This window comes from Mesoplodon bidens, assembly GCF_964165515.1.
Source record: "Mesoplodon bidens genome assembly, chromosome: 16".
Classification (NCBI taxonomy): Eukaryota; Metazoa; Chordata; class Mammalia; order Artiodactyla; family Ziphiidae; genus Mesoplodon; species Mesoplodon bidens.
In genome coordinates, this window is record NC_138173.1 from 23,782,132 (window position 1) to 23,926,310 (window position 144,179).

Consider the following 144,179-nt stretch of genomic DNA (forward strand, 5'->3'; position numbering starts at 1 on the left):
TTTAGAAGTTCATGCCTCTCAAACATGCATGAAAACCTGGAATAAAGATAGGGCTAGTGAAACACCGGAAAGATATGAGTATTACTGTAAAGACAGTCATTTCAACCATAGAGATGAATACAATCATTAAGGAGATTGTGTAGATGACTGGAGATAGGCAATAGCATTTAAGGAGTTGGAAGAAGAGAATACCAGAGAAGAGTCAAACTGGAAAATGAGAAAAGAATTAATTCTAGACACCAAGGGGAAGACTCGAAAGCACATTGAGATGAAGCGTGTTAAAGTGAAAGTCACCAAGTAGCGTTTTATTTAAGTAAAATCCTGGCAGGTGATAGGCACATGCAGGCCCTGCCCTCTCAGGGCTCACAAACTAAAAGTGAGTTCTTTTGGCTCATTTTGATTTTGGTTCATTTCTATTTCACAATCAGAACGTGGAAATTGAAATCTATGGATTGTAGGTTTACTTAAAAGTGAAAATGCTTTATTATTAACTGTAAACCAATATGGCCTCTGTAATTAATCCAAGTACAATGGGACAGCCACTAATTAATGGCCAAATGTCTCCCCATTATGGGCAAAAATCTGATTTTTCATCTGGGTCTTAAGAGCTATAAAGAAACACATGCGATCCTGATATAGGGCCTTATGCAGCCTCTCTGGCACAAATACAGCAAATAGTCACTTACAAATGTCTTTTTGTAGTCAGCATGTAGCGTTTTTGTTTGATACACTGAGTCCATACAGCTGCTCCTGGTTCTTTCTATACCCAGGATATGAAGGGTCTGGAGAGAAGTTGTATAATTAATGGATTTACCCCCTTTCCTCAGCAGATAGGTAATACAAAAGAACCCATGCCCAAATTATAGAATTTTTATTGTTTTCAAATACTATACAAAAAAAAATAGTAGTATCTCTTCCTTAACAGATCCAGAAGTAGTGAGTCTAAATTCAACATGTTTTTTCTCTATTTCAATATTTTGAGTTACTACTAGGATAATCCAATGGTTTCTCCTCTCTTCCACTGATTACTTTGGCCTCACAGGTGTGAGAATTCTTGCTTTATTTCCCACAAACTCCATAAATTAAGGAGTTCCTTTGTAAGAAGGGGATAATTTCAGGAATTATTTTCTTCTGTCACACTTCTTGAATCCGTAAATATCTGAGATTTCACTCTTGTTGCTATGTTTTTCCAGTGTCAAACACAAAACACAGTAGAATGACCGGGACCCCTTTCTGCTGTTCTTAGTAATTACTGTGTTCTAAATTGCTTAAATGTCTGTGAATTCATAATATTAATCTTCCACAAAGACTACTTGGAATAATATTTCTAAGTCGATGTTTATTTTTCTAAATTTATCCTCCCTCTACTGTTTTGTTGCTTTTAAGAGGCAGAGTACTCTGCAATAGATTAAATCATTTCTAAATTAAGTGTAGGTAGATGTCTAGAAAAGTGATTCTCCAGTTTATTCTTTTACAACCATCACCAATACCCACATACACCCATCCCACCTTCCAACCCTATTTCTATCATTTCTCTCATAAAGTAAGGAGACTTGAGGATATTTCATTCAACTAAAGAAACTGCCATCTTCTCCATTTTGCTTTGTTAAAAAGACAACAATAGGGCTGGATATCCAAGAAACAATGTGATGAAAAGAAGATGTGATAAAAACAACTGAAAGACTAATTGGTTGAAAAAATAATTTAACAGCTATGTTGAGTAACCACAATATTTCTATAAAAAGACAAATTTCTACATGTCAACTCCGCTAGGACAATGCTTCAACAACCTTTGCCTTAAAGCCTTTTCAAGTAAGTAATTTATGGTAGTCTGATACCATGAAGCAGTGATTTAAAGCAGATGGTAAAAAACGGCCTTTTTTTTTTTAAAGCGTAGATACCAGTTGATTATGTAACACAACAAGCTGTTTCCAGACCACTGGTCTCATAATAAATATTGAGACCTATACTACTGATATACACAATTTATTAAGCTTTTCACATGTAATAGAGCATAGTTTCAGTTGCATCTGAAGTGCTAACAAAAGCTCCAGCAATCAAGAATGGCAGCATGTTATCAATATTTTATAACAATCAACACTTGTAGCTTTTCAGATTTGGATAAGATAATTTATCCCAAAGTAAATCTAGTCATGCTTTTAAAAAATGCTTTAGGTCACTCCAAGCTTGGCAATTAACATTTGGCATAAACAATAATAAAACAATCACAACTTGATAAATAACAAATACAACATTGTAGGCCATAACCATACACAGCATAAGGAAAAGATGGTGATGAGTAAATAGCCATTAGAATTAATAGAGTACCTTGGCCTCCATGCAGATAACTTCCAGAGGCTTTGGTTCATTCAACCCTGACACTCAGTTTTCAAAGCAGGGGGCAACATCTAGAGTATCATTTTGTAATTTCTAACACACTGAAAACAAGTAAGTAGAAAATGATGAGTTGATTTTTATTAATGCATTAAATCCTCAGGAGTTATCACCAACCCCTTAGTATAAAATTTTTTCAAGTTATATTAGTCATATGTGTGCTTCTTACTGTAAATGCTGCTAAATGAATTAAATGAAGACAACAATCTTTCCCCTAATGTGATTGATTTTAGCACTTTTCAGCTACCTAGATCTAAAAATCTTTCAGGCTTTTGAACTGAACGTTTGAGGACAGTGTTCATATTTCAACCTACTGATAATACAATATGCTTGATTCAGAACATTAACTTACAATCTATTCCAAAACTAAAATTTTAATCTGGTGCAAAATAAGTAGCTATAAGTGGCACAATAACCATGACGCATAATGACCATGACACTGAAATGGTTACTGTCACAGATGGTGATAAACAAGGATGTGAGGGCTCCACTCCCAAGTCGCCCAGGATTTTGAATTACTGTCTGTACATACTGTCACTTACAAAATCATAATAAATTGAATATTTAGTCTGGTGTCTTCAAACACCCAAGATATAAGATAACTTACACCAAAACAATATTTATTTGAAAATATTTTTTGTACCTGGTAGTTCTTCCCTTGGAGGTGAAGAACAATTTGCCCAAACTTTTAATAACCAGGATACAGAAAATTTTAAAGAACGATCTTACCTAGGAATCAAATACACAGAGATTCAAAGAGGAAAAAAGAAAATTGTATAGAAGACAAAAATCAAACTGGTATCCCAGATCCAGAGCAATTTTGTAAAGTAGGAAAGCAATTATGATAACCCACAGCTTCTTAGATCATTCTAGTGAGGACCTCCAGGTACTATATATGTTTTTATAATGATATTTTCTAAATAAAGGGCCTTAAATGCACATAAAAGGGTGTTTCCCAGGAATAGAGGTTAAGATATTTTTACATTGTTCAACCCACAAACTATTTGGTCAAAGGAATATGTAAAGCTCAACAAAAGCACATCTGGTGGAAATTCATGGCAATGAATGTTGACAAGATGTGCTTGGATCTCGCTTGCAGCATCTGGCAGTGAGTAGCAGAACAAAGGTAGGAATCTCACAGGCTCTCCTGTGTCTGTTCTGGAAGAGGCTCCGTGGTGGTGGAACTAGCGTTTGCAGTCGAATTCAAGACTTCTCCAAAATCACCACCAGCAGGCTTGGTTCCTCCTACTTTAGACTTTTAACATAAAAGTTCAAAAAGGAAGAGACATTAGGAAACATAAACTTCGCTGAGTCTGCATAAAGTAACTCAAATTTTACTTTGAAGAACAAATAAATCAGGAGCCTAAGAGCTCAGTGATTATTTGTACAGAATTTAGTACCGTTGTAATGTTCCATGCGGTTTCCCAGAAAAACTTACACAGTTTCCGTGCTGAAATATTCAAATTGGTAAATTCTACCCCTCCACTTGTTTCCCCTATCTGCTTATTGTTCTTCATGGGGAAGGTTGTCTGACGAATTTTGTAAGGCCTATTATGCTAAAGTATCTACTGAACTCTTTATATTTGGATAACACTTTGTGAAATATTATTGAGTAAAACAAAGGAAAGAAATATATGTATGTCTCCCAGTTACAGCATAAACTTTCTAACCTTTTGCTGCTTAAAGAGTGGTACATGGACCTAGAGACTCAACATCACCCGGGAGCTTGTTACACATTTGGAACCTCAGACTGGCCTCCCCATCTCCGTCTGCAGAATTGAAATCCAGGCTTTAACAAGATCTCCAGGTGCTTCCTATACACATTATAGTTTGTGAAGCACTACTCCAAGTTATCTGGCCTGAAAGTTTGTCAATAGACATTTGTTTGAATGAATATACCTGCCCCGCATTTGTATACTATTGTATGCTTTTCAAAACCCTTACACATCCTTAATGACACTGATGAATCTATGCTTCCTGCCCACCGTCACCCCCTCTCCTGCCCCCATTACATCTCATGACTGACCAACAGGACAGCTGACTAACATTAAGAAACCAGTCAATGATCAAGGATGTAACTCACAGTGGGCTTGCATCTGACCTTGCTCTTAGCTCAGTCTTGACTGGGCACAGATTCATTAACAATCGGAATCTAGTTGAAATTTTCTCTCTCATTTCTTCTTGGCCTCCCATCCAAAATCTTTGAATTGCATGAAAAATGTGCATGACTTGTATCCACTGTATATTTATTAAATTTATTAAAACATTCCTTAATTACAAGAAAATGTTAAGACCTCTTGCAATTCACAAGCCTAAAGCAACTCCTCCCCACAACTGGTCCCTTCTCTATTCTAAGACCATGAATGTCAGTAGTAACTCCCAGTCAGACTCCTGGAGTTATCCTTGGTCCTTCCCTGTCTTGTTCCACATCCAATCGATCACTAACTTTTTCTCTGTCACTTGTAAAGTCTAAACATCTCTCAACTCTGGCACTAGCTCAACTCACCACACCAACATCTTTGGCCTGGATTACAATGCCTCCCTCCCACCTTGTCTCCTTCTCCAGTCTCTCCCCCCTTAGCTCTGCAGGGCAGACAGTGATATTTCTAAAATGCACAGAAGAATGTGCAACTCGGGTTGTTTAAAATCTTTTAGTGGCTTGCCACACTTTCTTTAACGTGGCCCACTCATCTCTCTAGCTACCTCTCCTGCTCAATACCCCACAGCACAGCAAAGTTCCTGGTGTTCCTCAAAGGGGCCCCAAAGCTTCAAACATTCCCCTCAACCTAAAGGTTTGGTTTCCATTTACATTACTGCATCCTCTGAGAAGCCCGCTCTGACCTTCCCTCCTGCCAAGCATGACAGAAATTCCCACTACTGAGCCTCACTGCAGCCTTGACTTCCACTGTCATAGCACCTTACCCTGTGTTTATTTTCATTGGCCATTTAATTGTCTAAACATCTTCAGAAAGGGTCTGTGTCCCTATTGCTCACCATGGTATTTCCAGTGCCCAATACTCATCTCCCGGCACATGGCAAATGCTCAATAATCACAGTTAATGACTTGATCCAAAATCTAAATGTAAATACATGTAGACCCGATGTTTAACTGAATATCAATGTAAGTTAGAAAAGCTGCGTCCCAAGCACACAATTATATTTTACAGCTTCCTTGGTGATATTTGTCTAATACACTATGCTATTAAAAAATACATTTTTATTTGAATGGTGCCTAGTCATATTTAAAAAACTGATTTCACTACAATTTAGAGAGTCTGAATATACTCAGGAGGAAAGTACACAGTAAATGACCTGGAAGTTTCTCCTCTTCTTCAGTGTCAAAAGAACTGAGGCTTTCCTGGTTTTCCAGCTAGTCATTTAAAAAACTAATGCTCAGGGTAGATTTCAAGGAGAGGCTATGGTATTCCTAAAACATTGAGAACTGAATTAGAGTAAAACCTTGACTTCTTGCAACGTACAGTTTGTTTTCAAACACCTGACTAGGCATTAATAAGGATAAAGCAGGCCTCTGGTACTGACCTAAGAGAATGACTATGATGTATTTTTTTGCTCATCAAACATGTATTAAGTAGCTGTGATATGCCAAGGACTACTCTAGGCCCTGGAGAAGCATCAGTGAGCAAAAAGAACAGGGGCCTGCGTTTGTGGGTTCATTAGAGCATGCGTGCTAGGGGGGTTGAACGAACAAGCTGTAGGACTGTTTGTACAGTGTGATTCCTTTTTGAAAAACATTTATACATTTATGTAGAAACAGAAAAGGTGGGTAGTAGCGTTTGTATGCGCAAGAAAAAAGGATTCAGATCATGATACAGTGTTTGGTTTTCTTTCTGTAAGCATACCCTGATTCTGTAATTTTAAAAAGATATATTTAAAAGCAAGTGACTCAATTACAATTCTAAAAGACAAAATATGAATATTTTAAAGCTGATTTATATAAAACATTTTAAGATATTAGTTTTAACCCTTAGAAAATATCCACAGTAACTACCAGAATTTGTTTAGGAAGAAATGACCATATGGGCTTTGCACTTCTCTGTAGAGAAGTCTGGGCAGTGGATGGGAACAAAACAACATTTTTGGTCACTTGTGACCCTTGATGATTTTATAGTTTTGAATATAATCTTGAAGATAATACAATTTACAAATTAATAAAGCTGATTATTATGGGAAAATGTCCACGTTCACCAATATCAAAGCAATCAAAAAAATAAAACAATGAATTATCAATGATGATCACCATTGCATCATCATAATAATAAAAATGTCCAATAATTAAGGATTGAACAAACAATATCCATTATAAGGCTATGTAAGCAGCCACTGAACATAATATTGAAGAAGAATAATGATACAGAAACATGTTTATGATTTACGGTTAATTCTTTTTAATTTTTAAATTTAATTTTATTTATTTTTTTATACAGCAGGTACTTGGTTAATTCTTTTTTAAAGTGTAACAGCACAGTCCTACAACATCACTGTCTCTGGGTCGTAGGACCACTTTTTTGTGTTTTATTTTTTGTACTTTTCTATATTTTTAATCTTCCACAATAAGATTTATATTAAATTTTGTCCGATTACAAAAGTATTTGAATAATGCAAAAAGCAGCACAAACTTCTAAAGTACTACTGTTCTTTAAAATTATACATTTCTTTTCAGCACTTATGCTGGCCATGCTACAATACACACTCAAAAAAATTGATTAAAAGAGTATATATCATCTTAAATATCCATAAATAATGTAAAGAAAGTTATTGAAGTTCTTTAACTATTTTTAGAAGGAAATACTAATTTGAATAATTTACCCACACCAAAGAAAGTTAAGGCACCAAACAAGATAACACAAAAGACCCTGTTCATTTCTCTACTTGCCTTTAAGTTTTCAACCTTTTCCTCAAACGATTTGAATGTTGGGGAGTTTCTATGGAGAGAAAAGAAAAATAGTAAATTACAAACACTGAACAAAAAAGCCAACAATTTTGAAAACATTATTAAGCTGACTGTATTCCTCTTCGCCATTATTCTCAATCAGCAAAAGAACACATATACCATATGTGACACCTGTTCCATAGATGTGCAGGCATACGTACAAACGTTTTATTATGTGAGATTATCGATTTTGTTCTAAGATTTCTACAACGATGTTTTCAATTCCTTGAACAGAGCCAGTCTTAGACATATAGATAGAGTCAAGTACATGTGTGAAGAGACAGAACAAAGTCAGGGACAACGCTGAGTCTGTCACTTTCCCAACCAACTTGTCACGGTATAAGAAAATGCCACTGTTGGATCAGTCTGATTCTGGTTAAGGTGCTACACTCTAGAACTCATGTTTAAATTCACGTTGCCTGGCAAGATTTCTACATGAACCCACATCACCTAAGCAGGACAAGCAAACCATAGGAGGTTCCTCACCAGGGATGCTGGTTCCCAGGAGCAGCATAACAGGGAAAGGAGAGACCAAAAGGAAGGGAGGAGCACAGAAATGTGGCTTTGGCCACTTCACAAAGCTGCCCCAACTGACAGAAGCTCTCTGAGCCCACGGGAAGCCTCTCCTGTGACTTCACATTCATCCATTTGAATTAAGGAGGATCACAGCACCTGTGTCGCTCCCACCTGGGTTTCCAAAGCTTTTATACTATCCACCTGACCTCCAGTATCCTTCCTACTACCATGATGAAAAAGGAGAAGGGAACAAGGGGTTTCCTCCTTCCCATCGTGGGGATGGGCAATCGGTCCCAAAGTGTGGTCCCCAGACCAGCTGTATCAGTAGCTCTTTGGAAGTTGTTAGCAAAGCAAATTCTCAGCCACCCCAGGCCTACAGAATCAGAAACTCAATGTGGGCCTGCTAGGCAGAGGCTTTTAATAAGCCCTCCAGGTAGCTCTGAGGTACACTAAAGTTTAAGCCAAGCATGTATTGTTAAAAATCCTCTGCCTCGGGCTTCCCCGGTGGCGCAGTGGTTGGGAGTCCGCCTGCTGATGCAGGGGACCCGGGTTCGTGCCCCGGTCCGGGAAGATCCCACATGCTGCGGAGCGGCTGGGCCCGTGAGCCATGGCCGCTGAGCCTGCGCGTCCGGAGCCTGTGCTCCACAACGGGAGAGGCCACAACAGTGAGAGGCCCACGTACTGCAGGAAAAAAAAAAAATCCTCTGCCTCTATAGAGAGGTTAGGTGAGGTCATAGAATGTGCCACTTGCAAGTGCTTACTGATGAAAGAGGACACTGGAATCAGATCACAGTTGGCTCCAAATGTCACAGTGGGATGAGGGAAGTAGAAATGGGGAGGATGAAAGAAAAGGGGGGCTTCCCTGGTGGCTCAGTGATTAAGAATCCACCTGCCAATGCAGGGGACACAGGTTCAAGCCCTGGTCTGGGAAGATCCCACATGCCGCAGAGCAACTAAGCCCGTGCACCGCAACTACTGAGCCTGCGCTCTAGAGCCCGTGAGCCACAACTACTGAGCCCGCGTGCCTAGAGCCCATGCTCTGCAACAAGGGATGCCACCGTAATGAGAAGCCCGTGCACCACAATGAAGAGTGGCCCCCGCTCGCCGCAACTAGAGAAAGCCTACGCACACCAACGAAGACCCAACGTGGTCAAAAATAAAATTTTAAAAATTGATTAATTAAAAAAAGAAAGAAAAGGGGATTGTAACTAAAGCTAATGCAGACGGAGGAGGTGGGACACCTACATCCATGAAAACAGAAGGTTGATTAGATGAGCACTGTTCACTTTTTTTTAATTAAACAGATTCCACATATGAAACAATTTAACAGGTTTACAAAACAAAGAGGAAATAATAATTCCTTTTTCTAATCGCAAACATTTAATGGATTTCTTACACCAGCCTAACATTGTTAGGAAGAGCAACTGAAAACTGGTGACAGTTTTCACAGCTTGTTTAGAGTAGAATTCTAGCTCCTACTTCAGAACAGTTCAAGTTAAACATCTAGATTAAAAAAAAATAAGAAAATATGAGACCAACTATATTTTGTAAAAATATACTTTACCTCATAGCAGGCATGCTAATTGAGTGTTGAATGGACCGTATACTAAGAGGCAGCATTAAAAAGAGATAGAAATGGAGTTAGTAAAGTGGTGATTAGACATTATAAAAAGCAGACAAAACTTAGTTTTCTAGGAGCTTGTTCTTCTGGCACCATGAAGAATTACCTGCTTTTTGAGGTGGAGGGGATCAAAATTATTTCAACATAATTTACTTTTATTCATGAGCCAATTTAATTCTAGCAGTTAATAGAGCTAATGATCAACTTTGCATTCTTATAGCACTTTGAAAATTGTCGAGTGCTTTCACCAGTATCTGTAATGAATCTAGCATCAAGGCTCAAAAGTTAATAATTTACAGGTCACAGCACAATCGTGAATGGAACTTGGGTCTTTAAGACTCCTAATCCAATGTTCACCACCTCCCCTCAAAAAATGAAGCACACACACGCACACACACACACACACACACACACACACAAGCGAGACCACTGAAGGGCTCCTGCAGTTGTTTTTCTCCCACATACTTGTTATCAGAACAGGAAGGTTTCAAAGTCACTATTTGACAACTTCAAGTGACTTTAAAATTACGTATCACTTCTTAGTGGTAGTCGTATCCAGTTTTCTAGTAAGAGACACCTGTACTTCATCTCAAACTGAATGTCCTTATAGGCCATTCAAATAACATTTGACCCCGTTTTACCAGGACCAGCTTTTTATTCAAGGGCAAAGCAGTTCACTGACCATTTGGGTTCAAGGTTATCTACCTCCAGCCATCTCCCATAGAGAACACCTCACAAGATGAAAGTACCTCAATTCTTGGGCTCACTAAGTCACTGTATGTACCCTGCTGATACTGTTAACATGCTTATTAGCATTTTGATCACTGACACAGCATTTTGGGGTAAGCTGGACAGTCCAAGGTTTCAATTCTCAATTATATTTAAATACTGTGTGTGTTTATGATTTAGTTTTCTCCAAGATTCCGTTGTTACAAATGACAATGTGTTTCAATGTAGCTCCTCAAATCTAGTTCTGCATTAGTATGGAGTATGATCTTGATATGAATCAAAAGAAGCTGACAGCTCGTACAGTCAAATAATCAGTAAAATATTTGGACATCTTCGTACTTAATGTTGTACACAATACAGGAAAAGATCCACTGTAGCTCAGCATTCTCTCTTCCTATCACAATGGTAGATACCTTGGATATAAGACTATATTCTGGGAGGATTTGCTAATTCTTTTCCTGCTTGATTTACTGCAGTGTGCTGGATCCATATTTTAAAGACAGAGATTAATAAAAATCACCTTTCTTAGTTTACAATACCAGAACTCCAAAAGCTACCTGCCCTTCCTTGGACCCTTCTGAAAAAGCTGCCTCTGTAAGTCACATTCCCAAAGCCACCTTCCACCATCACCAATATAATAACTGGATCAGTAGAGTTCCACCCACCAGAGCTAACCTCCTGGTAATTTACAAATTGTTTAGACCAAATTAAAAAAAAATTAATTTGAGATAATTAAGATTCCTACCCTGGGATTTTGTAATTATAAGCTGCTGGTCAGTTAGTGGTAGGTACTTGAACCAGAAAGTCATGTAGTGTTCGACGTTGAGGAAGACATTGGGGGGGACCAGGTACAAGCTTCAAGAATGCAGAGGAGGGGCTTCCCTGGTGGCACAGTGGTTGAGAGTCCGCCTGCCAGTGCAGGGGACACGGGTTCGTGCCCTGGTCCGGGAAGATCCCACATACCGCGGAGCGGCTGGGCCCGTGAGCCATGGCCGCTAAGCCTGCGCGTCCGGAGCCTGTGCTCCACAACGGGAGAGGCCACAACAGTGAGGGGCCCGCATACGCAAAAAAAAAAAAAAAAAAAAAAAAAAAGAATGCAGAGGAAACCAATTCCCAAAGAAAGAATTGCATATAAGCACAGAGAGAGGCAGAGGAAATGAAGGAGAGATGACCATTCAGGGAAGAGGGCTCAGGTGGTAGAGGAATGGCTTTCTTGGTTTTTCGGGGTTCTAGAAGCTACCTTGATTTCTAACAGCTTTTCAATGAGCAGGACTAGTCTGGGTGGGGCCTGAGCTTGCTTCCTTTCCTCTCCTTGGATTCCAAAAGAACTTTCATTCTATGCAACACATTCCCTTTTTAGGTGAGCGAAGTCACATAGTTTTCTATTCTTCCTAACCAAAAGACTTTGCTAGAACATTTTGGCAGAAATTACCAAATTCTGGCAAAAGAAGGTGCTTAATGGCTGAACATATGATAAATTATTTGTCCAAAGGACTCACACATTGAATTCAACAGTATCAACAAAATGAGAAAATGGGTGGATAAAGCAAGTATAAATCTCAGAAATGCACAGTTAATTCTAGTCACTGACTCTCCCTAAGATCTCCCTAAGATCTGTAAAAGATCATTTCCTCCAATGGCCAATTTGTGGATACTGTGCCCCTTTAAACAGCCTACAAACTAGTTAAAAGGGACTAGGGCAAACGCAGAGTGAAAAGAATGATCATAGAAGTGAATTGTAGATGCATCAAGTTGACTATCAATCCCACATCCAGCGCACAAAATTAATTCCGGATTATCCTACATAAGAAACAAGCCTGAGGTCATAAAAGTTGAAAAACTGGATTGTAAAAGTCACGAAGTCACATGAAATTATCAGAGGATGGCGAATTAACACAAGAAGGCAGTGGAGAGCTTATGCATGACTCATCAAGGGATCTTCCCTGGATTAGGTAGGAGAAGGATGGTTGGTGGAGCATCAGTGCAAGGGGATATCAGGAGAATGAGGGAAACTGACAAACAGGGTAAACAGTCAGGAGAAGACACTCAATAATGTTGGAAATACAGACAATTTTTAAAAATATTTTGTTTTTACAGTATTATCATAGGAAAGGACTACCAATACACTTCCAAGAAAACCAAGATAGAAATGATAGTTTGGGGCCTTTAAGTTAATAAGTACCTAGAAGGTGCCAATGATGTTTATAATATGACTTAAAGAATGTTAAAAATGAACACTTTGAGAATTCTAAGAAACAGTGCAGCATCTCTTGTAAAGGACTTTAGGGTCTTTACAGGATCATGACAAAATCATCCTTGCTGGTGTTGTGTTTCAATTAGCAGTTAAGGCAGAGAAAGAATTTAAATATTTTAGTACCATGAAGGATACATCCACTAAATACGTTTAAGTGGGAATGTATAGGAAAAAGCAAGGAAATGATTACAATAAGGTGTTTATTTTGTGATAAATTGCTGAGTTGAATTTCTGTATGTTTTACATTTCAAAATAAGAAAAGATTAAAAATACACTCACTGAACAGAGAATGAAATCAGTTAAATTAATACAAAGTTGAGGTGTTCCCACTTTTGAGGTAGCCATTACAGCAGGAAGAACAAGGAGTACATATCAATTTCAAGTCCACCCAGTTATCTGAACTTCTCTACAATCCCTATTTAAATGAAATTCCACTTTGTTGGTGGCTAGTCTGTAATCTAACAATTGAGCAGCTGTCCTTGCATTTCTAGCTTCTCTACGGAATGTTACACAAGCTTCAACTTGCCTCAATTTACACATCATCTCCAACATCACTGAAGTTTAAATACAATACAGAAAACTTCAAAAGCACAAAGCCACGTTGCTGCTGGACCAGAACTGTCTCTAACAGATATATTGTGAGGATTTGTTATCATCTATGAAGTTTAAACATAATATGGAAAACTTCAAAAGCACAAAGCCATGTTGCTACTGGACCAGAATTGGCTCTAATAGATATATCGTGAGGATTAGTTAGCATTTATAAAGCAAACTTTATGAAAACTTTTTCCAGCTTGATTTTGGCTCTCAAAGAAGGTAACCTATAATCAAAGTAGGAATGTAAATCTGGGTTCCTCAAAACACTGAGAAAAAAAAATCAAAAAGGGCAACCTGGGCTTCCCTGGTGGCGCAGTGGTTGAGAGTCCGCCTGCTGATGCAGGGGACACGGGTTCGTGCCCCGGTCCAGGAAGATCCCACATGCCGCGGAGCGGCTAGGCCCGTGAGCCATGGCCGCTGAGCCTGCGCGTCCAGAGCCTGTGCTCCACAACGGGAAAGGCCACAACAGTGAGAGGCCCGCGTATGCAAAAAAAAAAAAAAAAGGGCAACCTGATTCTCACTCAGGAAACACAAAGTACTTTGCAATCTAATATTTACTCTTACTTTGGAAAAGTTATTCTTTTATAAAGCTGAATTGATTTTTTAAAGTTTCCTTGTTTCTTACATAGGTGTTTGATCTTTTCATACCTAATAATAAAGGGGGAGGGGTAGGGGGAAAAGAAGAAGGAAGGAAGTAGTAAACAGAAGATAGAGAAAGAAGAGTTAATGGTCAACATGTCTGAAAGCTTATCTATGTATTACTATTCCCTTTTGCCCTCAAAATAATCTCTTGATCATAGGTGATGAACCAAAGGAACTGCTGGACAGTGCCTGTAGGGCCTAAGTCTTAAACTATCATTGCTCTGGGGAGGCAGAACAGTGCAGAAGGTAGTGCAGGCTCCTGAACCTGGGTGTGCCTGGGTTCAAGTCCTGGCCTTCAGCCACGTCGCTATATGACTTTGAGAAAGTCACTTAACCTCTCTGTGTCTCAGTTTTCCTTATCTGTAAAATCAGAAAAATAATAGCACCTACTATACATAGTCATGCCTGAAACACAGTTCACCATTATTATTGTTACGGATGGCTTTAACTGACACACACATTAATATTTATTTCATTTTATATTATTTTCTTTAAAGCTTTCAAATTTCACCCAGCTATTATTTTGGTTGGTAACTTGAACCCTGGAGTCTAGAACAGTGCCTGGCACAAAGCTGCCATTCAATAAATACTTTTGAATGAAAGAATGAATAAATAATTGCAGTAACTAAAATTAGGAAATATGGGCATAAAAGGTAGAAAAGTTCATTAAAGCTTTTCAAATTCTAATCAAAAGGTACTCTATTACAACAAGAGAAAAGAGGTCATTTCTTTTCCTATTAAGTGGTAGAAATTTTTTTTTTTAAAAAAAGAAATTTTCAGCAAAATGGAATTATCTGGAATGACTTTAATGAGTCCAAAACCAACAACAACAAAAAAATATCTAGAGGTTTACGTGAAGCAACACATGTCAAAAGGAGAAATTTCCTTTGACGATAAAGGCAAAGTTAATTACATTTCCTCCTAAATATATCAGAAATATTTGACTAATGAGGCTACTGAATTATTAGAGCATGCTATTAATAACATGAAAATTGATGTTTACACTGACAGCAAGTGAAATGAGAAGGCTCTTTTAAAGTTTCTCCCAAAAAAAGTAAAGGCATGGGTCAACATTTGCCATGTATGTGTAGAAAACAAGCCAACAGACGAGGAGTGACTATGACCACACCACTTGGGGAAAAGCTGTCTGTCCCCAAAGGGCCACCTTTGGCCTCCCTGCCGCTGACACCTAACTGTCAGGGCGTCAAAAATAGACATCTCTATCTCTGTCTCTGTCTCTCCCTCTCCCTCCTTTTCTCTCCCCCTCTCTCTCCCCTTCTTCCTCTTCCTTATTCACCCACCCAAGGCATACAGCAAACATCTATATCCCAAGTGCTAACTTATTAATTGATAATGTAGTACAATTAAAACTGTTGCTGACTCTATTCAAGTCAGCAAAATATCCGCAATGCCATCAGAGAGCGAAATCATTGCCACAAGTCTGCTGGGTTAGCATGGACTCGGAACAAAGGGTAGTTAACAAGATTACCCAACTAATTCAAGCACTTGCCAAAAGGGGCCCCCTGCATCCATCTCCATGGGAGGCAAGGCCTTGCTGCTGGGATGGAAATGCTCAAATCTGCTGCCCAAGCTCCTCTCCTTGCACAGCTCTTGGGGGCACGTGGCCAGTGTTTGCCTCTGTGACTCACTCATCTAAAAGATGTGGGTTTTCCTTATGTTTTCTTTTGTATATGTTTTTATATACTTCTATTATATGTTTCCATATATTTTCTATTACATATGAACCCATTAAATCAGATTACAATCAGGACATCTTGATCTAGAAATGATTTTTTTTTTTTTTTTTTTTTGCGGTACGCGGGCCTCTCACTGTTGTGGTCTCTCCCGTTGCGGAGCACAGGCTCCGGACGCGCAGGCTCAGCGGCCATGGCTCATGGGCCCAGCCGCTCCGCGGCATGTGGGATCTTCCCGGACCGGGGCACGAACCTGTGTCCCCTGCATCGGCAGGTGGACTCCCAACCACTGCACCACCAGGGAAGCCCAGGCCATTTTCAATTGAACACCAAAGATACAGAATCAATTCCTATCACTGATTTCTTAGGTTGTTTAGCACAATTTTAAACTTTAAATAGTTCAACACTTAGGGACTTCCCTGGTGGTGCAGTGGATAAGACTCCATGCTCCCAATACAAAGGACCCAGGTTCAATCCCTGGTCAGGGAACTAGATCCCACATGCATGCCGCAACTAAGAGTTCACATGCCACAACTGAGGAGCCCGTGTGCCGCAACTAAGGATCTGGAGAGCCACAACTAAGGAGCCTGTGAGCTACAACTAAGGAGCCCACCTGCCGCAACTAAGACCCAATACAACCAAATAAATAAATAAATATTTAAAAAAAATAGTTCAACACTTAGAGTTTGTTTATCCCCATGATTTACTCTGACTTTCAGGGCTAAATGTCATTAAGAGAGAGCCTCAGCTATAAGTACCTATGTGATTACTTAAGAAGGCACAATGCTAGGCCACAGCAAGTGACTGCTTGAGAAGACAATTCACATTAATAGGAACAGAGATGGAGACTAGTATATTATCCTTCCTGCTTACACTCAAAAGACCTTCCTCCACCTTAGTTTTCTCTGACTACTAATTGGATAATCAGAGAGTCTGTATGGGAGAGAGAGGAGAGGTTTGCTCAATATCACAAAGATTCCTTCTATAAGGCATGGTTTGGGCTGACATCTTTTTAATGTACGTTCTTTTTTGGCCTAATATACTTTATTTTTCCTTTTGCAACCATGAAATGTTCTTGTGTGCATAATTATAGAATACAACCAGTGTAAAGAGATAATAAAATAGTATAAACACTATAAGCTAATAAAACAAGTACTAAAAAGTGCTGAGTCATGGTATATTTTACCTTAGGCATATTTTACTGCAATAGAAAAATTTCAGAGTAACCTGTACAGGACAGAAGACTAACATTGTGAGACAGTACATATGCTGTCTATTACAACTGCATAATGGGACCCAGGTGAAGGAAGATTCCAACATCCTGACAAAGGCACCAAAGAAATTAAAGCATCAAAAAACAAACAAACAAAGTCAGACATTAAAAGGGAGGAATTCTGCATGCCATGGTAAAGCTGCTTCTTTTTACCAAAAAAAAAAAAAAAAAAAAAAGGAAAATGTCAAAATCATTTCCATATCCCTTTGAAGCACAGTGTCAAATTATTCTTCTTTTAATGTATCCATTACCCATGGTATACAAGAAACCCTCCCTTGAAAACAGGAATGCACCAGAGAAAAGATATTCCAAAAGGCAAGAAAATTACGTAGTGGACAAACACAACCATCCAATGTGGCATCATCATCTAAGCACACTTGTCTTAAACGAGAGCTAGGCTGCAGCGATGGTTCAAACTCTCCTTACCTAAAGGAATGTGAAAAGGCTTGCAATCTGCAAGAAGCCAGAGTAAGCATTAAAAAAGAAAGGAAGTTCTGGTAAATCTAAAACAATTAAATAACCTACTTTTTAAAAGTTGTGTAAGGTTTTAACTGAATTCTAAAGGGCTACACAATCGAGTCAGCGCAGAAAGAAAAGAGAGCACCTAAGAGAAGTATATATAACTGTCAAAAGGGTTTAAGAGAGCTGTGTTTACTACATTGTGTTGAAAATGATAACAGTCCAAATACAATGAGCAAGTCATTTGTTTTTTTTGGTACAAAGTGTAATACCAATTAGCCAAACTTATTCAACCAACAAAATTCTGGTTGTAAAATCTACTTTCCCCACAAATGGAAAACACAAAGTCATGCAATCTGAAGGAATTTTTTTTAAAACACAAATCTTTCATGCCAACAGAAGCACAGACGATTTAATCCACATTTGTCATTTTCAGCACTATTTTAATCCACATGGTGGGTGGCGCAAGGCATGGGTGGACGCAAAAGCACTGTGAAGTGGTTTTACCAAAATGGCCAGGAAAATTCTGCAGACGCAGTGAAAATATAAATACAAAATAAAAAGCAACAGCTCAAAACAAGACTTGGGTCTCGGCAGGAACATAAATGGTACACAGCAATGCACAAACGAGCATGTTGTAAGCACGCTATGGGATAAAGATGTACCTCCTGGAAGTGAAGGCAGGACTCGGTGCTCCCGGACTCATCCCCATCAGACACCAGGCTCCGCCCACAACCACAGGTTTGCAAACACATACTTACCCGGTGTGATCAAGAACGACTAAAAGGACAAAATTCACAACCAGAATTTTTCAACAACCTTAAATGTATTCATAAGATGATCAGTTTGAAGGCTATGGCTAAAAGAATTTAGGGAAGCATTTCAGGTCCTGGTTTGAAGGAATGCCCTCCCTCACTCAAACAGAGAGGAATTCAGCATCAGCCAGAACCAGGCAGGAAACAAATGCAACCATGATAACAGATTTTAATTTGCCTCAGCTTAATTAAGCCAGGAAAAATGAGGACGTACTTTACATCTTCCAGCTTTTTGGTGATGACTGATCCAACAGATGAAAAAGCAGCTGAAGCCTTCTGTCCAGCCTGAGATAAGGTTTCAGAGGTCTTCTTGTACCTATATTAATTTATAAAAGAACAAAGCAAAGAAAGTAAGCTAACCTTTCCAGTATCCGTTATTTAGAATTCAGTGACGACTACCTCTTGAGAACTCTCAAAAAAAAAAATTTAGAACATCTAAAATTCTTCACGGCCACCAGGTCAGCATCATCACATCCATCAGGTCAGCATCATCACATCATCTTTTACTTAACCATCATTTCAGTTACAACCTTCTGCAGTGTTCTAGGACAGCCAGAAAGATAGAGGCCTATAAAGGCAGGGCCAAAGAAATCCGGGTAAGGGCTAAAAATAGTCATGGAGCCAAGATCAAAATGAGCCATAGGTTGAATGAAATTATATCTCTTTATTTTTTCCCTTTTCCACTTAAGCTAAATAAAACAAAAATGAAATCAGATTCCTCACATGTCTTTCACAACTTTATCTCCTAAAAAGGGGCCAGAAGCAAGGTAGGACCCATGGGTACTTTTTTATTATCCAAATCAATTTTGGGGGCATAAAGATTTTTTTTCAATTTTGCATATCTGTTGAGCTACCAAATAAGGACCGGTGTATTCTCAACGGGGTATGTAAAAGGTACAATACTTCAAATGACTTGAGTGGGATATCTGCTATAGCACAAAGGTATAATTTACCATCTCCCTCCTCCCATCTACACAGGGATTAGTGAAGGGAAAAACTAAAACAAAACCGAGAGAATATGGTACTTGCACAAAAGAGGTTCAGATCCCCACATTGTAGAGAGGAATGCTCAGGCATTTTTACTTACCCTGTCAAGATCGAATACTAAAAACAGAAAAACAACCCAGTTTATGATGATACAAAGAATGGTGTCCTGCATGTCTCCCACTGCCTACTTATACGGGCAGAAAGTGGAGGTGGTCACCCTCGTGCTGTCATGCCAGGATACAGTCAGCCTCACTGTTGCTGGTCACCAGCGCAGCAGATGGGACTGAACAGAGAACACAGTTCGGAGGCTGTCACTACAAGCCTGCTCCTCGTGTCAGGAAGCAAAACTGCATCATGACAATGTCGGATCAAAACCGTGTGACCAAAAAGACCAAAAGATTGAGGGGTGGTCCTCTGCCACCAGCATACATCAGAGATGGTGACCTGAGAATCTTATGGTAGGTATAGAAGAGGGTAAAAAAAAAAAAAAAAAAAAAAAAAAGACTGGCTCTGTACTGGGCCCGACCTGAGTTCAAATCCTGCCTCCATACTTTGAGAGGTTTGAGACCTCAGAACTTATTTGCTCCTGTTTCCTTATCTAGGGCTGTATCGCTACCCACTCTACTGGGTTATTCTGAGGATGAAGCGACTCGTGTCTGTATCTGGTAAGTCGATATGTAACATTTTTAGAGCTTAGGTTTTATTTCTTCAACTCACGTATGAGGCTGGTTTTCTTTCTGTTCCCTAGAACAGTCGGACAGACCGAAGTTAGAGAAGGGTCAGATACACCTGAGAATGGGGGGACGGGGGGTGGAGCGGGCAGTGCCGTGCGCAGTACAGAGAAAAGCTGCAGAAACGCCCTCAGTGCCTTTCGATCCAGTCCCCAGACAAAAAGGGCAAAGTGTCCTTCACAGTTTCTAGAACAATGTAGAATCAAGGGAACGTACGCAGATGTGGCTGTCACATCTTGCCACCCTTTGGCAATGTTCTGTTTTAGTTCCTGGAGCGAATTGATCCCGAGTTTCCGCTTGATCTCCGTTAGGTGCTTCTCTTTTGCTGCTAACACTTGGGACAGAGTCTGGATTTCTTCTTCTACCTGTGAGGAACACGGTTGGGGTAGGTATACAGTCATTCAAAGAGTTAAGATGGTTAGCACAAAACTATACTCAAAATTCTAGTCATTTTAAAACATTTTTGATTCATTTATCTGGCTCTTTAAAAACAACATATGATATGTTGTTACGTAAACCAGTTACATGTTGATCTCTCCTGTAAAGCTGCTTTCCTCTCTTCTCTATATTTCCATTTTGAATCGTCCCCAGTTACCTCACAGAGGCTGAGGGCTCAAACTTCCACACTGATAATATTCAAAGTATTCTAACAGCCACTCTCCCGACTGCTGGGTCTGCATTTCCAGCTGAACACTGCTGCTTGAATGCCCATAAAAACTCACATTTGTGTATTAAGTCAAACTAATCTCCATCCCCACCAACATACACACAACCATGCCAAATCAAAATCCAACTTTCTTGCATATTTCATATGAGTTTATACTCTAGTATAAACCGGAGCTCACACTGTCAGCCTCCGTACCTGCCAAAGTCACAAGCATAAATAAATCACACTGTCTCCCCCAGAGAGTCCTGTAGGTGTGGACCCGCTGATGCTGACTGACCAGCCTCAGCTTGGTGGTTAGAAATGGGCTCCCAACCCAAGGTCAGCCAACCCTCAAGAGGCCACCAGCCAGTCTCATTCAGGAACATAGTTTAAGGGCTTCCCTGGTGGCACAGTGGTTAAGAATCCGCCTGCCAATGCAGGGGATACAGGTTCGAGCCCTGGTCCGGGAAGATCCCACATGCCACGGAGCAACTAAACCCGTGCGCCACAACTACTGAGCCTGTGCTCTAGAGCCCACGAGCCACAACTACTGAAGCCCACACGCCTAGAGCCTGTGCTCCGCAACGAAGAGTAGCCCCTGCTCAACGGAACCAGAGAAGGCCTGCGTGCAGCATCAAAGACCCATTGCAGCCAAAAATAAATAAATAAATAGATTTATATATATATATATATTAAAAAAAGTATGTAGTTTGAGAAACTATGATCACACTGAGAGTAGAAGCTTGGATAAAGAAGCCCTGAAGTACAGGGTTGCACATGGTTAGCTTTCTAATATTTCTCATTGCACATGGTTAGCTTTCTAATATTTCTCTTTACCTGAACTCCAAATTTCAGATACTTCAAAGACTAGACTTAAAGGTTAAGTTTTCTACCCCTTGACCCATCCCTGAAGTATTCACTTGCCCTAATGAAAGTTAGAAAGAAAGACCACTGTAAATCTTTCGGAACAGTACATGACCCAGTACATTCCCTGCTTTTTTGTTGTCGATTGTGCTGCTAACATACCTACCTAGCTCAAGGTCAGAATACCATAGCAACAATTCCTTAATTATGGAATAATGAGTGGAAAAGTTACTACAAAGCTATGGTAATTAAGATCGTGTTGTAGAACTAAGAGTCCAGATATACACCTGCACATTTATGGTCAACTGATTTTCAACAAAGGTATTAGCATAAGTCAGTGGAAAAGAGTAGTTTTTTTTCCACAAATGGTGCTGGAACAACTGAATTTCCATATGCAAAAGAATGAGGTTGGATCCCTAAGTCAGACCATACATAAATATTAAGATAGATCAGAAATCTAAATGAAAAAGCTAAACAGGGGCTTCCCTGGTGGCACAGTGGTTGAGAGTCCGCTTGCCGATGCAAGGGACACGGGTTCGTGCCCCAGTCCGGGAAGATCCCACATGCCACGGAGAGGCTGGGCCCGTGAGCCATGGCCGCTGAGCCTGCGCGTCCGGAGGCTGTGCTCCGCAACGGAGAGGCCACAACAGTGAGAGGCCCACGTATCGCAAAAAAAAAAAAAAAAAAAAACACCTAAGCAATAAAACTATTAGAAGAAAACACAGAGGTAAATCTTAATAACCTTGGATTAGGCAACATCTCTTAGATATGATACCTCAAGCACAAGCAACCAAAGAAAAAATAGATAAATTGACATCCTCAAAATTTAAAACTGATGTGTTTCAAAGGACAGCATCATGAAAGTAAAAAGACAACTAACAGAATGGGGAAAATACTTGCAAATTATATATCTGATAAGGGTCTAGTATGCAAAATACATAAAGAGCACTTACAACTCAATAATAGAAAGGCAAATAATCCAATTAAAATGGACAACGGATTTAAATAGACATTCTGCCAAAGAAGATATATAAATGACCAATAATCATATGAAAAGATGGCCAATACCATTCATTAGTAATTAGAGAAGTGCAAATGAGATACTACTTCACCCCCACTAGGATGGCTAAAATCAAAAAGACAAACAATAACAAGTGCTGACAAGGATGTAGAGAAATTGGAACTCTCATACACTGCTGGTGGGAATGTAAAATTGTGCAGTTTGGCAGCAAAACAGTTGGACAGTTCCTCAAAAATTTAAACATGGAGTTATCATATGACCCAGAAATTCCATTCTTAGGTATATAACAAGAGAACTGAAAACATATGTTCAAACAAAAACCTGTACATGAATGTTCACAGTAGCATTATTCATAATAGCCAAAAAGTAGAAACAATCTAAATATCCAACAACTGATGAATGAATAAACAAAATGTGGTATATACGTATACAACAGAATATTATTCAGCCATAAAAAGGAATGAAGCACTGATATGACGGCAACATGGATGAACCTTGGAAGCATTATACTAAGTGAAAGAAGCCTGTCACAAAAGACCACATGTTGTTTGATTCCATTTATAGGAAATGCCCAGAATAGACAAATCTATAGAAATAGAAAGTAGATTAGTGGTTACCAGGGACTGGGGAGAGGGAGGATTGGGAGTGAATGCTAATGGGAACAGGGTTCCTTTTTGGGGTGATGAAAATGCTCTGGAATTAAGTAGTAGTGATAGTTGTATAACCTTGTGAATATATATAAATCAAGGAACTGTACACTTTAAAAGGATGAATGTGACGGTATGTAAATTATATCTCAAAAAGGAGTAAAAAAAACTAAAGTTGTTTATCTCCATTTTATTTAATTTCTACAACTATTTCAAGCAGTGACTCTAATGTGAAAAAACTGAACATTACCATTTTCTTTAAATGTAAATAATTTTATTATATCTTATTATCATTATGATATCATGATTATTATAATAATACTGTGATATCGCAATGTCATATATGATATGAGGTAAAGTAATAGTATATCTGCCATATCTCATGGAGTTTTCAGAAAAATAGAATAAACTTCTGATAAAACGTGAACACTATACAAATAAAAGGATAAATACACATGCATCAGAGTTCATGAAGACCTGAACACAAGACTCAGTGCTGCAGTGCATTACCTTATGACCTTAATCTCTATAATCTTGGATTAGGCAATGGTTTCTGACATGTGACAACTAAAGCACAAGTCACCAAAGGAAAAACAGATAAATTCAACTTCATCAAAATTAGAAACTTCTGTGTGTCAAAGGGTGAAAAGAAAGTGAAAAGGAAAACACACAGAATGGGGGAAAACGTTTACATATCATATGTCTGGTAACTTCATTTGTTAAATAACATTACATAACCTACTGGGAGAGTTAGACCTATATTAAGTGCTATTACTGTTAAGTTAATATTACTGATAATGACATAATTATACTGAGAACAGGCAAGGATTTGGAAAAACTACTCTCTCACATACTATGAGAAATCTTCTGGATAGCATTTTGGCCTTGTTGGTGTACATGGGAATGACTCTGTGACCTTAAAACCCAGTAGACCCAGGGATTCTACTTCTAGGAATTTATTCTAAAGAACTAATTAAAGAGGTGCCTAAAGGATTATATGTAAGTACTTCCATCAAAATACTGTTCATAATAGCAAAAAAGGAAACAACTAAATGTTTATAAATAATATGTCCATTAACTAAAAATGAGCTTGAAGCAATTAAAAAATGGGCTATGCAGCAATTTAAAATGATGTTTTAGAAGATTATTTACTGGCACAAAAATTTTTTTGAAATTCAGTTAAGTGAAGAAAAGTTACAGATGTGTATTCTGATGCCTTCATAAAATACTGAAATACGTTATAGCAATATATACATAGCAAAAAGTCTGGAAATCTGGAAACAGATAATCTAAATCTTTTACACTGTAGGTAATTTTAATTTTCTTTGATTTTTTTTGTTTCTGCACTAAACATAAATAACTTGTGGAAAAAGTATTTTTGTTTTCTCTTTTCAAAATAAGAATATTAGGCATGTACCACATAGTCAATATTTTTAATTCTTACTCTCCTCATAGGGCTTATCACCAATCTGCCTTGCCCATCCTATCCCCACCTAGTTTATAAAATCTGATGTAAAAAAGTGGATTGAACAAACAGATAAGTGAAAAGGAAACAAGAAAACTGAACAACACTATAAACCAACTAGAGCTAACAGACATAAATAGAACACCTCACCCCAAAACAGTAGAATACACCTTCTTCTCAAATGTACATGGAACACTCTCCAGGACAGAGCATATGTTAGGCAACAGAACAAGTCTCAATAAATTTAAAATCATACCAAATATCTTTATCAACCATAATGGAATGAAACTAGAAATCAAAAACAAAATGAAAATTGGAAAATTCATAAATTTATCAGAATTAAACAGCACACTCTTAAACCACCAATGAGTCAAAGAAGAAATCACAAAGGAAATTACAAAATACCCTGAGACAAATGAAATCAAACACACAGCATATTAAAACTTATGAGAAGTAGTAGTAGTGCTCAGAGGGAAATTTATAGCTGCAAATGCCTACATTAATAAAGAGGATCTCAAATCAATAACCTAACTCTACACCCTTACAGATCTAGAAAAAGAAGTGTAAACTAAACCCAATCTAACAAAAGGAAGAGAATAATAAAAATTAAATATAAGCAAAATAGAGAATAGAAAAACAATAGCAAAAAATCAATGACGTCAAAGGCTGCTCCTTGAAAAGATCAACAAAATTGACAAATCTTTAGCTAGACTGACAGAGGAAAAAAAAAGGAGAAGATGCAAGTAACTAAAATCAGAAATAAAAGTGGTGACACTACTACCAACCTTATAGAAATAAAAAGGATTATAAGAAAATATTATGAACAATTGTATGCCAACAGACTAGATAACCTAAATGAAATGGATGCAATCCTAGAAATTCACGAATGGTCAAAACTGACCCAAGAAGAAACAGACAATCTAAACAGATCTATAACATGTAAAGCAATTGCACGAATAATCAAAAATCTTCCAACAGGACTTCCCTGGTGGCACAGTGGTTGAGAGTCTGCCTGCCAATGCAGGGGACACGGGTTCGTGCCCCGGTCCAGGAAGATCCCACATGCCGCGGAGCGGCTGGGCCCGTGAGCCATGGCCGCTGAGCCTGCGCGTCCGGAGCCTGTGCTCCGCAACGGGAGAGGCCACAACAGTGAGAGGCCCACATACCACAAAAAAAAAAAAAAAAAAATCTTCCAACAAAGAAAAGTCCAAGACCAGAAGGCTTCACTGGTGAATTCTACCAAACAAAGAAGAAATAAGGCCAATTCTTCTCAAATTCTTCCACAAAATAGAAGAGAATGGAAAACTTCCTAACTCATTCCAAGAGGCCAGCCATTACTATGATACAAAAGCCAGACAAAGATATCACAAGAAAACTTCAAGTCAATCTCTCCCATGAATATAGATGCAAAAATACTCAGCAAAATACTAGCAAACCAAATCCAGAAGCATATTAAAAGGATTATACACCATGACCTAGAATACATACACCTAGGATAAAGTGGGATTTATCCTAGGAATGCAAGGATGATTCAACATATTGAAATCAATCAATGTAATATACCATATTAATTGAATTAAGATGAATACATGTTCATCTTAATAAGGTGCAGAAAAGCATTTGACAAAACCCAACACCCTTTCATGAAAAAAACACTGAACAAACTAGGAAGAGAAGGGAACTTCCTCAACATGAATAAGTGCATTTATAAAAAAACGAGGGCCTCCCTGGTGGCGCAGTGGTTGAGAGTCCGCCTGCGGATGCAGGGGATACGGGTTCGTGCCCCGGTCTGGGAGGATCCCATATGCCGCGGAGCGGCTGGGCCCGTGAGCCATGGCCGCTGGGCCTGCGCATCCGGAGCCTGTGCTCCGCAACGGGAGAGGCCACAACAGTGAGAGGCCCGCATACCGCAAAAAGAAAAAAAAAAAAAAAAAAAAAAAAAAAAAAAAAAAAAAAAAAAACGAAAGCTATCACCATACTGAATGGGGAAATATTGAAAGCATTTCCCCCAAGATTAGGAACAAGACAGGGATGCCCACTGTCACTGCTGCTATTCAACGTAGCACTGAGGTTTCAGCCAGATCAATAGGGAAGAAAAATAAATAAAGGCATCTAAAATGGAAAGGAAGAGTGAAACGACCTTTAACTGCAGATAACATTATCTTCTATATAGAAAATTCTTAAATAATCCACAAAAAATCTATTAGAGCTAATAAGCAAATTCAGCAAATTGCAGTATACAAGATTAACATGGAAACTTCAGCTGTATTTCTATATAGTAGCAATGAAAAATCTGAAAAGTAAATTAAGAAAATTCCATTTATAATCACATCAAAAAGAATAAAATACTTCAGAATAAGGGTAACTAAGGAATTATAAGATTTGTACACTGAAAACTATAAAACATTGCTAAAAGGAATTAAAGAAGACCTAAACAAATGAAAAAAACACTCCACATTCATGGAGTTTAAGAGTTAATATTGTTAAGGTGGCAATACTCCCCCAAATCAATCCTCAGATTCAATAAAAGCCCTATCAAAATCCCAACGGCATTTTTTGTGGGTAGAAAAGTAGATTCTAAATTCATATAGAATTGCAAGAGACCTTAAATAACAATTCTGAAAAAGAAGAAAAAGGTGAAAAAGTCACACTTCTCGATTTCAAAACTTACTACAGAGCTATAGTAATCGAAAGAGTGTGGTACACTCAGAAGGACAGACATATAGATGAATATATCAGAACTGAGAGTCCAGAAAGAAACCTTTACATCTATGTGAAATGATTTTTGACAAGAATGCCAAGAGCATTCACTGAGGATAATCTCTCAACAAATGGTGCTAACAAAACTAAAGTCACATGTGAAAGAATGAAGTTGAACCCTACCACAAACCATACACAAAAATTAACTCAAAATGGATCACAGGCTTATATATAAGAGAGAAGTTTTAGAAGAAAACATAGTGTAAATCTTCATGATTTGAGTTTTGGAAATGGATTCTTATATGTAATGCCAAAAGGACAAGCAACTAGAGGAAAAATAAACTGGACTTCATCAGACTTTAAAACCTTTGTGCATTACAACACTATGAAGAGGGCTTCCCTGGTGGCGCAGTGGTTGAGAGTCCGCCTGCCGATGCAGGGGACACGTGTTCGTGCCCTGGTCCGGGAAGATCCCACATGCCGCGGAGTGACTAGGCCCGTGAGCCATGGCCGCTGAGCCTGCGCGTCCGGAGCCTGTGCTCCACAACGGGAGAGGCCACAACAGTGAGAGGCCCGCGTACCGAAAAAAAAAACCACTATGAAGAGGGACGTCCCTGGTGGTCCAGTGGCTAAGACTCTGTGCCCCCAATGCAGGGGGCCCAGGTTTGATCCCTGGTCAAGGAACTAGATCCCACATGCTGCAACTAAGAGTTTGCATGATGCAACTAAAGACCCCGCATGCCGCAACTAAGACCCAGCGCAGCCAAATAAATAAATATATATATATTTTTAAAAAAGACACTATGAAGAAAGTAAAAGGACAATGTATGGAATGGGAGAAAATGTTTGCAAATTACATTTCTGATCAGGGTCTAGTATCCAGGGTACAGAAAGAGCTCTTACATCTCAACAACAAAAAGACAAATAATGTTTTAAGAACATGGCAGAGGTTTGAATAGACATTTCTCCAAAGAAGGCATATAAACGACTAATAAGCACATGAAAAGATGCTCAATATCATTCGTCATTAGTGAAATACAAATCAAAACCACAATGAGATACCACTTTACACTAAGATGGCTATAGTCAAAAAGACAGAAAATAAAAAACGTTGGCAAGGATGTACAGAAGTTGCTGATGGAGATGTGAAACGGTGTCCTCCCTGCTGTGAAAACAGTCTGGCAGGTCTGAAAAAAAAGTTACACATGGAATTACCATGTGATGAGCAATTCTACTTCTGGGTATATCCCAAAGGAATTAGAAATAGGTATTCGAATAAGTAGTTTTCCACAAATGTTCCTTAGCTCAGTATCTACAATAGTCAAAAGGTGGAAACCACCCAAATGTCCATCAACAGATGAACGGTTAAACAAAATACAGAAGATAAATACAATGGAATATTATTCAGCCACAAAAAAGCAGTGAAGTACCAATACAAGCTCAACAAGGATGAACCTCAGAAACATTATACTAAATGATAAAAGCCAGATACCGAAAGTCACATGATATGTGATTCCATTTAAATGAAATATCCAGAATAGGTAAATCCATAGAGAGAGAAAGCAGATTAATTATCACCAGGGGCTAAGGAAGGGAAAACTGGGGATGCCAGCTTAGTGAATATGAGGTCTCCTTTGGATGTGCTAAAAATGTTTGGAGCTAGATAGAGATGATAATTGCACAGCATTGTGAATATGCTGAATGCCACTGAACTGTACACTTTACAATGGTTGATTTTAAGAAAAAAAAAGAAGAGAGGGAGGGAGAGAGGAAGGTATGGAAAGAAGGTTCGAAGTACCTCTATCCACAACACTGCCAAGGGGAGAAAAACGTCAGTGAAGCAGCTGAAGAGCCAAGCGCATCGGGGTTAGTGAGGTCACCTAGAAGATATTCACTAGTAGCCCTCATCCATTTCCCACTTCACACCTTACTTCTCAGATCCACTTTACCTGTACATACCTTCCCTCATATAAAAACCAACTGATCTCACACTTCCTCGTCTCCTCTCCCCCCACTCAAGATCTCTAGGAGAGTAAACACATGTTGCTTTCTCTGCCCTGAAACTGAGTCTACGATATTACCATGTGCTTTAGAAAAACAAATGACAATATATTAAGTGCAAAACATGAAGTTCCAGAAGGATTGCGCCTTTACCTTTGCAAGTTCTCTTCTTAGCTCTTCTCTCTCCTCCTCTGATAGGGTCTCAGTGGCACTGATAGTGGCAGCAACATCTTCTCCTTCCTCGGGTACTGGGTCTGTTCTCAGTAGACCTTGTTGGAGATTTAAAAAAAAAAAAAAGTCTGTAAGGTATGAAAGTTAAGTAAAATTCTCCTTTGGGCTCCTCCACTGCCCCAGCCAGAATAAAGCCAATTAGGTTAGAGCCACATCTCATTTTTCTGCACCTTCAAATGATGTGGCTCTCCCAGGAACGAACCAAAAAAAAAAAAGTCTGACCTAACCACTAAAAACCACCAAATGACACCCTACCAAAATATGAATTTAAAAAATACAGCACGCTCTCTGCTTCTGTTCATTTCTCCAGTCACAATATACTTACTGCAAAGCAGAAGAGTTAAGAGGCCAAGAATGGGATCTTCCCAAGACCTTAAATGCTTAACTAGTCAATCAGCATGACTAATAATTCATAGAAACCAAAGGAAGGAGACTGTAAATGTCTTTAGCTTCCTCTACTAATCAGATTCAACTCTTAATAGCCTCAGTGAAGAAGTATCTAAAGAAATTTTATTCCATTTCTTTCCCCTAGTTAGTGGAAGTAGGAGACACCTTCTTGTAGCTTTTTAAAAATATGTATCTCATCCAGATACCCTTTTAAAAGTCCTAAATTATATACTCAGAGAATTGACCAACACCCACATAATATTTCTACCAAAACACTATTTATGACCAATCCTGCCACACCCATTGCCCTGGAATAGAGCCAATGTCTATTCATCCATCAGGAAGAACTTGGTATTTTCAGAGAGTAGCCAGGAAGGCACCTGCCTCTCGGCAAGTCTCCCATCTCTTCTGCCCAACCAAGTACAAGGCTAAGAGCGTGGGCAGTGAGGCCCCTGAACCTTGGGTGACAAATTTAAGAGGGCACTAAGAAATTATTTTAATATTTTATTGTAACATTTTTTAAAAATCAAAGTTAATTCAAAGAATCCATGGTGAACAAAGTACCAAATTTTTAAATAGACAGGCTCAGTATGGCTGATTATTTTAATATTTTAATGTAATATTTTTTAAAAATCAAAGTTAATTCAAAGAATCCACGGTGAACAAAGTACCAAAGTTTTAAATAGACAGGCTCAGTATGGCTGATTTTTCCTTTTGCCTCAGGCTCCAAAGGTGGCTTTTCATAGCACTGTTACTGATCTCGTCTTTATTTAAAATGTTAGTATGTTGTTCATCATGGATTCCTTCCACTTTAATCTTCTTAAAACACTGCATTAACATAATACGCATCTTGATTGCAGGGCTTTTCGATGCCCCCTTAATGCTACACCTGAGGCGAGGGCTCGCTCGCCTTACCCTGGTCGCAGTCCTGCCATCCATTCCCATGCCCCAGCTGTGGGCATTCAGTTTCCTCTGGCAACAGCTTTTTTGCACAGGGAACCAGGAAAAGGTCTCCTCTTCCTGCTCTTTGCCTCTTTCTGCCAGTGAGCATTCCAGGGATCACACTGTTCCCCACCAGCCCTCACGTCCACTTCTGGGAAGGGCTGGTTCCACCACAGTGGCAATGTGGCATCCGCCCAAAGCAGGATGCCGGGTGGCAGATGACAGACTTAAGAGGCAGGCAGAGAGGAAGACCAACAGAGAACAAGCACGCTGTTCCGACAAGCAGCCAGAGCCATGGCAAGCCCAGGAGAAATATACGTACGTACATTGTGTGAAAGGTACAAAGACACTTGCACTGATCCATTGTATATTAACTGCATAAGAGTAGTTGATAATTACAATAACAATAATTAGTAGCATAACAGTGCCTACCTGAAAGGTGTTTACAGAATTGTTAAAGGCATAAAAGTAATACAAATAAAACGATTCAGAAACCACAAACTAGAGTGGCAAATAGGATCTGCTTCAAGTCCTCTCATGAAAAGACAATACGTGACAGGTACAATCAGTGGATGGAAAGGCTCAATGAATAGCTGCTTCTGCAGGTTCCCTCCAAAATATCTTCAAGCAGATTGCCCGAGTACTGATAGAAATCTCATCATGTCACTCTCCAGCTTAAAATGGTTCCTTTGGTAGCTCCTTGTTGTTTTCAAAGCAACTTCAACCCCGTAGTTGAGCACACAAGCCTCACTGGCCCCATCCCCTGCTATCTGGCACTGGAACCTCTTACTCCAGCTTGAGTCATATCAAACTGCGGACATGGTGCTGTGCTATGTACGGCCAGAAACCACTGAGGAGGGTCCTTGTGCGCTTGCAAATGTATGCCCTATACCGGATTATTCGACAAAGGAGCGTGAGACTGAGGATGGAATACAAGCATACAGGCAGCAATCGTAGGAGGCAAGAGAATAAGAACCACCACAGAGTTCATTACAAACATTATTTTATTTTTAATGTTTTGCTCAGACCCTCTCAAGTTCTCCAACTAGGACAGGACCCAACAACACGCAAGGAAACTCAGGTGCTGGGACTTCCCTGGTGGTCCATGGTTAAGAATCTGCCTTACAATGCAGGGGATGCGGGTTTGATCCCCGGTCAGGGAACTAAGATCCCACATGCCGCAGGGCAACCAAGCCTGCGCGCTCTAGAACCTGCGCACTGCAACGGAGAGCCTGGGTGCCGCAACCAAGACCTGATGCAGCCAAATACATAAATAAACAAACAAACAAACAAAAAACTCAGGTGCTAAACCATGCCTTAAATAGCAAAGCCTCTTTCACGCTTTTTAATAAACACTGTTTTGCAAATCTACTTATGGGGGAAGATGCAATATCTGATTACTAATAATGCTTTCCGTGTAACTGCCCAATTCCAGAAAGAATCTAAGAGGATTCTGATATTAATCAAGAATTTAGTTGAGCTACCAGGGAAAATAAGAATCTCAGAAAAGGGCATTCTGGGGTTGTCCACAGTTAGCTTCGGGACCTCCAAGATGACCTTGGGATTTTATACTCAAGAGTCTAAGAAAGCTAGTAATTACACGTTCTGCTTTTTTCATATTAGCCTGTAGGTGGCAGCAAATTATCAATATTAAAATTTAAAGGCGAGGTTTGTTTTAGGATCATCAACTAGGGAAAAAAACTGGAAAATTAAGGACATGAGGAAGAACAGAAACATAGATATCGAAATCACCTGCAAAACCTAACAGTCATGACTTAGGAAAATTATTAATAACCATAGCCGCCACCACAAAGTGCATTCTATTTATATCCAAATCTGAGCTAAGTGGTCCCAATACATTACATCATTTACTTGCAACACTTCTGTGAGACAAGGATCACCATCACCATTTACAGATGAGGAAACTGAAGCTTACAGAGGTTAAGCAACTTGCCCATGGTAACATACCTGAATACACGGTGGAGTTAGGACTCTGAACCTGAATATTTTTATTTGAAAATAAAACTTCAAATCATTCATTGTACAAAGCACAAATAAAGACAAGAGTAGGGGGCTGAAGGTCAGACTTGGGAGATACCTAGAGGCAATAATAAATAAGACTCTGTAAAAAATGGTAGAGTAGATCAAAAGCAGTCTCTTAATCATTTCCAACCATATAGTTTCCTCAAACCTTGTTATGTGTTTCTAGGTATTATCCCTTTTTTTTTTTTTTTTTTTTTTTTTTTGCGGTACGCGGGCCTCTCACTGTTGTGGCCTCTCCCGTTGCGGAGCACAGGCTCCGGACGCGCAGGCTCGGCGGCCATGGCTCACAGGCCTAGCCGCTCCGCGGCACGTGGGATCTTCCCGGACCGGGGCATGAACCCGTGTCCCCTGCAACGGCAGGCGGACTCTCAACCACTGCGCCACCAGGGAAGCCCTATCCCATATCTTATATGTTCAGTAAGAGTAGAATATTTATTGCAGAGGTAGAATCTGGCATGCTGGAAAAAAGATATTAATTTCTCATTCATAACATGAAAGTTGGGACATGGAAATGTATATCAGTATAGATTACTGATAACTAATGAGAACCTATTGTGTAGCACAGGGAACTCTATCTACTCAGTGCTCTGTGGTGACCTAAATGGGAAGGAAATCCAAAACAGAGGGGATATATATATATACGTATAGCTGATTCACTTTGCTGTACAGTAGAAATCAACACAACATTGTAAAGCAACTACATTCGAATAAAAATTTTTTAAAATATAGATTACTAAAAACTATAAATAATTAAAAAATTCTTATTTGATCATTAATTTTAATGTTCCTCCTCAGAGTCTGACAGAAATCTATTTTTAAAAGACAGAGAAGAGGGAGAAAATATGACATATTTATTGAGATCTACTATACCAGCCACCGTGAGGGGAGACACATTTATATATTATCTAAAAAAAAGAAAAAAAAGCAAAAATCTTACAACCAGCACCCAATGAGCGAAGCAGTATTTGCAGTATTTATTTCCATTAGGAAACTGAGGTTCTCTGAGTTCAGTAATGTGCCCAGAGTCACAGAAATTAAAACGCAGGTCTTTCTGACTCTAAACTCTTCCTCCTTCATGTACACTTTTCATAGAGAAATTCCAAAGAGCAGGGGGAACAAACAGCAGGTCAGAAGGGAAGCTGGAAGCAGAGGGCTTTTCATTCCCTGCAAGTGTGAGAACACGTGGGGTGCCTGGCTTGAAAGTCACAGATACCATTATCGAGCCCAAGTGTCTGCAAATCAGTGATAATTCGTTCTATCAGGTTACTAACATTTTAGCCACTTGCTTAATTCTTCTTCTAGTTGTGCAAAGAGATTGCCAGCCTGTCTTCAGTTGCATGCATGGGATCACCCTGAAGAGTTTTATCTGGGGAGGAGAGCCTGGAGCCCACGGACAGCAGAACTGTTGGTTGCCCAGGTGGGAGACGTACTGCCAAGGGAGTGATGGGGATGAACCAGGAGAACGGTGCCCCTTCAGTCCTGAGACACAATTTTTTCTTCTACATTTTACATCTTGGAACTGGAGATCATTGTACAGCCAGCCAGCTAGGCAGTCCTTGTGGCATCGCTGTTTGTCACCTGTAACTGTGCCTCAAAATGTGCAAAAATGGGTGTCAGTGGCTTAGAAAAATCACAGACCTCTCTTTTAAGAAAGGCTGTATCACAGGCGTTTTGTGAGAGCAAGATAAATAAAACAGACATGGATTATTTCTAACTGAAAGGGAATTCAGATAAGTCAGGCGATGCACGTGAAGATGTTTCAGGAAAACTTGAACTGAGCTGACTTTAAAAAGTATTCAGGGCTTCCCTGGTGGCGCAGTGGTTGGGGGTCCACCTGCCGATGCAGGGGACACGGGTTCATGCCCCGGTCCGGGAGGATCCCACATGCCGCAGAGCGGCTGGGCCTATGAGCCATGGCCGCTGAGCCTGCGCGTCCGGAGCCTGTGCTCCGCAACGGGAGAGGCCACGGCAGTGAGAGGCCCATGTACAGCAAAAAAAAAAAAGTATGCAGAGGAGTGTTATGATTAATGTGTATGTCTGAATAAATCTGAGAAAATAAGCATAAAATTTTAAGTGACAATTTTACTTAAAATTTGTTTTCACTTAAGCTAATTTTAAGTGAAAACAAAGCATTGTTTTTTAGTTTAACTTGCAGCAATTTTTTCCCTGAATGAAATGTAAAATAATGGTACATCTTAAAATCTGTGGTGTCTTTGATGTGATGAAACATGATACTTTGGACGTCAGAGAATTTGTTAGTACTTTGAGGAAAATGAAGTTCTTAGTGTTTTGCTTCAGTGGAAACATGTCTGAGGAGTGAGAACGGTGGGAAAGAACGAGGAAGAATGGGGAAAAGACTTCAGTCTTGAACAGTCTCCAGTTCCAGAAAACAAGGTCCTGATGTCACACCCTTATCTTTTCACCTCAGGACTCATAGCGCCCAAAATAAAGCAAACGTTCATAAATATTTCATTTGAACTGACTTATTCACTAAAGATTTGTTCCAACTAAGTTTCTCTTTTCTCTGCTCTCCTCCCATCCCACGCATAGCCATCCATTTGCTACATAGTCCCAAAAATTTCAACCCGGGAAGGAAGTAAAGCTTTTTTGATACATATTTAGAACCTACAATTAAAACTAAGCCACAGGGCTTCCCTGGTGGCGCAGTGGTTGAGAGTCTGCCTGCCGATGCAGGGCACATGGGTTCTTGCCCCGGTCTGGGAGGATCCCACATGCCGCAGAGCAGCTGGGCCCGTGAGCCATGGCCGCTGAGCCTGCGCATCCGGAGCCTGTGCTCTGCAACGGGAGAGGCCACAACAGTGAGAGGCCCGCGTACCGCAAAAAAAACAAAAAACTAAGCCACGGTTGAGAGTTTGGTGGGTATCCCTGCTCAGGTGCGGTGGGTGCAGCCCCTATAGCGGAGCCCTAAACAGTTCTCTCTTCCCTTCAGTTCTTCGGCTTTCACCTTTTTTTTTTTTTTTCCCCAATCAAGGCCAACTATTTCCCTTCAAGACTTTCTATGATTATCAACTAAAAAACTTTTAACCATTTTCATACACTTTTAGATCTGAAAAGTATTTTGGATCATTTAAATCCAAACACTTCACTGCGTAAAGACAGGAAACACAAGGCAGAGATTTTTAAAACTAGATGCTGTTGTGGGTTGACTTGCGTCTCCCCCCACCCCCGAAAAAAGACACCTTCTACTTCCAACTCCCAGGACCCATAAATGTGTCTTTATTTGGAAACCGGGTTGTTGCAGATGTAATCAAGATGATATCATACTGGATTTAGGTGGGCTCTGATCCAGGGGCTGATGTCCTTATAAGTAAAAGGAAGTCTGAACACTGGGACCCAGAGAGAACATCATGTAAAGATCCAGAGCACACAGAGACAGAGGGAGCACGCTGTGTGATGCTGGAGGGCAGAGACTGGAGAGATGCAGCTGCCAGCCAAGGCAAGCCAGGGGTTACCAGCGGGAAGCTAGGAAGAGGCAAGGAAGTATGTCCCTGCAGGTGTCAGAGGGAGCATGGCCCCGCTGACACCTTGATTTTGGACTTCCAGCCTCCAAAACCGTAAAGATAATAAATTTCTGTTGTTTTAAGCCGCTCGGTCTGGAGCACTTTGTTATGGTAGCCCCAGGGAACTGAGCCCCAGGAAACTGAGCCCCAAACCCCGTTACCTGTTTAAAAAATAAAAAGGCAGGCAGGGGCTTCCCTGGTGGCGCAGTGGTTGAGAATCTGCCTGCCGATGCAGGGGACACGGCTCCGTGCCCCGGTCCGGGAGGATCCCACATGCCGTGGAGCAGCTGGCCCACGAGCCATGGCCGCTGAGCCTGCGCGTCCGGAGCCTGTGCTCCGCAACGGGAGAGGCCGAAACAGTGAGAGGACCACGTACCGCAAAATAAATAAATAAATAAAAAGGCAATAATCCCACCTAGTTCTCTGGGTTTTTATAAGAATATTTTAAAGGACCATGAAATCAAGGGTGGGCACATACTCAGTGTTCGATAAGGATCTGCTGTTGCACCTTCCCGGGTCCTACAAGTCATCCTGGCGATTTCCTCTCTCCTCCTCCACGACGCTTGATTCACGAGGCTCACTTCCTCACTTCCCATCACTCTCCAGCCCCTCCCTCAGCATCTGCCCCTCCTCCGCCCCTTCAACTAAGGACAGTCCTCCGTCACGATCTCATTTGACATCTCTAGGTAGCGCAGACCGAATCTCACTCTGAAGTCTCCGGTCCTGATACCTCCCACTGCCCTCCCTGCGTTTTTTCCTATCTCTCTGAGATGTGCCTCCGTCTCCCTCTCCCAAGGAGCCCACTTCACCCTCCACCATCAATCCCACTACTCCTACCTTAGTCCAGGCTCTTCCCATGTTTTGCTTAGATTCTTGCCCCCAAAGCTCCTTGATGGTCTCGGTCCCCTCCAGTCCATTCACTGCCCTGCCACCAGAGAGATCTTTCTAAAACATGACTCTGACCACCACGGCACTCCTTGCCATACGTCCCTGTATGGCTGTCCACCTCCTAGTAAAGCTCACTGCTCCTTTTTTTTTTTTTTTGGCTGTGTTGGGTCTTCGTTTTTGTGCCCGGGCTTTCTCTAGTTGCGGCAAGCAGGGGCCACTCTTCATCGCGGTACGCAGGCCTCTCACTGTTGTGGCCTCTCCCGTTGCGGAGCACAGGCTCCAGACGCACAGGCTCAGTAGCTGTGGCTCACGGGCCTAGCCGCTCCGCGGCATGTGGGATCTTCCCAGACCAGGGCTCGAACCCGTGTCCCCTGCATTAGCAGGCAGATTCTCAACCACTGTGCCACCCGGGAAGCCCAGCTCACTGCTCTTGACAGTCTGGAGCCCACCTATTCTATCTCCTGCTACTGTCCTCACGCCCACCCCCACCCCCGTCTGCTCACTGCATCTTCCAAACTGCAGTTCCTCTGCAAACATGTTATTTGACGGGTTTATTTATTTTTTTTAAGGAACGTATTGAAAAGTAAGTTAAGATAAGCTGCCTCCCCTACTTATTTTTCCCATCTGCTTTTTTTTTTAATTTATTTATTTTTATATTTATTTTTGGCTGTGTTGGGTTTTTCGTTTCTGTGCAAGGGCTTTCTCTAGTTGCGGCAAGTGGGGGCCACTCTTCATCGCGGTGCGCAGGCCTCTCACTATCGCGGCCTCTCTTGTTGTGGAGCACAGGCTCCAGACGCGCAGGCTCAGTAGTTGTGGCTCACGGGCCCAGCCGCTCTGCGGCATGTGGGATCTTCCCAGACCAGGGCTCGAACCCGTGTCCCCTGCATTGGCAGGCAGACCCTCAACCACTGTGCCACCAGGGAAGCCCTGATTTTTTTTTATTATGGTAAAATATATAACATACCATTTGCCATCTTAACCATTTTTAAGCATGAAGGTCAGTGGCATTAATTACATTCACGATGTCGTACAAACACCTTCACCCTCTCTTTCCACATCATGCTCTCCTTCTTTCTGTCTTTGCACATGTTATTTTCTCTTCCTGAAACCCTCTCCTTATTTCCAAGTCCGATTCATTTCAATAAACCAGTAGGAAAAGTCTCCTGCTCTTGGAGGAAATTCTCCGGACCTGGTGACCCGGGCTGCTCTGGACCTAATACCCCTCCGTATACTGCCTACTGTACTTAGAACACAGCCGGCTGGGCAGTATTTGACCTTAGCACTGCGCTCCGAACACGTAGCTTCGGCCCCGCACAGCATCTGGCTCAGAGTGTCTGGCACACAGGAGATACTCAGCAATACTCTCTGAATAAATGAATTGTAGGAAGGCACCCCGTGGAGTCAGAGGGAGAGATAGGAACCCCGTCTCCCATCCTGGTCTACCTTGCCCCTCTTTTTATTTTATGTATTTCACTCTCACTTCACTGCTTTCACCTAAAAAGGTTTACCTATTTAAAACAGACCTAAAATGTCACTTTTCTGAAGCAATACAACTCTGTCTCATACATAATCTAATAGAGTGTTACCATTTGGAGCAGGGCACCTACCTTCATGTTACAGAGAAGGTGTGTACACAGCTCCGTGTTTGAATAGGTGGGGTGCTCATGGTATCAGAGCAGGAAGAATATAACATCAGCCACCTCCAAGAACATTCAGTTAGGAGGGAAGAAGGTGCCACAAGAGAAGTGTAAGGTACCGGCTATTGAAGTCTGAATGTTAACACTGTCTACCCAAGAGAGAATTTGTCAGAGGATAATCAAGGCCTAGAAGCTTCTCTGGAAAGTAAAACTGTATACACCTCTCTTATACAGTCTTCAAAGAGGCAACGATGGCTTTAAGACAAGAGGAGGAATAAGAAACTTCAGTCTCTGGGGTTGTTTTCTTTAAGCACATCCAAGAAGAAATATGCAGCCCCTTTTTTTAACCTACAGATACCAAAAAAAAAAATATATATATATATATATATATTTAAAACATATAATTCAAAATATCTTTAGTGGTCATATCCACAAAGATCACAAGATAAAAAATTTTCCCCTTAAAAGTCTGTGCTTGGGCTTTCCTGGTGGCGCAGTGGTTGAGAGTCCACCTGCCGATGCAGGGGACATGGGTTCGTGCCCCGGTCCGAGAAGATCCCACATGCCGCAGAGCGGCTAGGCCCGTGAGCCATGGCCGCTGAGCCTGAGCGTCTGGAGCCTGTGCTCCGCAATGGGAGAGGCCACAGCAGTGAGAGGCCTGTGTACTGCAAAAAAAAAAAAAAGTCTGTGCCTTATTCTTTGTTTCCTGATGTAACAAAATCCAGAAGAGGGGGAGGAATACTTGAAGGTCCTCACACCAAAGTGGTTATCCTTAAGAGACCCGAAAAGCAAAGGATCCACTTAAGACAAGGCTTCCCAACTGTGACATGGTGGACATGTAGAGCAGGGCAGTTCTTGGCAGGGGGTATCCTATGCAGCGTTCCATGGGGCATCCCAGGCATCCACCCACTCAGTGTTTGTAGCATCCCCTCCTGCACCCAGTGGTAGCAACCAAATCGTCTTGAAACCTCTTCCAGATGTGGCCAAATTCCCAGAGGGGGGCAAAAGTGCCCCACTGACTTCGTGCAAGGGAGCCTCTGACACCTGCTATTTGCCTTTGATTATTTTCAGAAGAAAGAGATTCAGGAGCACGGGCCGTGAAACCTTGATACTCCTTAAGGCTGCGATTTTCCCATATTTGCTCATGGTGAGAACAGTAAAACCTTAGGAGAGAAAAATGAGTGGAGTAATTGTCATGGAGACAGCAAGCAACAAGAAAGCTGAGGGGGCTTCCCTGGTGGCGCAGTGGTTGAGAGTCCGCCTGCCGATGCAGGGGACATGGGTTCGTGCCCCGGTCCGGGAAGATCCCACATGCCGCGGAGCGGCTGGGCCCGTGAGCCATGGCCGCTGACCCTGAGCGTCCGGAGCCTGTGCTCCGCAACGGGAGAGGCCACAGCAGTGAGAGGCCCGCGTACCGCAAAAAAAAAAAAAAAAAAAAAAAAAAAAAAGAAAGCTGAGGAAACTCGAGTCACTCCACCGGGGGGGATGACCCAGGAACCCAGGAGATGAACTGGGCAGTGACTAGGTCATCAAAGAGGAAATTCCTGCAAGCCGGGGAGGGGAGGGAGGCAGACAGCACCGACGTAAAAGGGGTAAGAGAGCTCTCTGGCCAGACGGGCCACCGTGCTCCTGGGACTCAACTCTGCAAACAGGGCCCGAAACAGCAGTCAACTTCCTGCCCAAGAAAAAAGGTCACCCTCTCCGAACTTCACTTCCCAGGAAGAGTGGAGGAGGAAGAAAAGACAGCAAAGGGAGAACATATTCGTATTTTCAAATGTTTCATACACCTCTCCAGATTTTGGGGGGGATCTGCAATATATTGTAAAGATGCATAACTAATTATGGTTAATGTAGAAACAGAATTTTAAAGTCCTAATGAACACAGGTGTGTAAGAAACATAATGAAGAACACATTCTTCGTTACTGAGGAAAGAATTTATCTCAAGGCTTTATTTCACAACACACTTGCTGGAGTTCCAAGAGTTAGAACCAATCCCACAGCATGCAGTTTTCACCATACCAAGAATCTTTAAAATTTGTAGCCAGAATCATATTGATAAAACAGGTTAACCTCTCTCCAGATATTCTTAAACGGACCCTTGAATCTCTTTCATCTTAAAAAAAAAAAAAAGAGGAAAAAAAAACTTTAGCCAATTATTTCAGAGCCATCTGTCCACACAGCCCCAGTCAAGTGTAAAACTGGCAAAACTGGGGCACTCCATGAAAGGGGGTGAAAGGTCAGCCATGGAGGAATTTGAGGATCCCCAACAGGGAAGTCACTCCATCCTCAAATTTCCTCTGTAGGAATAAGAAGGTTCTACATCTCTTCAATTCTGCTCAGATTTTTATTTTGTAAACCATATATTTGCTATTTAAGACCTTGACAATCCTGGAAAACTTTCCAGAAGTGATGACACCTTCCCTAAAAAGAAGAGAGAATGGCACAGAGTAGAAATCAAGAGGGGTATAAAAGAGAATGAAAAGGGCTCACAGCTAAAGAATTTCAGCTTGAGTTTTTCCCGTGTTTTTACAGTTTCAAATACGACAGCACGAAACTAAAATGTCAGAGTTTTAAATGGCTCCTGTTTCCTGAAACCACTAGAAATAACCAAAGGTTTTTTTTTTATAAACTAGGGCTGCATCTTTCTGTACGTTAGAAAATCCTTAAGAGAAAGAGTGAGTCTACATAAATAACATTTGGGAAGTTTTCCTTGTAGATGTTCACAGGATGGAAGAGAAAAATGCAGCCAGGGAAACCAGCTGTGAGGCCACTCTGCTGACCGCATGGCAACATGGAAAGTTCAGGTCCCAGCGGCACATGAGGAATCAACAAACTACCCCACTTAAGACCCTTGACCAAAGGAAAGGTTAGGCCTTAAATGATTAACCTGTTGTATGATATCCGTTACCAGACAGGTGGAGATTTCCTGTGATCAAAAAACAAACAGGGCTTCCCTGGTGGCACAGTGGTTGAGAGTCCGCCTGCCGATGCAGGGGACACGGGTTCGTGCCCCGGTCCGGGAAGATCCCACATGCCGTGGAGCGGCTGGGCCCGTGAGCCATGGCCGTTGAGCCTGCGCGTCCGGAGCCTGTGCTCCGCAACGGGAGAGGCCACGACAGTGAGAGGCCTGTGTACTGCAAAAAAAAAAAAAACAAAACCAAAGGAAAAAAAAACCCCACTCGTTTGAGAACTGAGGGTGAGTATGAGTCCCGACTTAGGCTAAACTTTGTGATTCGGGGACTTCTCAACACCTCTCTTGGCCTCCATGTTCACATCTGTAAAATGAACTGCAGTGTGATTTACTCTTTGCCAGTTTCATTTCATTCATTCATTCATTCATTCACTCATTCATTCAACCAACAATATTTGTTGAACCACAGCTGTCAAGCACTGTTCCAGGTGCTGGGGGAAAAGCAGTGAACAAAAGACTGACACCCCTAATGGAGCTTTGTATTCCAGAATCTGAAATCAGTGTTTTTCAAACTATGCACTGTGAAATCCATTTAGCAGTACCAAATGAGCATTTTTAAAAGAAGAAATGGAATAATATAAAATATCAGAATACATCACACATAGTAAGGATAAGTTCTGTCTCACAGGATTCTGCTTCTGCTATTGACATTTGTATCTATGAGAGTTGTGGATCAAGAAGTACAAGGCATTTCTGAACGTGGGCTGGCTGTACCAAGAGAGTTTTAAAGTCCCTGATAAAAGACCTCTTTTTGTTCCAGGCACTGGCCCTCATCCTGTCCTTCACTCAGGTTGCTTCTGAGGAACATTCTGCCCACAGATTAAACCTTGTTACCTTCTTGTTTGCCCCATGATGGCATTTTGGATAAATATCAAAGAATATGTTTTTCAGATCAGTGTTCCCAGCCTTTCTGAGTAGGATTCCTTTTAACATCAGTCCTTTTTGTGCACTACTTGTCTGCTGATTAGGAAAATGCATAGTGGTCAATAGCCACATGAGCTTTTAAATGGATTTATAATGTAGGTATCCATCCTAAGCACTCCTATCTAGAAATACAAAGCCTGCACACACACAGAAGACAGTACTCTTTCCATCTACGCCTCACACTTGATGTTCAAACAGATTTGCAGGCTTCTTGCACCCCGAGTAGTCCTGGGCACAGAGACTGGAGATCCCCACTTTGATTTGCTTATTTTACAATCACCATGTTCTTACTAGGTGACTGCTTATGGCGGTTTCTGTTTGTTTTACTGCTCTCTCCACTGTTCCTTTTTTTTTAAATTATCACAAACTAATAAGTCTCATGAGCACTGGTGGGTACATGAGTTTGTTTTCAGTTTTTGTTGTTCACTTGCTTTTTTTTTTTTTTTAAATCATTCTGTGTCTAATCCCATGAGCCCACTCTTACAGACTGCTAGTAGGAATTGGGGAGGTAATTGTTCAAAATTTGCCTAGAGACACACTCAACACTACCCACTGCTTCTGTTTTAACAGAAAACATCCAAAGGCAGCAGTGACTACAGCTGGGAAAAGTAAAAGGAGGTGGAACAGAGACATAAAAAGACTGAGAGATACCTCAAACAAGCGGCAGAATCCTCCTGGGAATCTTGAAGGCTTGCACACTGATCACCAAGATCTACCTGAGGTCAGATCACTACAGTCCCAGTTCCCACGGCCAATGTCACTTAGGCTTTACTCTGTCACTGAGCTCTAACTTCCTACTGTGTGTTGCTCTTGAAGCATTTCCTACACACAGGACTGAGAGGTGAGGATGGAGGAGGTCATCCTTTGGGGTCAGGTACCCAGCTCCTGCCTGCCAGTCCCCAACTCCTGGAGATCAGCTCTACCCTGTTACTGTCAACATTTTTCCATTCCTGGAAATCCAAATGACACCCCCATAGGTGGCCACGGATTGTGACCAATGGTGAGAGGCATGCTGCTTTAGCATGCGCCCTAAAATACTTACAACTAGATTTCGTGTTGTGGCCTTTACCTTTTTTCTAAATTACCCACTTTTTAAGCTTGAGAAGAGCGAAATGTGACCTACTCTTCATTAGTAAGGGAAACATTAACTTCTAGGAAAATCTGCTTACTTCTCTGGCAAGTCACAGAGGTCGTTTAACCGTCTCCAAGCGTTAGCTGTAAAATGAGGGGATTGGCCTGGACGTGGCTGAGGCTGCTTCCAGCTTTGTGCTGCCGGTACCGATAAACTAAGCCCTTCCTTGATGGTGGCTCTGGGCCTGCAGAGCAATCTCATAGCAGCACATGGGAAGCAATGACTGCTTCCAAAGGTAGAGCAGCTTTGAGTTTTTCTCTTAAAATCTCTCACCTGGATATTTCTGCATGTTGCTCACAGTATTCCAGAACAAAATCCAGGCCCTCCCTTAGCAGAACCTTGAATTTAGTCAATGCTTCAGATGCTGAAGCCTCATTTTCGCAAAGACAAAATTGGGGGGAGGGGGGATCTTCATAAATTACATAGCTGACCAGAAGCATTCGGATTCCCCCATTTTTGTTATTTATCAGCTCAATGAACTCAAGGTAATCAGAAGACCTCTAATGCCCATACAAATAGTTCTACCTTTAAAATCTACTCAGTATTCTGTAATATCCTGTATGGGAAAAGAATCCGAAAAAGAATAGATATATGTATATGTATAACTGAATCACTCTGCTGTACACCTGAAACTAACACAACATTGTAAATCAACTACACCCCAATACAAAATTTAAAAATAAATAAAATAAAATCTAAGTTCCCATTTATTTATATATATTTAAATATATAACATATATTCTAAATATTTAATGAGCCATCTAGCTCTCTGCTTGGAATCTGTAGCAGCTTTACGAACTAGTGGCAACAGAGTAATATCCCGGTACCTTTTTACACTAAGAATTTTAAGGCCCGGCAAATCCCAAGTTGTGTACAGGTTTCATTACAGCAAACTTAACTTTAGAAAACTAGTAGTTACCACACTTCTGAAGAGTAGGTGATCCTGGTGGGGATGTATTTCCACTAGGAGACAAGTAGAGATAGTTTCTGTTCACTCCTGTGTTAAAATCAAACGGGGACTGGTAGTCCTCGTAAAAATCCATCTCTCTACTGTCCATTCCAGATGAATGCAGAACGCATAGTTCGATCACCGTCTGCTAGTCCTCGGTTGAGCGCTGCTCTGCCCGTATTCCCTTGAATCACTGCACTGGGCAACCTCGTGAAAAAAATCAAGCCCAGGTTTCTGAGAGCTTGGCTTCCTGGCCCAGGTGCAGCCGTCACGCCCTTGGGACAAGAGGGCTGTTTAATAAATGACTTCTCCCCAGCAACCTGAGGAAAGGCTCAAGTCACCACCTGCTGTTCATTTCAGCCAACAACCAACAACCTGGACAGGAAACGGAGCTTTCTGGAGCTTTCTTCAGTAAACAAAGGAGGACCTGGTGCCGCAACATGGCCCCGATGTACAAACAGTTCAAGCAAATGTCAGACACTGGCAGAGTGACAAGAAACTACAATTTATTATATTTTTAAATCACTCACTCAGCTGACCACAACTACACCAGGGCAGACTTAATCTTCTAGGACAAGGAAGGATTACCAGCCGGTAATCTCCCGCAAATGCCATCTGGGGGTTACTTTTTTTCCACCCTGGATTAGAGTGGAGTCCTGAGAGCCAAGCTTCCTGGTTAAGCGGCCAGCTTTCTGTGTGTGGCTTGGTAGAGAAATAAAGCTCCATTTCCAAGATGACTTTATCTAAAGCAACGTCTGGCTTTAGTGTAACAAAAACGTCAGTCTGACTTGTCTTCCTCTCCTTTCTTTTCCTTCCCTTCCCTTGCCTCTTCTGCAAAGATGGTGTTTCCATTTCAAGAGAAGAAAAGCCCTGCAGGTGAAGCGCCCAGGTCCTCCTGCTCCTTCCTTGTTAACCAAGGTCAGGCCTGCAGGGGTGGCAATAGCCTGGGTGCAAACACGCCCTGCACAGCAACCGTTCTGGTTGGCTTATCAAACAAAACTTCTAAGTCACCAGATCCACTTCCCAGCCTCTTTACAGACCCTTTCTGAGCTAACCCTGGCCTTTGCCAGAGTGACAGCATTTATGGTTCCTTCTGCTTTCACCCACGTGGCTCAGCTCATATTAAAGAGGTGAAAATAAAAGCAACCCCTCCCGTAGGCGGGAGACGGTCTGTTACTGCATTAACAACAAAAAAGGCCGTGTTCTACCTTTTCAAATCCACATGATAAAATGGGAACTCAATATCCTGTCCCTGGATTGGAAGCAAATATGAAACAAAATATTTTAAGCAATCTGTGGCTAGTGTATAAAATATGTATGCACCAAGACAGTCTATATTCATCTTAAGAGTTATCTTCTATTTTTTTTTCTGTTAGTCTCATGTTGTACTCTATTTTCGGCAAGTCTATCTAAGTTTTTAAAAAGTTTACTTGTAATAACAACAAAAAAAAATCAATCTGTGTTTTTCTCCTGAGAGATACCAAAATGTGGGCAACTATAAATGCTGTTTATTCTATATTTAGAAATAGAATAAATGGTTTTCTTTTTTATTATTGGAAAAAATGAGTTGGCTGGTTTCCTGAAATCCATAGTATCTCTTACCGAGATAGGGCAGGCATCACAGTTACGTTCTTGGACTAGATGTGGTTAATGGGGCCTCTGACCCTTTCAACACTCTACATGTGGTCACCAAATCACTGGTGGAAAAAAACACTTCTCCATTCTCATGCTTCCTCCTTGAGCCACAAGTGTTAGAAAGTGTTACAGGCTGATTGTCTGTGTCTCTTCACAATGCATATGTTGAATCCCTAACCCCCAATATGATGGTATTAGGAGATGATTAGACTTAGGTGAGGCCAAGAGGATTGGGCCCCTGATGGGATTAGTGTCTTCCCAAGAAAAGAAGGAGAGCTAACTCGAGCTCTCTCTCCACCACATGAGGACGCAAGACGACAGCCATCTGCCAACAGGAAAAGGGCTCTCACCAGGATCAAATCAACCAACCTGGAACTTCCCAGCCTCCAGAACTGTGAGAAACAAATGTCTGTTGTTATAAGCCTCCCAATTCTGTGGTAACTTATTACAGCAGCCGGAACTAAGATAAAAGATATTAGCACTGACACAGGTAACAGAGCAAGCCGCAGCCACCTCCAAGCTCCTCAGAACCCTCAAAATTCCCATGCCCTTGATCTTTGGTGTGGACCCCCATGCTACACCCTCTGCCTGAAAGGCCGCCTTTTTTCTGCCTGCTAAGCTCATGCATCTTTCAAGACTCAGGCAGAAACGCCATCTCTTCTCAGAAGCCCTGCCTTCTCCAGCTCTCCCTTCCGCCAGCAGCACGCAGGATGTGACGTGTCCACCTGCCAGTCCCTCTGGGCCTGGACAGCCTCCCCTCCAGGGCAGGGGCTGCATTCTGGACTGCTGTTCTCGCTCTGATCCATGTGGAGTGAAGAGAGGAAATAACAGCTTATGCAGACACTGCATGCCTTATTTATAAACATGAGGATTCAGAATTTAAATGATGTCTCAAATTTTTACTCTACTTGCTTAGGTATAATCTTAGGACCGTCATGTAAAATCTGACTCTTTGAACCAGCTGTAGTTCTCCAGTCAGATCGCAGTCAATACATTCTAGCACGTGAGGAAAATAAGAACAGCAAACCAGAGGTGGGAAAAGCATGGGATATGTTAATGGAATGGCAAAAAAATTCAGTAGGCTCAAGATTCACATACTAAGTAGAAGGGAGCTGTAAGATATAAAAAAAATGGAAGTGTAGCTTACGGACAGACCATTAAAGACCTTGAGTGACAAACTTGTATACTTAATATAATGTGCAAAAAAAGCCACAGAAGGTGTTTGAGCCAGGGGGAAACAGGATAAAATGTTTTATAAAGATGACTCTGGAAACAGTGTATAGGATGCACTGTAGACAGAAAGAGGCTAAAAGAGGGGGGACTCACCGGGAGGATCCCACATGCCGCGGAGCAGCTGGGCCCGTGGGCCACAACTGCTGGAGCTCGTGCGCCTAGAGCCTGTGCTCCGCGGCAGGAGAGGCCACCACGATGAGAATCCCATGTGCAGCAATGGAGACCCAATGCAGCCAAAAATTAATTAATTAATTATTTAAAAAAAAAAAAAGAGTGGGGGACTCAGAGTCTACTGCCACAGTCCAGGCAAGAGGAATCACCTCCACGGATTCCTCCTCTATCCTGAAGCACCACCAAGAGCTCTTCATCCAACGTGTACACATAATATGCCTTTTTCACCCTTTCCCTCTTTTTGTTCGTCACCGACCACACAGACTCGGACCTACCTGAAGCGTTCCAGTACAGACCAGCGCCCCACAGTGTGGCAGACATCTCCTGTTTGTCTCTTTAGCACCCTCTTTTCCTTGAAGAATACCGCTTCACCTTCTCCACAGGGTTCCCAGGGGGGGAGTCTTCCATGGTTCCCGCCTCTGCCCCTGGGCACAGGCGTGGGCAAGCGCTTCAGATCTGGCCCATGCAGACACCCCATCCCTGTGCTCACAGGGACTAGTCTAAGGGTAGACATTTGACCCCAAAAGCACCAACTACGGGCCTTCCCTGACGTTTACTCAATGAGTAATGGGAGAAAGTGACTCTTCCCATAACCTGAACTGTTGGATGTCCAGCTAGGGGGAGTTGAGAGCTCTTTCTGTCCCCATGCCAACAGGCAAGAGAACCAGTGCAGAAACTAGGACGGGACAGAGGGAGAATCGGGGACAGCAAAGGGACGGAGCAAGAGCATCTGAGTCCCTAGATCCAGCTGCCCTGGGGTGCCCAGTTATTAAACAGATAAATTTCGATTCTGCTTCACTTACGGCTGGAGTTGGAGTCTATCAGTTCAATAGAAAGAATCCTACAATACCTACTTTCCAACCATCTCGCACTATTACCTCACCACGTTTCAGCCAAACCTGATTTTCCTATTGCTTGAATACATCCTAAACTTGGCCTACGCAATTTTCTCGAACTTGTCTCTTTTCCCTATATTTTTACCTATCAAATTCCTATCCACTTATCAAGTTCAACTTAATAAGTCACATATGAATGGTATGTATACAAGGAATATCCACTTTAGTGCTATATAAAATGGAAAAAATAAACAATACAAATGCTTCCTAAAAGTGGATTATTTAAATGCTAAATAGAACATTCATGTAATAGAAAACTATGCAGACATGAACATGATGACGTAGAAATGTATATATTTACAGGGAAAGATATTCTTGATATCAGTAAACAAAGCAGGTTCCAAAACTGTTTGCACTGCATGATCCATAATTGTGTGATAATTGGAGAGACCAATCAGCCAAAAGAGAAAGTGGGCAGAGGAGAAATCCCAGAAAAGTGTGCATGCACTGCAGTGCCAGCAGAGGGCACCCATGGGCAGCTCAGAAGTTAATATTCCAGCCAGTAAAGTACACACCACAGAGCAATAACCCACTGGATGACTCCTGTTAGTGCAAATGGAAACGGAGTTAAGTACTAAGGACTACAAAGAATATTAAGTTTCTACCTGCCCATTAACACACCATTCAAATATGTCTAGGCAGGGTCTCCCTAATTTTGAAAGAGTTCAAGAGATAGTCTATGGAAAAGCTATATAACACACAAAAATTGACCTGGAGGGAGCTTGAAGGGCACACAGACAGGTGATGCAATTGCCCAACAGGAGTGCCAGGCCACAGATATCAGATCCTGTGGATGTGTCATAATGACACAGCAGCCAGCTGGCCAAATACAGGACAATTTGATCACCAACATAATTAAGGATAGCAGTGGATTATAAACCATTAAAAATAGGAGTCCAGGGCTTCCCTGGTGGCACAGTGGTTGAGAGTCTGCCTGCCGATGCAGGGGACACAGGTTTGTGCCCCGGTCCGGGAAGATCCCACATGCCGCGGAGCAGCTGGGCCCATGAGCCATGGCCACTGAGCCTGCACGTCCGGAGCCTGTGCTCCGCAACGGGAGAGGCCACAACACTGAGAGGCCCGCGTACCACAAAAAAAAAAAAAAAAGGAGTCCAAGAGTCCATATCCGATGGTTAATTGCATGTGTCAATTTGACTGGATCACGAGGTACCCAGATATTTGATTAAACATTATTGTAGTTGCATCCGTGAAGGTGTTTGTGAACAAGATTAACACTTTAATTGGTAAACTGAGTAAAGCAGATTGCCCTCCCCAAAGTGGATGTGCTTCATCCAATTTGTTGAAGGCTTGAACAGAAGAGTCACTCTCTCTGCCTGACTGTCTTCGAGCTGAGATATCAGTCTTCTGTGTGTGGACTTGGACTTGTAATGAAATTTACACCGTCATCTTTCCCGATTCTCAGGCCTTCAGACTCAAACTAGAAGTAGAGAAGTGCCCGCCTTATTAGTAAAGAATACATTTCAAGACCCCCAATGGGGGCAGAAACCATGGCAAATTTTCCTATACATACATACCTATGATAAAGTTTAATTTATAAATTAGGCACAGGAAGAGATTAACAATAATTAATAATAGAATGATTATAAAAATATACTAATAAAAGTTATGTGAATGTAGTCTCTCTCTCAAAATACCTTATTATACAAATTTAATGCCTCTTCCACCTTAACTAAGGACTTACCATGCACTGTGGCTGTTAACTTTCGCAGTCTGAGATGCAACAGCAAAACTAGCACGAATTTCTTTTTCCTTCTTCACAATTTCACAAATAGAAGATTCATTCTTACCGTAGATCTTGTCATCCTCAGCATACAATATTTTTCTTTCCTTAATGAGTCGAGAACTTTCATCCTTTCACTTAAAGGAAGCACTTAAAGGCTTCTCTTTGGCATATCCAAATTGCCAGCATCACTACTCTTGTGCTTTGGGGCCTTTATTAAGTAAAACAAGGGTTACTTGAACACAAGCTCTGTGATACCATGACAGTCAATCTGATAACTGAGATGGCTACCAAGTGACTAGCGGGCAGGATGCACTGAACAAAAGGCTGATTCACATCAAAGGCGGGGAGGAGTAAGACAGCACGAGTTTTTACCACACTACTCAGACCGGTGAACAATTTAAAACGTATGAATTGTTTATTTCTGGAATTTTTCATTTAATATTTTATAATTGAAGGTAACTGAAACCACAGATAAGGGGGAATTATTGTGTTATCATCAACCTGCCTGGGTTTCCAGCTTGGGACTGCTTGGGACTTCTCTGCCTTCATAATTGTGAGGCAATTCTTTACAATAAATCTCTTATTTATAGATATGGATGCAGATCTATAGATATAGATATAGATATCCTATTGGTCTATTTCTCTGAAGAACCCAGACGAACATGCCATACAAACAGTAAGTAGATCAATAAGGAGGAAGAAGGAAGTCTCTTACAGAAAAACACTGCATCAACCGTCACCATAAAGACTCAGGCAAGAATCAGGAAGAAAGTTTTATAAGTGGGATATATACATGGTCTTTTGGGGCCTCCCCACAGATTAATTAGGTGTTGGAATGGAAAATACAGTAACAACACGGGGGAGAAGCTGAACACTACCTTTCCTGGATGATCAACATTGCTATCACTCGAGAGGCAGGTGAACATGAATCTTCAAATGTGCTACCCTGAATACTTATGAGGTATTCACGCTAAGAATGCAGAGCCTGAATCCGATTATGAGGAAACATCAGACAAATCCAAAATGAGAAAGGTTCTTTTTTTTTTTAAAGAGGAAGAGGCTGCATTGTTCAAAAATGTGGATGTCATAAAAAGCTGTGAAAATGATCCACATTCAAGGAGACTAAAAAGACATAACAGCTAGAAATGATACCTAATCCTAGATTGGGTCCTGAACCAAAGAGAAAAAAGAACTTCTATAAAGGACATTATTGGGTCAGTTTAAAAAACTGGAATACAATGGCAGATGAGATAAAAGTATTGTATCAATATTGAATTTACTGAAGTTACAAATGTACTGTGGTTATGTAAGAGAATATCCCTCTCCTTAGAAAGTACAAATGGAAGGATTTGGGGGCAAAGTGCTATGATGTACGCAACTTTCTCTCTAATGGTTCAGAAAATAAAATACTATGCACGTGAGAATGATAAAGCAGATGGGGATGTGAGAAGTGGGTGAATGATCTGGGTAGAGTATGGAGCTGTTGTCTTAGTATTCTTATTCTTTTTTTTTTTTTTTTTTCTCTGCGGCACACGGGCCTCCCACTGCTGTGGCCTCTCCCGCCGCGGAGCACAGGCTCCGAACGCGCAGGCTCAGCAGCCATGGCTCACAGGCCCAGCCGCTCCACGGCATGTGGGATCTTCCCGGACCGGGGCACGAACCCGCGTCCCCTGCATCAGCAGGCGGACTCACAACCACTGCACCACCAGGGAAGTCCAGTATTCTTATTCTTGCAAACTTCCTGTAAGTTTGAAAAGGTTTCTTTAAAACTGACTGAGAAGAGCTCCTCTTTATGGGGTTAAGTAGGCTTGAAGCAGCTGGAGCAGCAAGGAGCGGGCCCTCTCTCCCAGCCACAATGGGGTGAAGTGTCACAAAGGGATAGATATACAGACCCCTTCTGGTTCCTGGCCACTGCTGAGACCTGAAAGGATTCTCTCCACCTTGCCCTGAAGAAGCAGCTGATTGACCCTCCGCGGGAAAAGGAGTCTCACCATCACATCTTTGCTGGTCACATCCTTCCTGAGGAAAACAAGCAGGACCCTCTTCCATGATCAGGATGCAACAGTACCAGAGGCCGAGAGGTTAAGAAACACCACCGTCATTTCGCGCCCCACCCCAGTGCCACGTAAGGAAACCTTGACTCAAAACCAAAACAAAACAACACAGAAAACAAACTTATGGTTACCAAAGGAGATGGTCAGGGGAGATAAATGAGGAGTTTGGGATTAACATATACACACTACTATATATAAAATAGGTAAACAACAAGGACCTACTGTATAGCACAGGGAACTATACTTAATATCTTATAATAACCTAAAATGAAGAAGAATCTGAAAAAGAATATATGTACATGTATAACTAAATCACTTTGCTGTACACCTAAAACCACACAACATTGTAAATTAACAACACCTAAATTTAAAAAAATGTACCATGAACCAAGCACACAAAAGGGTACTTAGTTTCAAATATGAAATCCAATTTAAAATCACAAGGGTAGAGGCTCCATTATTTACACAATGTCTCCATTAATCCTCGAATAACCCCTGTGAGGTAAGCGCTATGACTGTCCCCATTTTTCAGATGGAAACAAAGCAGAGACAGGGTCTGTAAACATCCACGCCCACGTAAAGCTGGGATTTGAAACCAGGTTGTCTGTCTCCAAGGCCTGTCTCCTTTCTGCACCAGGAGAAAGCTGGACTGCAGTTAAGAAGCAGGTGAGGAACCAGAACCTCACATACCAATCACCTGAGGATCTAATTACAGTGCAGTATCTGCATCACTAACGAGCACCAGACCAGGGGAGGCTGCTGGCAGGGGAGGCTGCTGGCAGGGGACCACACGGAGTAACAAAGTGATGGAGGACCTTGAACAGCAGGCTGAGGAGCATGAACGTGATTTTCATAACAACAAAATAACAATTACTTGTTAGCATTTACGTCACCTTATGGCAACACGGGGTTGCTAAAGTTATCTCCAGTTTCCAGATTAGTAAGGGTAAGGAACTGAAGGACAGACCCCAAAAGTCTCATAGCAGGAATCCTCACACTGCATCTAAGCAAGGGGGAGCTGTGTCAAGCTATTAGAAATGGGAGGGAGGTGGTCAGAGCTGTGTTTTAGAACAGGGGTCCCCAACCACCGGGCCATGGACTAGTACCGGTCTGTGGCCTGTTAGGAACTGGGCCACACAGCAGGAGGTGAGAGGTGGGCGAGCACGCAAAGCTTCATCTGCTGCTCCCCATCGCTCGCATTTCCTCCTGAACCATCTCCCCCATCACTAGCATTACCACCTGAACCCTCCCTGCCCCCAACCCTGTCCGTGGAAAAACTGTGTTCTATGAAACCAGTCCCTGGTGCCAAAAAGGTTGGGGACCACTGTTTTAGAAAGATCGTTCCTGCCTCCATATGAACATGGATCACAGAGGGGAGATAGGAGATCAGGGAAACCATCAGCAGCACCAAGGCTGTTATGGACTGAACTGTGTCCCCCAGAAAATTCATATGTTGAAGCCCTAATCCCCAGTGTGACTGTATTTTGGATACAGGGCTTTAAGGAGGTAATTAAGGTTAAATAAGGTCATAGAGTGGGGCCCTAATCCAATAGGAATGGTGTCCTTATAAGAAAAGACAAGACACCAGGGAAGCACATGCACAGAGGAAAGGCCCTGTGAGGCCTTTGAGAAGGTGGCTGTCCACAAGCCCAGGAGAGAGTCCTCACCAGAAACCAACCCTGTTGGCACCTTGATTTTGGACTTCCAGCCTCTAGAACTGTAAGAAAATAAACTTCTGTTGTTTAAGCCACCCAATGGCAGCCAGAGCAAACTAATACAAAGAGTGTGCTCCAGGGAGCAATAGTGGAGAGAAAAAGGCAAAGACATATTGCAAGACACCACAGAGGGAGCTTAAACAGACCCTGGAGCCCAACTGGATGACTGGGGTGTGGGGGAAATAAAGACCAAGCTCTAACTGTGATTCCCCAGCAGGAGCTGTGGAAGTCTGTGATGGCATCAATGAAGATAAAAGGATGGAAGAGGAGTGGTGGAAGGAGGGAGAGAGGAGACTTTGAAGGACCAGAAAGTGGATTCCATTTGGGCAGGTTGGGTTTAAAATGCTCAGAAATTTTTGAATGTAAATGGCCAGCCAGTGGTTAGAAATTAAACTCTGGGGCTCAGGAAAAGGTTAGGGCCAAAGATATCAATGTGGGAAACCCCAAGACTGTCAAGGAAAAGCCCAAAGAGAAGACAGGTCCTATGAAAGGAAGAAAGAAAAAAGGCAGTGAACACCTGCAAGTAGGAAGCAGGCCAAGAAGCCTGCAAAGAGCAAGAACTGCCCTTTGATGATGATGATGATGGTGCTGGTGCTGATGGTGATTATGGTAGTGGTGATGGTGGTGACGATGGTGATGATGGTGGTGGTGGTGGTGGTTGGGTTGGTGATGATGGTGGTGGCAGTGGTGGTGGTGGTAGTGATGGTGATGATGATGGTGGTGGTGGTGATGATGGTGGTCGTGGTGGCAGTGGTGATGATGGTGGTGATGGTGATGATCATGGTGATGGTGATGATGATGATGATGATGGTGGTGGTGGTGGTGGTGGTGGTGGTGGTGGTGGTGGTGGTGGCGATGATGGTGGTGGTGGTGGTGATGGTGGTAGTGATGGTGATGGTGGTGGTGGTGGTGATGGTGGTGGCGGTGGTGGTTGTGGTGGTAGTGGTGGTGGTGGTGGTGGTGATGATGGTGATAGTGGTGGTGGTAGTGGTGGCAGTGGCGATGATGGTGGTGGTAGTGATGGTGATGGTGGTGGTGGTGGTGGTGGTGATGATGGTGGTGGCGGTGGTGGTTGTGGTGGTAGTGGTGGTGGTGGTGGTGGTGATGATGGTGATAGTGGTGGTGGTAGTGGTGGCAGTGGCGATGATGGTGGTGATGGTGATGGTGATGGTGATGGTGGTGGCGGTGGTGGTGATGAAGACAATGACAATAATGATAACTCACCCCTAAGGAACCCTTACTATGTACTAGACATTCTCCTATGCACGTTACACCAACCCTGTGGGGTAGGTTTTTTCACTACCCCCATTTTATGGATGAGAAAACTGAAGCACCCAAAAGTTAAATAACTTGCCCCAGACACATAACTAGCAAGTGGTGAAGCTAGGATTCAAACTCGGGCAGTCTGGCTCAAGTGCTCTCAAGAGGCAAAAAACATGGATGAAAACTTCAGTGACCAATACCACAGGAATAGTGGGAGGAGAGAAAGTGGACAGGACCAAATGCTACAGAGATTTAAAAACAAGCCACTGGACTCAGTTTCCTGGTGATCTTGCATAGAAATTTTAGTCAGAGCAATGGTAACAGACAGATAAAGGGGAGCGGAGGCCAGGGGAGGGACAAGAGGCTAGAAGTGAGTGAACAGGAGGTGGGGTTGGTTGGTCTGTATGTTCCTTTGTAGTGTATGCGATGGATGAGATAAAGAAGGCAGTTCAGGACAACATCCCTGGCTCAGGAGGAGGCTTCAATTCCTACACTGCATAATCCTGACTTTCTTTTGAAAGTATGTCAGCCCTCAGATTAGAAATTCTACGTTAGAATTGTAGGAAATACTCCCTATGGGAATGCCATTACTTTCTCCCTTTATTTTCTAACCCAAGGGGAAAAAGTCTATTGTGGCACTGTGTTCTAAGAAAAAACTTTCCCCCTTAGAACCCCCTTCTCCAGAAAAATGCACAAACTAGTGAATATATTCAAATTATTCAGACCTAAATGCAAATCTTTAAGTGATAAATGAGTTCCAACCAACTCTGTTACTTGACCTATTGACTTGCAAAGAAATTCCACTTGGCAGGAGCTTTGAACATTTTGGGTGGAGTGCGTTTCTGCCCTCTCAAAATAACTGAAATTGAGCTCCTGTCCAATAAACAGGCCAGAGGCTTTTTTTTCTTTCCTTTAAGAAATGTTTTTGGAGATATTAAAGAGCAAGAGGCTTAAGAAAAATCTCAAACAAGCTAACCTTACACCTAAAGCAATTAGAGACAGAAGAACAAAAAAACCCCCAAAGTTAGCAGAAGTAAAGAAATCATAAAGATCAGAGCAGAGATAAATGAAAATAAATGAAGGAAACAATAGCAAAGATCAATAAAACTAAAAGGTGGTTCTTTGAGAAGATAAACAAAATTGATACCACTAGCCAGACTCATCAAGAAAAAAAGGGAGAAGACTCAAGTCAACAGAACTAGAAATGAAAAAAGGAGAAGTAACAACACTGCAGACATACGAAGAATCATGAGAGATTACTACAAGCAACTATATGCCAATAAAATGGACAACCTGGAAGAAATGGACAAATTCTTAGAAAAGCACAACCTTCCGAGACTGAACCAGGAAGAAACAAAGTATAAACAGACCAAGCACAAGCACTGAAACTGAAACTGTGCTTAAAAATCTTCCAACAAACAAAAGCCCAGGACCAGATGGCTTCACAGGCAAATTCTTTCAAACATTTAGAGAAGAGCTAACACCTATCCTTCTCAAACTTTCCCAAAATATACAGAAGGAGGAACATAACCAAACTCATTCTACAAGGCCACCATCACCCTGACACCAAAACCAGACAAAGATGTCATAAAAAAAGAAAACCACAGACCAGTATCACTGATGAACACAGATGCAAAAATCCTCAACAAAATACTAGCAAACAGAATCCATCAGCACATTAAAAGGATCATACACCATGATCAAGTGGGGTTTATCCCAGGAATGCAAGGATTCTTCAATATATGCAAATCAATCAATGTGATACACTATATTAATAAACTGAAGAAGAAAAACCATATGATCATCTCAGTAGATGCAGAAAAAGCTTTTGACAAAATTCAATACCCATTTATGATAAAAACTCTCCAGAAAGTGGGCATAGAGGGATCCTACCTCAACATAATAAAGGCCATATATGACAAACCCACAGCAAACATACTCAATGGTGAAAAACTGGAAGCATTTCCTCTAAGATAAGGAACAAGACAAGGATGTCCACTCTCACCACTATTATTCAACATGGTTTTGGAAGTCCTAGCCATAGCAATCAGAGAAGAAAAGGAAATAAAAGGAATACAAATTGGAAAAGAAGAAGTAAAACTGTCACTGTTTGCAGATGACATGATACTATACATAGAGAATCCTAAAGATGCCACCAGAAAACTACTAGGGCTAATCAATGAGTTTGGTAAAGTTTTAGAATACAAATTAATGCACAGAAATCTCTTGCGTTCCTATACACTAATGATGAAAACTCTGAAAGAGACATTAAGGAAACACTCCCATTTACCACTGCAATAAAAAGAATAAAATACCTAGGAATAAACCTACCTAGGGAGACAAAAGACCCATATGCAGAAAACTATAAGACACTGATAAAAGAAATGAAAGATGATACAAACAGATGGAGAGATATACCATGTTCTTGGATTGGAAGAATCAATATTGTGAAAATGACTATACTACCCAAAGCAATCTACAGATTCAATGCAATCCGTATCAAATTACCAATGGCATTTTTTACAGAACTAGAACAAAAAAATCTTAAAATTCGTATGGAGACACAAAAGACCCCGAATAGTCAAAGCGGTCTTGAGGGAAGAAAACGGAGCTGGAGGAATCAAAACTCCCTGACTTCAGACTATACTACTAAGCTACGGTAATCAAGACAATATGGTACTGGCACAAGAACAGAAATATAGATCAATGGAACAGGATAGAAAGCCCAGATAATCCCATGCACCTATGGTCAACTAATCTATGACAAAGGAGGCAAGGATATACAATGGAGAAAAGACAATCTCTTCAATAAGTGGTGCTGGGAAAACTGGACAGCTACATGTAAAAGAATGAAATTAGAACACTCCCTAACACCATACACAAAAATAAACTCAAAATGGATTAAAGACCTAAATGTAAGGCCAGACACTATAAAACTCTTAAGAGGAAAACATAGGAAGAACACTCTTTGACATAAATCACAGCAAGATCCTTTTTGACTCACCTCCTAGAGAAATGGAAATAAAAAAACAAATGGAACCTAATGAAACTTCAAAGCTTTTGCAACAGCAAAGGAAACCATAAACAAGATTACCTACCTTACTACCCTCAGAATGGGAGAAAATATTTGCAAATGAAGCAACTGACAAAGGATTAATCTCCAAAATATATAAACAGCTCATGAAGCTCAATATCAAAAAAACAAACAACCCAATCCAAAAATGGGCAGAAGATCTAAATAGACATTTCTCCAAAGAAGATGTACAGACTGCCAACAAACATATGCAAGGATGCTCAACATCACTAATCATTAGAGAAATGCAAATCAAAACTACAATGAGGTATCATCTCACACCAGTCAGAATGGCCATCATTAAAAAATCTACAAACAATAATTGCTGGAGAGGGTGTGGAGAAAAGGGAACCCTCTTGCACTATTGGTGGGAATGTAAATTGATACAGTCTGGAGAACAGTATGGAGGTTCCTTAAAAAACTAAAAATAGAACTACCATACGACCCAGCAATCCCACTAGTGGGCATATACCCTGAGAAAACCATAATTCAAAAAGAGTCTTGTACCACAATATTCACTGCAGCACTATTACAATAGCCAGGACATGGAAGTAACCTAAGTGTCCATCGACAGATGAATAGATAAAGAAGATGTGACTATATATACAATGGAATATTACTCAGCCATAAAAAGAAAATGAAATTGAGTTATTTGTAGTGAGGTGGATGGACCTAGAATGTGTCATACAGAGTGAAGATAGAAAGAGAAAAACAAATACCGTTTGCTAACAAATATATATGGAATCTAAAAAAAAAAATTCATTCTGATGAACCTAGGCGCAGGACAGGAATATAGACACAGATGTAGAGAATGGACTTGAGGACACGGGGAGGGGGAAGGGTAAGCTGGGACGAAGTGAGAGAGTGGCATGGACATATATACACTACCAAATGTAAAACAGATAGCTAGTGGAAAGCAGCTGCATAGCACAGGGAGATCAGCTCAGTGCTTTGCGACCACCTAGAGGGGTGGGATGGGGACGGTGGGAGGGAGACGCAAGAGGGACAGTACATGGGGATATATGTATACATATAGCTGATTCACTTCATTATACAGTGGAAACTAACACAGCATTGTAAAGCAATTATACTCCAATAAAGATGTTAAAAAAATTAATAAAGATACAGAGGATATTAAAAAAAAAAAGAGCAAGAGGCTTCATTCCCTCCCCTCAGCCTACCTCCAAACACTTTTTGGTTGAGCTTTCAACTGGGAGAGCCAGAACCTGTCGAGAAATCTCAAGAATGTCTGAATTCTCTATCTCCAGGGAGCCAGGGACTGGATTCTAAAATTGTGCAAAAAGGTCTCTTTCAGTGAGATCATCTCTTATCCATTCGGGACATGTTCTTGCCACTACTGTCCTCGGACTGAAGAGGTTTCATTAGCACAGCAGAAAGTCATAGAATAGCTCGATATTCGCCATGTGCTCAGATAGTTAACTACAATGCACAAATTTTTCATTTTATAAATAGAGTTTGAGTTCAAGTGTTATGAACCCTCCTCACATTGATGAGTGGTTTCAGTAATTGCAGGCTCAGGCTGAAGTTTTCCAACCAGTGCTTCTCCAACTTTTACATTCATCAAACCACCTGTGACCGAGATAAACTACAGATTCTGACCTAACAGATCTGGGATGGGGCCTGAGATTCTGCCTTCTGGACAAACTCCAAGGTGAGGCCTGATGCTTGCTTTAGATAACAGCTGCTAAGCTGCCTTAGGATGAAAGCTTAAGCAAAATCTAATGCTTGTCATTTTACATGGCCTTAGCACTTATGAAATATCTATCTTGGAAAATAAGAGACAGATTTTGTAGCCAAAGGGTGTTTGTTTCTTCAGTGATTGTTTTTGTCCCGTTTGTTTCTTCCCTAGCAGTTCACAAAGCAAGCAAGTTTAGACAGGGGACAAAATCGGCTATGTCACAACAGGTGTACACTTGCCTGGCCTTTTCAATGTGATAATTACTTAGAGTTTGGAATTACAGTCATATGAAGAGTCTGGAGCAGTTGCTCAGTAATAAGAGAATGGCAGCAAGCCGTCCTGTCTAAGGGTATTAATGGTGTATTTAAGAGCACAGTGGTCTCTATGGAGAGATTACTGGAAGATAAAGAGGTTTCGCCCAAGCTGAATGTTTCCAAGTTGTTGACTGAGCTTAAAGAGGGCTCTGCAGGGGGGCATAAACACACCCGATTGTCAGAGCTCTGAAAGGAATAAATGAACTGGAGGACCAAATTTTAATTTGGAAAAACTTTCACAGTGCTTACACAGCAATGCTCAGCAACTAGAGGCTCAGAGGAAACACATCTCCTGAAGGGAATGAGAGCTGCTGGACAACAGTAGGCACCTATTTAAAATCAATATTTGGCCATGAACTTCAATCAGCAGCAAGCTGAGGCCGACCAAACATGCTCAAAATACGCTACCGCCAAGTCACACATATAGGGCAGCCAAGCCTGCTTTTCAACTATAATTAGTTAATAAAGTATATCTAGTGGATTGATCACTAAAAAAATATGCAACACAGACATCACCCATTTCTTCCTAAATTTTATTAAGAAATAGAGTCTCATGCTAAAATCTATAGCATTTCTATCTAAAAACCCACTACTCTGGATAAGAAATGCCATATCCAGATACAAATTTCATGTACTTTTCTTTTTAAAGGCAACAGGAGAATACCAATGTCACAAGTGAAGAGGAGTTCATTATCCTGAAACTAAATCAAGGGCTACAAGGCTTCAAAATAGCCTCTTTCCTCTGACAAAAGACAGGGGACCTGACAAGTTTTAAATATCTGACTTAATAACAGCCACATTTATTATTATTAAGGCTTCTTACTGACTTTTCTCAGTTTGAGAAGCCATCATTATCAAACAGGTATTTGTTGAAACAACACATATTTTTCTTTATTCCAATAAGCTCTCTCAGAAGTAAAGTGATAGGATAATTCAAGATACAATGGGAACAGGACATGAGGTGAAAAGTGCTTTCCTAAAAAGCACCCAGAACTCTGAAATCATGCAAGTACTGTCCTGTTGTCCCTGAAAGATCAAAATAAAGAGCTACTGTATGATTTAATCATTTACTCAATATGGCTAAGACTGCTAACTAATCACAGAACAAATTTCCTCTTATTGCTATGCACACAGCTAGATTCCATTTCCCAGCCTCCCTTGTACTTACATGTGGCCACGTGACTAAGGTCTGGCCACATGAAAATGTTATCTATGTAACATGAGGGACATATAAAGACTGTTGAGGGGCTTCCCTGGTGGCGCAGTGGTTGAGAGTCTGCCTGCTAATGCAGGGGACACAGGTTCGAGCCCTGGGCTGGGAGGATCCCACATGCCGCGGAGCAACTGGGCCCGTGAGCCACAACTACTGAGCCTGCGCGTCTGGAGCCTGTGCTCCGCAACAAGAGAGGCCGCGATAGTGAGAGGCCCGCGCACTGCGATGAAGAGTGGCCCCCGCTTGCCACAACTGGAGGAAGCCCTCGCACAGAAACGAAGACCCAACACAGCAAAAATAAATAAATTAATTAATAAACTCCTACCCCCAACATAAAAAAAAAAAAAAAGACTGTTGAGAGCCACTGAGATGTTGAGGCCTTTTATGCAGCAAAATTTAGAGGAAGCCAAATGACAAAAATATTTTGCTAAACATAGCTTCAGGTGGATTTATTTATTTATTTATTTATTTGTCTGTGTTGGGTCTTCGTTGCTGCGCGCAGTCTTTCTTTAGTCGCAGTGAGTGGGGGCCACTCTTCGTTGCAGTGCGCGGGCTCACTGTAATGGCTTCTCTTGTTGCGGAGCACGGGCTCTAGGCGGGCGGGCTTCAGTAGTTGCAGCACTTGGGCTCAGTAGTTGTGACTCACAAGTTCTAGAGCGCAGGCTCAGTAGTTGTGGCGCACAGGTTTAGTTGCTCCGTGGCATGTGGGATCTTCCCAGACCAGGGCTCGAACCCATGTCCCCTGCATTGGCAGGCGGATTCTTAACCACTGCACCAGCAGGGAAGCCCCTCAGGTGGATTTTTTAAATTCCTCTTTCATTTTTTTGTCCTCCAGTTTTATTGAGATATAACTGACATACAGCACTATATAGGTTTAAGGTGTACAGCATGATTTGATTTACAGACATCATGAAATGATTATCACAGCTTTGGGGAAAATCCATCATCTCATACAGATATGAAATTAAAGAAATAAAAAAAATATTTTTCCTTTTGATGAGAACTCAGGATTTACTCTCTTAACAAGCTTCATATATGACATACAACAGTGTTACTTATATTTATCATGTTAAACATTACATCCTAGTAATTATCTTATAACTGGAAGTCTGTACCTTTTGACTGCCTTCATCCAATTCCCCCTTCCCCACCCCCTGCCTCTGAAAACCACAAATCTGATCCCTTTTTCTATGAGTTTGTTTGTTTTTGAAGTGTAATTGACCTACAACACTATGTTTGTTTCTGTTACATAACCTGGTGATTCCATATTTTTATACATTTCAAAATGATCATCATGATAAGTCCAGTTATGATCTATCACCATATAGAGATATTACATAGTTATTGACTATATTCCCCACACTGCACATTTTCATACCTGTGACTCATTTATTTTGCAACTGGAAGTTTGTACCTTTTAATCTCCCTCACTCTTTTCTTTTCTTTTCTCCTTCCCTCTGGCAACCACCTGTTTGTTCTCTCTATATATAACTGTTTCTGTTCTGTTCTATTTGTTCATTTGCCTTGTTTTTTAGATTCCACATATAAGTGATATCATACAGTATTTTTCTTTCTCTCTCTGACTTATTTCACTTAGCATAATACCCTCTAGGTCCATCTATGTTTTTGCAAATGGCAAGATTTCATTCTTTTTTCATGGCTGAGTAATAAGACACACGCGCACGCGTTCACACACCACCCCATATCTTCTTTATCCATTCACTATTGATGGGCACTTAGGCTGCTTCCACGTCTTGGCTATTGTAAATAAAGCCGCAATGAACATAGTGGTTCGTGTACCTTTTCTAATTAGTGTTTTTGTTTTCTTCAGATAAACACCCAGGAGTGGAACTGCTGGATCATATGGCCGTTCTACTGTTAATCTTTTGAGGAATCTCCATCGCTCTGCATCTTTTGATTGGAGCATTTAGTCCATTTACATTTAAAGTAATTATTGATAGGTATGTAGTCAGAGCCATTTTGTTCATTGTTTTGCGGTTGTTTTTGTAGTTCTTTTTTGTTCCTTTCTTCTTTTTTGCTCTCTTCCTTTGGATTTGATGACTATCTTTAGTGTTATGTTTGGATTCCTCTCTCTTTTGCATGCACATATCTACTATAGATTTTTAGTTTGTGGTTACCATGAGGTTTATATATAGCAATATATAGAGAGAGCAATATATATGTGACTATTTTAAGTTGCTGATCTCAAGTTGAAACACATTTTAACAACCCTACATTTTTATTCCTCCCTCCAACCTTTACTGTTTTGGCAACGTATTTTACATCGTTTTGTTTTGTGTATCTCTTAACTACTTATCGTGGATATAGACGATTTTACTCCTCTTGTCTTTCAATCTTTCTACTAGCTTCGTGTGTGGATTATTTCCCATCTTCACTGTATGTTTGCCTTTACCAATGAGATTTCTTCTTTCATAATTTTCATGTTTCTGCTTGTGGCCTTTTCTTTTCTGCTTAGAGAAATCCCTTTAACATTTCTTGTAAAACAGGTTTGGTGGTGCTGAACTCTCTTATCTCTTGCTTGTCTGTAAAACTTTTGATCTCTCCACCAAATATGAATTAAAGCCTTGCCATGTAGTATATTCTTGGCTGTAGGTTTTTCACTTTCATCACTTTAAATATACTGTGCCACTCCTTCTGGCCTGCAGCAGCTTGGTTAGGCTGTCACAGTAGGGAGGTCATTGTCAACAAGTGTACAGTCACCGGGGAACAAGAGGGTATCACCAGGCCAATAACCTATTTCAGGTCCTGCAATCATACTCCTAGTTGTTTACCCAAAGGAGCTGAAAACTTACATCTATGCAGAAACCTGCACACAGATGTTTATAGCAGCCTTGTTCATAATTGTAAGCAACCAAGATATCCATCAATAGGTGAATGGATAAAGTGTAGTGCATCTAGACAATGGAATATTATTCAGCAATAAAAAGAAATGAGCTATTGAGCCATGAAAAGATATCGAGCAACCTTAAATGTACATTGCTTAGTGAAAGAATCCAGTCTGACAAGGTTATATACTGTATGATTCCAATTGTATCACATTCTGGAAAAGTCAAAACTAGGGCAAGGGCTTCCCTGGTGGCGCAGTGGTTGAGGATCTGCCTGCTAATGCAGGGGACACGGGTTCGAGCCCTGGTCTGGGAGGATCCCACATGCCGCGGAGCAACTAGGCCCGTGAGCCACAACTACTAAGCCTTCGTGACTGAAGCCTGTGCTCCGCAACGGGAGAGGCCGCGGTGGTGAGAGGCCCGCGCACCGCGATGAAGAGTGGCCCCCGCTCACCACAACTAGAGAAAGCCCTCGCACAGAAACGAAGACCCAACACAGCCAAAAATAAATAAACAAAACTAGTGCGATAGTAAAAATACCAGTGGTTGCCAAGGGTTCGGCAGGTGGGAGGGATAAAGAGACAGAGCACAGGGGCTTCCCTGGTGGCGCAGTGGTTGAGAGTCCGCCTGCCGATGCAGGGGACGCGGGTTCGTGCCCCGGTCCGGGAAGATCCCACATGCCACGGAGCGGCTGGGCCCGTGAGCCATGGCCGCTGAGCCTGCGCGTCTGGAGCCTGTGCTCCGCAACGGGAGAGGCCACAACAGTGAGAAGCCACAACAGTGAGAGGCCCGCGTATCACAATAAATAAATAAATAAAAATAAATAAATAAGCTGATCCAAGCCCTAATGATTTTTCTGTCACATTGTCTTACTTTTAAATAAAAACAGAAACGCTAACCAAAGTGACTTTTCTTTTTAGAGTTGGCTCTGCTGCTTAAGAAGAAGCAGAGAGGGCTTCCCTGGTGGCGCAGTGGTTGAGAGTCTACCTGCTGATGCAGGGGACACAGGTTCATGCCCCGGTCTGGGAAGATCCCACATGCCGCGGAGCGGCTGGGCCCATGAGCCATGGCCGCTGAGCCTGTGCGTCTGGAGCCTGTGCTCCGCAACGGGAGAGGCCACGACAGTGAGAGGCCTGTGTACAGCAAAAAAAAAAAAAAAAAAAAAAAAAGAACAAGCAGAGGGAGAGAAGCAGGAAGACTCCGGGGTGTCCTCAGCACTTCCATCTAAACACCCATACAGTTTTTACAACAGAAACTAGAATCTTTATCACTGAGAAACTACCTGGATCAAGGTCCGTTCTGGCTGCTGGTGGAGGCCGGCTCATCACATGGATGAGTAAAAGATCCCAGACAAGGATGAGTCAGTCCACTGCCCTCAGCCACCTGGCCAGCTGATGTTCACTGAGTGCTCTCCTGGGTGCTACAGTGATAGACTTGCTAGTAAACAGCACCGGGGACCCAGTCAATAACATACTTAGTGAGGACAAAGGGAGCGGAGCAGAGATGATCTAGATAACAAATAAGCCTAACAAAGGAGTAAATTAGGCAACCAGTGAAATACGCAACTGGGAATAGTGCGGATGACACGGAGGGGCACCAGGATGTCGAGATGAAGGGGTAAGAACTCAGAAGTTCATACTAAAATTGCAAATGTACTAGTTATCTGAGGCTGCCTAACAAATTACCCCCAAACTCAGCAGCTCAGAACATCAACCATTCATTAGCTCACGGTTTCTGAAGGCCAGGTATCAGGAAGCAGCTCAGCTGGGTAGTTCTAACTCAGGGATTCTCATGATGTCGCAGGCAAGGTACCAACTGGGGCCGCAACATCCAAAGGCTTGACTGGGGTGGAGGGTTGAGCTCTCTCACACAGCAGTTAGCAGGAGGCTTTAGTTCCTCCCCACGTGGGCCTCTCCAAAGAGCTGCTCACAACAGGGCAGCGAACTCCCCCAGAGCAAGAGAGAGAGAGAGAGAGACAGACAGACAGACAGAAGCCAGTCCTTTAGAACCTCATCTCAGAAGTGACATCACATATCATCACTTCTGCCACATTCTACACCTGGTACCTTGTTGCAGGAGGTGACTATACAAAGGTGTGAATACCAGGATCACAGGAAATATCTGAGGATAAAAAGTATCCATTTGCAAGATTAAAAGGCTGAGCAACTAGAAGCTGATTTCATGGAAGAAGCAAGTGCTCTGGAGTTGGGCAGAGCCGGAGATCCATGACAGTTCCACAGCTCACTGGCTGTCTCACCTTTGGCAAGTTTCTTCACCAGCATAAGCCTCAATTTTCTCTTCTGTAAAACTGGGTTAATATCTACCTACCCCTTTAGGGTTGCTGCCAACAGCCTAGAACATGCTTAGCATATGCACCCAGTAAACAACGGCATGTGTTACTAAAAAAAACCACTCATATGGAAAATTGACATTAACTGACCCATATTCTAACAAAAGTCACCAAGCATTATTACTATAGCTTTGCAATTATTAACAATACAGCACATGGGCAAATGAGTCATTCAGGGTATCTATTAAAAATGAAGATTAATGGCCTCACCTTCAGACATTATGATTCAGTAAAAACAAAAACAACTGTGTCTGAAATTAAAGGCTTACGATATGAAAAGCAGTGTTCTAAATGCTTCACATGAATTGACATCTGACTCTTGAACAAAGTGGGGGTTAAGGGCGCAGGACCCCACACACTCAAAAATCTGCCTCAAAAGCAAAGGAAATGAAAATGACTCACCCAAGGCAGGAAGCTGAAACAGTTTAAATAGAATCAGGACTCAAGCCTAGTTCTTTTGATTCCACCTATTGTAATGTCTAACTGAACACAGAATTCTTCCTCCCACCTAGTTAATTTAAAGATCCGTAAAATGAAAATACAGGTACTATATTTATTGAAAAACCCACATATAAGTGGACCTGCACAGTTCCAACCTGTGTTGCTCAACAGTCAACTGTATTTAATTCTCACAATGCTATGAAATAGATATTATCCTTACCATGAGCAATATTCCCACTGTACAGATGAGAAAACTGAGGTACAGAAACATTAAATATCTTGCCCAAGACCGCCCAGACAAGTAAGAGTCAGATTCAGAATTTGAACCCAAATAGACAATCTCAAGCTTGTGTTCTTAACCATTATCCCCTCTACCTTTCAAGATCAGGTCATAGGCAGGGCCCAGGCATGTTTATTTTTAACTGGTATTCCAAGTGGTTCTGGTATGAGTAGTCAATAAATACACTTAAAGAAACTCTGAACTCCTGGCAATAAAGAATAACACTAGTTTCAAAATTGTATCTCTCCTAAATTTAAAAAAACAAAGGAGATTTTATCAGGCTAGTCAACTGATGGACTTCTTTGCTAAGGCAAAAAGATATACCAAATGGAAAAGAAATTCCAAACTGATGCATCAAATCAGTTCACACAAGTGATCTTCCTGCCTCCAGACTCTTCGGTCCTTCTCCCCATTCAGCGCCATAGGACCTGGCTTCCTGAACTCTTCTCCCTAATGTACTACCAGGTTCTATCATCTGCTGCCTGCTCGCTGAAGTGTACCTTGACCACCTATTTAAAATCACAACTACGCTCTTTCCTAACCCACATACACACATAACAAGTCCCCTTATCCTGCTCTATTTAATTTGTCAATAGTATATATTACCTAACATACTATATAATATACTTATTATGCATACTGATTAATGACTCTCTCCCCCACTAGAACGTAAGTTATACAAGAGCAATATTTTTCTTTTTTGGTTTATTTTGCACATTGTGCAATGCCTGACATGAATAAATATTTGTTGAATGAATGTACAAACAAATGTCACTGCCCAACCCTAAACCTTTCAATAGCTCCCCACTGCTTATCAAATGAAGTCCAAGCATCGTCTCAAAGATTCTGGACACTAACTGACCTCTCCCCATCTTTAACCTCCCTAACTCAGACTCAGAAACCAAGGAAGTCAGCACTTCCTCTGCTTCCTGCTGACTTTGTTCAGATATCCCCTCTCCGGAAAATGCCTTGTCCTCTACCACACCTCCATCTATAACCTCACACCTGTTGTCAAAGAGACTCCATTCTCCAAGGCCTCTGAAATGGTGTCTTTTTTCAAAGACTTGCCTGAATTCAGACACATAACAGGGTCCACTCCAAAGGCTTAGTTTTGCCAAGTGCCCAATTTCCTCTACTCCCCTATAGGATGAATCATGTCTGAGTCACATCTTCTCCACTGATGTGAGTTCATAGAGGGCACTAATAGCATCTGGGGTTAGGGGTGCACCTGCTTCCTACAGAACAAGTGACTGGCTTGCTACACATTTCACAAGCCAAGTCAAGCAAGGTGCCTGTCACTTATCATGCTCCCTCTGGTTTTCCAAAATTCCCATCACATGCACCTTTTCAAGCTTTCAAACTTTTTTAAGCACAGAGCCTGCCCTAGTTTCTCTCACTGGACCCCATATTTGAAGCCATAGCTGATTGGTTAGGGAGCCTGCCCCAAGTGCAAAGAGACGCCCATCTGCAGACGGAAGACAAGCCTGACAGAAAATCTCCACCCACCTGGGGTGGCTTACGATGAACAGTGTGACCAGACCAACCAGTCTGATCTTTTCTCTGAACGGGAGGCTAAAATGGAGACAACAAGAGAGTCAGTCATGAGAACAGAAACCACAATGGCGTAAAGAAAGATGACAATAAGCGGAGCAATGAGAGCACAGAAGCCAGCAAGCAGAGGAGGAAGATCAAGTCATTTAAGCAGCAGAGAAGGGGGAGGGATCATAACGGTGGAACACAGTCTCTAAGGAGACGGTTTCTGGATTTTCTATTCATCTAACCTGCAGAGAACAGACTACAGACTAACTCCTGGACTACTGCTATGTTCCAAAGACACAACCTGATTATGTGGCTGATCCTATTCTTCCTACTCTCTATGAATGTTTACAGTAAAACACATCAACTGAGGTAAACCAAGCATATTGGTTTCTTCAAGCCTAAAAGAGCCTAATTACACGGGAGGCAGCAATGAACAATGGTTATGAAAATGAACTTGATACCAAGCCAGAACCAGAAAGGAAAAGGTGGAAAAGTCTGACCACATAAAAATGTCAAACTTCTATACGGCAAAAATGTCCAACAAAGGTAAAAGAAACTACTAAGGGGGGAAAAACACTTAGAAGACATATGTCAAAGTCTAATTTCCTTAATATAACAAAAGCCTCGTTAATAACCCAACAAAAAAATGCAAAGGATATAAAGTTCATTATAGATAAATAAATGTAAATAGCCAATATATGACAAAAACCTTTAACCTCATTAATAAGTATAAATCAAAATAAGATAAAAATGTTCATAAATCATAGGGGCAAATATGAAAAAGTAAGATTATTCTCAGTGCTGGAAAGACTGAAAAGAAACTCATGCAGACTGGTGAAAATTCTATGAATTTGTTAATATCTACTAATATTAAATATGACATCCCTTTGACCTAGCAAATTCAACTAAGAACACTCAGACACATAGCATCACCAAAAATACACCAAAATATATAATAGGATACTAATTGAGGCATTATTTATAAATATTAATGGTCATAAATAGGTTATTTATAAAATAGTATGTGGTTGTTAAAAAATTAGTTAGGACTTTATGGAAATTTTTCTAAAATATAAAGCTTTAAAAAGCAAGGCAGAAATAAAATGAGGAATGAAAGAAGGTCATTATTACCAACCATGGAAATACGAATAAAAAGGATTATAAAGAAATACTATGGGGGGCTTCCCTGGTGGCGCAGTGGTTGAGCGTCCGCCTGCCAATGACGGACACACGGGTTCGAGCCCTGGTCTGGGAAGATCCCACATGCCACGGAGCAGCTGGCCCCGTGAGCCACAATTACTGAGCCTGCGCGTCTGGAGCCTGTGCTCCGCAACAAGAGAGGCCGCGATAGTGAGAGGCCCACGCACCGCGATGAGGAGTGGCCCCCACTTGCCACAACTAGAGAAAGCCCTCTCACAGAAACGAAGACCCAACACAGCCATAAATTAAAAAAAAAAAAAAAAAAAGAGCTGGTGACACGTACGTGCGCCGAGACAGTGCGAATTGGAGAGAAAAAAAAAAAAAAACCTCCATAGGAAAAAAAAAAAAAAAAGAAATACTATGAACAACTGTATTCCAATAAATTAAATAATTTAGATGAAGTGGACAAATACTGGGCTTCCCTGGTGGTGCAGCAGTTAATCTGCCTGCCAATGCAGGGGACACAGGTTCAAGCCCTGGTCCAGGAAGATCCCACATGCCACGGAGCAACTAAGCCCGTGCGCCACACTACTGAGCCTGAGCTCTAGAGCCCACGAGCCACAACTACTGAAGCCCACACGCCTAGAGCCCATACTCCACAACAAGAGAAGCCACCACAATGAGAAGCCTGTGCACTGCAATGAAGAGTAGCATCCACGGGCCACAACTAGAGAAAACCGACGCATAGCAACAAAGACCCAATGCAGCCAAAAATAAAATAAATTTAAAAAAAAAACAAAGAAAGAAATGGACAAATACCTAGAAAAACATAAAATCCTGAAAATGAAGCAAGAATAAATAGAAAGTGTGAGAAGAACTCTTAAAAATTATAGGGATTGAATTAGTAATCAAAATACTACTACTATAAGGAAAAGCCTAGGCCCAAATGGCTTCATTGATGAATTCTACAAATATCACAAAGTTGATAATAACAAGTGTTGGTGAAGATACAGAATCTTTATACACTGCTAGTCAGAATGTAAGACAGTGTAGTCACTGTAGAAGGCAGACTAGCAGTTCCTCAAAAGGTTAAACACAGAGTTATCAGATGACTCAGCAACTGCCCTCATATATACCCAACAGGAATTAAAACATACATTCACACAACTGTACATGAGTATTCATAATAGCCAAAAAGTGGAAATAGCCCAAATGCTCATTAACTGATGCATGGATAAATAAAATGTGCTATATCCACACAATGGAATGCTTTTGACAATAAAGAAATTAAGTACTGATACATGCTATACCATGGCTGAATCTTGAAAACATCAGGCTAAGAGAAAGAAGCCACAAAAGAAGTCACAAAAGACCATATATGTATGAATCCATGGATATGAAATGTCCAGAATAGGTAAATATATAGAGACAGAAAGCAGATTAGTGCTGCCTAGGGCTGAAGGCAGGGGGTGGGGGAAGGTGAAGAGTAACTGTTAACGGGTAAGGGGTATCTTTCGTGTTGCTGTTCTAAAACCGATTGTGATAAAACCTGCACAAGTATATGAATATACTAAAAACCACTGAATTATACACTACATGGGTGAATTGTATGATATGAGAATTTTATCTCAATAAACCCATTACTTTTTTCTAAATTTTTATTTTCAGTACATTAAATTGACTCATAAAAACATTCTAAAAATGCACAATTTTTCCTTTTTAACAAAGTATAATAAAACATAAAAACCAAAAAAACAGAATACTTGCCATTTACAATTCAAAATCAAATTAGCAGAATATTAAATATTTATGAAACTATATCTTTTAAAAATATTTATAAAGTTACATGCAATTTTGTAGAATTGACATAAAAGAATGGCTCAAAAATGGGAGAATTTTCCTTCATTCCAAAAAGAAAATATGTCCAGTAGAAGCTGTTATGATTCTTGAGTACACGAGGTCTTCAGTTTCAGTACCAAAGCCTGTCTTTGAGCATCTAAGAACTTTACGCATGTGAGGGGCTTCTTAATACTGGGATGACCTGGCAGGTGCGCCCCTCCCTCCAATAACAGTGTAGTAACATTGACCTTTGGCCTCAACCAGCACAGTAAGTAGTTTGCGAGTGTTGATTAAAGATAACTCACTTTGGTTCAGAACCTCGGGACTTTTCAGTAATTGAGCCTCTTCAGAACCCATGGCTTCAATAAAGCCATCACTTTTTAAAAAGCAAGGTAAAGAATGAAATATAGTATGTATAAGATGATCCCATTTGTATACATTTTTACCCACGGGTAAGTGAATGTACTGGAACATGGATAAACGTTTTCTGGGAAAAAAAAAGTGAAAAAATTTAACCGTAATTAACAATGGGAAGGGAGATATGGTGAATGGATTAAAGAAAGGAATTTCAATTTTCACTTTATCCCTCGCTGTTCACGTAAAATTTGTCTTACACCATGTAAAAGAAAATGTAGCCTTTTTTTAAAAATTTCTTTTTGGCTGCACTGGGTCTTAGTTGCAGGGTGCGGGCTCTTCATTGAGGCACGTGGGCTTCTCTCTAGTTGTGGGGCACAGGCTCCAGAGCGCGAGGGCTCTGTAGTTGAGGCACGCAAGCTCTCTGGTTGAGACGCACAGGCTCAATAGTTGTGCCGCATGGGTTTAGTTGCCTCGTGGCATGTGGGACCTTAATTCCCCGATCAGGGATCGAACCCACATCCCCTGCATTGAAAGGCAGATTGTTAACCACTGGACCACCAGGAAAGTCCCGAAAACTTTTTTAAAATTTAAAAAATAGGAGCTTTTATGGTAATTAAAACCACACAGTACTTCATAGATATAGAGAACAAACCAGTGGTTACCAGTGGGGAGAGGGAGGGTGAGAGGGGCACATTGGAGGAATGGGATTAAGAGTTATGAACTATGAACTACTAGGTATAAAACAGATAAGAAACAAGTGTATATACTGTACAGCACAGGGAATTATAGCTGTTATCGTATGATAACTTTTAACGGCATGTAATCTGTAAAAATACTGAATTACTATGCTGTACACCTGAAACTAATATAATATTGTAAATCATGTATAGTTCAAAAAAGAAGTTTATAAACCCACACAGTACTGGCACAAGAATAAACAGATCTTTGTATACAAAGGAATTTAATATATGACAAAGGTCAGTATCAGTGGAGAAAAGATAAACCATTCCTTAACGCAGGCCAGAAATTCCAGATGGAATAAAAAGCTATTTAAACCATGAAAAAATATACTCAGTAAAAACGTTAGAAAAACTACAGGAATAAAGACACAGACCTACTTGAGGATATGCGGAGGGGGAAGGGTAAGCTGTGACAAAGCGAGAGAAAGGCATGGACATATATACACTACCAAACGTAACACAGATAGCTAGTGGGAAGCAGCTGCATAGCACAGGGAGATCAGCTCAGTGCTTTGTGACTGACGGGAGGGGTGGGATAGGGAGGATGGGAGGGAGGGAGATGCAAGAGGGAAGCGATATGGGAACAGATGTATATGTATAACTGACTCACTTTGTTATAAAGCAGAAACTAATACAGCATTGTGAAGCAATTATACTCCAATAAAAAAAAAGAAAATTACAGACCAATATCCTTGATGAATATATATGCAAAAATCCTCAACAAAATACCAGCAAACAGAATCCAACAACACATTAAAAGGATCATACACCGGGCTTCCCTGGTGGCACAGTGGTTGAGAGTCCGCCTGCCAATGCAGGGGACACGGGTTCGTGCCCTGGTCCGGGAGGATCCCACATGCCACGGAGCGGCTAGGCCCTTGAGCCATGGCCGCTGAGCCTGTGCGTCGCGAGCCTGTGCTCCGCAGCGGGAGAGGCCACAACAGTGAGAGGCCCGTGTACCGAAAAAAAAAAAAAGGATCATACACCATGATCAAGTGGGATTTATCCCAGGTATGCAAGGATTCTTCAATATACGCAAATCAATGTGATACACCATATAAACAAACTGAAGAAGAAAAACCATATGATCATCTCAATAGATGCAGAAAAAGCTTTTGACAAAATTCAACACCCATTTCTGATAAAAACTCTCCAGAAAGTGGGCATAGACAGATCCTACCTCAACATAATGAAGGCCATATACGACAAACCCACAGCAAACATCATTCTCAATAGTGAAAAACTGAAAGCATTTCCTCTAAGATAAGGAACAAGACAAGGATGTCCACTCTCACCACTATTATTCAACATAGTTTTGGAAGTCCTAGCCATGGCAATCAGAGAAGAAAAAGAAATAAAAAGAATACAGGGGCTTCCCTGGTGGCGCAGTGGTTGAGAGTCCACCTGCCGATGCATGGGACACGGGTCCGTGCCCCGGTCCGGGAAGATCCCACATGCCGTGGAGCGGCTGGGCCCGTGAGCCATGGCTGCTGAGCCTGCGCATCCGGAGCCTGTGCTCCACAACAGGAGAGGCCACAACAGTGAGAGGCGTGCATACCACAAAAAAAAAAAAAAAAAAGAATACAAATTGGAAAAGAAGAAGTAAAACTGTCACTGTTTGCAGATGACATGATACTATACATAGAGAATCCTAAAGATGCCACCAGAAAACTACTAGGGCTAATCAATGAATTTGGTAAAGTTGCAGGATACAAAATTAATGCACAGAAATCTCTTGCATTCCTATATAATAATGGTGAAAAATCTGAAAGAGACATTAAGGAAACACACCCATTTACCATTGCAACAAAAAGAATAAAATACCTAGGAATACACCTACCTAGGGAGACAAAAGACCTGTATGCAGAAAACTGTAAGACACTGATGAAAGAAATGAAAGATGATACAAACAGATGGAGAGATATACCATGTTCTTGGAGTGGAAGAATCAATATTGTGAAAATGACTATACTACCCAAAGCAATCTACAGATTCAATGCAATCCCTATCAAATTACCAATGGCATTTTTTACAGAACTAGAACCAAAAACCTTAAAATTTGTCTGGAGACACAAAAGACCCCGAATAGCCAAAGCAGTCTTGAGGGAAAAAAAACAGAGCTGGAGGAATCAGACTCCCTGACTTCAGACTATACCACAAAGCTACAGTAGTCAAGACAATATGCTACTGGCACAAAAACAGAAACATAGATCAATGGAACAAGATAGAAAGCCCAGAGATAAACCCACACACCTATGGTCAACTAATCTATGACAAAGGAGGCAGGGATATACAATGGAGAAAGACAGTCTCTTCAATAAGTGGTGCTGGGAAAACTGGACAGCTACATGTAAAAGAATGAAATTAGAACACGCCCTAACACCATACACAAAAATAACTCAAAATGGATTAGAGACATAAATGTAAGACCGGACACTATAAAACCCTTAGAGGAAAACATAGGCAGAACACGCTTTGACATAAATCACAGCAAGATATTTTTTGATCCACCTCCTAGAGTAATGGAAATAAAAACAAAATAAACAAATGGGACCTAATGAAACTTCAAAGCTTTTGCACAGCAAAGGAAACCATAAACAAGACGAAAAGACAACCCTCAGAATGGGAGAAAATATTTGCAAACGAAGCAACAGACAAAGGATTAATCTCCAAAATATATAAACAGCTCATGCAGCTCAATATTAAAAAAACAAACATCCAATCCAAAAATGGGCAGAACACCTAAATAGACATCTCTCCAAAGAAGACATACAGATGGCCAAGAAGCACATGAAAAGCTGCTCAACATCACTAAATACAGAGAAATGCAAATCAAAACTACAATGAGGTATCACCTCACACCAGTTAGAATGGGCATCATCAGAAAATCTACAAACAACAAATGCTGGAGAGGATGTGGAGAAAAGGGAACCCTCTTTCACTGTTGGTGGGAATGTAAATTGGTACAGCCACTATGGAGAACAGTACGGAGGTTCCTTAAAAAACTAAAAATAGAATTACTGTATGACCCAGCAATCTCACTACTGGGCCTATACCCAGAGAAAACCATAATTGAAAAAGACACATGCACCCCAATGTTCATTGCAGCACTCTTTACAATAGCCAGGTCATGGAAGCAACCTGAATGTCCATCGACAGACAAATGGATAAAGAAGATGTGGTACATATATACAATGGAATATTACTCAGCCATAAAAAGGAATGAAATTGGGTCATTTGTTGAGACGTGGATGGATCTAGAGACTGTCATACAGAGTGAAGTATGTCAGAAAGAGAAAAACAAATATTGTATATTAACGCATATATGTGGATCCTAGAAAAATGGTACAGATGAACTGGTTTGCAGGGCAGTCACTGAGATACAGATGTAGAGAACAAACCTATGGACACCAAGGGGGGGAAGCGGTGGAGGGAGTGGGGGTGGCCGTGTGATGAATTGGTCGATTGGAATTGACATGTATACACTGATGTGTATAAAATTGATGACTAATAAGAACCTGCTGTATCAAAAAAATTTGTGAATAAGTAAATAATACAAAAAATCTGCACTAAAATATACATTCAAATTGATTTTTGTTGGTTTTCTCTTCCTCTACCCACACAAATTTGTGAATATACCCAGCCAGGTACAAGATTATTACCAAGATGACTAAAATCAACACTCTACCGTGTTCCACTAAGAAAAGATAATCAATTTAAAACTAAGGGTTATTTCAGGTGAACAAGGCAAAACTGCCACCCTTTCATGGCCCCAGAAATGACAAGATGTGACAGGAGCCCCAAATGCACAAGAAGTGACAGAACCCTTCTCTTCTTTGTGCAGCATAAGAGGCCACATTATTCAATTCAGTTAAAAGATTATGATCACACAGACTGGGGATTTTGACTGGAGGTTTGTATAAGGATCTCTCAGGAGGTCTTAGGTTTACTCTTACTTAATGCAGTCATCAATCCTCATGAACACCACACTGCAAAACTAACAAATACACTGTATAAAAGTAGCCACGCCCGAACAGATCAGCCAAAGGAATCCTCTGAGACCTCAGGAGCCACGGAAAATGTACTACAATTATCTCCCCCCCAGAACTCTGTACATTTGTTACGAAGAGTTCCTACTAGCATTTCATTCTCAGTACAAATGCCTAAAATTAATTCCAAAACAAATCAAGCCAAGACTTCACCAGGTTGTCTTGAAGACACTAAACCTGCATTGGCTGATCACCTTGTCTTCTTGAATTCACACAGGCAGCCAGGATTATAGGCAGGGCTTCAGTCTGACTCTTTCCTTTTCTTTTTTCATTTGGAAGATTTTTATTGATTTCCAACTGAGTGCCTAGAGCTATGGATAATAAGTCTTTTTCAATTATTAGTAATTAGAATTAATAATAAATAATGTTTATCATTATTTCTACTTTACAAATTTCCCTTGCACTTTCAATACACTATCTCACTTAACGCTTCAAAAAAAAATCCCTGGGCAATTATGTTTTATCACCATTACCATTTTATAGATGAGAAAGCTGAAAATCAAATCAATTATTTAATTTGGCCATAATCTCGTGAGAACTAGGAATCAGGTCTCACATCATGACTATGGCTTTCTCTATTACAACCCCTTGCATCTCAAAACAACACAAAAATCAGATTCAACCAAGAATGCACAGAGGGAAAAAGGCAATGAACTGGAAGCGGCATTTGGGCTGAATGAATGGCAACAAAAAAGGACATGACAGTTCTAAGGACAATAAGTAAGTTGGCTGATTAGAAAGTAAGGCTTGGGGAACCTTCAGTGCCAGGCTGAGAATTCTGACTTGTGCCTATAGGCCAGTGAAGAGCAGGCCAGGAACGAGCATGGCAAGCACAGTGGTCAGGGGCACCATTAAGGTCCTTTGGGCAGGAAGGTACCAGCTGAGACTCAAGAAAGACAATGAGAGTGGGAATGGGAATGGAAAGTAGAGAGGTAACAGTTCAGATCTATCTGCATCTTAGATGAGTCCCTCTGGTGATGAGGGAGAAGCCCAGAGGCAGGGAGACCAGTTAGGAGACCTGCAGTATACAAGTGAGGATGAGGTCCTGAGCTAGGGAGGGGTCTGGCGGTTTGTGATAGAGAAAAAGATTAATGCTGAGAAATATTTAGGACATACAATTTACAGCCCTTATAAGATGATGGTATATAAAAGAAAGAAGAATGACTCTCTGACTTCTAACACAGAAGACTGGGTAGATGGTGCTACCACCAGCTAAGAAAAAGAACATGGGAGGTTAAACAGATTTAGAGAAAAATTAATGCCATTTTGGTCAAGTTCATGGGCTATCCAAATAGATATGTTGCCTGGGCAGTTGGAAATAAGGTTATAATACTGACGCAATAACCAAGGAAATAGGTTTACATTAGCATACAATGGTAGCTGAAAATGTGAGAATGTATAAGCTCTCTGAAAGAGAATATGCAAGGGGGCAGGGAAACGTATCTTTAAGAAATGGACAGAGAATCTAGAGTCTTTAAGTCCTGGTCAAGGAGGTAGGAGGAGCTCTGGGAAAGCTCAACACCTAGAAAGAAGAGAAAATAGAGTTTCAAGAAAAGGAATAGGCAGCAAAAAAGAAAAAAACAAAAACAAAAACAAACAAAAAAATGGTTATGAAGAACACAGGGGCACGACAGGGATAAAGACACAGATGTAGAGAATGGACTTGAGGACACGGGGTGGGGGAGGGTGAGCTGGGACAAAGTGAGAGAGTGGCATGGACATATATACACTACCAAATGTAAAACAGATAGCTAGTGGGAAGCAGCCGTATAGCACAGGGAGATCAGCTCGGTGCTTTGTGACCACCTAGAGGGGTGGGATAGGGAGGGTGGGAGGGAGATGCAAGAGGGAGGGGATACGTGGATATGTGTATATGTATAGCTGATTCACTTTGTTATAAAGCAGAAACTAACACACCACTGTAAAGCAATTGTACTCCAATAAAGATGTTAAAAAAAAAAAAAGGAATGGGCAGTGGTGTCTAATGCAACAGAAACATCCAGCAAAGTAAGGAAGGAAAAATCAGTAGCAAGCAGGTGGTGACTGATGATGTCGGCAACAGCACTTCAGGTAAATGATGAAAAGAAGTCTCATTCCATGAGCTGAACAAGACCGAAAGGTGCAGAAGTGAAGACTAAGAGAGGGACTTCCCTGCTGGCGCAGTGGATAAGACTCCGAGCTCCCAATGCAGAGGGACAGGGTTCGATCCCTGGTCAGGGAACTAGATCCCACATGCATGCCGTGACTAAGAGTTCACATGCCACAACTAAGGAGCTGGCAAGCCACAACTAAGGAGCCCGCCTGCCACAACCAGGGAGCCCGCCTGCCACAACTAAGACCCAGTGCAATCAAATAAATAAATAAATAAATAAATAAATAAATAAATAAATAGACTATGACAGCTGCCCTCTCTTTGGCAGAACTTTGCAGGAGAAGCGGAGGTAAAACATTAGACAATACTAGAGAGGGACCTATGGGCAAGGAAGGCGTATGGGCAAGTTTCACATACTGAAACAATGGTTCTCAACCTGGGCCAGACATCAGTCCTTGTTAAAAGGTCCCCTGGTGATTCTAACGTGCAACTGAGTCAAGAACCTCTGGACTCAGTGATATTAGTTTATCAAAAATGGAAGAGTGAAGATTCAAAACAGGGAGAGACTGAGTACGGAGGAACAGAGAGCCCCGGGTAGAGATGAAGATGCAAACCTAGTGCAGCTGGAAGGGAGACATGATATGGGTATTTCTTTTTCCAAGCAGTGATTAATAAGCAGGCCAAAAGTTCTGAGAGATTTGAAGTCAACATTTTTCAAAATTAATCTGTCCTTTTGATTAAAAAAAAAGATTTCTGCATTTCACCTAATCTCAGATGCCACTGACTATGGTATGTATCCCAATTTTAGAATCAATAAAATACAGTACTTTAAAAACTGTTTATTTCTGTGATGTCATCCCAATTTTAGTTTAAGGTCCTAAAGACTGCTGAAATGGTTACAACTTTAAATACGAAATATGACAATACAGCAAATTTTAAAGGTAATCTACTAAACATCATCCATCTTGCAATAGGGAAGAACAAATCTGACTCCATATTGGATACATTTCTTTTACTCTAACCTTTGTATTCTATTGCTTTTGCTACAAGGTAATCAGGAAAGGGATGTTGCCTGTAGCTTCAAGTATACATAATGGCCCTCTCTGTCTCTGGGAACTCTGCCTCCCATGCCTGAGTGTTAAGCTAAAATACCTTTGTTCAGCTCACAGGAAACATCCTGACCAGGCCCACCTGTGAATGGCTATAAGAAGGAAGAAATTAACACATCCCCTCTGGAGTCTGGCTGGAACCAGGAAATATTTGCAACAACTTATCACTTTTTTACTTTATGTCCTCACCTCCCCCCTCTTTGTTCTATTAAACAAACAAACAAAAAACACTAGCATCCAAACATGGGCAAGATGGTTCTTTGGGACACTAGTCCACCATCTTCTTGGTCTGCTGGCTTTCCAAATAAAGTCACTATTGCTTGCCCCAGCACCTCACCTCTTGATTTATTGGCCTGTTGTGCAGTGAGCAGTAGGAATTTGGACTTGTAACAATCTCTAAGGTGATACAGCAAAGTGTCTACATAAAACCACTGATGGCAGTAGGCTCTATTAGTTTAGTTAAGAAATCCCATCCCACCGAATTCCCTGGCAGTTCAGTGGTTAGGACTCCGCGCTTTCACTGCTGGGGCCTGGGTTCAATCCCTGGTCGGGGAACTAGGATCCCACAAGCCACACAGCATGGCCAAAAAAAAAAGAAAGAAATCCCATCCCAGAATCACCACCCCGGTCCATGTGAGTATATCAGAAGGAAATGAGCACTCTTCATTGGCTGTCCTGAATAGTCACACCAAGGAGTATGTATTCACTCTAGGAAATAAAGCCATACATAACTGTGAAGACCACACTGAGTAAACAAAGAGCCAGTATCAATGTGGTGACACAAGCATGGATAAGCTGAGTTCTGCACAGTTCTGATAAAATCCAATGCTCACACTCATATTTATAGAATCAAAATTTTCCTACATGTTTGATGTTTGCTTTATTAAACAACTGTATTCTGTTTATTTAGACAATTCTGATATTGCTTCCATTTTTCTCTGATTTCTGAACGCCTGAGTACATATCTGTATCCATGCACGAGAATATAAATTTTATATTATTTTGAGAAAGGGGAAAATGTGCTATCCAAAATGCCAGAATTCATTATTATTTCAGGTTTTATTCTTCTCTTCCAAAGGGAGAGGGTTTTTCTTTAATTTGTTTTTGTTTTTATTTTGAAACCTTTTGAGATGCTTTTTGCAAACATTCTCTGTTCTTCCCAAATGGATTTTAAATAGTCATTATTTCTCTCTGACTAAAAAAATGAAACAATATTTCTGAAAACAAAAGTTTAAATGTTTCCTTTTAAATTCTTCAGAATATTTTCATTCAAGATAGCACATTAAAAGAAATTTTAAATAAAAGAAATTCACAAGTAGAAACCATTGTCAACTAATTGATTCACCAGCCAACTGTAAATTTAAAGAATCTTTTGATACAACTTGAAACATTTTAATACCCTCCAGCTTTTAATTTCAACTTGATGGCTTGAATGTTTTTGTTAGATTATATTCTTCCTGCTTTTTGCACTTTCACTTTGTCTACGTATCTTTTGATAATTTGATAATCATTTTATAAAGGCATGAATATAACTGTAAAATGAAATTGACTGACAAAAATATTGACAGAATATTCACATCTTCACAAAATCTAATTACTTGTAAACTCAGAAGATGCGTATGACAGCATGGGTACAGAGCTCATGTGGTTCTTTTTCTCTAATTAGGCAAGTAAAATTCTCTACTCACAAAAAATGGAGCAATGCTAGGGCTGGACACACATTTTATTCAAATCAATTTCAATTTGCTGCAAATAAATTCTTCCAAGCCTATATACATTTATTAAAGAAAGTGTCATCAATAACTAAAGATAATTATTTGATTTCATCAGGATAGCTAGCTGCAGAAGCAAAGAAATGACAGTTGAGTCAACAATTCTTGGGAACAACATGGCAGCCATTAGGAAAAATATATATCATAAAGCTTGATTCCCTACCTCAATAATTCCTTACACTCAAAAATATTCCAGGATTTCCCTGGTGGCACAGTGGTTAAGAATCTGCCTGCCGGGCTTCCTTGGTGGCACAGTGGTTGAGAGTCCGCCTGCCAATGCAGGAGACACGGGTTCATGCCCCAGTCCGGGAAGATCCCACATGCCGTGGAGCGGCTGGGCCCGTGAGCCATGGCCGCTGAGCCTGCGCATCCGGAGCCTGTGCTCCTCAACGCGAGAGGCCGCAACAGTGAGAGGCCCGCGTACCGCAAAAAAAAAAAAAAGGAGAGGAGGGCCGAGAAGAAAGCTTTGTGTTGAGAGGATGAGAAAGGATCAGCAAAGGTGACTCACTGAGATGTCCAAAATGCCTCACCTACTAGAGGGGAAGCACGTGGCCCAATTGGCCCAGTGATTCCACTCTGCTTGACTGTTACATTTCCCTTTGGTATTACTAAACTATTATTCTGAGGACAAGAAGTCTACTTTGTTCATTGCAGTATACATAATTTGCAGGAAAATATCTAGCAAAACGGATGCCCTCAAATACTATCTGGTACACTAAGGAATACAGATGCCCTCTTAAGTGCTAATCTGATATTCCCTAATATCCAGGTCGAATCCTCTTCCTCTGTCTTCAAAAGATCTGTATTGTCTCCTAAACCCTCTACTCCTATGACCCCTGGGCCAGACTCCAACTGAATTATAACCCAGAGTGATAGCCAGCACCGTCAATAAGGTGGCTTTGTAACAAGAGTCGTTGGGTCGATGCTAAACAGTTCATTTCTTCCACCCCCACTCAACAGTGTTGAGATTTGGCCACATGCAGTCTTCTTTGGGATAGGGTACCCTGCAGTGATCCTTATGAGAGGACTTAACTCTAAAAGACAATGTACTCAGTGGCCAGTCACAGCCATACATCTCCTTACAGCTACTCTAGGTAGCAATCACCTATACCAAACGGCGTAAGACAAGTTGGTTCATTTTCCCAGCCAATATCCAACATATTTTACCTCAATGAACTACCCTATCCTAGACTCCTCACCCTGCCTGTCGCTAGGAAGAGCTCTAGTACAGCTCGGATGAAGAGGAAGCCCGATTATAACATTTATGCCCTTGACTGAAATTGAGAACCTCTAACTCCTAAGGCATTGACTTTTCAACATTTCTGGTGCTTACATCACAAACACACATACACACGCAATTTACAATTAAAACAATTTTCAGAAAACAATGCTTACCATTATAACACGCAAGGCATTATTATGTTCTACACTTTAACAATAACAACAAAAACAGCTGGTCTGAATCCACACCCAAGAATGGGTCCCAACACACAGTGTGAAAAATATATCCTATGACATATTCCTGAACACTCAGCAACTCCCGGAATCCTCTGAGTTAGAGAGAAAGAAAAAAAGGAAAAGTTGAAATAATAAATTTCACTCAGCTCCAATCACATGTTAAGTTCTTAGTTCCACTTGCCCACATTCATAAACTACACAGTAATGCTTGGGCTTCCACCTAATCAAGGACAACCTAAGGCAGTTTTATTCAAATGCAGATAATTACCCAAGCCCTAAAATTCTTCTTCCAGTCCTACAGCTAGTGACTGGAAAATCCACACACAACCCTCATTAAAACTCCCTTATCACTCTTACCAAGTCTGGCTCAAAGGCAAATTTTCAATCTTGTCAAAAATTTTTAAAGGAAGTAGGAAGGCAGCGAAATAAAACATCAGCAAAAAAAACTAAATTTGCTTGGACAGAGGACAGTAAACACATTTTCGTACTTCCACAAAATGGACCACTGGCTGCAATTAAAAAGAGTACAATCAATCTATAGAGACAGAAAGTAGATTAGGGGTTGCCTGGGGGCGGGAATGCAGAGGGAGTGCAAATAGGCACAGGGCAGATGGAAAGGTTCTAAAATTGGGTTGTGGTGATAGTTACACAACCCTAGTTTACTAAAAGTCATTGAATTGTACACTTAAGACATGAATTTTAAGGTAAACTATATATTATTATTTATTACAAGTTATACCACAATAAAGCTGTTTTTTTAAAAAAAATCCATGCATGTTAGATAAGGAAAACCATTCAAAAAAATACATGTTAGTTAAAATAAAGTATAGACTAATGTGTATGACATGTTCCCATCTGGCTTGTTTAAATGGTTATACACATTGCCTGCATGAACATTTCTGGAAGGATATCCAAGGATCTTGATCAAGACAGTCAGTCATCTCTGGGAAATGGGGAGAGGGTGAAAGAGTTTGACTTTAACTGTATATCCCTTTGTACTGCTTGAAATCTTCCTTGAGCAAGTTGGTGAGAAGCCCTCAGAAGCAGGACTCTCACAGGAGTCCTGAGTGAATTATGATGTTAGTTAATATTGTCCTTTGAGGGGCTTTCCTGATGGCGCAGTGGTTGAGAGTCCGCCTGCCGATGCAGGGGATGCGCGTTCGTGCCCCGGTCCGGGAAGATCCCACATGCCGCGGAGCGGCTGGGTCTGTGAGCCATGGCCGCTGAGCCTGCGCGTCTGGAGCCTGTGCTCCGCCACGGGAGAGGCCACAACATTGAGAGGCCCGCGTACCGCAAAAAAAAAAAAAAAAATTGTCCTTTGAGGGAGGGGCTTGTTTCATCCTGCAGAATTTAAATACTTCTCAGTAGAACATTACGTTAAACAGGAGACTGTCTTTGACAATAAGATACCAAAAGTAACAAAATCTTTTCTCAATCCTTACTGCATAAAACCCAACAGGACGAGAATCTAAATACAGCTTGAAGAGGAAAATGTGGTTTCCTAAGATTTAGTCATCAGCCTCCAGTCCTGCTGGAGCAGAACTCAGAGTGGTTTACGCTTTGCAATCATCAATCTAAAAAGGCATCCGATACCGTCTATATAAGTACAGGACTATATACATCGAAGGAACTGCAAATATATTCCTCATCGAGATTGATCAAAAATAAGAATACAGAAATGGAAAAACTAAAAATGAACCCAGAAAGGCCACTGAACAGCACAGTCTCAAAGCTTACAACCAGATCTTAGCTGCTGCCTGGATCGAGTCCCAGGTTCTGCCTTCTGGCCTCACCTCGTTTCTTGGCTTTTGTTCGCCTGGGGACCTGATCGGGCTCTTCACCTGGCTGCTCAAGAACACTCTGAAAATTAAGAACCTGTGGCTCACCACATCTCCCTTTCCCCAACTTCCCAGAAGGCAGCTGTCTTCTGGCCCTCAGCCACATCGGCTTCCTGAAGGCCAAGGTAACCAGAATCTGGACCATAAAATACCAGCATTCCCAACTTTGAAACCCAAGACTCACATGTGACCTGCACCCAAGACCATTTGTGGCCCCTCCCACCCAGAGCCTCACCTGCTTGTGGTGTGTTTTCCTCCTCCCACGCCACCCTGAGGAATATCCACCATCCCTACCACCTCTTGCCACAAAACGCTCCCCCTCCACAAAGCCTGCTTCTGCACCACACCAGCCCCTCCCCAGGAGCTCCCTGCCCTCCCACCCCCCAGCGCCGCATGGCCCCCTGTTGTTTCACCCCCAGCACTGCAGCCCCTGCTTCCACACTCACCTATCTGTGCTTACTCAGATTATTTCAAATACAGTATTCAACCCTGAGTCACCTGTTCGCACTGAACAGCTGCAACGTCCAAGACACCGGTGGTGATGGGATTTTTGTAGATAACATTTAGGACAGCATTTTGTTTTGTTTTGTTTTTTAATGGCAGCTTTACTGAGACATAATTCACATAACCAAAAAATCCACCCTTTAAAAGGGTACAATTCAGTAGTTTTTAGTCTACAAAGAGTTGTGAAACTATCACCACAATCTAATTTTAGAACATTCCATCAGCCCGAAAAGAAACCCTGTACTCATGTGCATCTAGGAGAGTGCTTTTATGAAAAAAAATTTTTTTTCAGTTTCAGACTTACAAACTTTAGAACATTTAAAATTATAAAACACTCATGCTATCAAAAAACTGTACAGTATGTGATCTAGATTAAGATGGCTAATAATTACCCCTATTGGGCATATGTAACTTGAAGCGCAGAGGTAAAGGTTTCCCTTGGGGGAAAAACTTCAGTACAACTGTTAAAATAACAAGCAGTAATAGAGAGCAGTTTGTATTTGGATAGTGCCTCATGGCTTTTTTTCTATCCTCCCAAGCATCCAGATAGATATATAGTGCATGTACAAGTGGGGAGCCTGAAGTGCAGGGGTGCACACCTGACCCACACAGTCACCAGTCAGGTCCCCCAGGCCAGCTCTTCTCTCAGTCTTTTTCCTGGACCCATACTTTCTCCACTATTCTGCCCCAGGAAGAGGTACACGGCCAGCGCAATGAGCAGGCTCTGTGCCACCATTAAGCAATTCCAATTTTATATCTGCCTGGAAAAAGGAAAAGAAAGGAAGCCTATTTATACTCTCAACACAACAAAACATGCCTTTGTTTTATGCTAAGGCCCTGGAGATTCTGTCAGCACTGGTCCAGCAGTGGCACACACACACTGGTCCGAAAGCTTCTGCAAATGCTTTTTCCTTGTTGAGTGCTGAGAATGTGAGCCCCCTCCAAAGCCCACGTCCTGGGTTATCCTGAGGTTACCCCAAAAGTAGGAGTGGAGCTAGCCTGACAAGGAGAAGTACCAGTGCCTTGCCCAAACGGTGGGCCAGATGGGTTAGACGCTTTTAATTAAAATGAGGTAAAATTACTTAAAATTCTAATTGTCTCCAGAATCACAGCATCTCTTACTCACCAAATGCTTAATATAACCTGAACCACTGGTAACACCTGGGCTCCGGCTGGTTAACAACAGAAAACAGATTTTCGCTTTTTCCAGGAACATTAACTCTTTTTCAGACACAAGGTAGTATTTAGTAGGTTTACTCATTAGTCACTAAGCCTTTAATGTCCTGAAAGAGATTAACGCATCTCTGGAAAGTAATCCGTTGTAAGTAACAATGGTTATGGCTTCCCCACGGCTATAGAAAACACCCACAGTGTAGGACACCTAAACACTGCCGCCCACTTAGATACACACCACACACACAGACACACACACACACCCCTCCTGCACTTACTCTATTTTTATCTGAATTGGTTACATATGGTAACAGATTCTACACAATCCCACATAAATAAAATGTTTAGCTGCACTGCCTTCTAGGAAATTAAACACTCCCACCATCCTCCATTCCTACACTACTCAAAAACAGAAAAAAGGTGGAGGGGTCAACACTATCACACCACCTAGTGAGGCCACCTCAAATTTAACCTTAAAATCCGGTATTTGTTCTCAATTCTGTCATCCTGGCAGGAAGAATAAACCAAGAGAGGCATTTACAGGGACGACACACGTATGACTGTGTGGGTAGAGGACCATGGCAGTCCACGGCACTGTAAGGCATGGATGAACCACACCACCTCAATGCGAGCAACAGCTGGACCATTTCCTTCAAACACAAACCCCACCTGCTCTACAAATCTGACTCAGCTCCCCAGCTGGCAGTAACCTCTGAACTCTCACATTTGTGATCTGTACCTCTGTATGCACGTGGCTTTCCACCTGGGATCACAGTTATGTATAAAATGTAACTCCCCACAAGACTAAGCTGTCTGAAGGTTAATTCCACATCCCATTCATACCCCTCGGAGCTCACACAGCATCGATATCCATTTCACCTCCCAGGCATCACTCCCTAGCCCCTGGGTTCCAGCGACAGAGGCTCTGCACCTGTTCCACACACATTACTCCCCAGGCCATCTCTGCCGCGAGCCGCAAGATGGTTTACAAGATGGCGGCCAAGGATGGCTGGCAGTCATGCCCTGTGTCGTCCCCTCCCACATGGTACCAGGGATGGTCTGTGTGAACTACGGAACAACGCAGCTCCTGGGTTCTCTCTAGGATCATTCGCCCTCAGGGAAACAACGTCACTGGCAGCCTTATGGAGAGGCCCCTGGAGTGAGGAACTGACACCTCCTGCCAAAGACTTGTGAATGTGGGATATTATCAAAGTTGACCCTCTTGAATAATTATGGCTTATTTTCTATTAGGACGAACTTATTTCCAAAGTATGAATCAATCCTTCGTATTTCTTCTGCACTGCTGATTTAAACACAGAATATTTTCACTTTTCTTCTCATTCAAACCCAAAATCAAGCTTTGAGATGACTGCAGCCCCAGCCAACAATTTGTTTTTTGTTTTTTGTTTTTTTTGCGGTACGCGGGCCTCTCACTGCTGTGGCCTCTCCCGTTGCGGAGCACAGACTCCGGACGCGCAGGCTCAGCGGCCATGGCTCACGGGCCCAGCCGCTCCGCGGCATGTGGGATCCTCCCGGACCGGGGCACGAACCCGCGTCCCCTGCATTAGCAGGCAGATTCTCAACCACTGCACCACCAGGGAAGCCCGACAATTTTTTTCTTTCTTTCTTTCTTTTTTTTTTTTTTTTGCGGTACGCGGGCCTCTCACTGCTGTGGCCTCTCCCGTTGCGGAGCACAGACTCCGGACGCGCAGGCTCAGCGGCCATGGCTCACGGGCCCAGCCGCTCCGCGGCATGTGGGATCCTCCCGGACCGGGGCACGAACCCGCGTCCCCTGCATCGGCAGGCGGACTCTCAACCACGGCGCCACCAGGGGAGCCCCCCAGCCAACAATCTTACTGTCACCTCGTGGGAGGCCCTGAGCCAGACCGTGTATCTAGCCAGTCTCAGACTCCCGACTTTCAGAAACTGTGTGAGAGAACACATGTTTGGGTTTGTTTTTTTTTAAGCTGCTAAGTTTTGGGATAATGTCAGGCAGCAATAAGTACTAAGGGAATCTCCATACCACCTTTATCTGGAATGTTCTTTCCTAGGCCCAACTACCCAAATTCTCAAAGTTGGGATCCAATGACGGTGGTTTATCTTTTACAAAAAATGCTCTGGACTGTCCCCTCACCAGAATTACTTACTCTTTCTCTCAATTCAAATTGCATGGGTCACTGTTTAACGCTGAGGTTACTCTCTCATATGTTGCAGTTAAGGCTCACAAGCCCACATCCCGTAAGCTCTCTGAGACACAGATCAGGTCAGGGATTCTCACCCATCCCACACCTGTGTACAGAAAAAACTAGGAAGTAATTCTACCAGACTTTAGTTACTGTTGGGCTGGTTCCCAGTAATAAAGACTTGATCATCCATGCAGAAGCCTGCTCTAGCTGGGAACACAATGTGAAAAATGGGGAGAGTCAGAGAAGGAGGCAGGAAAAGGACAATCAGATTGGTCCTGGTCCCTACCCTTATACTTTCCCTGGTAACTCCATCAGAGGAGAGTGAGGCAGGATGAATAAATGGTAGAAACATCGAGTCTGCTCCTTCACAGGGCAAGTCAGGTAGAGCAGGTAGTCTGGAAGGCCACAGAACACCCCCCTCCGAGTCAGCTGCACTGGCTTCCAGCAGCTGATGGTTGCAGCCACACAGCAGTGAACTTGGGAATCAGGCCCATCTGGGTTTGCATCTTGATCTCGCAATTAGGATCCATAAGACCTAGGAAGAAAGCATCCAGTTCTCGGACCTTCAGCTCTCCCACCTATAAATTATTACAAATTACTAAGGCAACTATAGAAAAGACCAAATGAGATCAACCTACAAGTCTATGTGAAACACCTGGAAGAGTAGGGAATCACCTCATCCACTTCCCTTCCACTTCCCTTCCCCTCCCCTCACTGAAGCCAGACTTCAGGAGAAGCTGTGCCCCAAATCGGAGGGTCTAAGGTCTAACATGAGGACCCAAAGTCAAGTCATCTCTACTGCCCTTGTTGCTACAAATCCCAAAAGAGGCTCTAGGGTTGGGGAGAAAACCCCCAAATTCACCTATATACCTACATACAGCCCCAATTAAAAAGTTTCGTTCCGGGCTTCCCTGGTGGCGCAGTGGTTGAGGGTCTGCTTGCCAATGCAGGGGACACGGGTTCGAGCCCTGGTCGGGAAGATCCCACATGCCATGGAGCAACTAAGCCCATGCGCTACAACTGCTGAGCCTGCGCTCTAGATCCCCTGGGCCACAAATACTGAGCCCGTGTGCTACAACTACTGAAGCCCGTGCGCCTGGAGCCTGTGCTTCGCAGCAAAGAGAAGCCACCGCGATGAGAGGCCTGCGCACTGCAATGAAGAGTAGTCCCCGCTCGCCGCAACTAGAGAAAGCCCGTGCGCAGCAATGAAGCCAAAAATAAATAAATTAATTTAATTAAATTAAAAAAAAATTTGGTTCCTTCCAAACACACATTTTCTCTTTGACCAGAACTCATTAAAACTTAGCAAAAGGCCACCCATAAGTATATTCTAGGCTAATTCCATGTAGTATCACCCCAAAGAACTTATTGTACCTAATTTATATGTTGGCACTCCCCCACCTGACTATACCTTCCTTAGGTGCCAGAGCCATGGATTCATTTCGTGTGTGTGTGTGTGTGTGTGTGTGTACATACGTGTGTTTTAAGCTTCATAATTAGCACAATGTCCACCACTTGAAAAGCAACTAATTTGACCAATCAACTAGAAATTATTATTTCTAGAACTTACAGGTATCACATAACCCTACTCTGGGGACTAAGAAAGTAGAAACATTAAAAAACCTACTAAGGATTAGATAGTTCAATTTTCAACATAAAGTATGTCTATTAAGATTCTAGAACATTACACTGTATTAAGCACCAAAGCAGGCAAAAAGAAGAAAAACACTTTTCAAAAAAAATGTTATTTATGGTCTCATAACATTCATGAATTATAAAGATTACATTTTTAAACAATCGCAAAACCCACAATTAATAGTTCATTTGTTGGTTAATCTACAAGGTGAAATCCATGTAAAAGATTCCAAAATTTTAATTATACCTGACAAATTTTGTAATCAGCTTTAAAAAAACGTTCAAGGTATCGTCAGAAGCAAACCAGGACAGTCATGCTTCTTCAAATGAAAGTAATCCTTGTCAGGCAAGTGTATATTGTAATATTTTGTTCTTTCATCTACTATGAAGAATCTCATGATAATATTTCAAACAACTAGCAAGTAAATTCCATCTTAATTTTACCAACATACAAAACCAGGATTTTGCAACAGGAAGCCTGACTAAAATAATACTTTTTTAAAAATACTGAACAGTAAAAAATGGTAGACATTTTACAATGTGGGAAACCATAAGGAAATTGATCAACACTCCTCACAATCAACAGGGCTCTTCAAGCTGACTGAGGTTAAATGACCTTTCACTCCTGCTCCCTTCCTGAAAGGCCCGAGTGTCTTGTCACACAGCTGACACTAGCACCCACCTCTCCATAGCAACTGCAGCAAGCCCTTCAGCGCCAGCAAGGGCATCAGATGTCTGCCCCCACCCCTTACGTTAAATACTTATTAGGTTTCAGAATAGCGGCCTTCTTGGGGAAGTTCATGGGATGCACACATGACTCAGAGCCCACCACTATTCCTTCAAAAACAATCTTTTTTTTTTTTGGCCATACCACGCAGCTTGCGGGATCTTAGTTCCCTGACCAGGGATTGACCCCAGGCCCTCAGCCGTGAAAGCACAGAGTCCTAGCCACTGGACCACCAGGCAATTCCCCCAAAACACTCTATCAGATTCACTGGAATTAATCCAGAAAGGGAGTGTCCACAACTGGTTCCTTTTGGGTCAGGCAGGCACTGGCCTATCCATTTCACATGGTATTCAGTGCCTATTTCTTTAAATAGTATTCAGTGCCCATTTTAATCAAACCTAAGGGTTTTCCCATTTTTTAGGTCATCTCTATCCCCTCAAGTACCTCATCCAATAAGTTGTAACAGAAAAAGATTTAATACAGCTCTGTATCTAAAATCTAATAAGCCTCTTAGATCTTGGCTGTTTGGAAAGAATTAACATTGCAATGAGTTACTCTGTTGGTTAGTTTTTAATTTGTTTCCCCACACCCCATGCGGTTCAAAATGCACAACTGTCTCAAGCCCAGCTGAAGTACTTCTGGAAGAGGCTGCCCTGTATTTGGGAAGCCCTCGTGTTAAAATCAGCACAAATTCTGTTGTCACTCATTAGGGTATCTTCACATCCCAAAGCAGAAGCGTAAAAGTGGGTAACAGATACTTAGGTTTCCTTAATGACAAAGAAGGATTTTCCTTGCATGAAAAGCAGATTCTCCCAAGAAGCTCAAAGATACGATAGTGATCTTGTTTAAGCCCAGCCTGGGGCCAGAAGTGAGCAACATGAGTAAGGATTTTGATGGCAAGTGATCTTGGGCAAGCGTGGCAGCTGTCTCCATAAAAGTTTGAACACATCTTCACGGGAAAGCAGTCTGTGTGCTATAGAAGAAGCCAGACTATCAGGGAGCTGCTGAAATGTAAGAACTCCTTCCTCTGCTTCTTTCTCTCCGGGACCTCGCTCAGCGCCTGGCATACAGGGCCATCCCACCCGCAGCAGTCCATGGCAGCACTGTGGACAGTCTGACAAACCAGCAAAGCCTAATACAGACATCAAATCTTTGAAAAGACCAGTTTCCTTTACATACTGTAACTCCAGACTAAATCAACATTTTCACTTGTCTGAGAAAAAGGAGAAAACAGAAACCATTTTCTCGAAATTGAACTTGAAAGTCATAACCTTTATTCGGCGGTATTCTTTCTGATTTTGGAGGGTGTAGACGGATGTTAAAAAATCTCATATTTTAATTTTAGAAATGGTGGCTTTTTGTTGGTTGGTTTTAACGACTTGGCAAAACAAGGATTTGAGGACCCAGTGTGAGCTTCCTAGCCCCAATTTTAATTTCACCTATCTATGAAATCCTAAGTATTAGGAATGGTAGTGCTGAGATGTAACACTCACTTACCCTGCACTTACCTATGACTGCAGCCCCTAACACCTGACGAGTCACCTAGCACATATCCCTGCCCAGGACAGAACAGAAAAGGAGGAATAACTGGTGTTGAAGGTGGAGGGCATGAGGAATGTTCCATTTGGTTATAAATATAGAGAGTCTGACGCGGGGGAAGAATATCCAAGATTGGAGAAGTCTAACAATGACTTCACATAAAAAGATACATTTGGACCTAAACCCTCTAGAAACTATCTGAGCCATTGTTACTGAGGGCATTTCTTATCCATCAAGGGTATTAAGGGGGAAAAAAAACAGTTGAATATCACTGTTTTAGGAAGTCTGCAAAAAGTGAAAAAAAGACTGGCCAGCAGCCCGAAGGTCATTTCAGGTTGAACTTGTAAAGAACCCAGTCAGCACATTTTTACAATTTTCCTAGCAACTTGGCTTAGCCCCAGATTAGGAGGAGACTGAAACAAATTACCCAGGGCTGGGCATTAATATGGTGAACATCACAGAGAGTCAGGGAGACACCAGCATCTATTAGAACAAAAATGAAATAAAAATATACATGCTCAGCAATTTCACTTCTTCATGTTACCCTAGACAAACCTGCTTACATAAAACAGGAATAAAGAAAAAAAAGATGCTCAGGGCTTCCCTGGTGGCGCCGTGGTTGAGAGTCCGCCTGCCGATGCAGGGGGACATGGGTTCGTGCCCCGCTCCGGGAAGATCCCACATGCCGCGGAGCGGCTGGGCCCGTGAGCCATGGCCGCTGAGCCTGCGTGTCCGGAGCCTGTGCTCCGCAACGGGAGAGGCCACAGCAGTGAGAGGCCCGCGTACCGCAAAAAAAAAAAAAAAAAAAAAAAAAAAGATGCTCAGTGCAGCATTCGTTTATACTAGTTTTTAAAAAATACTGTAATGAACCAAAATGCCCATTAACAAGTCAAACTAAGGCATATTTACACTCTGGAACACTAATACAGAAGCACGTATGGTATGATAGCATTTGCTTTTTGAAAAGGCGAGCACACGCACACACGCGCACACACACAAATCAATTCTTTGAGTGTCCACAAAGCGTGGTCCCTGAATCTGGAAACTTGCTCAAAATGCAAATTCTCAGGCCTCCCCCTCAAGAAGGACTGAACCAGAGATCTGGGTCCAGCAATACATGTTTGTGCAAGCCCTCTGATGCAAGCAAAAGCCAGAGGGCTGCTGTCTACACGGGTCTATCTACACATCCCCAAGAAAGAGACTGACAGGACTCACAGCAACTGAGGTCTCTGAGCAATCACCTTTATCTATATTCTCCCCCACAACTCTTTTTTTTGTTTGTTTTTTTGCGGTACGCAGGCCTCTCACTGTTGTGGCCCCTCCCGTTGCGGAGCACAGGCTCCAGACGCGCAGGCTCAGCGGCCATGGCTCACGGGCCCAGCCACTCCGCGGCATGTGGGATCTTCCCGGACCAGGGCACGAACCCGTGTCCCCTGCATCGGCAGGCGGACCCTCAACCACGGCGCCACCAGGGAAGCCCCCCAACTCTTTTTGTTAAACAAGGAGATTGTATTCATGCATTGCTCCATAAGTTAAAAGTAACTTTTTTCAGATACTACAGGTGGAGATTGGGGAAGAGTTAACTATGCAGCTGCGGTGGAGGAAAAGCTGCTGGAACGGGAGAGCAGAAGTTCCCTAAGACCTGCTGAAACGGGAGGTCACAAACAGGAAGAACAAGCCCAGTAGGAATTTTACTCCAGAACTCTCCACAGAGTTCAGCTGGTCCTACTGGTGTGCCTGTGGAGAGAGTGCAGGACAGTCAACTCTAGTAGGAAGGACAGCTAGCTACCAAAGAAGAAAAGAGAACAATGCAGACATTGTTTTGGAAAAGCTAGACTTTTATAAAGTCTTTTGTTGTCCTGTTTTGTCGATTCTTCAGCATTACACACTGCAGTTGCCAATGCCACGTGCACCCCAGCTGTCATCCTTACACCTGCTGGGGCTGTTTTGCAGGTGACAAGAAAGGGAGCTTTGAAACCTAAGTCACAAATCCTAGGGCACACATCTAGCCACTATGCCTCTAACCTTGACCATCCTCCTTCAAGGTAGTGGGACCTGGAAACACATATGCACACAAAGACATACACAAACATTGTATTTTATTTTTTGACTTTGACCATCAGAAGAAAATCAACCATTACTGCTAATATTTATAAAGATAAACACACAAGGGTAGTTAGGAATCCTTTTTAAAATAAGGTTTACAGAAATATATATATATATATATATATATTTTTTTTTTTTTTTTTGGCGGTACGCGGGCCTCTCACTGTTGTGGCCTCTCCCGTTGCGGAGCACTGGCTCCGGATGTGCAGGCTCAGCAGCCATGGCTCACGGGCCCAGCCGGTCCGCGGCATGTAGGATCTTCCTGGACCGGGGCATGAACCCGTGTCCCCTGCATCAGCAGGCGGACTCTCAACCACTGCACCACCAGGGAAGCCCAGAAATCTATATATTTAAAAATAGTATTAGCTATACGTAATCTTCAGTTGAGAGATGGCCATAAGAGGTGACCTATTAATATCCATGCTCTTACAAGTCATGCTCTAACCCAGGGATAAAAATAAATGGTATTTTATAAAGATTTATGAATTTTCCACTTCTAAATTTTTTTAAAAGTGAGATCTTAGCTGATTTGATATCAAAAGTGCATGGTGTCACCCTTGACACATACAACAATTTTAACAGCCAACACCTAAAACAGCCTAGATATTCTTACTTAACTTCGCCACAAAAGATCAAGTAAAAGTTTCGTTCTATATAACAAGTGCGCTTCAAATTTCACTGAAGAGAAAAAGCTGGATAAAAGTACACTCTCGCTCTGGGGTTTTGGGAACATCAGCTACTCCAGTTTAGAGCTTTATTCTCTCGCATACTGCGAGGTCATCACAACCCACTTCTTCTTTGACACAAGCAAAACCCCATGCTCGAAGTGACTGCAGAACTACAAAGAAACAGCTGTATGCCATTCAATTTTCTGGGCCCTGTTTCTCCATGGTACAGAGAAAAATAATTTCTTTTTTTAGCCTAAAAGGAAGCACAGTTCTCCTTCTCATCTCCCACCATTTGGCCAATTTTTTTTTCTTCCTTTAACAAGGCCCAATTTTTAGCTATATCCATGTAAGAAGCTTGGGTTCTTTACCCAGAGAAGATGAAGCAAAGAGTGTCGTGATAACCTCATATAATAGAACTATCCGATTAAAGAAAAAGAGATTTGCCACATCAAGAGTATTAAAGACACAGACACAGAGAACAGACCTGTGGTTGCCAAGGGGGAGGTGAGGTGGGGGAGGGAAGGATTGGGAGTTTGGGGTTAGCACATGCAAACTATTATATATAGAATGGATAAACAACAGGTCCTACTGTATAGCACAGAGAACTACAGTCAGTATCCTGTGATAAACCATAATGGAAAAGAAAGTACCTATCCATATATGTATAACTGAATCATTTTGCTGTACACCAGAAACTATCACAACATTGTAAATCAACTATACTTCAACAAAATAAAATAAAAAAGAGTATTAAACAAAAACATACTTTACCTCTAAAGAGAACAGACTTAGGGACTTCCCTGGTGGCACAGTGGTTAAGAATCTGCCTGCCAATGCGGGGGACACGAGTTTGAGCCCTGGTCCAGGAAGAGCCCACATGCCACTGAGCAACTAAGCCCGTGCACCACAACTACTGAGCCTGCGCTCTAGAGCCCGTGAGCCACAACTACTGAGCCCACGTGCTGCAACTACTGAGGCCCATGTGCCTAGAGCCCGTGCTCTGCAACAAGAGAAGCCACCACAACGAGAAGCCCGCACACCGCAACGAACAGTAGCCCCCGCTCACTGCAACTAGAGAAAGCCTGCACGCAGCATCGAAGACCCAACACAGCCAAAAATAAATAAAATTTAAAAAAGAATTAAAGAGAACAGACTTAAAACTTGAGAAAAAGAGTATGAAAAGAGTAAGGTGTAAGCTATATTACAAGATCATTTTGCAATATGTCTATTGTAATATATCTGTGCCTAAATGAGTTAGGAAGCAAGTTAAGGTAAGAAGCAAGACACAGGATATAACTGCCTTTAGGTCAATATTTGTCAGAGAAGGCCTAAGCATTTACTGATAAGCAGCTTTCAGTATAAACAAGAGCCTGGCACCTCTCTGTTTGTTCAATAAAAGAACACTGCCACTCTGGGAAGCTGTGCCTTCCTGGGGTGGGCGGGCTTGAAAGGCACCTTCTAGAACAGACATTTCTCCATGCCCAGTAACAGCTGGAGAAAGGAAGAAGGCTAGCCCTGCCTCTACCTCCCTGCCACAGCCCTCCAACCTCGGGAGCACACCAATCCTGAACATCTTTTTCCTCCCCCATCCCGTCTCCATCCTCATCCCCAGCCCCTGCACCCAGAGGTAGAGAGCTGATCCTGAGATGAGGGGCCAGCCATATCCTCAGGGGAGACTGGAGGAGCCAGGTCCGCCCACCACAGTAAATGACAGAACCGCGTGGGCAGAAATGAGCCGTCTGAGCTCGGATGCATGACCCAAGACAGCTGCAGTTCCCAGAGGAGGTCCCCACGCTGCTGTGAAAACACCCGTCCTCCTCGGCACCCACCCCCATCGAAATGCCCCCTGCGTGGAATACTCAAAACTGTGCCCGGCAAAGCCAGCTTTAAAGCAGATCTCTTATGTGAAAGAAGTCAGGCACAAGCAAGGCTCGGGTTCCCTTTGAACCGAGGAAAACTGGCCTCCTGAAGGCGTGCCAAAGAAGCAGCCTGTGTTTCAAGTAAACGCTTATGATTAAGAGCCTGAACCCTGACTCGACAGGGTGTGTGCAGGGCAGGGGGGAGGAGGGCAGAGGGGACAAGCATGACTGAATAAAGAAAATAAGGCCTTCACCTTGGTTTGAACTTTCATTAGAACATGTTTATGTTTCCATTAGTCTATCTGTCCTTTAATTAACGTGTATATTCAAAGACAGAATGATGCTTACGCACGAACAAATAAACGTGGCAGGGGAGTGCTTAAGATTACAGGGATCACTAGTTTCTTTATTAAAAGGAATGTGTTATTACAGTCTATAATTATGTAATATCTTGGAAGAAGAAATGTTTTATTGCCTTGCTTTTCTACATGCTTCTCCACTAAAATTATGTTTAACCTATGCTCCCCAAAATGATAAAGAATTACTGCAAAGCATATAAAAATACTGAATATGTTAAGTGCAGCTGCTCTAACGACACAATGCCCAGTAACTGAAGGAAGTTAACGATGGCCATAGTTGCTTCCGAAAAGCAAAAAAAAAAAGCCTCCTGTCCACAACAGCCATCTCGAGACTGAATTTGATTTGCAGTCCCAAGGATTTTGCCATACTGGCATCAAAACATTTCACTAGGGCTTCCCTGGTGGCGCAGTGGTTGAGAATCCACCTGCCAATGCAGGGGACACGGGTTTGAGTCCTGGTCCGGGAAGATCCCATGTGCCGCAGAGCAACTAAGCCCGTGCGCCACAACTACTGAACTTGCGCTCTAGAGCCCGCGAGCCACAACTACTGAAGCCCACGTGCCACAACTACTGAAGCCGAGTGCCTAGAGCCCGTGCTCCACAAGAGAAGCCACCGCAATGAGAAGCCCGGGCACCACAATGAAGAGTAGCCCCTACTCACCGCAACCAGAGAAAGCCCGTGCACAGCAATGAAGAACCAACACAGCCAAAAATAAAATAAATAAGTAAAAATAAATTCATTAAAAAAAAGAAAAAGAATCTGCCTGCCAACGCAGGGGACACGGGTTCAAGCCCTGGTCCAGGAAGATCCCACATGCCGTGTAGCAACTAAGCCCATGCGCCACAACTACCGAGCTCTGCACTGTAGAGCCCATGAGCCACAACTACTGAGCCCACGTGCCACAACTACTGAAGCCCATGCACCTAGAGCCCATGCTCTGCAACAAGAAAAGCCACTGCAACGAGAAGCCCGGGCACCACAACGAAGAGTAGCCCCTGCTCACCGCAACTAGAGAAAGCCCGCATGTAGCAACGAAGACCCAACGCAGCCAAAAATAAATTAAATAAATAAAATTGAAAAGCAAAAGGGTGGCTGGGCAGACAGGCATCTTGGTCAGGAGAAGGAGAGTCAGCAGGGGGGATTCCTGATGCTCTCCCCAGGCAAGTGCCGGTGACAGCACCAGGAGCCCAGGTGGAAGGGGCCACCCATCCAGCAACCTCTCCCTCAGCTCAGGAAGCTGGAGCATCTGTTGGTTGCCCAAGTGTCCCGAGTCCGAGGTGGAAGTGACAGTGTGACAAAGGTCCACACCCTGGGACGGCACCTGATTAGAACTGCAACTAACCACTTCCCTCAGTTCCTTTATTGTTTTAAATTTATTTTATTGAAGTATAGTTGATTTACAATGTTGTGCTATTTTCTGCTATACAGCAAAGTTATTCAGTTATACATATATATATATATACATTCTTTTTCATATTCTTTTCCGTTATGGTTAATCACAGGATATTGAATATAGTTCCCTGTGCTTATACAACAGGACCTTGTTGTTTATCTATCCCATATATAATAGTTTGCATCTGCTAATCCCAAACTCCTAATTTATCCCTCCCTCACCCCCTTTCCTCTTAGGTAACCATAAGTTTGTCCTCTATGTCTGTGAGTCTGTTTCTGTTTCATGGATAAGTTCATTTGTGTCATATTCTAGATTTCACATATAAGTGATAATCCCATGATTTTTGTCTTCCTCTTACTTCACTTAGTATGATAATCTCTAGGTCCATCCATGTTGCTGTAAAGGGCATTATTTCATTCTTTTTTATGGCTGAGTAATATTCCATTGTGTATATATACCACATCTTCTTTACCCATTCATCTGTCAATGGACATTTAGGTTGTTTCCGTGTCTTGGCTATTGTGAAGAGTACTGCTATGAACATAGGGGTGCTAATAAGTTTTAAAAATGATATGGTCTCCAAGTATTTCTACCTTTGCCCAGAATTCACACAGAGAAACCCAAATAGTTCAACCATTACAGTATAATTTTTGAAAATTCCCAATTAAAACTTGAAATATTTTTTTCTAAGCTTTGAATCATTATACACACACCAAAAAGGGGGGGGAGGGAGAGAGAGAGAGACCTAAATTAGCTTCACAATAGCAATGAAATTAATCAATAATAAATGAATAAACTAGGAAATCTCTTTTCAGGGGGGTATTTTATTCCTAAAGAAAAAAAATTAATACTAATAGGAAACACAAAACATATTGAATAAATCCATGAAATCCCTTAAGTAAAAAAAGCAAAACAAAAAGAACAAAAGCAACAAAACTCCTGAGTTTCATTTTATGTCCCCAAATGGGGAAAGATTAAAAAGGGAAAGAAGAAAGTGGAAATTAGGTGGAGTAAAAAGACGGGAAAAGAGAGAAAGGCTAAGGGAAGGAGAAAGGAGAAGCAAAGATGGACAACAGAAAACTGAAAGAAACAACCGTGCACACACCCAAACTGAGGGGAGTGGACACACTGACACGGGATCTGAGGTTTATGCATCACTTTTGGATTTCAGGGAATTACCAAAGCGACCTAGTGCACTTTCTTCCTTTGTTTTTTATATTTAATGAAAGATGCTTTAAATTCTATAGTGTTTTACAACTTTCAGAAGCTTCACACACATGATTTCATATAATCCCATAATAACCTTTTTTTCCCTTATCCTTACATTGCCTTTCTTCTATTCCCTCTCCCCAGTGGTAACCACTAGTTTGTTCTCTATACCTGTGTGTCAGCTTCTTTTTTGCTTTACTCACTAGTTTGTTCTATTTTTTAGATTCCACATATAATTGATATCATACATATATCTTTCTCTGTCTGCCTTATTTCACTTAGCATAATGCCCTCCAAGTCCATCCACGTTGCTACAAATGGCAAATTTTCATTCTTTTTTATGGCTGAGTAGCATTCCATTGTATATATGTACCACATCTTCTTTATCCATTCATCGGCTGATGGACACTTAGGTTGCTTCCATACCTTGCCAATTGTAAGAAATGATGCCATGAACACTGGGGACCTAGTAGTATACTTTGAAGAGTTGGTTGTTTCATCAGAGGTCACTGCATTTCAAATTTAACAGCTACAGTTGCCATTGTGAAGAGAATAATCAGACTAGGACAATGTCATCAGACCTTCATGGGTAGTGACCACAGCCCCAGTCAGAGGCCACCTGCAGGGCAGCAAGGCTCCCAGGACTGGAGTCTCTTCTCAGGGCTAAAAAGAGGAAGGAAGTTTGGGAAGAGATTGTAATTCTGGGAAAAATAAAAGCCCCTAAACCAAGAGAAAGCTGTCATGTTATCTTTACTGTTAGTCAAAATCTTCATTGAATTTCCGAAGCAGTGAACAGTAGCCACCCACTGAAAAACCACCAGGAGAACCGAATGAAAGGTCAACCGTGACCCAAGGAGAACAGCTGGCTGACTTTCCAGTGGGGGTACTGCCTCTCTGGAGGGACAATCATTTCTCAAGAGGCTATCTGACAAATTCAGATGCTGCATAAATCAGCCCCGCAGCCGAGACATTCCACGATGAAAAGGGGGCGCTCACAACTTCAGGTTTGCCCTGAGAAATCACTGGTTTAAAAAAAACATCACAGCTTTACTATGATTTGGCTATAATGTCACCTCGAGGCTAAATTGCTTCTGTGGCTCTCATACCACCCAGAGAATGTATAATGCTTTCGTTTTGCAGGTATTTAATAAATACCTATTCTCCACAAGGCTCTTACACATTAAAGTGAATTACTGCTTACAGACTCGAGCGCCTTGAAGGTCAAACTCTAGGACAGGACTATTAAAATACATTTCGCATTAACAGCATCTTAACTAAAATCAGTGACATATACAGGAATAGCAAATCCAGTTATTCTCCCTTGCCTCGCTTTCTTCTCTCATTTTACAAACATGCACAGAGGTCAAACGAGCATCCTCTCTGCGCGTGAAAACAAAAACCAACACTCAGTGCAGGCAAGCAAATCACCGATGTAATCCAAATTTCCCTTTAAAACACCACCTTGCTTCTTGAAAGAGCAGTCTCTCAATTTGTGGGTTTGTTTTTTTTTTAACCACATTTGACCCTTCTCACAGGCCCCAAATCCATGGGCTCTGACCTCTCCCTTCTCCTCAACCCCCTCCCCACCCTTGGAGCTTGAATCTCTCAGCCTTATCCATGACTGGTCCTCACCACCAAAGCCAACATCTACTGTCCACCCTCGATCTACTTGGCCTCTCCAGGGCCTTTGAACGTTAAACTCCCTATCCTGTACCTTCCTCTCCCTGCCCTGAAATCTTCAGATTCCATGTTCTGTTCTACTTTTGTTCCTGGGCCGTCTCAGCAACTTAATAGCTTCAAATATCACACGTGCTAATATGTAAGTAATATGCTAATAGTTAATAGCTTCAAATGATCACATGTCTCCCAAACCTTGCTCTCGTGCCCAGTTCCTTCTTTTCTTTTAAATTTTTGTTATTAAAGTGTAGTTGATTTACCATGTTGTGGCAATCTCAGCTGTACAGCAAAGTGACTCAGTTATACACAGAGAGACATTCTTTTTTTGTATTCTTTTCCATTATGGTTTATCACAGGATATTGAATATAGTTCCCTGTGCTATACAGTAGGACCCTGTTGTTTATCCTTTCTTTTTAATGTAATAGTTTGCATCTACCAACCCCAAACTCCCAGTCCATCCCTCTTCTTCCCTCCCTCCCCCTTGGCAACCACAAGTCTGTTCTCTATGTCCATGACTGTTTCTGTCTCATAGATAGATTCGTTTGTGCCATATTTTAGATTCCACATATAAGTGATATCATATGATATTTGTCTTTCTCTGTCTGACTTACTTCACTTAGTATGAAAATCTCTAGTTGTACCCATGTTGCTGCAAATGGCACTATTTCATTCCTTTTTATGGCTGAGTAGTATTCCATTGTGTATATGTACCACATCTTCTTTATCCATTCCTCTGTCAGTGGACATTTAGGTTGTCCCAGATCCTTCTCTTCAAGATCCATAGTTCACCCATGAACCCATCCACACCAACATCCCACAAGGACCTGATGGTGGTTTTAAAACTTGTGCACACGTGTCGTGCGCACACTCTTCCCACCAAAAATGGAGTCTAATTCCCCTCTCCTTGAATCTCGGACAGTCTTTGTGACGCATTTCTAACAGAATGAGGAGGAAGTGATGCCACGTGACTTCAAGGCTAGGTCACACAAAGCCACACTGCCTCTGCCTGCCTCTCTCTTAGGACCCACAGGTTGGGCGCCCTGGGGTAACACATAAGAAGCCCAGGCATACTGTATGCAGCTGTATGCTGCTGGGTCAAGAACATGGTCTCCAGCTAAAACGAGTACTCAACACAGGCAAGCAAAGCACCATCCTCAAACAGGTCATGCTGTTTCCACCAGAGACCATGGGGATTGAGTCAGGTGCCCGAGGAGCCCCAGCTGCTGGCATCTCCCCAGTACAGCCACCTTCGTGTCAGTGAGTGAGCCTTCGGATGAGCCCAGCCTCATGCTACAAGCCTCCCAGCTGAGCTGAGTGGAGCAGAGACAAGTTGTCCCCACCAAGTCCTGCCCAAATTACAGATCTGTGACCATACAAAAAATGCTACGGTTTGGGGCTTCCCTGGTGGCGCAGTGGTTAAGAATCCGCCTGCCAGTGCAGGGGACACGGGTTTGAGCCCTGGTCTGGGAAGATCCCACATGCCGCGGAGCAACTAAGCCCGTGCGCCACAGCTACTGAGCCTGCGCTCTAGAGCCCGTGCTCCACAATAAGAGAAGCCACCTCAGTGAAAAGCCCACACACCGCAACGAAGAGTTCTTCCCACTCCCGCAACTAGAGAAAGCCCGCGCAGCAACGAAGACCAACGCAGCCAAAAATAAATAAATAAAGCAAATGCAAAAAATATATTTTTTTAAAAATGCTATGGTTTTAAACCACTAGGTTTTGGGGTGATCTGTTATGCAGCTTTGGATAAACAGAACAGACCTCAGAGGTAACACACTCCAAACGGAATTCCCTTCCTTCTGCCTGCCTCTGCTCTCTTTCCTGTTCCATGTGATCTGAAAGCCCCTGTCTGCTCTTTTTTATCCTCAGATCCTCTCCCTTCACCTCTGACTTGTTCTACCCAAAGATCCCTCGGGAATCCAGCACCACCACCTCTAGCATGGAACACAGGGATACCCCCTGCCTGCTTTGCTAGTACCTTCTATGCAGCTGGCAAAATGCTATTCTAAAACTAAACTCCCACCCACCTACCACCTGCCTATCAGAACAGAGTCCTGATTCCTGACCCCAGTGCACAAGAGTGCACACGCACCCCTAGTGACCACCTAGAACTCCAGCCACAAGGAATTTCTGAGGATCGGCAGCACCTTTTTGCCCTTTCACGCCTCTGCACCTCTGCACATGCTGATCCTCCTTCCCAAATTCCCTTCCTCACCCTTCCTTCTCTCACCTACTTAGCCTTCAAGTCCAAGTTCAAAGGTCACCTGCTATGAGACTCCTCTCCTGATGACCAGCCAGAGTTGCTCACTTTGTCCTCAGCCTGTCATGCAGCCCTTACAACCTCCACTTGACTAGAGTGACCAAGTTCTTTGTGTATTTCTCTAGCCTGGCCTGTGAGCCTGAGGGCAGGCATCATATCATAATTGTCTATAAATAAATGAAATGTTTAATTTGAATGGGGAACCACTGAATTAGCATTTTACAGAAATGCTAACATTCCATTTCAGAATCAGTATCTATTGAACCCCAGTGCTAGTCACAGACTTTTAGTCAATTTTCGCAAATAGTTGAGGTATTATCGGCCTCAAAGAGGTTGAGTGACTGATCCAATGTCTCATCACCAAAAAGTGATGAAGCCGGGCTTCCCTGGTGGCGCAGTGGTTGAGAGTCCGCCTGCCGATGCAGGGGACGCGGGTTCGTGCCCCGGTCTGGGAAGATCCCACATGCCGCGGAGCGGCTGGGCCCGTGAGCCATGGCTGCTGAGCCTGCGCGTCCGGAGCCTGTGCTCTGCAGGGGGAGAGGCCACAGCAGTGAGAGGCCCGCCTACCGCAAAAAAAAAAAAAAAAAAAAAAAAAAAAAAAAGTGATGAAGCCAAATTTTGAACCCAGACGTAACTTCACGTCCAGGATTCTTTGCCCTGAATATTTACAATTAGTTCTGGTGCACGAGGACAGACACACGGCCATAGTCTGGTGTAGATACAAGTCCTAGTGCTCCCTTCCCATGGTAGCTACCATAGCATGGCAGCCTTTTGAACACCTCTGAAAGGAAAAGGGACATGATGTAGAACTTTTAGGTAGTATAATATGTTGCATAAGGACATGAACTATATGGCCAAATATTTCAGACTTAAAACCCAGTTCTGTCTGCATCAAGCTATGTGCCCTTGGAGAAGTTATTACTTCATTCTTTTTTAAAAAAAATAAATTTATTTATTTATTTATGGCTGTATTGGGTCTTTGTTGCTGCGGGCTGGCTTTCTCTAATTGCATTGAGCGGGGACTACTCTTCGCTGCGGTGCGCGGGCTTCTCACTGTTGTGGCTTCTCTTGTTGCAGAGCACGGGCTCCAGGCACGCGGGCTTCAGTAGTTGTGGCTCGTGGGCTCAGTAGTTGTGGATCGCGGGTTCTAGAGAGCAGGCTCAGTAGTTATGGCGCACGGGCTTAGGTGCTCCGCGGCATGTGGGATCTTCCTGGACCAGGGCTCGAGCCTGTGTCCCCTGCATTGGCAGGCCAATTTTTAACCACTGCACCATCAGGGAAGTCCCATTACTTAATTCTTTCACATTTTGTTTCTTCAGTTGTAAAGCAAGGATATTATGAGTGTGGCTCACAGGTTTGTTATAAAATTTTTCAAAATGAAAAGAAAAAGCATTTAGAACAGACCTGGTATTATAGAAAACACCCAGCAGATGTTGTTGTTGCTGGCATTAGTGGTAGTAGTGGTATTACTAAATGTGAGCCAGTAAAACCCCAGTTGGAAAACTTAGGTCATTATAATGCAGGGCCTGAAGTGGTGTCCCTTCAGATTCCAATTTTGTTTTAATTAGTTGGAAGGAAACATTTCTAAAAAGTACTTAGTGTCCCCAGCCCTTTAAACTGTTTGCAAATGGAGTTTAAATTGTTCTTGGCCACTAGGTTACTCTCTTAGAGACAACAGGTGTGCGACCAAGTTTTTGTAAAACTCTCCACATCTAATAGAGTAAGAATGGGGAAGTCATGGTCACTCAGCTTCTGTTTCCTCGTGTGTGAAATGAAAATGATACCCGTTCTACCACCCTGCAGCACTGAAAGATGGAAATGAAATCATATGAAGAAAAATTAGAAAGAGTTCTGCAAAAACCAGATGGAATCATCGTCATCATCATCACCATTCTGATTACTAATAAAGTGATATACCGGAAGTGATACACTCAGTATATACCAAAATGGAAAGTTGGTCATCACTTTGCTAAAATGCCCCAGCCAGCCAAAGTGTTTGCATTTTTCCCTCTTTACATAATTTTTCTTCTGTTTAACTAGTAGCAAACCCTTTCCACCACTGTCGGCAACCCCGTTACCCTTCTCAACTGCATTTAAAGAAAACTTCTAAAATGTATTGACAGCACCCTTGCCTCCTAAGTTCAGGATACATTAGCATCAAATAACTACCCTCAATAAAATAGTATAGGAAATATATTTATGAAAGTATTTACCAAGCACTACGTCCGACATCCTTTGGAGAACAAAAATTTAATCAGCACTGTCTCCTCCTCTATCTGTAAATGTATACACACGCACTCTTACACATATACTTGGGAAGTAAAGTACCAATTAGGCTTCTATTTACAGACCAGATTTTCAGTGATTATATATAAAACTATAAGCACATTTGGAACATGTATTCTTGTCTCCCTGCCAAACAATTAACTTTCCTTAATTCTTAACCTTTTCTATCTAATCCCATCTGGTTTTGTATAGGTTAGAAATCTTTCTAATGAATGTATGTGCAATAGGACAAATATTTACGGAGTACCTACTACACACACACTGAACTGAGAGCTGGGAATATGAACGTAAGAACATTATCCTCCTGACACTTCATTTCTAGCCAAGTACAGATCCTAGTGGGGTGGATAAACTACTATCTTTATTCCTACAGCCCTACTGATTGCACCATAAGCTCCTTTTCCACACCACAATGCCTCCAACAAAGCTCAAAATACAATGGGTGAAGTTTAATCCTGTTAATTCTCAATCTGAAACTTTATAAGGTCATGTCTTACATCATTTTTAAACTGACATTTACATTTGCATAGCTGTAACATGAAACGCATTCACCATGCCTATAAACCAAGGCATGTAAATTACTAGTCTCGCCTAAAACCACTACTTTTAGTATTGATTACAAAAGCGTCAGAAGACACAAAGACACAGAGAAGGAAGTACTGAAAGCAACTCAGAGCCACGCAACTTACTCTATAAACCGTCACCGAGAAAATATCTGCTCTTAATAATGTCTTTTCTTAGTAAAAATAACATAAAAGATTCAACATAACCAAAATAAAAATAGAAAAAAATAAATACTTGCCACAAAACACAAAGGTTTAATATGAACAGGGGAGCGGGGTAAGGGTAAAAGAAGGCACTGAAATCCCAATTTTAAAATGAAGGAGCAAACAATCTCAAAAGGGGAACACAAATGGCTAATATCATCTACAGCCTTTCTAGCAAGTGGAAGAATTTTAAACGAAAAGAGATGGCATTTTTTTACCTATAAGCTTTATAATTCTTTTTTTTTTTTTAAGGGCAATGACATCTTGCAGAAAAGGAAACAACCAAGAGTGAAAAGAAAATTTACAGAATGGGAGAAAAACATCTGCAAACCATATATCTCATGAGGGCCAAGTATCCAGAATACATAAACAACTCCTACAACTTGACAAAAATATTATTAATAATAATAATAATCCAAACATAAAATGGGCAAAGGACTTGAATAGACATTTCTCCAAAGAAGACATACAAATGGCCAACAAGCACATGAAAAGACGCTCAACATCACTAGTCATCAGGAAAATGCAAGTCATAACCACAATGAGATATTATCTCAGACCAATTACATAGGCCACTATCAAAACGAGAAAATAAAAAGTGTAGCTGAGGATGTGGAAAAATTAGAACCCATGCAGGCTCCCTCTCTCTCCAGTTTTTTGGCCCCTACAACCTTCCCTCTTCCCTTTAAAATAACTGTTGGTAGGAATGTAAAATGGTACAGCCATTCAGCCACTATGGAAAACAGTATAGAAGTTTGCAAAAAGAAAAAAAAAAACCTAGAAATAGAACTACCATATATACCAGTAATTTTATTTCTGGGTATTGAAGGGGTTCAGAACAAGTCTCCCTCAAATATACCACTTTGGCATGTGGACTATTTTGAGCTGCAGGCATTCAAGACCCAGCAGATTCAGGAAAAACTTTTACCTCTCCCTTACCTGCCTAAAAGAATTTAGATAGAGGGTCTAGTCCGGGAAGGGAACTATGACAAGAGATAATTACAAAGAGTACAGGTGAGGTGTGGTGAGCTGGGGGTAGCTCAACTGGGCCTAGAGATCAAAGCCCTCCCTGGATCCCACTGTCCTGCAGTGGCGTGGCAAACATTTGTTTGCCAAACCTTTGCTCTTCCCATCTTCCTGTGAATTGTCTTCCTTCTCTTTGAAGACCCAGAACCCTACCCCCTTCTCCATAGCTCAGAATGTCATATAAGTCTCAATTCCCTGAATGCCTGTGGGTCTCATATTCTTGTAAAACTCCTGTACATATGTAACTAAATTTGTTTTTCACCTGTTAATCTGTCCTATGTTAATTTGATTATTAGACCAGCCAAAGAACCAAGAAGGGTAGGGGAAATAAATTTTCCTTTCCTACAGTATATACCCAAAAGAATGGAAAACAGGACTCAAAGAGTATTTGCCCACCCATGCTCACAAAAGCCAAGAGGTGGAAGCAACCTCTGAATGCCCACTGAAAAATGAATAAAGAAAATAAAGTATGATAAAGAAAATGGGGCATACATATATACTGGAAAATTATACAGCCTCTAAAAAGATAGAAATCCCACAATATGCAACAACATGGGTGAATCTTGAAGACACTATGCTAAGTGAAATAAATCAGTCACAAAAAGACAAATAGTGCATGATTCCACTTTAATGATGTAGGTGAAGTAATCAAACTCATAGAAACAAAAGAAAATGGTGGTTACCAGGTGCTGTGGGGAGAGAGAAATGTGTGTTGCTCAATGGGTCTCTGGTTTCAGTCATCAAAATGAAAAAGTTCTAGAGATTTCTTATACAATAAGGTATATATAGTTAACAATACTTTCTTGTACACTTAAATATAGCTAAGATAATATATTTTATGTCATGCATTTTTTACTACAATAAAAAAAGCAGTAACAATTATGTTTTCCAGAAAGCGATTTAGCAACAGGCATGAAAGATCTAAACATACTCAAATCCTTTGTCCTGTCTCAGGAAGTTTATCTTAAAACAACTTCTCTTTAAAGTATTATAATAGCTAAAATGAAAAGCAATCTATATTCCAGCAAAGAAACAGTTAAATAAACATCAAATGCTGAAAGGGTACAGTCATCAAAAAATGTAGTTTGGAGATACTTTTTTAAATGGCGTTAAAATTCTGATTATCTAATAGTATCCAAAATACAATACAAAACTATACATATATTATGTATAGTATGACTATGGTGAACATATACTGAGACATTCAATAAAGAAAAAAACAAGGTCTAATAAAAGAAAGAGAAAGGGAAAACGGGGGGAGAGAGGGAGAGCAACGGGGGAGGGAAGAAAGCTATACCAAAACGATTTCTGTTGAATTTGCATCCAGACAAGTTGATTCTAGTGTTCATTTGGAAATAAAATCTGGCAAGAATAGCTAGGGAAAGCTCTAGCAATAAGAAGAAAAACAGAGTGAACAGGAGAGACTAGCCCTTCCAGACATTTTTACATATTATGAAGCTACAATAATTTAAACAGTTTAGTTGCTGGGAATGAACAGACAGATCAAGGGGAAAGAAAATAATACAGGACTTTAGTATTGACAACAGTAGTATTTCAAATTAGTAAAGGAAAGATCCATTAGTCAGTGAATGGTATTGGACAACTGAGTAGCCAGCTGAGGGGCTGGCAGGCAGTTGAGATTCATAACTCACATTTTTTAATCAAAATAATCTCCAGATGGATGAAAGATTTACATGTAAAAAATAAAAACATAAACTCAAAGTGAGAATAGCATTTCTAGGAATGATTCAAGAGCTAGAAGCTCTAAATGAAAACCGCCATCAATTAGTATTTCTGCTTGGAAAAAAATCACCAGAAAGTCAAAAAAGGAATGACAAACTAGGAAAAAATATATTAGCAATTCATGTCATGGACAGAGGGCTACATTCTATAAGTCAAGAAGAAAAAGATAAAAGAAAAATTGGCAAAGTATATGATCAGACATGTCACAGAAAATGCAATATAGATCTCAAACATATCAAAAGAAGTACAACCGCCTTCATATTAAGTAAGATATATAATAAAACATATACTGAGAAACTCCTTTTCCCCTACCAGATAAGCAAAGATGAAAAAGTGTGACAACACCCTGGGCGCATGATGGAGGGAAGCAGATGCTCACACATTGCTGGTGGGGTACAACTGGCACCACTTCTATGGAGCGGAATTTAGCACATCAAAATTGAACAGTCACATTCTTCTAAGAATTCTTCCTACAGACATACTGGCACATTTATCAAATAACTTGCATATAGATTTATTTGCTGCAGCTTTGCTTTCATAGCAAAATATTAGGGGAAACCTAAATGTCCATCAATAGGGGACAAGTCCAACATCACCTGTTATGGTACATAACATGGTACATCTACAAATAGACATCTACAAATAGCCCTGAAAATGAAACAGCTCTATGTAACATTATGTTCAATGATCTCTAAAATATACATTGTATTTAAGTGAAAGAAGTTAGATGCTAAATAATTTGCGTGCTACAGCTTATATAATACACACACATACATATATAGCATTTAAATACGTGTGTGTACACCTATATAAGTAGAATCTCTCTGGATGGATGGAGAAGAAACTGTTAATAATGGTGACATCACTACGCAAGGGAAACGGCCTCGGAGACAGGAGTGGAAGGGAGATTTACATTTTGCAACGTTTTAGTCATTCTGAATGCTGTATCATGTGCATTAATTACCTCGTCACACTAGTCAAAATGATGCTGGAGAAGGGTATTGTAAAAATATACTGAGTTTAAAAAGGGAGGGGAGGCAAGATATAAGATGAAATAGTCAATAGGAGATTATTTTGTGATTTGTTTAAAAGGATAGATATATGGATGGATATAAACCAATACATTAACAGTGATTTTCCAGACTAGGATTATAGGTAATTTTATGTTCTTTTTCTCCATCTGTATTTTCTGACTTTACTAAAATGAACAATTACTCTCGGTTACGAAGAAGTATTATTAATTCAAACATTTTTTTAACTTCCACGAAACATTAAATCCCTTGATCCCTTGGACACTTTTCTAATAAAAACACACTGCTAAGATTATGGTTTCTGGACAGCTGATACCCACCCAGTTTAAATAAAATTTGGGAGAGTCTCAGAAGAGAGATTTTTACAACAGTCAACAAGTAAAACAGAAATAATTAACCCCACAAGGAAAATAAAATAATGTGAGCCTCCAACAAAAGGACCAGCAGCACAGAAGTTCAGGAGATTCGGGTGTTCCTTTTTGTTTGGAAGCGTGATTGTATTTGTTTTTATTGTGTACATAGATTATGCGGTTTTGAGACCTTTCTGAAGGATCACAACCCCTCTTACCGCTCAGCTTTTCCCTAGGGACTAGGCAGGCTGCTGCATAAAAATAAATGCAGGAAGTGAATGGGAGCTAACAAAGACATTAGCACCATATGGAAAGTGAGACTTGCCCAAAGACACCGAGAACCTGGGTGGGACACACCCACCGATTTGTGAGCAGACCCTCAAAACTGTTATCCATTCATCCCTATGTGTGTGTTACCTGTAAATAAGCGACACCTTACCTTTCTGTTATTTCTAAGGCATAATTACCATGCTGAAATTATAGTAACCTATTATTGTGTCATGGTTTTCTTGCAGCTTTCTCCTCCCCCAGTTGTTTCGGCCCCAGCAGCCTTCCCTCACCCCCTTAAAATATAAAGCTTTGGTGGTGGTAGTGTTTTAATTCAAACACAGATAAAATGCTTAGTGGCTAGGTGATTGTCACTTCAATATAATGGTGCTAAACGACAAGTTATTACTAACATAGGAGAGCACTCAAGTACAATTATCTATTCAGCCCCATAAAAGGCAGTCAGGAGATTTTTTCCACAATGTATTCTCTAGCTAGCCGGCCGCACTGCACTTTCAAAGTGGGAAATGACACACGCGTTAAGTGTGCTTTGCTGGGCTGAACGCGTAGTAACTCCTGAGAGGCACTATGTGGTTTACGGTACATTTTAAATCATTTGATGTTGGCTGCTCTCAATATAAGTAGAGTATTGTATACAAAGTCTGGGTATAGTAGAGGAGAGGAAAAACAGAATCTCAGGCTGATACTAAAAAGCATTCAGAATACACGGTTGAAAACAAAGGTAAACTGCTCATTTTAAAACTTTATAGCTCTGCTAAAAATCAGTAGCAAAGGATAGATTTTGACAACTTCATAAGAAGGAAGGGATAAGGCGACAATTCAACAGAGACATGTACTTAAGACAAGAAGCAGGGCATTTAATTTTGCATCTAGAGGTTTTTTTTTTTTTCCTAAGGGACAAACACAACAAACTCCACATATACCAAAAAAGTAAATTAAACAAATTCTAAAATGTTCTGATTTGGTTTTAGATACTTTGAAAAAAATCACAAATTCAAGTGACAATCACAGGGGGTTTTATAAACTTTCTTTCAGCCAACATACTTTGCTGGTGAACCTGCAGGTTTACAAATGCAGGCTCTTCCTTCTCAGTCTCAGCCAGGAGTCTATGGAATCGCTGAAGACTGAGCCATCCCCTCTACTAGTTCAAAGACCTGACGGGTAAACTTACCCTCTACGCCCAATGCAGCTTTATCAGCAACTTTCTCCACCCAACCAGACTTCTGCTTCTTTAAAACACAGAGGAAAAAAAGTACAGGAGGAAGTGGGAAGCAAATGACCAACTTAGAGGGACATCGGAGGTTACAGGAACCTGAGGGTACCTGCTCTTGGGCACGTTTCCCTTTCATCTGAGGCAGTCAACACACATCTCTGAACACCTACTATGTGCTGTGGGAACATAAAGATGAAAAGGCAAAGGAGACAGGCAGAAGGAAGCAAAAGACAGCAAAGCTGTGAGGTGAGTCAGCTGACCTTGCCCAGGCGGGTGGCTCGTCTTTCGTTTAGAGCCAAGTCTCCAGACTCTCCACTTTAAGAGGATGGATTTCCCTAGCCGTCCAAGAATGACAATTAAAAGCAAGGACTGACATGACTAACAAATATCCTGACCAAAGAAAACATCTGAAAATTAGAGACGGAAAAGACTCCTCTTATAAACCAAGAAATTTATTAAATATGTCTTAGACACACACACACACAGAAAAAAAAAAAACTAGTCTTACAAAAACCACAAAGGGGCTTCCCTTGTGGCGCAGTGGTTAAGAATCCACCTGCCAATGCAGGGGACACGGGTTCGAGCCCTGGTCCGAGAAGATCCCACATGCCGCGGAGCAACTAAGCCAGCGCACCACAGCTACTGAGCCTGCGCTCTAGAGCCCGCGAGCCCCAACTACTGAGCCCGTGTGCCACAACTACGGAAGCCTGCGCGCCTACAGCCTGTGCTCTGTAACAAGACAAGCCACTGCAATGAGAAGCCCATGCACCACAACGAAGAGTAGCCCCCGCTCACCACAACTAGAGAAAGCCCACGCACAGCAACAAAGACCCAACTCAGCCAAAAATAAATAGATAAATAAATTTATTTAAAAAAAAACAAAACACACAAAGTGCATCAGCAAACTAGACTATTACAGAAGTACTAATGGCTGTGACTCTTAGCAGCCAAACTAGAATACAAAATCTAAAAAAATTTAGTCACTCCATTCACCTGAGTCAAACACAGCTTTGTCCACTTTGACAAGTACCATATACAGTTATGTATTCTAAAAACATCATTATGTTAAATATGACCATGTAAGACATACAAACGTTCACATGTTTGACACCCTCACTGCCCCCATTAAAATACAGATAACAAAATGCTGGCTTATTTGGTGGCCCCTAGGACTCCTCCTAACAATACATATAAGAACTGTGAGGGGCTTTTTGACTCGAACATTTAAATACCTACCATGTGCAAATCACCAGGCTACCCAACCATGGACAAAGATGAAGTATATGCTTCTAACCTCAAGATGTATAAAATCTAGACAATATGTGTGCGAGTGTATATATAGTGTATTACATATACACTATATATTACATATTGTATAGCTAGTGGGAAGCAGCTGCAATCAGCTCTGTGCTTTGTGACCACCTAGAGGGGTGGGATAGGGAGGGTGGGAGGGAGATGCAAGACAGAGGGGATATGGGGATATATGTATGCATATGGCTGATTCACTTTGTTGTGCAGCGGAAACTAGCACAACATTGTGAAGCAATTATACTCCAATAAAGGTGTTAAGAAAAGAAAAGAAAAGAAAAGAACTGACACTAAAAATATATATATTGTATAAAATGTTTATAATATACACATTCAGATGTCAAGTGTGAGATTAATTTGAGGGGAGGGGAGAAAGGAAGGGTTGGAAGGCTCCAAAGATTCTATCTTACAACTTATCAGAAGTAAAACACAAAATAGTATATATGGAATATGGTTTTATTTCAACAAAAACTCACATGCATGAAAGTAAATACTGGAGGGTAAAAGAAAATTAATGAAAACTGTTGTATTAGAACTCAAAATAGGAATAATTCCTATCCCCCACTTCCTAAAATTTACCTTAATATCGTTACTCTTTTTTTTTTTTTAGCGTCTACATATCTTTTTAAAAGCGTGCCACGAATCTGTGTTACGGTTAGTGGGTTATTGTCAGCAAAGATCTCTAGGATGTGGCAATGTTTAAATCTGAAAGCCTTGCCCTAATACTGCCACATCTCTCTTAAACAATGACTCAACTGGAGGCAATTTCACGTAATACACTATATTCAAAAACAAGTGCATCCAAAGCTAGAGTAATCAGATTAGGGATTTTGTGTTGGGGGGTTTCACCCTGATGGGTAAAAGAGAACCCTTGCTATGAAAAACTCCCCGCCTCCAAATAAACCCGTAGACACTACTCCACAATTGGGGGATGTTACATGTTTGCATCCAAAGCCATCGCCAGGGGCTCAAACGCCACCCAAAATCCTAACCACGTTAAGGAGAAGAGGGTAGAAAGTCTTCACATGCGGGTGGGGAGGACTTCACGTTCCCATCTTGCGGGGCGAAACAACCCACTGTCCTCAGTCCCTCAGTTTACACCGGTCACAAGAGCGAGCTGAACAGGACTCCCGGGGTACTGTTTTCCACCAAAGCGCATCTCGATCTGCAGCCCCGGCTCGGTAAACCTGGCGCCAGCCCTCCGCCGCCTCCCAGAACCTTCTCTCTCTTTTTCTTTCTGCTCCGTCTCTAACACACACGCGCGGCCCTATCCGCCCTCTCCGGCCGCCAGCGCCGCTCCCTGCAGCAGGGCCCCACCAGGACGCCGGATCGGGGGATGCAACTCGCGGCGCACGCACCGAAGGCTCTGCACCTGCTCCGGCGCCAGGCCGCGCGCCGCGCCGGACCCCGACTCGGACCCCAGCGCCGCGCCGGACCCGGCGCCCATCCCGGAGGCGCCGTGCCGGTGGCGTCCGCGCCCTCACCTTGCTCGCCGCGATCCATGTCTCCCGCCCGCCGGCAGCGAGTCCCCGCTCGGCCCGCCCGCCGCGCTCCTCCCGTCCTCCGCCGGCGGCTCCCGGGAAGTCCCCTCCCCCCGGAGGCGTAGAGCGCGGTGGCACCGCCCGCGCGCGGTGGGGAGCGCTTCGCCGGGGCGTCACCCAATCACCTGACCCCGCCGGCTGGTGCGCTCCGCCGCGTCTGCGCTGGAGGGAGGACGGACGGACGGACCGACCGACGGACGGAAGGGCGGGCGGGGAGGGCCGGCTGACCTCAGGCAGGAACTCGCCCCGGGGGAAGAGGGAAGAGGGGGAGGGGGAAGGCTCGGCGTCACCGTGGGGACCGCTTGGGGACCGCGATGGCGTTTACGTCCCACCCTCAAGTTATTTATCATATCAGAAGTTTCCTCGGGGGCCCTGACGATTCCCTTTCTTTGCCTCCGCGAGCACCCGCTCTTCTGTACTTACTGAGTGGCAAAAACAGGAAGGTTCTTTGAACATGCCAGTGGCTCTTCTTCCCTTATATTCTTCATGTTCTCCTGCTGCCGGAATAATAGCCTATGCTATCTGCCAGACTAGGTCCGAAGCAAGCCAAGAGGCGAAAATTGCAAAGAATCTCTCGAAAAACCATGTGGTCCTGTCTTTTAATAGAGAGGGCAGGGTTTTAGGTGGCAAATTAGGAAGATTTTCATGTAATAAAATCTGACTGTTTTGAGTGCAGGATTAAGGACAACACGCTGAGATGAATTAAGTGAAATGTTGGAAATGAATTAAGTTAACCAAAGGATAGAATTATCAACAGGGATCTTTTGAAAATATAATTGGAGGCTTCATGTCCATTGTTCAACGGACAGTTTGAAGTTCCTGTATTAACACTTCTCGTTACACTCTATTTCCAAAGTGTTCTGCAGTTTCTCATCTTCCGTGAAGTCACTTTGATTACCACATAGTTCTAAGGTGGTAACCCAGTTTCCTAAGCTGTCTGCGGCTACGAATAAGGCAAGCTTCTTTTTGTGTTACGTGGAGACTCTGGCTTGGCCTTCAGCCCGCAGCGTAGCCTACTACTGCACACACGCTAGGCTTTTGTTAGTATGTTTTTGAATTAGCAGTAGTTACCTGAAGCAACTCCATGTTTTCTGTCCATTGCGCTGTAAGTGTATCTCTTTCCCACCTGCATTGCCAGCTTCTTCTCATGAGGTTTGTTCTGTTTATCTCAATCCACTGAGACCTCTCCTCTTTGATTGCCCCTACTCCCACTGCACTTGGCTTCTCTCCTGTGGCACTCACCCGTGGGACTCATCTCCCAGGCCAGCCTGCTACAGCTATAGGTTTGTCTGTTTCACAGCCCTGCTAGGTCGTAACCTAGCAGCTTATGAGCTTCAGGAGGTCAAGGATCATTTGAGTCGTGGTTTCATTGCTTTAATTATGCCATGCATTTAGTCAACATTGTAAGTTTAGCTTTCAGGTTTAAATTTTAAAAGAGGTACATTGTATCTACTAATAATCCAGTGTTTGTAACAAAGAGGTGCAATGATAGCTTTTTTTCTTTTAAATGACCTTTTAAATGTACCAGTAAGGTAAATGTTGGCATTGGCAGGAAGTTCTATAACGTGGTCAAGAATTTTTGACGAGCTACTGCTCAGATAAATGGCTGGAAAGACAATCTCTCAACCTATGGACTAACTTGTGGACAAAAAAATAGCACTTGAAAATAGTGTTGGTTCAAAATATGATTTATTCTATTCGTATCTATTTAACTTGCTATATAGTGATGAACCTTACTGTTATGTATGTTGGGAGAGAAAAATGACTCGTGTTTTGAAGAATTTATATGCTTGTTCGCATCTGCGGCTAATAGCATACAGATGCTAATAGCACACCCCATACCCAGCTTTACCATTTTTCTTCCTAAGAGAACCCAAATATTATTTGGGATAGCGGTGTGTCCAGCTGAAACATGGCCACTTTAACCTCCCTTGCAGCTGGAGGTGGCACTCTGACACATTAATGACCAATGAGATATGAGCAAGAAACCTCCAAGAAATCATTCAGAAAGAAAGACTTGGCTGGACCTAGAGATGATCATACTAAGTGAAGTAAGTCAGCCAGAGAAAGACAAATATTATATGATATCACTTATATGTGGAATCTCAAAAATAATACAAATGAACATATTTACAAAACAGAAACAGACTCACAGATGTAGAAAACAAACTTATGGTTACCAAAGGGGAAAGGGGGGAAGGGATAAATTAGGAGTATGGGATTAACAGATACACACTACTATATATACAATAGATAAACAACAAGGATTTACTGTATAGCACAGGGGACCATATATCTTGTAATATCTTGTAATAACCTATAACAGAAAAGAATCTGAAAAAGAATAGATATATATGTATGTACAGCTGAATCACTTTGCTGTACAACTGAAATTAACACAATATTGTAAATCAGCTATACTTCAATTTTAAAAAAAGAAAGACTTGGAAACATTATTTTTTTCTTCAGCTTCCCCCTTCCAGCCTAGAAGGACAGCAGCCATCTTGAAACATGAGGAAGAAAACCACAGCCAAGTTTGGCAGAGTAGAAAGGCAGAAAGAGCCTAGGTCTTCAGTGGCATCATGGAGCTGCTTCTTATGGGAGAAAAAATAAACGCCTGACTTTTTTAAACCACTAGAGTTGGCTTCCTGTTACACTGAGCCAAAAAAGTCCTAACTAATACAACATGCCATTTAAAAATTCCCTTCCTGGCATGTACCAGCATAGGTGGATTCATGCAGCCCTGAACCTTAGACAAATATTAACTTAATTTTCTCTACAAGGCTAAATAAGCACTGTTTATATTATAAACAACCTAGCATGTAATAGTTCCACAAAAGCCTACTTTTCTCTTGTGTCTTCCTTCTACTTAACTTTTTTTCTTGACAAATAGAATCTGTACTTACAACTCATGCTGTGTTACATCTAAAATGAATAGAGCTTATGTTTTAGCACACCGAGGAATCTCTGGAGAATGGCTAGCCCTTAAACTGAGCACCGGGCTGCATTTAACCGAAGCATCCTTTAAAAGGCTCAGTACAGGAGAGAGACACTAGCTTTACTTTGCAGGGTTGTTGTTGTTAATAGTGACACGGATTTTTTTTTCTTTTTTAGTTTCTTTTTTCAAATACCCATTCATTGGTGAAATGTCTACAAGAAAATGTACCAAGGGAACTCCCTGGCAGTCCGGTGGTTAGGACTTGGCGCTTTTACTGCTGTGGCCCGGGGTTCATCCCTGGGTGGATAACTAAGATCCCACAAGCTGCATGGCATGGCCAAAAAAAAAAAAAAAAGAAAAAAAAAGAAAGTGTAGCAAAAAGCAGATGAATTGAAGCAAATGAAAATATTAAAGAGGTTAGAAACAGAAGCTATACATTATAAGTGGAAACTATAACTCTGCCCTCATTGTACCCATTCCCCATCTGATAGCCAGCAGAAAGCACACAAAATGGATATGGCCAGATGCTCTTTGCAGGCCCACCCCACACATTTGTGGGACCCAGGGTAAGGGTACAAACAAAGGCCCTGGCCCTTTCCTCTGGCTTGGTCGTTTTACCTAGGACTCTGTCCTACAGTCATGCTGGCCTGGCATGCTCCTGTGCCCAGGCACCTCAGCCAGAAATCCCATCTTGATCCACCCTTTCCCATCAGCCACCCCTTGGTCACACCTGTAGTTGTAGACTAGGATTGCAGACACCCAGGGCATGGTGTATAAGAGGGTGCAGGAATGGATGGGTATGTCCATTTGGTGCCAAGGATTCCTTACCCTGAGAAAAGCACCGGTGGGTGATCTCTAAAGCCCAGGGCCCCGTACAGGGGTCCCCAGTAGCCTGGGTCTAGGATCGCCAGATAAGATACAGGACACCAAGTTCAATCTGAATTCCAGATAAACAACAAATAATTCTTTAGTATAAGTTTATCCCCTGCAATATTTGTGACACACTTATACTAAAAAAAAGTGATTCATTGTTTATCTGAAATTCTTAATGGGGTCCTGTGTTTTTATTTGCTAGCTCTGTCAACCCAAACTGTTTCTAAGGGCAGTCCTGGCTCACTGATCAGTCAAGCCACTAAAGGCCTATGATACCACAATTTTGAAAAAGTAATCATATTCCAGCAGAAAGACAGACTCTTGATAGTTGAGCTATGGAAGTAAATGAGGTACATATACTAGGTGAAAGTTAGGAAAGCCAAGAAATCAAGGACAAGTTTTGGAGAAATATTGATTTAATAACAGGTAATTAACACTTAAGTGCTTTAGAAAATATTACAGCCATCTTGTATTCTCTCAGCTATGTAAAAAACTGACTGTGAATATGATATAAACAACTTTAAAATGCATAAAAATGGATATTGGCAGGAAAGAGTACTTAATACTAATGGAAGTTAGACATGTAAATCCCTAAATGTTAACAGGAAGAGATCTCAAGTTATTGATTTTGGCTATGTTAAGAAAAGCCATAGACCACTTAACGTTCCTTGTATTTTTGTAGCCACTTTGAGTTCTGTGTGTTTATCAAATTACATCATAGGAGCTGGGTGGGGAGGGGAGTGCAGGGAGAGCCGCGGTCCCTTTTCTCCTGGAGCCTCAAACATCACTGTTCTCAGTATTTTCATGTATCCTTAAAACTACCGTCAGATATAAATTGCACTAATTATGTATAGATTCAATAATTAAGTGATTAACAGTATTTGTACATTTTTAAACTAGCATTTGACTCAATGACATGCACGTCATTTCCTCCCTGCAGAGATATTTAGTTTTCCAGAGCACCAATGTTCCTCTTCTAGAAATGGTGCAGGCTAGAATGGCAAGTGCCCAGGGTCACGGCTTGAGGAGCCACTGCCCCAAAAGGCAACTCTGCAAGGCCAGATACAACTCAGAAAACCTGAGTGGATTTAGTTGAACAGTCGCTTAAAAGTTGACTTAAGGGACTTCCCTGGTGGCGCAGTGGTTGAGAATCTGCCTGTCAATGCAGGGGACGTGGGCTTGAGCCCTGGTCCGGGAAGATTCCCACATACCACGGAGCAACTAAGCCCGTGCGCCACAACTGCTGAGCCTGCACTCTAGAGCCTGTGAGCCACAACTACTGAGCCTGTGAGCCACAACTACTGAAGCCTGTGCACCTAGAGCCTGTGCTCCGCAACAAGAGAAGCCACCGCAACAAAGAGTAGCCCCCGCTCACCGCAACTAGAGAAAGCCTGCGTGCAGCAAGAGACCCAACACAGCCAAGAATACATTAATTAATTAATTTTTTTTTAAAGTTGACTTAAGTGAGCTTTGAGATCATTTAAAAACCATCACAATCCTGGGCTTCTCATTTAAGCTTCTCTGGCTCACTGTCCTCTAAAATTAGGAGACATATGTTGGGATAAGAATGGCATATCACACACATTAATTCATTTTTAAAATTTATTTTATTGAGATATAATTCACATACTATAAAATTCACCCTTTTAAAGTATACAGTTCAGTAGTCTGAGTGAACATTCATTCATTCTTACTTCCTCCCAATGCTACTAAAATTATTGAAAAGGGGAAAACCCATGAGGACAAAGAGAATGCAAGAGGCTGCATAATCATAACTGACCTGGCAGATCTGAGACAGCTTACTGCTAAGCTGGCAGTGGGGAAAGCCAAGAAGAACCTAATTTATAATGCAGAGCATCTAAAAACCTCAGGACTTAACACCAGGTATCTGCGGATGCAGAGAGAAAGTGAGGCTCAAAACAGGAGGATTGGTTGAAAGGCTACTTAAGGAGTTAGGTTGTAATTCCCTCCCCAGCTCTGCTCAAAAGACTGAGGTGATTTCTCTGGAGAAGGAAGCTGGCCAATCTCTTGACTAGAGCACAGTAAGTACATTTGAGGGTGATTTCCTACCACAAGCAGAGAAGTTCATTAGCCATTCACATCATGAATGCTGAGATCCCCCACTTCCCTTGGTTCTCAGAACGCAGACAGCCAGCCCTATGAAAGTTGGAATACCCTGAAAGTAGGAGATACAAAGATCCACCTCTCAGGAATTGGACCAAACCAAGAGAAAACAACCCCTAAAATGGTGATCTTGGGGCTTCCCTGGTAGCGCAGTGGTAGAGAATCTGCCTGCTAATGCAGGGGACACGGGTTTGAGCCCTGGTCTAGGAGGATCCCACATGCCGTGGAGCAACTAGGCCCGTGAGCCACAACTACTGAGCCTACGCGTCTGGAGCCTGTGCTCCGCAACAAGAGAGGCCGCGATAGTAAGAGGCCCGCGCACTGCGATGAAGAGTGGCCCCCGCTCGCCACAACTAGAGAAAGCCCTCGCACAGAAATGAAGACCCAACACAGCCGAAAATAAATAAATTAATTAATAAATTCCTACCCCCAACATCTAAAAAAAAAAAATGGTGATCTTGTGTAAGCCAGATCACCTTACCCTCAAGCCCATGGTCCACGAGTCTTGCCCGGGCACCAGGGAGACCAGTCAGCTGCTTAAGGTCCATGACAGGCAGCCATGAACCAACAGAGTGTTCCACAATGGAAGACAGAGACCAAAATAAAAACAACAGAAAGGCAACTTACAGGAAACAAACTATACAGGGAGAAGAAAACAGATTTTTCTGCTACAACTTTTGATATAATAACTATCATTATTATATTCAGAGAGAAGTAAAGATATCCCAAACATGAAACAAGTATTTGCTATACAAAAAAAGGAACAATCAGAGAATAAAAAGTTCTCGGAAGTTAAATATATTATAGTAGACATTAAGATACTATAATATAGTGGTAGGCAAATAAGGATCCCTAAAGATGTCTACATCCTAAGCCCAGAAGCCTATGGCAAAACGGACTTTACAGATATGAGTAAGGTTAGAGATCTTGAAATGGGGAGATCACCCTGGATTATCAAGTGGGCCCAATCTAGTTAAATGCGCCCTTGAAAGCTGAGAACTTTTCTGACCAGAGGCTGAGAGATGCCACAGTAGAAGGAGAGGAGAGATTCGATGCATGAGAGGGACACCACTCACTGTTGCTGGATTTGAAGATGAAGGAAGGGGACCACGAGCCAAGCAATGTGGGTGCCGCTGGAAGCTGGAAGAGCCCCTAGCTGACAGCCATCAAGAAAATGCAGGGCTTCCCTGGTGGCGCAGTGGTTGAGAGTCTGCCTGCCGATGCAGGGGACACGGGTTCGGGCCCCGGTCCGGGAAGATCCCACATGCCGCGGAGTGGCTGGGCCCGTGAGCCATGGCCGCTGAGCCTGCGCGTACGGAGCCTGTGCTCCACAATGGGAGAGGCCACAACAGTGAGAGGCCCGCGTACCGCAAAAAGAAAAAAGAAAAGAAAGAAAGAAAGAAAGAAAGAAAGAAAATGCAGACTGCAGCCCTACAATCGTATGAAACTGAATTCTGCCAACAACCTGAATAGGCAAAGAAAGATTCTTCCCAAGAGTCTCTGGAAAGGAACGTAGCCCTTCAGACTCTTTGACTCTAATCCGTAAGATTCACGTTAGACTTCTAACCCTCAGAACTGTAAGATTTGTGTTTTTTAAGTCCCTTTATGGAGTAGAAAGTCAAGTAAATTTCCTAGAAAGTAGAACAAAACAGAAGGACCTGACAAATAGAGGAGAAAATAGAAGAAAATTAGAAGGCTAATCCCAGAGATCCAATATCCAAAAAAAAAGAGCTCGAGAGAGATGGAGAAAACAGACAGAAGAAAATCACCAATGAAATAACTCCCCAAATAGAAGAACATGATTTCCAGATTGAAAGGGATCATAAGGGCTGAGAGCATACCATGTATTTATGAAATTCAGAACACTGAAGCTAAAGATCCAGAGATGAAAAACAAAAGGTCACTTTCCAAGTACAAGGGTAAAAATGACTTTTAACTTTTTTTTTTTAATTTATTTATTTTACTGTGTTGGGTCTTCGTTCCTGTGCGCGGGCTTTCTCTAATTGTGGCAAGCGGGGGCCACTCTTCATTGCGGTGCGCAGGCCTTTTACTATCACGGCCTCTCTCGTTGTGGAGCACAGGCTCCAGACGCGCAGGCTCAGTAGTTGTGGCTCACGGGCCTAGTTGCTCCACGGCATGTGGGATCCTCCCAGACCAGGGCTCGAACCCGTGTCCCCTGCATTAGCAGGCAGATTCTCAAACACTGCGCCACGAGGGAAGCCCGACTTTTAACTTTTGAACCAGACTAGAGGACAATGGAGCTCTAGCCTTAATTTACTAAAGTGATTTCCCCCTTATTTTCTCCTTGTATTGAGGGGACAGAATGGGAGTGAATGGGAAAGGAAGTTAAGAACAGGTGACAGTGAGGTGTGAATAGAAGGCATAATACCTCATCTGTCATAGTGGAAAGTTGGTGGATAATGCCAAAAACGGAACAAGTACCCACATCTGCATGTTATTTAAAGATAGGAAAGTTTTTCAAAAAATGATTTTAAAGTGATTGCCTTCAGGGAGGCACATACAAAGGGTGCAGGAGGGGACTTCTGGAGTTTTTTGCAACAACTCTTGTTTTCCACTGTAAAATATGTGCATGTATAAATTTAATAAAAACTAAAACCTGGGAAGTAAAAATAAACCAGAGAAAACAAAAATCAGTGACTAAAATGATAAATTTAATAAGTAAAGTGGCGTGAACACATTTAGTAGTCCAAAGTTTGTTTAAAGAGAGCTGTTTTTGTATTTCCCTTGAATTGTATTAGACTTAAAATAGCCAGTGAAACGTCTGTACTTGTTCTGTGCAGAGAGCTCTCTCAAGCCCTTCACATTTCCAGCAGGATATAAGGGCCCTAATGACTCTATTTCCAATCTCCCTTTCAGCTCTAAAGATCTGTGGTGCCTAAGGAGATGGACAAAATATATTGTGGGAGATCCAAATATATTGCAAGGCAGATTGCTATCACATTTTTGGAAAAGTGTATTTGAGTATTGGATCGTATGCATAGCAAGATACCTAGGAAGATATTGACCAAGCATTAATAACGGTTATTTTTTTATGGTAAGCTCAAATTGTTTGTATTATCCTTTGTTGTTTCTTGTTATATTTTTAACACTAAACTTGTGAAAAGCAACAAAGGTATTTTTGTTAAGGAAAAAAAATCTAAGGAGTCAACGACCAAAATATTTTGTATTAACTCTTTCTATCCCACAGGAGTCTTAGAACTTGCAATCTTAGAAATACTAATCTTTGAACACCCAACTTCCCAGCACTTTTTTAGTCACTTTGTTTTTACCTTTAGCAATCGCTATTTGCACAAAGCCAAGTTCTTTGGAATCATCTGGTATTTCTGCCTGCTCTCTTTTCCCCAAGATCAACTTTTTAGAATGAAGAGGAACAAAAACTACAGTATCAGGTCAAGAGTTATCCATGTTGTTTAATAGATACAGAGTTTCAGTTTGGGATGAAGTTCTGGAGATGGATTGTGGAGATGGTTACACAACAGTGTTAATGGTTAAAATGGTAAATTTTATGTACTGTATATTTTTCCACAATTAAAGAATTATCCAATACTTGCCCTTTATTCATGTCTAATCAATCACTATAAATAATAGTTGACTATTTAGGAGAGACAGACAAAATGTGGAATAATTTTGGGAAAGATGCTAAGTGCTGTAAAATTTCTTAACCAACCCATGTTTTCTGAAGGCAGTCCTTGATGTGAACTTCAAAGTTTCTATCGTAAAATAAGTTTTTGGTTGTTCTTCCATTAGGGAAGTTAAGAGACGTTTGATTCTGAAGAGGGGAATGAGAAAAGGAGAGTAATATGGTTCCTTTATGCAAAATGTTTTGGTCATTGTTACAGATTCCCCAAGAAATAGATTGTGAGAGAGAGATTTGTGTGCAGGAAGCTTATTGGTGAGTCCTCCGGGGATCTAACCTGTGGGGCAGAGAAGCAAGCAAGATAAGGCTGAGAAGACTGAACTTTGAGACAGTCACAACAAAGGCCTCATCCCATCCCTCTGGGAGCTCTGGAGCTGGGATGCTCCTTCAGAATTGTCCCAAATTGAAGCAAGGAGCCCTGCCTTAATACCCCTATGTTGACCCATCCTAGGAAGTGGGTTGCCCTCAGGAAATAATCTTGGGCAAGGTGGCTTTCTCCTGCTGAGGGCAATTCTCCCAGAGAAACTAAGCTGAAAGCCATCAGCTGCTTACACTGCCAGTCCTGAAGGGAGGGTCTGGGTAGTACCGCTCAGCATCCTTTCAATCATATTCTACATCTCTATTGGGCATCTCTACCCACTTTATAAATTAGTAATATAAATCAGAACAGAAGTAAGAAGTGTCAAACAAAGAAATAAGAACTAAACTTACCTTCTAATGACATGGGAATTTAAGAAAATTGTCCCACTGCCCAAGTGATAGATGCTTGACCAGAACCTTCTCCTTCCTCAAAGGGCCAAAATGTACTCCTGATGACCTTATAATGATGTATTATGACATTATCAGTAAAATCTTTTCAAAAAGCTCCAGAGAAAGCTTCACTCATGGTGCATTTTGAGCCCAGTTCTCACACTCAAGAGAAAGAAAGAAAGAAACAAAGAAACAAAGAAAGAAAGAAAGGAAGGGAGGAAGGAAGGGAGGAAGGAAGAAGGAAGGGAAGAGGGAAGGAAGGAAGAAGGGATAAAGGAAGGAAAGGAGAAAGGGAGGAAAGAAAAGAATAGAAAAGAAAAAAAGGAAGAATTATAAGCCGTTTCGTGAACTCAGTCCTGAAGCCCAAGATACACAGTAGGATAAGCGCCCTTCCTCCACAAACATTCCAAAATTAAAATGATGGATCGCTAAAGAGAATCTCTCTTTCCCTCACTTATCTTCTCTCTTGCTTCCTCCCCAGGGAAAATGCCAAAGAAGCATGAGACTTCTAAAGTAAACCATTAGATGCAGATGTGAAATTACTTACCAGAGAGCTACTACTTCTGACACAGGAAAGAAAAATATTCAATCTCCACTAATAAACCAGCTGATGGTTCCCATTAGTTAAGTGGTTTATGGAATCCCACTTGCTGGCTTATGAATGAACTGTCTGAAAAGTATTTCCTATGGTTCTCAACATGTTTTAAGTTTTGGGTTTTTTTTGTTTTTTTTTTGCAGTACACGGGTCTCTCACTGCTGTGGCCTCTCCCGTTGCGGAGCACAGGCTCCAGACCCGCAGGCTCAGCGGCCATGGCTCACGGGCCCAGTCACTCCGTGGCATGTGGGATCCTCCCAGACTGGGGCACGAACCCGTGTCTCCTGCATCAGCAGGCAGACTCTCAACTACTGTGCCACCAGGGAAGCCCTGTTTTAAGTTTTAAACTCTGCATTGAAAAACAAATTGAGCTATTTTCTCCAATTCCTTTTTCATTATATTCAATTCTGAAATTTTAATGGGTCCAAAAATCAATGTGTGGTCACATACTAATACTCTTATTTTCCCAACAATATTGAGGTGAGAGAATGACATCTTGCAAATGAGGATACTGAGACACAAAGATGTTAAGAAACTTACTCAAAATCTCATACCTCCTAAATGTCAGAGCTATAACTCCCTAGAGATCTCCCTTTGGGTTTAGAGAACTTTCCACTACACCATGACAGCAAAACAGCTCTGAGGATGAATTAATGCACTGACACAGCTTCATTCAGGGAAGAAACACACACACACACACACACACACACACACACAAGTGAACATTTCCTATTTGACCCACCAGCCTGGTGCCATCCCAGTGGAGAGGACTAGGATCAAAAAAAAATTATAGAATAATCACGTGACTCGGGGCTAGAAACTACTTCAAGTGAACATCTGGTTTGGTCCTTTGCCTTCAGGGAAATAAAACCTTATCATTATGTCCATCTTAGTTGAGTTACAGAGAGGATGAGTACACACCCCAGATGTATAGTTATTAATGCAGGGACAGACAGAACCCAGGTTTTCTCTACTTCCCCAGGTGAACTAGACCTGCAGGTTGAATCCTCATAACCACTTTGTGGATAGGCAACAGTCAGACTATTTTAAACTGACATTGGTCATGTTTGGGGCAGCCAGTCTCTCAAGAGCTGGAGTGGACATCTGTCTACACAATATAATTTAAGGCATCTCTGATTACTACTGAGAGACTGAATATACAGACAGACAATGGCCAGACCAGATATGACAATAGAACTCTCACCCACAGCCTGCAGAAAGCAGGCCAGGAAGCCAAACCACAACCTCTGCAGTGATAAACCCAGAACAGAACAGTCAGGATTTGGTCACTGACTGCCAGCCTTCCTCTTTTGGGCCCACCTTTTCAACTCAGGGTCAACCAGAGAAAATCAAATATGTTCCCCAAACCAATGACATAAGATTCTCACTGCTAGTCGGCCTACCTGCAGCTTCCTCATGTCAAAAACCTCCAGTCAGAACATAGCTGAAGCCTCCCCTTTTTTTTCACTACAGTCATCCCACAGTATCCATGGCAGGGGTTGGGGGGAGGTTTGGTTCCAGGACCAAGACCCCAAATCCAAGGATGCTCAAGTCCCTTGTATAAAATAGCATAGTATTTGCATATAACCTATACAATCATCTAGTTTAATTCATCTCTAGATTACTTATAATACCTAATACAATATAAATATTATGCAGATAGTTGCCAGTGCACAGCAAATTCAAGTTTTGACTTTGGAACTTTCTGTAATTTTTTTTCAAATATTTTTGACCCCCAGTTGGTTGAATCTGTGGATGTAGAACCCACAGATATGGAAGGCTGACCGTATAAATCTTCCCACTCTCCTGTCTGCCACAACTAGAGAAAGCCTGTGTGCAACAAAGAAGACCCAATGCAGCCAAAAATAAAATATAAATTAATTAATTAATTTAAAAAATAAAAATTAAAAAAAGCTGACTGGTCTGACCCAGAAAGGGATCTAGAGGATTCCTCTTTCCACAGTAAATCTGAGAGTCAAAAAATGGTCCCAAAAGTAGGGCAAATCCCCCAATAGCCAAACCTGAAATACTTCTTATTAAATCAATTGGATCATAACTCAAACATGCAAACAAACAAACAAAAAAAGATAAAATTATAGGTGATTCGGGGATAATCTAGAAAATAACTTTCAGTAACATTTGTAAATTTAAGATTACATAACAGTGGCATGAGTGATGTAGACAAACCCTTAGAGTTTTTGGGGTTTTTTTTTTTTGCAGTACGCGGGCCTCTCACTGTTGTAACCTCACTCGTTGCAGAGCACAGGCTCCGGACGCGCAGGCTCAGCAGCCATGGCTCACGGGCCTAGCCACTCCGCAGCACGTGGGATCCTCCCGGACCGGGGCCCGAACCCGTGTCCCCTGCATCGGCAGGCAGACTCTCAACCACTGCGCCACCAGGGAAGCCCACTCTTAGAGTTTTAACTCAATCACAAGAACCATTATCACCCATTGCTTATTAGAGCTGCATCTCTGACCTGGTTGTAAAGGCTTATCCCCCTTAGTTTAGGGCAGTAGCTGCCAGGCAAAACTGTTAGTGCTTCTGCTGAAATAGTTCTAGGTTCCCTTCTTGGCCTTGTATTTCCTCATGCAATCCAGACATTACTACCTAATGAGAAGATACAATACTTTCACCCAGCCAGTTAACCCACTCTTTCCCTCTCACATCACTATTCACCATTGCAACACCCTGATTCCAGCCACTCCCTGACTCTACCAAAAGAAAGGGAACCCCATGGTTGACTTACCTCCGTTAGGGAACTCTCCTTACCTTACTCAAATGTATTAGAAACTCCTGTTGAGAACCCTGACCTAATATTTCTTGTAAACAGATTATACCTCAGAATCGAAACTGGAGGGAAAGCAGGATATTTACCTACTAATTTAAGCTTTTCTTTAGAGGATAGTCCTCAACCTGAGGTAAGATCAGCCCTGATGACAGAAAGTTTACACTTAGCAGAGTTTGCCAACTATCCAAAGACCAAAAAGTCAACGTATACACAGAGAACAGGTATGTTTTTGGAATAGGACATTTTTTGACATGCTATGGAAACAAAGGGAACTTCTCACCTCTGCTGGAAACTCCATCCAACATGGACAACAACTTAAGGAACTTTTAGATGCCCTCCTACTTCTTGGAGAGGTGGCTCTCACAAAGGTTGAGGCCAAGCAAGAAGACAAAATATGGAAGCTGAAGAAATGTTCTAGCAGCACTTCCAAACAAAAAGACCTAACCAGGGCTTCCCTGGTGGTGCAGTGGTTGAGAGTCCGCCTGCCGATGCAGGGGACACGGAATCGTGCCCCGGTCCAGGAAGATCCCAGATGCCGCGGAGCGGCTGGGCCCGTGGGCCATGGCCGCTGAGCCTGTGCGTCCGGAGCCTGTGCTCCGCAACGGGAGAGGCCACAACAGTGAGAGGCCCGCGTACCACACACACACACACACACAAAAAGACCTAACCAAGGTTATGATCCTAGCTATACCCCCTAAAGATAAACCTCTGGAGAGATTCAATGAGTCCATTACAAAATATCAGTCTGTAGTCCCTGGTTTTGAAAAGGAAGGATGGGGAAAATCTGGCTGTGCTCTTCACATAGATAATCTCTGATGCTCCCAAGAGTGCTGCTTTGTGGCACCAGATGATTTCAAAGGGATATTAGCTAAATTTCTCCATGAAACTACTCATTATGGTGCAGAAAATTTGGTTACCAGCTTAAACCAACATTCCTGGGGATTCCTCAGGATATATGCCCAGTAGTGGGATTGCTGGGTCGTATGGTAGTTCTATTTTTAGTTTTTTAAGGAACCTCCATAGAAAACCATAATTCAAAAAGAGTCATGTAGTTTCATGCCTGTCTTGGTGCAGCTTGTGAAGAAGGGAAATGTGAATTTCCCAAAGCAGAAGGATCCGGTAATGTTTTCAGACTGCCGGCTACAGAGCCTCATCATGGTGAACTCCTTTTTGGCCACTTGCTGGAAAAAAAAAAAAAAAAAAAGAGTCATGTACCACAATGTTCATTGCAGCTCTATTTACAATAGCCAGGACATGGAAGCAACCTAAGTGTCCATCGACAGGTGAATGAATAAAGAAGATGTGGCACATATATACAATGGAACATTACTCAGCCATAAAAAGAAACGAAATTGAGTTATTTGTAATGAGGTGGATGAACCTAGAGACTGTCATACAGAGTGAAGTAAGTCAGAAAGAGAAAATCAAGTACCGCATGCTAACACATATATATGGAATCTAAAAAAAAAAAAAAAAGAAGGTTTTGAAAAACCTAGGGTCAGGACAGAAATAAAGATGCAGACATAGAGAATGGTCTTGAGGACACAGGGAGGGGTAAGGGTAAGAGTGGGACGAAGTGAGAGGGTGGCATGGACATATATACACTACCAAACGTAAAATAGATAGCTAGTGGGAAGCAGCCGCATAGCACAGGGAGATCAGCTCTGTGCTTTGTGACCACCTAGAGGGGTGGGATAGGGAGGGTGGGAGGGAGACGCAAGAGGGAGGGGATATGGGGATATATGTATATGTATGGCTGGTTCACTTTTTTGTACAGCAGAAACTTAACACAACATTGTAAAGCAATTATACTCCAAAAATATGTTTAAAAAATTACTGAAGGGGCTTCCCTGGTGGCGCAGTGGTTGAGAGTCTGCCTGCCGATGCAGGGGACACGGGTTCGTGCCCCGGTCCGGGAAGATCCCACATGCCGCGGAGCGGCTGGGCCCGTGAGCCATGGCTGCTGGGCCTGCGCGTCCGGAGTCTGTGCTCCGCAACGGGAGAGGCCACAACAATGAGAGGCCCACATACCACCAAAAAAAAAAAAAAAAAAAAAAATTACTGAAGAAACTTTTAAAAGACAGCTGGGGTTATTGTCAGGTGTGTGGTTTGTCAACAACTAATCCTGAGGAAACTGTAAGGGTGGGGGATAGCCAGGATCTGATGACTCACAGGCCCTTTGAATACATTTAGGTGGATTTTTTTTTCCTGCATTTATTTCATTCTCCCCAAGGGATTTGAATTTGTTTTAGTTATTGAACGTCTATTTTCGAGAGGAGTTGAAGTATTTCCTTGCTGAAAAGCTACAGTTCTTAGAGTTGCTAAAGAGCTACTTGATTGTGTGTTTACAACCTGGGGTACACCAAGTTTTATATCACATAACCGAGTCCCACACTTTAGGGGAACTATTATAAAAGAACTGTGTGAGGCATTACCCCTTACCCAAAAATGACATGCCCTTTACCACCCACAATCTTCTGGAAAAGTTGAAAGCAAAATTTTCAGAAACCCTTGAGCTACCTTGGCCAAAAGTGTTCCCACTAGCCTGAGGGCCCATGCATTTACAGATTTCGCTTCTACCACCAGCTCGGTCTTGCTGCAAGCAGATATGGCAAAACATTGCAACACACTCATGTACTATGTTAAGTCCTATTACCAACGGATTAAGATCACCCTCCCACATCTTCTGAAACAGCCTCTTCTTCATCCTCAACCAAGAGATCTGTTTATTGGGAGGAACATCAGAGTAAACTGCTCCTAAACCTCATCAGAAGAAATCTTATCAGGTACTGTTAGCAGCCAATAGAGCAGTCCAGAACTCCACACTAAAAAAGCAATCCAGAATTTCACACACAATCAGCAAGTTACCCAATAGGGAAACTCAAAATGGGGACTGTCAGGGATCCACTGAAAGCAGTAGATCTTGTGGAAGTAGGCAGCTGAACCAAGACTTCTGGAACAAGCTGAAACAAGCTGATAACCTCAGAGAGTGGACAGCTTCCATCCAAGATGTTAAGCCAAGATCCCTGTCTAATTCCTGTTTTGTTTTTTATCTGCTTGTTTATAACCATTCTTCTTCTTCTTTTCTACAGACCTCTGGCTGTCATCTACCCATAAAGGCCCTTTTTTTCTTTTATTTCCTCTTTATTATAATTGTTAGGTCAGAGGGCAGACAGCAGAAGTAAGAAGAACTACAGTCCTGCAGCCTGGGGAACAAAAACCACATTCATAGAAAAATAGACAAGATGAAAAGACAGAGGGCTATATACCAGATGAAGGAACAAGATAAAACCCCAGAAAAACAACTAAATGAAGTGGAGATAGGCAACCTTCCAGAAAAAGAATTCAGAGTGATGATAGTGAAGATGATCCAGGACCTCGGAAAAAGAATGAAGCAAAGATTGAGAAGAGGCAAGAAATGTTTAACAAAGATCTGGAAGAATTAAAGAACAAACAAACAGAGATGAACAATACAATAACTGAAATGAAAACTACACTAGAAGGAATCAATAGCAGAATAACTGAGGCAGAAGAACGGATAAGTGACCTGGAAGACAGAATGGTGGAATTCACTGCTGTGGAACAGAATAAAGAAAAAACAATGAAAAGAAATGAAGACAGCCTAAGAGACCTCTGAGACAACATCAAATGCAACAACATTCGCATTATAGGGGTCTCAGAAGGAGAAGAGAGAGAGAAAGGACCCGAGAAAATATTTGAAGAGATTATAGTCGAAAACTGCCCTAACATGGGAAAGGAAATAGCGACCCAAGTCCAGGAAGCGTAGAGAGTCCCATACAGGGTAAACCCAAGTAGCAACACGATGAGACACATAGTAATCAAAATGGCAAAAATTAAAGACAAAGAAAAATTATTGAAAGCAGCAAGGGATAAACAACAAATAACATACAAGGGAACTCCCATAGGTTAACAGCTGATTTCTCAGCAGAAACTCTACAAGCCAGAAGGGAGGGGCATGATATACTTAAAGTGATGAAAGGGAAGAACCTACAACCAAGATTACTCTACCCAGCAAGGATCTCATTCAGAGTCAATGGAGAAATCAAAAGCTTTACAGACAAGCAAAAGCTAAGAGAATTCAGCACCACCAAACCAGCTCTACAACAAATGCTAAAGGAACTTCTCTAAGTGGCAAACACTAGAGAAGAAAAGGACCTAGAAAAACAAACCCAAAACAATTAAGAAAATGGTAATAGGAACATCCATATCGATAATTACCTTAAACGTGAATGGATTAAATGCTCCAACCAAAAGACACAGGCTTGCTGAATGGATACAAAAACAAGACCCATCTATATGCTGTCTACAAGAGACCCACTTCAGACCTAGGGACACATATAGACTGAAAGTGAGATTTTTACAAAAAGCTTAAAACTTCAAAAAAAATTGTTAGGTCAGAACACACTCATTCTAATGCCATTCTTAGATTATTCTGAACAGGAGCCACTGGCCTGAATCTTACTGACTCCTGAATAAGCCATCCATCACTGAACCCCCATGATAAAAACCTCTGGACAATTCTAGTCTCATGAAATAAAACCACAGGGAATTACAGCCGATGGCATCTCCACTTGCACCTACATGGTAAAAGAGCTTTAAACAAGTCAACCTGTGACTCTGTTAGGTCCCTTTCACCCAAAACAAGTAAACAAACAAACCCACAAAAAAAAACAATTATTACAATCTATCGATCAGACCCTCTAAATTTGAATTCTACAAACTTCATGTAATAGGGAAGAATCTTTTGTATTCTACTACAAGTTAATCACTAAAGGAATGTTGCCTCTAAGCTTAAATTATACATAATGGGCCATCTCTGGAAACCCTGCTTTCCAGGTAATGAGCATTAAGCTAAAATACCTTTGTTTAGCTCACAGGAAACACCCTGACCAGGCCCACCTGTGAATAACTGCAGGAAGGACGAAATGAACACATCCCCTCTGGAGGCTGATGGGAACCAGGAAGCATTCGACGTTACTCCCTCCCCTTTTAGTATAAGAGGACCCTGAATTCTAACTCGGCCAAGATAGTTCTTTGGGGCACAAGTCCACCCTCGTCTCAGTTTGCCAGCTTTCCGAATAAAGTCACTATTCCTTGCCCCAACACCTCGTCTCTCTATTATTGGCCTGCAGTACGAGCTTAGACTCGGTAACATTCATAGAGCAATAAACCAAATCTTTGCTGCCTGGAAGAGACTAACAGAAATCCAAATTCCAATCTTGTGAGCAATTCTTTTTTTCCTAAATCTCCATGTGCCAATCCCAGATACTATTTCCTCTGTGGGAAAGAAGCCTGATCTTGTTTGTCTCAGAGTAGCACCTCATGCACTTCACAGATAATGTTCCAAGGCTTGTCTGGAGCAGAGACCGTAATCCTACTAATCACCAAAGCTGGAAAGTCTAACTCAGACCTGAACTCAAAACCTGGCACACTTGATTACTGAGGCACTATATCTTGAGGAATTACTGACTCACTGCTTATATAAACAATCAGAACAATATTTACAACAGTAGGAATCATACAAATAAAAAAGACTGCAGGAAGCATATCACTAACTCTGGCAGAAGTTATTAACAAGACAACTCTTGGCACAAGTAGAAACAGACAATAGTGTAGCTCTGGATTCCCTGTTGGCTAGTCATGGGAGAATTTGTATCCTTGCTAGTACTTCTTGCTGTGCTTAGATCAATGAAGCAGGAGAGATAAACAAGCTATGTACCTTATGAAAAAATAAAGCTACTTGGCTTCTTAAGCTTGGTCCTCAAGGTCACTGGGTTTGTTCTCTGGTCCTGGGTTGGGCAATTGGGGTTCCTGGTTTTGAAGCATCTTACAGGTAGTATTAATTGTTCTTGTTTTTGTCAGAGTCATCATGATGCTGGTGCACTGTATTCTCACTCTAGAGTTTTCATTGTGTCTGCTTAGTCATCGTGTTTCCAGATGATCACCATGATGAAAAAACAAAAAGTCAAGAAGATCTCTAAATACACGTGGCTATGGAAACAAGTAGACAATCCCCAAGAGGTAAAAATCTGAAACTCAAGCATTCCCTGAGTTGGTCAACTTCTCAGAAGTGACAGAATGACCAAAAGAGGGGCCTGAGAGACTAACTATAGAAATGGATAATAGTCAGATCATATATGACAATAGAACTCTGAATCACAGCCAGTTCAGGAAGCCAAATCGCAACCTCTGCAGTAAACAGCCCTGAACAGTCAGGACTTGGTCACTGACTGCCAGCTTCTCTATTTTTCATCCCTGCTTCCAACTCAGGACCAACCAGAGAAAGCCAAATATGCTGACCATATCACTCATGTGATTAAAATCCTTCACTTGTGACCACACATGACTCTCAAGGTTTAAACCATACTTCTTAGCATATTCTTGTAAGTTTCTACTATATTCATCAGCACTCTTTTGACTGCAAATGATAGAAACCCAACTCAAGGTAGCTTAAGTAAAAAAGAGAATTACTGGCTCACATAACTGGAAATAACAGGAGTGAAGTAGAATTCAGGCATAATTGGGTTTAGACTAAGCTAATGAGATTCAGGCATGGAAAAGAAGCTGAAGTGATCTTCTGGGTGGGACCCTTTGGGCCATTCAAAGTATTGTTGTTGTGCTTTTCACTGATGATATGTAACTGGGATTGATGTTTCTTATGCCTACACCATGAATGATCATAAAGTTCAGAGAGGATTATCTTCATGGAGAAGATCCAGAAGTGCGAGTTCCCTTGGAGCTTCACAACCCTAATAACAACTTTGAGCTTTAAGTCACTTTGACTGATGTTTCTGCCAGTTGGAGCCTTTGACAAAGGAAGGTAGCCTCTGTGTGGAGTCAACCTTTGAGCTTTTGGAATTGTCACCTCCGAAAAGTAGCAGCTAGAAGCAAATACTGGGCTCTTATAGAAACTGAATTCCTGACCTAGCTAGGCCTTGTGACTCTTCTTCCTGATATTCCCATTTTGAAGGACTACCAACATGAACTCAAGGACTAACAATATAGAAAGGACCCAAGAAGCCTCACTGGTCAAACGCAAATGGTGTATTCTAGAATGCAGCCAGCCTGGCCTCAGAGGTACCTTGACTGTACATGAAAAACTGGCAGCTATCCCTTTGGGTATACATGACCTAGATCATAAAGATAATGACCACTTGTTTGAGTACATTGCCCATCGAGTTCCCCTACATTAGAGAGGTGGGCCAGAGTAGGAGACATACTGGGTCTCGGTCAGCTTTGTAAAAATGTGCTTGTAATGGGGGAGGCTGTATACGTGTGAGGGTAGGAGGCACGTGGGAAATCTCTATACATTTCTCTCAATTTTGCTGCAAACTTAAAACTGCTCTTAAAAAAATGTTCTAAAAGAAATATTCAACAGGGCTTCCCTGGTGGCATGGTGGTTAAGAATTCGCCTGCCAATGCAGGGGACATGGGTTCGAGCCCTGGTCCGGGAAGATCCCACGTGCTGCAGAGCAACTAATCCCATGTGCCATAACTACTGAACCTGTGCTCTAGAGCCCACAAGCCACAGCTGCTGAGCCCACGTGCCACAACTACTGAAGCTCTCGCACCTTAGAGCCTGTGCTCTGCAACAACAGAAGCCACCGCAATGAGAAGCCCGCTCATCGCAATGAAGAGTAGCCCCTGCTTGCCGCAGCTAGAGAAAGCCCGCGTGCAGCAATGAAGACCCAACACAGACAAAAATAAATAAATTAAATAAATAATTTTTTTTTAAAAGAAATATTCGATAGATAAATATTTCCTAAAAAAAAAAGTTCTTATCCCTCTTGCAACCTGACCCTCTTGGACGAAAGGTCTAGATGCAGAGGATGATTGGAAAAAAAGGTGAATTTATTGCAGTAGAGGGAACACCTTAAGATCCAAAAGGCATGGGAGAAGGAGAGGATAGGACATTAATGGTCTTCCTCTTTTATTTAGCTATTTATTTATTTATTTTGGGCCGTGCCGTGCAGCATGTGGGATCTTAGTTCCCTGACCAGGTATCGGACCGTGCTCTCTTCAGTGAAAGCGCAGAGTCTTAATCACTGGCCGCCAGGGAAGTCCCAGTCTTTATCTTTTAGAACTGCACTTGGAGCTACCTCACAAAACCGCTCCCGAACTATTGCAAGTGCGTTAAATTTAATTGACTGTTGGAGGGGAGGGATAGATTAGGAGTTTGGGGTTAACAGATACTCACTATCATATATAAAATAGATAAACAACAAGGATCTGCCGTATAGCATAGGGAACTATATTCATTATCTTATAACTTATGATGGAAAAGAATCTGAAAAAGCATAGATAACTGAATCACTTTGCTGTACACCTGAAACTAACACAACATTGTAAATCAGCTGTACCTCAGTTAAAAAAAATTTAATTGACTGTTGAGTCTAACATTCTACATCTCTATTTGATCACCATTCCCTTCAATGCTGTCAAGAGGTCTATTGGAAATAGCAGGGAATGGCCTTAGCTTCTGTACCTCCCAGGCAAGAAACAACTGTCAACTCCACTGGATGTCTTCTCCCCTCCCATTCTATAGTCATCACTCCATCACTCAGTGGGGCAGATGAATGCCACTTGGCTGGTCGTATGGATAGATTAGACAGGCTGGACTGACTGCCCTTACGCCATCCCTACAGAATATAAGGTCTAGACTCAATTATTCAAACTGACCTGGGAACCCCAAAACCCACCCACCAGTCAGGAGGCTACACTGGATGCACTGTCAGACTGTGCTCTCTGACAGATGTCAGTCCCACTTGGGGGCCTCAACAACTATAAGGAACACTTTCTTTCTGGGGGCACCATGTGTACTTCCTGTGTGGAAACTGGGCATTAACTTGCCTCTCTCCCCAAAACATGTTGCCTTAACACATTAGAGGTGGCCATAAGGACCTTCAAGTATTTAAGAAAACATCACAAGTAGATCATGTAGCCCTTAGACAAGAACAGAGATCTCTCCCAAATGAGGCTTTGCTACTTCGGGAAGATTTCCAATGGGATAACTGACTGATGCTCACCCTGTAGACAGTTTTCCCTAACGGTGCAACTCATCCAATTAGAAAAGATCATTTATCTTGTACAGCAAACCCTGACTTGTCTTTTTAACCCCCAAAATATGTCTTCAGTAGCTATTGAATCTGCCACTATCACAATGAGTTACTTGCATTTATTCCAAATTATCTCGTTTACTCTCAAATGTATGCGAATTGTATAAGGTTTCTTATGCCCAAGCTTGAAAAATGATTTCCCAGTAGACGAGGTGGCTGCCCGTCCTAAAATCATGGTATTTATTTACATGGAGAGATTTTACCAGAACCCTCTGCTTGACTCCGTTCCAACAGCCCGGCAACTGCGAGCGAGGCCAGGGGTGGAGGCTACAGTGCGAGAGGTGGTGCCGAGACCGCCGAGTGGAGCGGAGACCTGGTGAGGGCACCGTCGGTGGGGTTTTGCCCTTGATTTACTGGGTGGGGGCCGGGTGCTGCTGGCCCTCCTTCTAAAGTGCAATGCAAAAGGGACAGCGTCTACATGCAGCGTTTGCTTGGTTGCTGTTGTTTTAATTTTTTTGCTTGTGTTTTTCTTTGCAGTTATTAAATCTGTATGTATGGAATTTAAAACCTCTGCCATAGGTATAGCTGCTGATGGGCTTTATTACCTGTCGTGTAGAGGGTTGGTTGTGTCACGCAACACTCAGAATGCTGTGTTTAGCTTTGTTTTTCCAGAGTTGTGTTTTTTCAGTCATTTCTTCAAGGGAAAGTAAATGATTTAGTTGGAGCAAAAAAAAGACAAAGATGATTTAAAATTTGTCCCTGACTTTAGCTGACGTGATCAATGATACCACCTTGTCCCTAGAAGGTATTCAGATCATCTTCAATTCACTGGTCAGGGTTGTTGATAGAATTGCCCGGACGTCTGCTACATAGACCAAGGCAGAGTCTGTGCAATCTCCAATCCATCCCTCTATAACTGTATTAATACCTCAGGCCAAGAAGAAAAGTCAATACGGAAGCTAAAGGAGAAAGGCATCTGGCTAGCTAAGAGAGACTCTGTTGGCTCTTGGAATTTGTTCAGCAAAGTATGTTCAGGATCCTGGGCGGGTGAGCCGGAGGGTGGGGTATGGCTGTGGTCAATACTCCACGTTGGCCTCATCCTGCTGCACTTGGAGTGCTGTTGATAGTAGCCTTAATTAAATGTTGTATGAGACAGAAGAAACGGATTCAGTCCCAGCCACTGTTAAGTCAGATTAATCAGAGTGGCCAACAGTGGCATACTCATGGGAAATTTCTTCATAGGTTTCTCACGTTTGTTTACATCTTGGGAGCAGGGCCATTGATAGTCTTTATTCCAGTCTGTCTTTTCCAGGATGAACGCTCTTGAAAGATAGAGATGGTGTTTCCTCTGGAGCAAAAGGCAGGTTTGCTTATAGCCTTGTGAGATAAATAGTGTTTCCCTCCTAGGCAAAATTCAGGCAGGGTTGCTTCCCGTTATAAAATATTCAGCTGCCCCAAACTCAGGTTCCCTCTCCTGTAACGCCACCCACTGTACATGCAGGCTCTCTGCATCACCCGGTGGGAATTGGAACTCAGGCCACTGCTGCAAGAAACTGTCAATACGATGGCTACAGCTTTTGCTGAGTAATAAAGCCCTCTGTCTCTGATCCAGGAATACTGTGACAGGAAATCCAGTATTGGGACACAGATCCATGAAAGTGTAGCAGGCTTATTTGTTAGCTTGCAGATAGGATAAAGTCTTAACCATTATTCCTTCTCCTGCATTCAGTAACGATTCTCATGGAGATTGTCAGTGGTAAGAAAGGTATTGTTTATCTATTGAATTGGGTGTCCACATGGAGATGACCAATAGAGAGTGCATTATTGTGGTGTTTGGCCTACAAGTAGTATTAAAGACATGGACTAGGAAGAGGTTCCTAGGAAGAACACATACATAAATGGTGCACTGAAGTCAGCTCACACCTGCTCACAAGAGCCAATTTTGTGCATATTTTCCCAATTCTGTGTTCAGTGACTTCATGTTAGTAGCTAAGTGGGCCATACTGAGAGTATTTACACCATGGAAATGAGCAACTGCTACACATCAAAGCTTCCCCCCACTGCTGGGAGAGCTAGCTGTTACCAGCATGCCTCAGACTATGGTGCAGCTCATAAGAAATGAGGGCAGCTTCCTTAATCTATTTTCTTCTTCTGTGAAATGTGGAGAATACGTGTATCAGGGGATTGCTTAGAGGATTAAATTGGAGAATTCATAAAACATATAGAATACTGTTGGTACATATTGTATTAGTTGAATCTAACACGCTACCAAATTGAAGATACAGCCTAATTTTACATCATACTGCCAAGAGAAAAAAAACACTCGTAATTAAACTATGATTTATTACCACATTGATTGTAAGACACATCTCAATCTCAGAGATGATAAAATGTAAAATATGTCTTAGAATGAATGAAGTACAGTAGCATGCTTATAATATACTTCACTAATAGTATATATCACAAAATGTGTGTATGTGTGATAAAAAATCATTTGTCCCGTTCTACTATTTTAATTATCAATTTATTCAAATTTCTAACAAGAATGCTGACAAAGATAGCTTGTAATAATTAATGCACAGCATATAAATCGGAGAGGATGACTATTTTTTCATAATAAAACCAAACACAAAATACAACGAGTTTTGAATTTCAAAACAGTTTTTTTATTTAAAAAGAAAAGATTTAAGCATACAAGAAACATCTGTGGGACCATAAAATAACACTTGCAGTCATAAACAAGTGAATGCAAAATTAGGAGTTCTCTGAACAATTCATGCACATTTTAGAAAAACATGTAAACTTACATGAAAAGTGAGGGGAGTACTAAGTATATTTATGTCCTCAGAAAAGGATTGGGAACTGGAGAATAATTACAAAGGAAGGGAATTGTCTAAGGTGTAATTATCTGAAGGCTGTGGGAATGAATTTATATTGTATAAAGTAAAATTCCTGGAAACAAGTGAATACAGGCTACCAAACTTGGAGAGAAGAGAAACTACTATGTTTGTACAAAAGTGCTTCAAAGAGAAATACAGTTTATTTTCTTTTTTACACCATTGCAACTAAAAATAAAATATAAGAGCCAACCATAACCATGTGAAGAGTTTACAGCTATTACACAGAATACAGAGTTTGAGCAGGCTATGAAACACAATGACCTTCAGTACAACTTGACTCCAAGCCCCTTAGAAGCAATCTCTAGTTCCCTCCGTGGAAGTCTAATGTGCAGTATAAGAAGAGCTGGCTTTTGACCTCAGAATAACTCCAGGGCTCAGCACACTGTTTCTGGACTCACCTGCCTAAATGCATACTTGCTAGCTGACCACAGCTTAGGTGCTCTGCTGGAAGTCATTTGAAAATCACTTTTCCGACCATGATGGGAAGGACAGTCCCAAAGATCAATGTAATAGAAATTTTGTGAAATTCTGAATCAGGAGACTCATTTCTGGCATGTCATTTAGACACGTGCCTCAGGCAAAGCAGCTTGTGATCCTCTTATCAGCAGAAGGGAATGGTAAAACTTGCCTTCCAGGGGTCATTAGACTCCCCTGCCCCTATGCCCCACCCCAGTATAAGGACCCAGTGATTACATTGCACCCACCAAGAGTCATGAGGCTCCTGGAAGAATCAAGACATATATTTAAAAAGTGTTTATATATTTTTAAGCTGTAAAAGTGCTTTACAAATGTAATAAATGAATTATTAATTAGTGCTGCCACTATCACTCTTTTTTTTTTTTTTTTGCAGTACGTGGGCCTCTCACTGTTGTGGCCTCTCCGTTGTGGAGCGCAGGCTCAGCGGCCATGGCTCGCGGGCCCAGCCGCTCCGCAGCATGTGGGATCTTCCCGTACCGGGGCATGAACCTGTGTCCCCTGCATCGGCAGGTGGACTCTCAACCACTGCGCCACACGGGAAGCCCCACTATCACTCTTATTACTACACTACTGCAGAGCTGGCAAAGTGGCAGTCACCATATCACTGTATTATGAACTTGGGACAGAATTCTGTACAAAATGATAATTTGATAATGAAGATATATTAAGATGTCTTCTTAAAAAACTAAAGTGTTCCAAGATAGATATTTCACTACACTTTCTACTATAACATCTGAAGGAAGGCCAGTACTTTTAATTCAGACAGACAGGGATTTGGATCTGGATTTAATATCTTGCTAGCTGTGTGATGGTGGGCAGGTTACTTAACCTCTCTGAGTTTAGGAAGCCCCACTTCCCAAGTTTCTTGTGAGCATTCCATCATGGAAAGTGCCTAGCTCAATAAATTCTAGCTTCCTCCTTCTGCTCTTAAATACTTTATCTTTTTCTTTTTTCTTTACATGTTGTAGGGAGCTTTGGAAGAGCTCAAGGGAGTTATAGGTGATGCTTTATAGATCGATAACAGCATTTATTCCATTCTTTCTATGTATCAGGCACCATGTTAAATCTTTACATAACAGTTTCCATTTAATCCCTACATAACCCTGTATTAGTTTCTTATTGTTACTGTAACAAACACCCATAAATTTAGTGGCTTAAAGCAACACAAACCTATTCTCTCATGGTTCTGGAAATCAGAAATCTAAAATGGGGGACTTCCTTGGTGGCGCAGTGGATAGGACTCCGAACTCCCGATGCAGGGGGCCTGGGTTCTATCCCTAGTCAGGAAACTAGATCCCCCGTGCATGCCACAACTAAGAGTTCGCATGCCACAATAAGGAGCCCACCCGAAGCAACTAAGGAGCCTATGAGCTGCAACTAAGGAGACCGCCTGCCGCAATTAAGACCTGGCTCAACCAGATAAATAAATAAATATTTTTTTAAAAAAGGAAATTTAAACTAGCTCTGCAGGGCTGCATTCCTTCTGGAGACTCTAGGAGGTATCCATTTCCTCAGCTTTCCCAGCTTCTAGAGAACACTCACCTTCTTTGGCTCATGGCATCATTCTGACCTCTGCTTCTGTTGTGACATCACTTCTCACTTTCCTGCCTCCCTCTGTCATGGATAAGGACATTTGTGATGACACTGCACCC

At 41.8% G+C, this 144,179-nt stretch overlaps 1 protein-coding gene across 4 annotated transcripts; it reads right to left on the reverse strand.

Annotated features, from left to right (window-relative positions):
* Positions 1-852: 852 nt before the first annotated feature.
* Positions 853-116,459, reverse strand: TPD52 (tumor protein D52). Of its 4 annotated transcripts, none has more exons than XM_081258351.1 (8): positions 44,607-44,757; positions 29,161-29,276; positions 19,880-20,028; positions 18,160-18,261; positions 17,098-17,124; positions 9,426-9,467; positions 7,289-7,337; positions 853-3,649 (listed from the first exon to the last, which is right to left on the reverse strand). In XM_081258351.1, the coding sequence occupies exons 1-8, from the start codon at positions 44,740-44,742 to the stop codon at positions 3,530-3,532; spliced, it is 741 nt and encodes a 246-aa protein (XP_081114477.1). In that variant the 5' UTR covers positions 44,743-44,757; the 3' UTR covers positions 853-3,529. The 4 variants fall into 4 exon arrangements, with proteins under 4 accessions (XP_081114477.1, XP_081114476.1, XP_081114478.1 ...); XM_081258350.1 differs by having other exon boundaries at positions 44,604-44,757; XM_081258352.1 differs by lacking the exon at positions 17,098-17,124 and having other exon boundaries at positions 44,604-44,757.
* Positions 116,460-144,179: the final 27,720 nt, after the last annotated feature.

What these genes read in the sequence shown, in the direction of transcription:
- TPD52 (XM_081258350.1), bottom strand. Translation starts at nt 44,742, where the DNA reads ATGGACAGTAGAGAGATGGATTTTTACGAGGACTACCAGTCCCCGTTT. An exon ending in GATGTGACAGCCACATCTGC is followed by an intron (nt 18,262 to 19,879) that starts GTACGTTCCCTT and finishes AAATTAATATAG; the next exon opens with GTACAAGAAGACCTCTGAAA. An exon ending in ATTAGCATGCCTGCTATGAG is followed by an intron (nt 7,338 to 9,425) that starts GTAAAGTATATT and finishes TTCTCTCCATAG; the next exon opens with AAACTCCCCAACATTCAAAT.